The sequence below is a fragment of the Moschus berezovskii genome, chromosome 14 (assembly GCF_049115385.1).
Source record: "Moschus berezovskii isolate FMDL1 chromosome 14, NW_MosBer_1.0, whole genome shotgun sequence".
Classification (NCBI taxonomy): Eukaryota; Metazoa; Chordata; class Mammalia; order Artiodactyla; family Moschidae; genus Moschus; species Moschus berezovskii.
In genome coordinates, this window is record NC_142473.1 from 50267605 (window position 1) to 50411783 (window position 144179).

General features: G+C 37.6%; 7 protein-coding genes and 3 non-coding genes across 10 annotated transcripts; all 10 read right to left on the bottom strand.

The window, feature by feature from the left end:
• Positions 1 to 4073: 4073 nt before the first annotated feature.
• On the bottom strand, positions 4074 to 5036 carry LOC129554568 (olfactory receptor 10A5). Its single transcript, XM_055423468.2, has one exon. The coding sequence runs from the start codon at positions 5025 to 5027 to the stop codon at positions 4074 to 4076; it is 954 nt and encodes a 317-aa protein (XP_055279443.2). The 5' UTR covers positions 5028 to 5036.
• Positions 5037 to 22958: 17922 nt separating this feature from the next.
• Positions 22959 to 23062, bottom strand: LOC129554956 (U6 spliceosomal RNA). The gene has a single exon (XR_008685679.1). It is a non-coding gene; the product is annotated as a U6 spliceosomal RNA (small nuclear RNA).
• A 1581-nt stretch (positions 23063 to 24643) lies between these two features.
• LOC129553578 (olfactory receptor 10A5-like) lies at positions 24644 to 25612 on the bottom strand. Its single transcript, XM_055422393.2, has one exon. It carries the CDS (start codon positions 25610 to 25612, stop codon positions 24644 to 24646), a length of 969 nt encoding a protein of 322 aa, XP_055278368.1.
• Positions 25613 to 41941: 16329 nt separating this feature from the next.
• Positions 41942 to 42895, bottom strand: LOC129553828 (olfactory receptor 10A5-like). The gene has a single exon (XM_055422536.2). The coding sequence runs from the start codon at positions 42893 to 42895 to the stop codon at positions 41942 to 41944; it is 954 nt and encodes a 317-aa protein (XP_055278511.2).
• A 17860-nt stretch (positions 42896 to 60755) lies between these two features.
• LOC129554959 (U6 spliceosomal RNA) lies at positions 60756 to 60859 on the bottom strand. The gene has a single exon (XR_008685682.2). It is a non-coding gene; the product is annotated as a U6 spliceosomal RNA (small nuclear RNA).
• A 1581-nt stretch (positions 60860 to 62440) lies between these two features.
• LOC129553579 (olfactory receptor 10A2-like) lies at positions 62441 to 63409 on the bottom strand. Its single transcript, XM_055422394.2, has one exon. The coding sequence runs from the start codon at positions 63407 to 63409 to the stop codon at positions 62441 to 62443; it is 969 nt and encodes a 322-aa protein (XP_055278369.2).
• A 16169-nt stretch (positions 63410 to 79578) lies between these two features.
• LOC148775590 (olfactory receptor 10A5-like) lies at positions 79579 to 80532 on the bottom strand. Its single transcript, XM_088843461.1, has one exon. The coding sequence runs from the start codon at positions 80530 to 80532 to the stop codon at positions 79579 to 79581; it is 954 nt and encodes a 317-aa protein (XP_088699587.1).
• A 17888-nt stretch (positions 80533 to 98420) lies between these two features.
• On the bottom strand, positions 98421 to 98524 carry LOC148775591 (U6 spliceosomal RNA). Its single transcript, XR_016039062.1, has one exon. It is a non-coding gene; the product is annotated as a U6 spliceosomal RNA (small nuclear RNA).
• A 1581-nt stretch (positions 98525 to 100105) lies between these two features.
• Positions 100106 to 101070, bottom strand: LOC148775592 (olfactory receptor 10A2-like). Its single transcript, XM_088843462.1, has one exon. The coding sequence runs from the start codon at positions 101030 to 101032 to the stop codon at positions 100106 to 100108; it is 927 nt and encodes a 308-aa protein (XP_088699588.1). The 5' UTR covers positions 101033 to 101070.
• A 16244-nt stretch (positions 101071 to 117314) lies between these two features.
• Positions 117315 to 118268, bottom strand: LOC129553830 (olfactory receptor 10A5-like). Its single transcript, XM_055422537.2, has one exon. It carries the CDS (start codon positions 118266 to 118268, stop codon positions 117315 to 117317), a length of 954 nt encoding a protein of 317 aa, XP_055278512.2.
• Between the last annotated feature and the right edge of the window lie 25911 nt (positions 118269 to 144179).

Here is a 144179-nt window from a genome sequence, read left to right on the forward strand (position 1 = left end):
GACTCCCTGGTTCCTGCTGTTTACTCTAGGGAAGTGACTTCCCCCAACACTTCCTCTTCTTCAGGAGAAGTCATAGGTTCAGTTTCTGACAGGTATGAGTTTTGAGGGGTTCCCAAGAGTACAAAATCTCATGAAGATTCTGCATGAAACCTTCCTTGGAGGAAGGTTTTTACTGCAGCTTCAACTTCTCCTGCACTTGTGAGGCTACAAGAAAAAAGGAACAAAACTCAGTGGTCTGTCTCTTCTCCAAGGTTTCCACCAGAAAGAGACTAGAGGAGGATACCAGTATTCTTTATTTTTTTTCCAGATTCATTGAGATATAATTGACATAGAACATTGCATAAGTTTAAGGTGTATAATGTGATGATTTGATACACATGTATATTGTGAAATGAGTACAATAGAGTTAGTTAACAGGCCCATTACTTCACATAATTAGCTGTATGTTTATGTGTGTACAGTGAAAACATTTAAGATCTACTCTCTTAGCAACTTTCAAGTATATAATACAGTATTGTTAACTACAGTAACTATGCAGTACATTTGATCCCCAGGACTTCATTATTTAAAACTGAGTTTGTACCGTTTGACCAACCTCAACATACTCAGGTCCTGGCAACCATCATTCTTATCTCTGTTTCTTTGAGTTTGGTATTTTCAGATTCCACGTATAAGTGAAATCATACAATATTTGTATTTCTCAGTCTGAATTACCTCACTTAGCATAATGCTGTCAAGTTCCATTCATGATGTCACAAGTAGCAAGATTTCCTTCTTCTTTTTTTTACAGCTGATTAATATTGCATTGCATATATGTATACATATGCCAATTTTCTTTATCCATTCATGTGTTGATGGACACTTAGATGGTTTCCATGCATTGGCTATTGTGAAAAGTGTTGCAATGAATATGGGAGTGCAGGTATCTTCAAGGTTGTGACTTAATTTCTTCCATATTAGTATTCTTTTACATCTCCTTTCACTTAGATTCTTTTTGGACTTGGTTCTTAGGACTGTTTCTGACCTGGTCTCAGGAGAGGTCAGAAGAGCATGAAGAGGATAATTCAATAATCATTATCTAAGCAAACTGGAGAATATTAATGAAAACCATAAGCAGTTTATTTAGGATGCTCTCAGTAGGGGAGGCTATTAACTACTGGTTAAGATGAAAAGGCTAATATCTCAAAATCTTTAACCCTTCTGGAATAGGAATTGAAATTGAAGGAGTAAGATGATATCCATGTTTGAGATAAAAGTTCCTCCAACTGATTATGGTTTAACCCAAACAGCCTAATGCATATCTAGACATTCCTTACAGTGCTTCTGGAATAGACTTTTGACTTCATGTTTCTTACCTAAAGAGGTAGCCACAGCTTATTCATTTATTATTGTTTGCTTAGCATCTGGCACAATGCCTGCACATACATGCTTGACTTTTTCCACAAGGCATATTTAAAACACCAATCTTCTTCCTCATTTTCCACCTCTAGCTTCAAAGTTGCATATATTTTGAGAAGCCTCAGTTCAGTTCAGTTAAGTCACTCAGTTATGTCTGATTCTTTGTGACATCATGGACTGCAGTATGCCAGGCTTCCCTGTCTGTCACCAGCTCCCGGAGCTTACTCAAACTCATGTCCATTGAGTTGAGAAGCCTGCCTTAACCCTATTTCTCCATGGTATTTTAATGTGAGTTTTGCAGAACAAAAAGTTTTCAGGAATGCCTATGTTATACTAAAACAAAAACACTTGTGCAGAATTCATTTTCAAAGAGTTACAGGTACATTGGGGGAAGGCAAACATATAAAAATAAGTATAGGATAGTATACACAGAATTGAATTTGTCCAGTGACAAACTTAAAATAGTTGCAAGCACAAGCTGAAATTGAGATTGCTGGGAGAAATATCAATAACTTCAGATATGCAGATAACACCACCCTTATGGCAGAAAGCAAAGAGGAACTAAAGAGCCTCTTGATGAAAGTGAAAGAGGAGAGTGAAAAAGCTGGATTAACACTCAACATTCAAAAAATGAAGATCATGGCATCTGGTCCCATCCATTCATGGCAAATAGATGGGAAAACAATGGAAACAGTGACAGACTTTATTTTCTTGGGCTCCAAAATCACTGCAGATGGTGACTGCAGTCATGAAATGAAAAGACGCTTGTTCCTTGGAAGAAAAGTTATGACCAACCTAGACAGCATATTAAAAAGCAGAGACATTACTTTGGACCAACAAAGGTCCATCTAGTCAAAGCTATGGTTTTTCCAGTAGTCTTGTAAGGATGTGAGAGTTGGACCATAAAGAAATTTGAGCATTGAAGAATTGATGCCTTTGAACTGTGGTGTTAGAGAAGACTTGAGAGTCCTTTGGACTGCAAGGAGATCAAGCCAGTCAATTGTAAAGGAAATCAGTCCTGAATATTCATTGGAAGGACTGATGCTGAAGCTGAAGCTCCAATACTTTGGTCACCTGATGCAAAGAACTGACTCATTGGAAAAGACCCTGATGCTGGGAAAGATTGAAGGCAGGAGGGGAAGGGGATGACAGAGGATGAGATGGTTGGATGGCATCACCAACTCGATGGGCATGAGTTTGAACAAGCTCTGGGAGTTAGTGATGGACAGGGAGGACTGCTGTGCTGCAGTCCATGGGGTCGCAAGGAGTTGGACATGACTGAGCGACTGAACTGACTGAGGAAAGAGTAATTTAGCTGCTTGAGGAGTTGTAGTAGACCTTGAAATATAAAATGGCTTTGGTTAAAATGAAGGTCAAAAGAAGCTTTCAAGTGGAGAAAATAGAGTACCAAGACATCACCAACTGCAAATCATCTAAACTATGAATTAGGAAGTCTGAATGAAATGCCTATATTTCCTCTGATTTACTCACCTATTCCCTCTGTATTATTCAAAATTTATTCACTCAAATTAAGATTTAATTATGATTTTTTTCACCTATTACATAAGCTAAATTCTAAATGATTGGTGACTAGTATTATTGTTGTGGCTATGGGGAGAAAAGAACCCTCATAAATTTCTGTTGGGAGTGTAAAATGGTACAATAAGTCTGGAGAGAAATTTGCCAAGAAAAAAACACTATATATTTACACTTTGACCAATAAATCCAACTTCCAGATTTCCACAAGTCAGGTACACTGGCAAAACTATAAAAAGGCTTATGCATAAAACTCTTCTTTGTAATTATAGAAGACGCATCAAATAAACTATGGCATATCTACAAAATAGAATACTATGAAGTTATAAAAAGAAGAGGGAATCTTTTGTGTTACAGAAGAGCTATGCTAGAGTTAGCTGGATCTGTTTTAACCTTGATAAAACCAGCATCATGATTGAAATCTATGATATTACTTCAACAAGGTTAAGAACCTAAACAAAATTAATGATTAAAAATGACCTTTAAACAAATAACCACTGATACCCCAAATCTAGAGAGGCAATGGAAGCTCAGGTCATTCTTCCCAGGATAAGTAGAATGAGGAATAAAGAGGTTGTTGCATTATAAAAGTGTAGGTATGGGAATTATTGCTCCACTTTCCCATATCCATACTACAACCAGTGAGCCTAAAAGAACTAACACTCCCTCAGGGACATGAAAACTGAAGTAAGTCAGTAAGGAGAGTTATGCACCGGGGGAGGACTAGTAGAGTTTCCTATCTGATGAGCAGAGTCAGAGTTGCCCAAAGGAAGACAAACTGACATGGTGATTTTCAATGGGTTTTGCCCTTTTTTATTATGTGTGTTCCCATGCTAGGATTATAAGCAGTTTCATACTGTTAACAGTATGGAAAAAGGAATGTGAATATCTGGAATTATTTGGCCACAGAAGTGTTAAGTTGACAATAAGGAAAGAATGTAAGTCTATACTGGACAAGCAGAGGAATTTTCCAGGTGGTAGTGATAGGTCTAAGCCACCTCTGTGATGTTTTCTCTCCACTGAGCTTTCCAATATTCATTTCAGCAGTGGGCTTCATCACAACGGAGACAGGTAGACGGATTCTAAATATCAAACTGATTGTTCCTTATTTGATAAACTTTAGTATTATTTGTTGACGCTTAAGGGATGCAGTTTCTAAGGCCTAGGGCCTTGTGGAAGGTCCGGCTAAGGGCATTCTTCACCTCATTATTTCTCAGGCTGTAGATGATGGGGTTCAACATGGGAGTCACAACAGTGTAGGACAGTGATAGCACTTTTTTGCTCTCAGGAGAATTATTGGACTTAGGTCGGAAGTAGACGAGGCTTAAAGATACATAGAAGAGGGAGACAACAAGGAGGTGGGATGAGCAGGTAGAGAAGGCTTTATGCTTCCCCTTAGCCGATGGAATCTTCAGGATGGCAGCAGTGATGCGAGTGTAGGAACATAGGATCAGCAAGCAGGGTATCATGACAAATAGAATGGTTCCAATGATGGCATAGATCTCAAACAGTGCTGTGTTTGCACAGACCAGCCTCAGTACAGGAGGGCTGTCACAGAAGAAGTGGTTCACCTTGTTGCTGCCACAGAATGGAAAGCTGAAGAGCCATGTGGTCTGTACAGTAGCTACAGGAATGCCTGGAAACCAGGAGGCAGCTGCCAATTTGGCACGTGTCCTTGGGTTCATGATGACTGGGTAGTGCAAGGGACTGCAGATGGCTACATAGCGGTCATAGGCCATGGTGGCCAGGAGGGAGCATTCAGAAACCCCAAAGAAGAAGAAGAAATACATCTGAGTGGCACAGCCAAGAAAGGAGATGGTTGTATCCTGAGCAATCAGGGTCCCCAGCATCTTGGGCACAATGGCTAAATTGAAACCAATCTCTAAGAAGGACAAGTTCCTGAGGAAGAAGTACATGGGGCTGTGCAGCATGGGGTCAGCCAAGGTAACCAGAACGATGAGGCTGTTTCCCAGCAGAGTGACCAGGTAGATGAATAGAAATGTCAGGAAGAGTAATGACTGTATTTCAGTAGGTAAGGAAGAGAAACTCATGAGGATAAACTCATTAACTCTTGTCCAGTTTCCTTCAGCCATAAATATAGGAATGAACCCCCAGCTGTGGTCATAGAGATTCTCAATTGGAAGAGTCAGATTCTGGATTTGTTTTTCAGAATCCTTCTTAGTGTCAGGGAAAGAGGCAAGATCAGGATCTCAGCTGCAAGGGAAATTATCTTGTGTTATCTGAGAATAAAAACACAGGGAAGAATGACCACAGCATGAGCTCTGAAATGGCCCTAGGTCAGGTTTCAGAAGAGTTGATATGTTTCTATTTGTACGCTGACATATAGGGAAAGTTTATGCCTAATCAGAACCATGCATCCCTGAAGGAGCCACCAAATGGTCCATTTTGGGAGGCAGTAATATTCCTAAAAACACATAGACTTTTGAGAAACAAGCACAATGTTCATGATTTCATTAAAGAACACATATATGTGAATTTATCATAACTTTAGAAATATCTTTATGATTATGATGCAGATCAATGCATCTAATTAATTTTCTTCTCTTCATAAATCTTTTTTTGCCTGTTTAGAATCTGGGAGATGAATGAGGAGCTAGTACGTATTAACATATGCATGTGCTTTACCCTTATACATGTGCATTTTACAGGTGAGGAAACTGACCCCAGAGAAGTTAATAAATAGCAATTAAAGTGGCAAATCTGGAGTCTAAACCACATCTATTGGATTCTGAAGTACTCTGATTTTTATTAAACCGTGCTTCATTGAACAGTTTTGACTTGATCTGGGGATTATTTCATTGATGGTTATGAGAATTACAATCGGAATTTTTGCCAAATCACATTGAAGATAGGGGAGAATCAACACCACTAACATCAAGGTGTCCAGACTCAACTGGATCCTCATTTTACATTATTTGCTTCTAATTTGCAACTGGTTATCAAGAGGTTCTTCTTCTCTTGTTAGCTTGGTAATCTAAAGTACTAAATTCTAAGGAGACATTATGAGATAAAGTTGGAAAATGATGTGGGCCAAGAGACTGGGATGAATGAAAGGGAATTAGATGTGGATGGAGAAATACAGTAAGAACAACACACACTTCCGAACAGAAATACAACATTATTAGGAGCAGTAACACCAAAGTTGACACAAAGTAAAACAGAAACAAGGATATAGTTAGAAAAGACTACCTGAGGGGAAATCATGATAATAAAATGGAAAGATTATAGAGTCCAGTGTTAGAAACTTAAGAAAACTGAATTAATGAATTAGAACACAAGAGAATTTATATCTAAATTACTGAGAAAAAATAATAAAGAGACAAAAATAATAAAGAGACAAAAATAATAAGAAGAAGAATGAAGTAAAATACAGTAAATAAAATCAATAGGCATTCCAGAATATGTAACAAAGGAGAAAAGAAAAAGAATATTCAAAGAAGTACCAGAGGAAAAATAAACATCTCTGAGCTAAAAGAAGACTTGACTTTTTGAACTGAAAGAATCCCTAAATGCAAACAAGTTTTAAAAGATTCATACAGACATATGTCTTTATATGAATTTTTTTTAAATTTTGAGGATGGGGAATAATTCTATTCACTAACCAACCTAGCAAATGATTAAAACAAAACAACAAATAGAACAAATTCTGTAAATTGCAACCAAACAGACACTCTGGCCCAACTGCAAAGGAAAAAAATAAATCAGTCTATAAGGTGGAGTAGGCAAGCTTTTCCTTTTCCTTCCCACTAATTATAACTAAAAACCCTAGATAGTACACATCAAAGAAACATAAAATTCTGAAAGGTGGGGATCATATACATTGGCAGGTATTTAAACATGTTATAATATTACCATATAATATTATATTTCCTCATAGTATTACACTATTTTATTATGCTTATTTGTGCATATTTTGAAGACTATCACTCTAGGCACATATCTGAAACAGAATGAATCCCTGGACCATGCATATATAAACAGCTCTGGGCAACTTGAGGGGAAAATAAATGTTACATTCTTACATTAAATAACACAATAAAATATACCCAACATGGAAAATGATTCAAATGTAAATATGAAGCTTTAGCTGAATTGAAGAAAATATAGGTAACTATTAACTTCAGCTTTCTGAAGTTCTTTCTCAGCATGTATTCTAAAGCAAAATCCAAAAAAGAAAATATTCATTGATCTTAACATATAAAGATCAAATAACTTTTAAACACTAGTATTTTAACATAGAAATTAAAAGATAAATTTTAATGGAGACAATGTGTACAGGATAAATGTCAACATATTTTTACAAATTACCCAAGGGAAAACTAGGTAAATCTATAATTATTCAGTTCACATCATCAGAAATCAAATGCCAGAAGAGAAAAACAGTTCCAAGTCAACAAAAATTAAGGAAAATTTTTTAAAGGAGATCATTTTTTCTTAAGAAATTTTAAACAAGGTATTTATTTTGTGTAAATGTTAAATATAAACATTCGAACACTATAGGTCCAAACAATAAGTGGATTTTACACTAAGTATCAGAGATTCTTTGAACTAGCAACTTCATATCTACAATTTTAGATTAAGATTATCTGCAAATTTTATATACCAGGGTGCTCCTCTCAGCTTTATTTATAATAGTATAATTAAAACAAATAAATGATAAAGAACAATCTAACTATATAAAAATGGATTGTGAAATAAATTGTTACATCTACACATCTATATTATGAATACTATGAAGTAATTAAAATGTACATTATAAGAATAACAAATGACATGAGAAAATATTCAATAAGTTTTTGCTAAGTTGATAAAGTGTGCTACAAGATAGTATTTTAATATAAAACATTTATTTTAAATAGAAAATATATATGTATTACATAATACATGTAGAAAGCCTTCAGTTCTGTTTCTTCATTAACATTTTAGTGGTACAATTGCAAGAGTTTTAAATTTCTTCTTCACATTTTATATTTCTTACACTATCCACAGTGAAAATGTATTTTTTTTAATTTGAAGAACAAATACTTGAATATTATTAAGAATAAGACACTTATAATACAAAACAACCCATAAACAAAAGGGAAAGCTTAATGACAAGCTGGGAAAATATTTGTAATAATGGCAACAAATAATAAGAAGTGTTTGACTACCTAATATATAATAGGCTATAGAAATCCCTTTTAAAATGACACACTCTCCTCAAAAGAAAAATACAAGACACAAAGATTTATTTCGTCAAAAAGTTCCAATGGCCAGTAAGCATATGAAAATTACTCTATTTTGCTAGTAATAAAGTTAAAAATTAAGATAGAAATTTAATTTCTTCATCAATTTGAAATATTGAAAAGTATAATACTCAGTGCTAGTAAGGGTTGACTAGTAAGCAATACCTTATTCTGTTTGAGGCTATGCAAATTAGCCTTAGTTTGTCACAAATTGTGTGAGGATCCTATAATGTTCATACATTTTGATTCAAGAATTCCTCTGGTAGAATTGGAGGCAATGATTTTACGTGTCTGTTCAGTGCTGACCAGTAAGTGATACTTTGAAAATGATCATTAATAGATAGGTGAATGAAAGGTTCACTTATAAAGCATGAATTTAAGGAAAATCAGGCAATCATTTAAATAATTTTGAAGAACGTTTAATAGTGTAATGCAATAATCACAGTATAATATAATGAAAAAATAAGATGCCAAAACTGCACATATATGCTAAATTTCTAATTTTGTAAATATATTTTTTTAATAAAAAGGCTGAAAGGTTATAATCAAAATTTTAAACTGATCTATTTCCAAGTGCTGTAAAAAGGTGATTTCTTATCTCTATTTTTATGGATTACTAAATTTTCTACAATGACCTACATTTATTATATGATAGTAATAACATTAAAAGTGAAAATGATGATGATCATAATGATGATGAAGCTGCAATATTTACTAAAAATGTAATAGATTTATGCTTTATGCTTTATATTCATTCTCTCATTTTCTTCTCACAACTGTGATTTAAATGCCATCATTATCCTCCCAATACTAGAAATGAATGCAGAATTTTAATGCAGATAAATAATTTTGAAGTTGAGAAACTTTGTAGTTACATGGAAATGACTGAACCTGCACTTAAAACCATAATCAGAAAAATTTATAATAAAAACAACACTTGGGTTTTCGACAAAGTGTGTAAAATGAACCCAACCTAAACATTTAAGTGTCAACCTTTGACACCAGAACTTTGTAAACTACTGGGAAGAAGAGATAAAGCTTGACTTGAGGTGGGGGACACAGCAGAGCTTGGCCCATGGCTGGGCCACAGTCTCCTTGTCAGTCTCTCCAGAACTTCTGCAACGATAGAGGACAGTTAAGACTTGGAGGAGGTATATGTTTTGTCAAAATCTGCAGAGAGTGAGATTTTTCTGACCCAGAAAGCTTTAGAGGACAGAATTGGAAGTTAAACACACACACACACACACAAACACACACACAAATCTCTGGGTAATCTCAATCTTCTTGCAGTCTCAGATCACACTCATGCCATAGAAAGCAGAAACTAAGGCCCAGAGAGAAGATTGATGATGTCTTCTCGGTGTGGAATAGGAATAGAATTTAGATGCTCTACCAAACCCTGCCAAACCTTGTCTAGTTGAGCACCCTGAGAGGGGTCTGGGTTGACTCGACACTTGACAGGAACCTTACCTGTGCCCAATCGGAAGGTCTGACTTGTTCAGCTCTACCTGATACCTATGCGTCATGCAGGCTCCTGAGAGTTTGGTAACCTCTGGCTCTGCTGTCAGAAGAACCAGAAGAAGAATTAGGGAGGTCCTATTCCCTTTCTTGGATGAGCCATTAATGACTGGACCTGAAGCTAGGTCACTGCAGCCTTCTGTGTCAGGTGTGAGTGAGCAGTCTAGATGGGTTGGCCCTGCTCCCAGCCCTGATTTAGGTGATCTGTTCCCAGCTGTGCCTCTTTTGTCCTCGGGGCCACATGAAGGGCTCGCACATGTATTTTTCCCCAGGTGTTTCTAGGCTCAACTTAGCTTCTCTTCCTGCCCTTCCTCAAGGGTACCTGACCTTTTTGATTTCACTGTCCTTTGGGACCCTAAGGAATGTCAGAGGCCAATAGGATGAAGTTCAAGAAAGGAAAACCATACTCTAGGAATGTGGTATTGTGTAGAGAAAAGCACAAAAGTTTTGGATTCTGAGTGACCTAAGTTTAATCCCAGCACTAGACCTTTCTGTTTTGTGATGCTTAGCAATTTAAAAAGTTTACTTAAAAAATCAAGGTGAACAAGATCAATAATATCCATTACAAAGTCTTCAGGACTCTGCTTGTCAATTTCTTGAAATGATCACTTAAAATAACAGATTCTGTTTTGTGGACAGTGTTTAGAGTTGGTTCTAATATCCTAACTTCTTCATATGTGTAAGACCAATGGACAAAGTAGAAGCTATGCTTTTGAATTTAAAAAACCAAGGTGGAGAACATGACACATTATAACATGTAAACTGAATATATTTTATATAAGGAAAATTTCAATATATAAAATGAAATTATATATAATGAAATACACAAAATATATTAGAAAATTTCTGTAACAATATAAAAAATTGATAATAGTTGCCTCTAGGCAATGAATTTGGGTAACAGAGGGAATTCTACTTTTGGTTGTATATAATTTTAGGTTGATTGAATTTTTATGTAAAATACTTTAAATTTTAAAATAATTTTAGACTTAGAGTCAGAAATAATAATTATTTCTATACTCCATCCATTTTCTCCCATCCAATTGTAAAACATCTTACATGAACATGGTTCATTTGTCAGAACTAAAAAATTAACATTGGTACAATATTATTAACTAAACTGCAGGCCTTAGCTGAATTCACTTTATTCACAAATGTCTGGCTTCTGTACCAAGATTCATTCCAAAACACTATGCTGTAATTAGTTGTCACATATTCTCATTTTTTCCAATCTGTAGTCCCTTATTTTTCATTTTTGAATAGCAACTGGTAAGGTATTTTGCAGAATCACCCTCAATTATGGTTTGTCTGCTGTTTTTTTCATGATTAGGCTTTTTTTGGGGGAATGAGATGGGGACCATATCACAGGAGTAAAGCATTCTTCTCATCACATCACACCAGGGTGTGTATGATACATGAACATGTCATTATATTTCCTTTTCATGGTCTGTTGCACAGAAGTAAGTCACTAAATCTAACCCACATGCAAGGAAGGGGAATTAAATTCCACCTCTAGGAGGAAGAAGTCTGGTGAATTTTTGTCATAAGCAAATTTTGTGATTTTAGTGAAATGGGAAGATACCTAAAACAAAAGAAAGCTACCATTCTGAAGGGAACCCTCCTATACAGTTGGGAATGTAAGCTAGTGCAGTCACTAGGGAGAACTGTATTGAGGTTCCTTAAAGAACTAAAAATAGAGCTACCATATGGTCCAGCAATCTCATTCTTGGGCATATATCTGAAAAACACAAGAACTGTTTAAAAAAAATGTGCATCCAAATATTTGTAGCAGCACTAATTATAATAGCCAAGAAATAGAAGTAATCTAAGTGTCCTTTGATAGATGAACAGGTAAAGAAGATGTGGTATATATACAAAATGGAATATTACTCAGCCATAAAAAAGAATGAAATGTTGCCACTTGCAGCAACATGAATGTATCTAGAGATTATCATACTAAGTGAAATTAAGTCAGACAGAGAAAGACAAATATCATATGACATCACCTATATGTAGAATCTAAAAAAGTGATACAAATGAACTCATTTACAAAACAGGAACAGACTCACTGATCTAGAAAATCAATTCATGGTTACTAAAAGTAATATGGGGGAAGGGATAAATTAGGAGTATGAAATTAACAAATACATGCCATTGTATCTAAAATAAACAAGGACCTACTATATAGCACAGGGAGCTATATCCAATATCTTGTAATAACCTATGTAATGAAAAAGAATATATATATATATATATATGTTGTTGTTTAGTCACTAAATCATGTCCAACACTTTTATGACACCATGGACTGTAGCTTGCCAGGCTCCCCTGTCCATGGGATTTCCCAGGCAAGAATACTGGAGTGGGTTGCAATTTCCTCCTCCAGGGGATCTTCCCGACCCAGGGATCAAACGTGCATCTTGTGCATTGGCAGGCAGGCAGATTTTTTACCACTGAGTCACCAGGAAAGCCCATAAATATATACATATATATGTATACATATATACACATTATCTATCAATATCTGATTCACTTTGCAGTACATCTGAAATTAACACAACATTGTAAATCAATTATACTTCAATTTTAAAAAAAAGGAAACTACCATTTTAGTTTATTCCATTGATTCCTAATATCAAGACCCAGAGAAAATTATTCCATGTCTTAGTTTCTCTTCTATAAAATGCCCAGTACGTGTCATGAGACAGAAATGAAACAAAGTACAGGAAATACGCCATGTGCTGGCAATAGGCATAAATGATAAGGCTCCTTTAATATACTGTTTGACCTGGGACTTGAAGTTTGTCATTAAGGAGAGGAAGGGACAGTTCAGTTGACTAAATGATGACTGACTTCAACTACTATTATTTCTACCAACACTATTTCTGTAATTACTGACTTAGAATCTTTGTATATACTAATTCTTTGGCTTTGTATATTTTTCCTTTTTGTTTTTAGCTGGTTAATTGCTACACAATCTTTTGATAGCACTTTAAATATCACTTCCTCAGTGAGGTCTTCTCTGATCCCAAAAGCAAATTAGAACTCCCTCCTTTTATTCTTTCTCCAGAGCAGTATGTTCTTTTCCTTCATAGTAATGATAGCAAACTGTAATTATATATTTATTAGTGTAGTTCTTTCCTTATTATCTTTCCTCTCCTTCAGACTGTAATGTCCCTGAGGCAGGGGCTCTGTTTTGCACATCCCTGTAAATTGAGTACTTACCAATGAGTATATAGATTGTAGAATTGGAAGCAATGAGTACGCTGAGGAGACTCTCACGATATTACTTTAGAAATGAAAGCCCGCCAAGTGTTATATAATGGTGTGTAAAGACAATGGGAATGAGGAGAACATAGGCAAAACACTCTCCGACGTAAATCACAGCAGGATCCTCCATGACCTACCTCCCAGAATATTGGAAATAAAAGCAAAAATAAACAAATGGGACCTAATTAAAATTAAACGCTTCTGCACAGCAAAGGAAACTATAAGCAAGGTGAAAAGACAGCCTTCAGAATGGGAGAAAATAATAGCAAATAAAGCAACTGATAAAGGATTAATCTCCAAAATATACAAGCAACTCCTACAGCTCAATTCCAGAAAAATAAATGACCCAATCAAAAAATGGGCCAAAGAACTAAACAGACATTTCTCCAAAGAAGACATACAGATGGCTAACAAACACATGAAAAGATGCTCAACATCACTCATAATTAGAGAAATGCAAATTAAGACCACAATGAGGTATCATTTCATGCCAGTCAGAATGGCTGCTATCCAAAAGTCTATAAGCAATAAATGCTGGAGAGGGTGTGGAGAAAAGGGAACCCTCTTACACTGTTGGTGGGAATGCAGACTAGTACAGCCACTATGGAGAACAGTGTGGAGATTCCTTTAAAAACTGAAAATAGAACTGCCATACGACCCAGCAATCCCACTCCTGGGCATACACAACGAGGAAACCAGAATTGAAAGAGACACATGTACCCCAGTGTTCATTGCAGCACTGTTTATAATAGCCAGGACATGGAAGCAACCTAAATGTCCATCTGCAGACGAATGGATAAGAAAGCTTTGGTGCATTTACACAATGTTGTACTACTCAGCGATTAAAAAGAATACATTTGAATTAGTTCTAATGAGGTGGATGAAACTGGAGCCTATTATATAAAGTGAAGTAAGCCAGAAACAAAAACACCAATACAGTATATTAACACATATATATGGAATATAGCAAGAGGATAACAATAGCCCTGTATACGAGACAACAGCAGAGACTTGGATGTGTGGAGCAGTCTTTTGGACTCTGTGGGAGAGGGTGAGGGTGGGATAATTTGGGAGAATGGATTGAAACATGTATATTATCATATGTGAAACGAATCTGATGTGGTTGGGGGCTCCCCACCTCAACACTCTGTGGATTTAAGAGACCATTTCTTCTCGAATTGTATAAATTAGCCTGGGATAGAAACTGCACACTGAATTTACTAATTAAGAAATGAGAAACCAGAACTATAAAGGTGGCATAGAAATACAAGAAATTATTCTTAAGTAATTTTTTAAAACTTTGAACAGAGTTACAGATTTTGCCATTTGTTATAAATTGGTATATGTAATTTAACCAGAACCATGAGAAAGTTGGTATTGTGTGAATTCTGAGGCACTTTCGACATGTTGTAGGAGTGATGTGGACTTTCTTGAGTTTTACACCTTCATAAGTGAATGGTCTGTATCTCGTGCCTTTGTTGGTTTTCTGTGAGCTGTAGTTTCTGGGAAATGAGCAGCTCTCATTCCTGTAACTCTTGTAACCCAGTCATTCGTGTGCCTCCTTCATGAGGATTCAGTGCAGCTGTGGTGCTGTTATCCCTCTGATAGGAACTCTAACTCAGCGTAAAGCCCCAAGATCTGTTACTTATTTTTATTTTATATTGTACTATATTTTATTTATAGTGTTGTGTTTGTTTCAGGTGTATAGCAAAGTGATACAGTCATATATATATATATATATATATATATATATATATATATATATATGAATTAACAAAAGCAGTTCCCATCTTTTGATGGGGAGTTCGTGGTTTATAATATAAATGGCATTATTTTGAGAGAGGGATAACTTAGGTAAGGCATTGGGTTTTTTTTTTTTTCTTTTTGCAGCTTGAGGCAGTTGTAAAATAACTTAATGTAGTTTTTTGCAACTGTGTATTCTATAGTATTTTTTTTTCATTTGGTGATATTTTAACTGTTAATGTTTATGGCATTGTGCTTTGTACCATTTATTAAATTTTATAAAAAAAAAAAGACAATGGGAATGAAAATGACAATTAAGCCATGGTCTGAACAAGGAGAATTTTGCCAAGGAAGAATGAGCTGTATTAGGAGACTGGTTGAACACTTCTATGATAGCCTTTACTGAAACGTAGAATTAAAACTTGGAACAGAACTCTGGGCTTTCCAGGTAGCTCAGTGGTAAAGAATCTGCCTATCAATGCAGAAGACACAGGAGACGCGGGTTTGATCCCTGGGTCAGGAAGATCCCCTGGAGGAGGAAATGGCAACCCACTCAAGTATTCTTGCCTGGGAAATCCTATGGACAGAGGAGCCTGGTGGGCTATAGTCCATAGTGTCGCAAGGAGTCGGACACAACTGAGCGTGCACATGTACACATGCACATAGCACTCTACATGGCACAGTCTTTTTTGTCTGTAGCTATTTGTGTATTTGTCTGTCTCACAGTTCCGAGAGGGCAGCACCTAGTTCATTGGTACACCAAGATTCAGTCTGTGAGTATTCACTGATTAAAAGAAAAAAAGTGTCAACAAATGATGAGGTCACAGAAAAGGGATAAGTAACAAGAAAAATCTTTTCAAAATTTGAAGATTGTCTGGGAGCATGGTGCTAGATTTATGCTTTGATAGCTATGCAGACATGTCCTGGAGGCAGCTGTAAATACAGAACTCAAATTTCGGTGAGAGATCAGGGCCAGGGAAGCAATTTTGGAATTATTCATTAATTCATTTACTCAGTCAGTCCATACCTATTACAGTCCAGACACTGAACTGGGCCTCAGAAATACAAACATAAACTATTAACTGTTCTTACTGTGTTCTCCACACATGTGAAAAATACAATTGCAGTGTCTTTAATACTTAATAGTGATGTACTCAAGATTCCACATGTGTTCAAAGGAAAGTGAACTTAGATTTGCTTAGAGAGAGAAGAAAACACTAGAGTTTATTCTTAAGTGATTTGGAGATATCAACTTGGTATGCAGAGTATGGAATGAGAGGTAGGAATTGTAAAGATGAGTAAAGATGTAAAAATTTAGTAGTAATAATAATGTCTACCTCTTGTTGAAGACGATGTATAAATGTAGCTTTTTTTAGAGAAAAAAAAGTTTATTAGTCCTTTCAATGATCCCAAAGAAATATTAACAGCTCACCATAGATTATATATGTCTTAAAATATTTTTCTATGATCCTTTTGAAGCCTCTTGGCCTTCTATGTTACATATCATTCTTTCCTTTTCCTTCTAACTTATTTATAATTTGTACCTTTATATTTTAGAGAATTTATACTATATTGAAAAGAACATGGTATTTTATTTTTTATTTTATTTTTTTTAATGTCTCTGCTTTTTATTTATTTATTTTTTAAATTTATTTTATTGGAGGCAAATTACCTTACATTAATATATTGGTTGGTTTTGCCATACATTGACATGAATCTGCCCCGGGTGTACATGTGTTCTCTTTCTTGAACCCCCCTCCCCCCTCCCTCTTCCCCATATCCTCCCTCCATGTCATCCCCGTGCACCAGCCCCAAGCATCCTGTATCATGCATCGAACCTGGACTGGTCACTTATGATAATATACATGCTACAATGCCGTTCTCCCCAATCATCCCACCTTCACCCTCTCCCACAGAGTCCCAAAGACTGTTCTATATGCCTGTGTCTCTTTTGCAGTCTCGTATACAGGGTTCAGGTTACCATCTTTCTAAATTCCATATATATGCGTTAGTATACTGTATTGATGTTTTTCTTTCTGGCTTGAAAAGAACATGGTATTTTAGATCATAGGGACCTGGATTCATACCTAAGCTCTGACACTTATTGGTTGTTCCTTTGTCCTATTCTGTACATCCTGATGACATCTCTGAAGTGTAAATGATGCTTTGTATACAAATAGGTAATAGACAGTAACCACATGTTAATTCCTTTCTTTACCCTGCTCTCTGGCAAAAGGAGGGAACCTAATAATTTACCCAAGTGATAAATAAAAGGAAACTGAGAATTCTGCGTAACTCATATCCTACTTTAAATTGCAAGAATACTATAGAGCATAGTGGACTGCAAAGTTCTACAAGTAGAAATGTTTGCCTACATGGGGCCTCAATTGTTGCCACAGGATACCCAGCTTTAATGCTTTCATAGTAAGTTATACTTAATATCACTTTTATCTTTACATCAAGCCCCTGAGGTAAGTATTTCACTTCATCACAGAGGAGGAAACTGAGAAATAGAAACTTGCATGAACTTACATAGTTGGTAAATTGCAGACACAGGATTTGAACCCAGGTTTTTTACATTTTAAATTGTTAAGGGGAATAAAAAAAGACTATTGGAAGGACTGATGCTAAAGCTGAACCTCCAATACTTTGGCCACCTCATGCAACGAGTTGACTCACTGGAAAAGACTCTGATGCTGGGCAGGATTGGGGGCAGGAGGAGATGGGGACAACAGAGAATGAGATGGCTGGATGGCATCACTGACTCGATGGACATGAGTTTGAGTGAACTCCGGGAGTTGGTGATGGACAGGGAGGCCTGGCGTGCTGTGATTCATGGGGTTGCAAAGAGTCGGACATGACTGAGCGACTGAACTGAACTGAACTGATGGAGATGGTGAGAAGGATGAATTAGAAAGAGGTGTATAGAGAAGTCTTCAGTATGACTGGAGGCTGGGAGACCGATTAGGAGACACTAGTAATAATCCTCATGGGAGATATAAGCCAACACCGAAGTTTTATCTCCACAGGAGTGTTTTGTTGAAACCCTGGCAATGGTGGGATCTCTAAGAGATAGCCCACAAGGAGGAGAGAAGCGTGCCAACAAATGAACTTCTAGGACAAGAGCAGTTTTAAAGGACTTGGAAAATAACACAAAGAACCTGCAATTGGACATGATGGAGGAATAGCAAAGGAGTCCATGGTTATGGAAGGGAAGATGAGAAAACTTCGAAAGTAAAATTCCTTTTACACAAGCATTGAAGAAAACCTGAAGAGGATTTGATTTCCTCAACAGTCTCCCTAGACTGAGAGCTGTTCCGAGCCTGGGATCCCTGGGCTCTGTTATAATTCCGCCCACCTCTGTCCCTGGTCCCCCCAGTCCTCAATCTGCAGAATCACAGACACTGAGAATTGGAAGGGATGGACCCTGGAGACCCAAGAGTAAAGGATGGAGCCTCTGCCAAAGGGAGTTAGTTCTCTCTCCCTGTCCTCAGCTCTACTTAGGCTAGCTCTCTTCTCACTGGCTTCTGTCTTCAGTCTCTTTCACCCCGGGGCTGCAGACTAACCAGCCTATTAACGAGCAGTCACAGTCTGTGGCCTCATTAAAAAGTTGTTAATAAGAGATGCTGCTGTTCAGGGAGCACAGCTGAGGGAGGCTACCAGTGTCTTCTCCTGGGGCCTGAAGCGTGAGCTTAGGTGAACAGACAGGATCAGATCTGGGGAGAGGGTAATGAACTCAGGTTGCAGATTCAGACCTAATGAAATCCTGCTAGAAAGCAGGCCAATTTTGAAGCTCAAGTCCCTGCTGACCTGCAGAGTGGGTGGGATCCAACTCTGCTTACTGTCTGCTCTGCTCACCCACTATGATGGAGGACTTCAAATTCTGAGATTAAGAGGTGGTTTTCCTTTGCACTGAATTTTGGTTTCATGATCTCTCCTCTAACCAGTTACAAAGGTCTTTTGACTGATATCTATCTTATAGACCACCCATTTGCCACCCATTCTCCATACCACTACCAAAGTAATTTTTCCAAAATACTTGACAGTTTCTTCATACTAAAAACCCTTTTAATTAATCCATTCAGCTCACAAAATAGTGTTCAAACACCTTGGCATAGAAGGCCTTTCAAGACTGGACTCCTCTCGACCTCACTACACTTATTGCTGTTTAGTTTTCCCCACGAATACTTTTTGTTATTCTCATCATCATCATCATCAACATCACCACCACTGTCATGAGCATCTTCATAATGCTTAACTTTTCTATATAGAAATTACTTGTGCTCAGTCTTGGTTTTTAGTGATTTACATATATTCACTCATTTAATTCTCTTAACCAAGATGTGGAATAGGTTTTATGATTATCTTCACTTTACAGAAGAGGAAACAGTTGTAGAGGTGCTAAATAGCTTGCCCAATATCATAGAGTTGTCAAGTTACAGAAGCAGGATAAAACCCAAGCATTTTAGCTTCTGGTTCTTGCTCTTTCCCAGGTGTTGGCAAATTATACTCTACAGGCCAAATTCAACCCTCCAAGGGTCTTATATAATTCATGAGTTAAGAATGGTTTTTACTTGGCTTTTAAATGGTTGATAAATTAAAAAATAATATTCCTTGACACATAAAAAGTATATAAAATCTAGGCCACCTGATGCAAAGACCTGACCCATTTGAAAAGACCCTGATGCTGGGAAAGATTGAAGGAGGGAGGAAAAAGGGACAACAGAGGATGAGATGGTTGGATGGCTTCACTGACTCCATGGACATGAGTTTGAGCAAGCTCTGGGAGTTGGTGAAGAACAGGGAAGCCGGTGTGCTGCAATCCACGGGGTCGCAAAGAGATGGACATGACTGAGCGACTGAACTGAACTGAATGTATTTACTGTTTTTTCTTTGTTTGCTTGTGCTTTCGGTGTCGTATCTAAGAATCCATTTCCAAATCTAAGATCATGAAGATTTACGCTTGTGCTGTTATACTGCAAGGAGATCCAACCAGTCCATTCTAAAGGAGATCAATCCTGGATGTTCATTGGAGGGACTGATGCTAAAGCTGAAACTGCAATACTTTGGCCACCTCATGCGATGAGTTGACTCACTGGAAAAGACTCTGATGCTGGGAAAGGTTGGGGGGGGGAGGAGAAGGGGACGACAGAGAATGAGATGGCTGGATGGCATCACTGACTCTGTGGACATGAGTTTGAGTGTACTCCGGGAGTTGGTGATGGACAGGGAGGCCTGGCGTGCTGTGATTCATGGGGTCGCGGAGAGTCGGGCACGACTGAGCGACTGAACTGAACTGAACTGAACTGAACTGTCTTTTAAGAACTCTGTAGTTTGAACTCTTAGAGTTAAGTCATTGATCCATTTTGAGTTAATTTTTGTTTATGATGTGAAGTAAGAATCTCTGTCATCTGGGATTCTGATAGGGATTGTGTTGAATCTGTAGATGAATCTGAAGCACATTGCTATCTTAATGATGTTAAGTTTTTTTGATTCATGAACCTTGGATACTTTTACATTCCTTGGATATATTTAGATCTTCTTTAATTTCCTTCAGTCTTTTACAACTTTCAGAGTATAAGGTTTGTACTTCTGTTGCATTTATTCCTGTATGCTTTATTTTTTTTATGCAATTGCAAACGGAAATTCTAAATTTTATTTTTCAGGTTGTTCACTGCAAGTGTATAAAAATACAATTATGTGTATTCATAATGTATCCTGCAAAAAAAAGTATATAAAATCCAAACTCTAGTACCTAGAAGTAAAGTTTTATTGGAACACAGCCATGCTCATTCATTTACATATCATAGTTACTTCATGCTATAACATCAAAACTGAATGGTTGTTTGAAGTTCATACATTAGTGATACTTTCATCTTCTGCTTGGGCATTAAGAATCATGGGGATGTCCAAGAACAAAGTTGTAAATATTTGAAGCGATATATTAACTAAACTTATTGCGGTAATCATTTTGAAATGTCTATATGTATTAAATTATTATGCTGTACACCTTAAACTTACAAAACGTTATATGTCAATTATATCTCAGTAAAACTGGAAAAAAGGTTCCAGGAGCTAGGAGGTGAACATAGGAGGGAAATGGTCACAGCTTAATTGGTCAGTTCTTTTTGTAGCTGTTTTCAAGTTAGAAGAGTATGTTCACGGCCCTATTTGCTGCTGAGAGTGAATTACTTTTGCAAAAAATAAATATTACAAGTTTAAAAGAAAAGCACAGTGATGAGGTTATTGCTTGACATCTTGAGTGCCATGTGTATTTCTGTACTGTAACATTTATTTTGTTACCAGTGCATAGACATCAAGTTAGAAAAAAAGTTATATCAAATGTCACATTTTAAAGAGCAGAGGAGTGTAGAATATTCTGACATCAAATTTGATGGTAAATCATTGTGTTTATAATGTACTTTACTTTTTGATGATGGCCCTTCTGACTGATGTGAGGTGATATCTCATTGTAGTTTTGATTCTGAACTGAATAATGAGCAATGTTGAGCATCTTTTCACATGTTTCTTAGCTATCTGTATGTCTTCTTTGGAGAAATGTCTGTTTAGGTCTTTTTCACACTTTTTGACTGGATTGTTTGTTTTCCTGGTATTGAATTGTATGAGCTGCTTGTATATTTTGGAAATTAATCCTTTGTCAGTTGTTTCATTTGCCATTATTTTCTCCCATTCTGAGGGCTGTCTTTTCACCTTGCTTATAGTTTCCTTTGCTGTGCGAAAGGTTTTAAGTTTAATCAGATCCCACTTGTATACTTTTGTTTTTATTTCCATTACTCTAGGAGGTGGGTCCTAGAGGATCTTGCTTTGATTTATGTTATCGAGTGTTCTGCCTATGCTTTCCTCTAATATTTTCATAGTTTCTGGTCTTACATTTAGGTTTTTAATCCATTTTGAGTGTATCTTTGTGTGTGGTGTTAGGAAGTGTTCTAATTTCATTCTTTTACATGTAGTTGTCCAGTTTGCCCAGCACCATTGATTGAAGAGGCTTTCTTTGCCCCATTGTATATTCTTGCCTCCTTTGTCAAAAATAAGGTACCCATAGGTGCATGGGTTTATTTTGGGGCTTTCTATCTTGTTCCATTGGTCTATATTTCTGTTTTTGTGCCAGTACCATACTGTCTTGGTGACTGTAGCTTTGTAATATAATCTGAAGTCAGGAAGGGTGATTCCTCCAGCTCCATTCTTTTTTCTCAAGACTGCTTTGGCTATTCAGGGTCTTTTGTGTTTCCATATGAATTGTGAAATTTTTTGTTCTAGTTCTGTGAAAAATGCCATTGGTAATTTGATAGGGATCACACTGAATCTGTAGATTGCATTTGGTATTATAGTCTTTTTCACAATATTGATTCTTCCTACTCAGGAACATGGAATATCTCTCCACCTGTTTATGTCATCTTTGATTTCTTTCATTAGTGTCTTAAAATTTTCTGTGTACAATTCTTTTGCCTCCTTAGGTAAGTTTATTCCTAGATATTTAATTCTTTTTGTTGCAGTGGTGCATGGGATTGATGCCTTAATTTCTCTTTCTGAGTTTTCATTGTTAGTATATAGAAATGCAAGTGATTTCTGTGTATTGATTTTGTATCCTGCAACTTTGCTAAATTCATTGATTAGTTCTAGTAATTTTCTGACACTAATTTTAGGGTTTTCTACGTACAGTATCATGTCACCTGCAAACAGCGAGAGCTTTAATTCTTCTTTTCTGATCTGGATTCTTTTTATTTCTTTTTGTTCCCTGATTGCTGTAGCTAGAACTTCCAGAACTATGTTGAATAATAGTGGTGAAACTGGACACCCTTGTCTTATTCCTGATCTTAGGGGGAATGCTTTCAGTTTTTCACCATTGAGAACAATGTTTGCTATAGGCTCATCATATATGGCCTTTACTATATTGAGGCAGGTTCCTTCTATGCTGATTTTTTTAAGAGTTTTAATTATAAGTGTGTGCTGAATTTTGTTAAAGGCTTTTTCTGCTTCTATTGAGATAATCGTATGGTTTTTATCTTTCAGTTTGTTAATATGGTGTATCACATTGATTGACATGCATGTACTGAAGAATCCTTGCATTCCTGGAATAAACCCAACTTGATCATGGTGTATGAGCTTTTTGATGTGCTGCTGAATTCTGTTTGCTAAAATTTTGTTGAGGATTTTTGCATCTATGTTCATCAGTGATATTGGCCTGTAGTTTTCTTTTTGTGTGTGTGTTTGTCTTTGTCTGGTTTTAAAAATATGGAATGCTTCACGAATTTTCGTGTCATCTTTGTGCAGTGGCCATGCTAATCTTTGTATCATTCTAATATTATTATATGTGCTGCTAAGGTGAGCACCCATTCTTGTTTTTTAAAGTTTTCTTTTACTTTGAATCTGAGTTAATTACTCGCTTAATTAGCTATTCAATGGTGGCAGTGGTTTAGTCACTAAGTCATGTCTGACTCTTGTGACCCCCATGGATTGTAGCCCGCAGGGCGTGTACTAAACAAAAAGAGAGAATTGATATCAAGGCATCTGAATTTTGTTTAAACATACGTAATAGAATATCTTTGAACATTGTTTTCCTTAGCTGTGAAATGAAGGACTCAGATAAGGTACTTGCTAAGAGTAAATACCTATATTTGATATGGATCTACAATATGCTTAGTGCTATCATAAATGCCTTATATATAATATTTACCCTTTAAAACACACCTATCATATAGACACTATTACTATATGCATCATTTTACAGATGAGGAAAGAGGCATAAAGAATTTGATTCACATTCCCATGGTCACCCACCCAGTAAATGACAGAATATGATATGAACTGAGGCAAGGCCCCTTTATGTAAAGTAATATTCCCTTATTTTAGTGATTTATGGTTTTTCTTTTATAATTTCTATTGTTGATTAAATTATAAAGTTCTGAAGGCAGTAATTATGTTTTATGGTCTTTTGTATTTTTACATCAACAAACACAAATTTTTAGAATTGAAAAGCACTAGGCAAAGCATAGGGGATTCCCTGGGGGTTCAGACAGTAAAGTATCTACCTGTAATCCAGGAGACCTGGGTTTCATCCCTGGGTTGTGAAGGTCCCATGGACGAGGGAATGGCTATCTACTCCAGTATTCTTGCCTGGAGAATCCCATGGGAAGAGGAGCTTGGCAAGCTACAGTCTAGTCCATGGGATAGAAAAGAGTTGGACAAGACTGAACAAATAACACTTTCACTTTTCAGGCAAAACATAACAGTTGTTAATAAGGCCTATATTAGAGTAGGTAGGATCCATTATAAGCCTTAAAGAAAAAAGCATCATGATTGAAATTATGTTTGTGAAAATTTGAAACTACTTCAACAATGCCTACAAACTTGGAAAAGAACTCAGAGAGAAAATTGGAAATTCCAATCATTCTACCTGGGAAAAATAGGCTGAAAATAGTTGGTTAAGGATATTGGGGTTTTAAAGTAATAGTCATTGGAAGGACTCATACTGAAGCTGAAACGCCAATACTTTGGCCACCTAATGCAAAGAACTGACTCAAGAAAAGACCCTGATGCTAGGAAAAGAAAAAGGGACAACAGAAGATGAGATGGTTGGATGGCTTCACCGACTCCATGGACATGAGTTTGAGCAAGCTCTGGGAGTTGGTGAAGAACAGGGAAGCTGGTGTGCTGCAGTCCACGGGGTCGCAAAGAGATGGACATGACTGAGCGACTGAACTGAACTGAATGTATTTACTGTTTTTTCTTTGTTTGCTTGTGCTTTTGGTGTCGTATCTAAGAATCCATTTCCAAATCTAAGATCATGAAGATTTACGCTTGTGCTGTCTTTTAAGAACTCTGTAGCTGGTTTTTGGCCTAGTGGAGATGTGAATAGATGCAGAGGGGAATCCCAAACATGGAATTGATTGTTGCTCACTTAATAAATTTAGTTATATCTCAAAATGTCTACAGAATGCAGTTCTGACACCCATAGCCTTGTGGAAGGTCCGACCAAGGGCATTCTTCACCTCATTATTTCTCAGGCTGTAGATGATGGGGTTCAACATGGGAGTTACAACTGTGTAGCACAGTGATAGCACTTTTTTGCTCTCAGGAGAATTATTGGACTTAGGCCGAAAGTAGGTGAGGCTTAAAGATACATAGAAGAGGGAGACAACAAGGAGGTGGGATGAGCAGGTAGAGAAGGCTTTATGCTTCCCCTTAGCCGATGGAATCTTCAGGATGGCAGCAGCGATGCGAGTGTAGGAACACAGGATCAGCAAGCAGGGTATCATGACAACCAGAATGGTTCCAATGATGGCATAGATCTCAAACAGTGTTGTGTCCGCACAGACCAGCCTCAGTACAGGAGGGCTGTCACAGAAGAAGTGGTTCACCTTGTTGCTGCCACAGAATGGAAAGCTGAAGAGCCACGTGGTCTGCACAGTAGCCATGGGAATGCCTGGAAACCAGGAGGCAGCTGCCAATTTGGCACGTGTCCTTGGGTTCATGATGACTGGGTAGTGCAAGGGACTGCAGATGGCTACATAGCGGTCATAGGCCATGGTGGCCAGGAGGACGCATTCAGAAACCCCAAAGAAGAAGAAGAAATACATCTGAGTGGCACAGCCAAGAAAGGAGATGGTTGTGTCCTGAGCAATCAGGGTCCCCAGCATCTTGGGCGCAATGACTAGGTTGAAGCCAATCTCTAAGAAGGACAAGTTCCTGAGGAAGAAGTACATGGGGCTGTGCAGCATGGGGTCAGCCAAGGTAACCAGAATGATGAGGCTGTTTCCCAGCAGAGTGACCAGGTAGATGAATAGAAATGTCAGGAATAGTAATGACTGTATTTCAGTAGGTAAGGAAGAGAAACTCATGAGGATAAACTCACTTACTCTTGTCCAGTTTCCTTCAACCATTGATAAATGAATGAACCCCCACGTGTGGTTATGGAGAGAGATTCTTGATTGGAAGAGTCAGATTCTAGATTTGTTGTTGGGATTCCTTTTAGTGTCAGGGAAAGAAGCACAATCAGGATCTCAGTTGTAAAAGTAAAGGTCTTGTGTTATCTGAGAATAAAGACACAAGGAGGAAAGACCAGAGCCTGGATTCCGAAGTGGGCAACGTCTCATCTTTTCCCAGTCTTACTCTTTATGATTCATTTCCCACTTTGTTATTGCATTTGTTAAAACAAATGTGGGTCATATCCACACACACTCATTTTCTGATGCACACTTAATACCCTCATAGTATGGTTAAGTGAGAGGGGTCCTGAGGCAGTTGGGTGAAGTCAGATGGAGAAACAGTGGAAAATTTCTATTTATACCTATTATGTCTCCCCCTTCTTCAAAGATTCATGGTGTTTGACTTCTCCACCTATTGTTAAAAAGAATGCTAACTTTAAAAAAATATTAATTTGTTTATCCATTTATTTGGCTGTGCTGGGTCTTATTTTCAGCATGAGGGATGTAGTTCCCTGATCAGGGATCTAACTTGGCCACCTGCATTGGGAGGGCAGATTCTTAGCCACTGGACCACCAGGGAAGTCCCAGTAATTACTTTTTTTGTACATATTTAAGGACTGTAATCCTAAAACAACTTGAGAGGGTATATAAATAGAAAAATTCAACTGTTTTACCATGTTTTGTTTTGAGGTGACTCAAAGTAGTAGAAAAAGTGGCAAGGAGATGCAAAGAAAGGATGTAGCAGTTTTAATGCAAGTTTTCCCCCTTCTCAATGTACAAACAGTAGAGTACTTCATGTCATATAATGCTTATTCTTTCTTGTCTAATCAGATTATGAGGTGACCACCTTAGGATATTTTTCCTCAGTCCAGAAAAGTTATAATTGACAATTGATTGTCAGGACCCAGAATATCCACTGGCTTTCAAAATTAAAATCTGAGAGGAGTATTTTTTTCTTTTTTTTTTATTGGAGGCTAATTATTTTACAATATTATATTGGTTTGTTTTGCAATACATTGACAAGAATCCGCCCCAGGTGTACATGAGTTCCCCTTCCTGAACCCCTTCCCACCTCCCTCCTCCCCTTATCCTCCCTCTGGGTCATCCCCGCACACCAGCCCCGAACATCCTGTAACATGCATCGACCCTGAATTGGCATTTCGTTTCACATATGATAATATACATGTTTCAATACCATTCTCCCAAATAATCTCACCCTCACCCTCTCCCACAGAGTCCCAAAGAATGTTGTATACATCATATACCTAGGTAGACATTGAGTGTGTCCAAAGAGTTCCAACTACTTCTCTTTCTAGTCTGGACAAATGAAAAAAAGAAAAAGAAACAGAGTCTCACAAAAATTCTGCAAAAATTATGAGGAACATTAGAGGCAACGTGCAAAGAAAAACTGTTTTGGGTAAACAACCTGATTTATATGAATAAGAGATAGAGCCTTAAATGATATGAAACAATTCAGTATATATTCTACTTCTTTTGAGGCACTGGTGAAATGATGTTTTATTGCTTCCTTTAACTTTAGAATCTAATGAAGGAGATATTGAAATAATCAATTATATTAAATCACAATGAAGGGCATGATACAGGAAATACATAGTAACTTGGGTGGGATGTATGAGAAATTGGAGTACCTAGTGCAGTCTATGAAGGCTTTTCTAGGCAATAGGGGTGAATATGAAGTTTGCTAAGAGACAGGAAAAACATCTAGGGTGCTGTATGAAATTATGAAGTTTAATAAAGAATAAATGACTAGGAAAAATATCAAAATAACTTGAACGTATTCCTCAGTATACAACAAAATAAATGGAAATATACTCATACCAGTATGTCCTTATCTTTTTGCTATTTTTCTTTTAAATCTGAGGATAGGAAAATTTTTCTTTAACCGTTCAGATAGAAAACTAATAAAAATGAAAAAGTAAAATCACAAAAGCTACAACAAAAAGACCTTTTCTGCTACACACAAAAACACAAAACTATCTTACACAAATCAAAAAGCTAAATCTAAATAGATTAAGTTTTAAATGTAAGGCCTGAAACTGTAAGAGTAGAATATTGACATCCAGGGAACTGAGGGAAGAAAAAAAGGGGAGTTTCTGTGTAAAGGGTATAGTTTCAGTTTTGTCAGATGAATTACTTTTAAAATCTAACGTGCCTATAGTTAACAAATTGTATTGTATAACTAAAATGTTTTAAAAAGAGCTCATGTTGAGTGTTCTCACCACAATAAAAAGAATTCTTAAAAACAAGACATTGGAAAAAAGAAAAAATTCATGCAAAGGATATAATCATACATTTGAAATCAAAATGGCTATAAAACATGGGAAGATGTTCAAAGTTACTAAAAAGTAAGTACAAATTAAAAATAAGATTAAAAAATTGCAGTACTCAGTTATGTTAGAAGTTAAGGGAAATAAACATGATAGGTAAGAAATGACAAAAAAATCTCCCAATATAAATCAAAGACACTCTGAACTAATAATATCTTATCTGCAACATTAGACTAAGTTTGGGTGAAATTGTGTTTACCTGAATGTTTTTCTCAACCTTATTTATGATAGTGTAGTTGCAAACAAATGAACCAAAAGAACAAAAACAGCAAGTTGGTTAAATAAATTTTATATCTCTGCTATGAATTTCTAAGCTGAAATTTAGAATTATGTTATAAAAGAATATTTAATAACATGGTGGCATATAAGTGAGCGGAGTATTTTACAAAATAATATGTTTAGTGTTGAAGATACTTATTTTAAAATATAAATTACATCCATAAATGTTTGCTCTGTGTTATATGCTCAATGGTGTCTAACTCTTTGTGACCCTTTGGACTATAACCTGCTAGGCTCCTCTGTCCATGTGCTTTTTCAGCAAGACTACTGGAGTGGGTTATCATTTCCTTCTCTGGGGGATGTTTCTGACCAGGAATTGAACCCACATCTGCGTCTCCTGGATTGCAGGCAGATTCTTTAGAGCCATCAGGGAAGTCCATATCCATAAATAGAAAAACTCAAATGCACTCGCTTAAATGTTAGAGTTTTAACTTTTTTTCTTTTTGTTTCATGTATCTATATTATTTATCTTGATGTTGTGATCTTTGTATTTGAATAAACAGAAATATTATAATGCAATATTCATGGTACCCAAAACAACACTTAACATTTTAAAATACAATGATAAATTTGAAATTTTATCTGTAGTAACAGATAAAACAAATTACTATTATTAAACAAATTATTATTATTCAGCAAATAATAAAAGCTGTCTATTGGTCTGTGGAGGGGTCACAAGAGCATTAAGCAAAATCATTATCAATAAAAGCAAAAATAAATGGGGCCTAATAAACATTAAATCCCTTGTAAAACAAAAGAAACCACCAACAAAACAAAAAGACAACACAAAGAATGGAAGAAAATACCTGCAAATGTTATTAGGACCAACAAGGGGTTAACATCCAAAATACATAAACAGCTTGTACAATTCAATATCAAAAAAACAAACAACCCAACCAAAAACTGGGCAGAAGACCTGAATAGATTTTTTTTCCCAAAAATGTACAGATGGCTAATGGGCATGTGAAAAGATGTTCAACATGGTTAATAATTGGGGGGATTCCCTGATAGTTCAGTTGGTAAAGAATCTGCCGGCAATGCAGGAGACCCCGGTTCAATTCCTAGATTGGGAAAATCTTCTAGAGAAAGGATAGACTACTCGCTCCAGTATTTTGGGGCTAATAATCAGATAAATGCAAATTAAAACCATAGTGTGATATCACCTCACTCCTGTCAGAATAGCTATCATCAAAGAGTCTACAAACAACAATAATTTGTTGGCAAGAATGTGGAGAAAAGGGAACCCTTGAACCTTGTCGTTGGGAATGTAAATTGGTGCAGCCACTATGGAAAACAGGATGGAGGTTACTAAAAAGAGAACTATATGACCCAGCAATCACACTGCTGAGTATATGTCCTAAAAATATGAAAACATTGATTCAAAAGTATTTGTGTGAATATATATATATGTATGTATACACACACACACATATATATAATGGATTATATTGCTCAGCCATAAAAAGAATGAAATTCTGCTATTTGAAACCATGTGCATGGACCTAGAAAACATAATGATTAGTGATATGTCAGAGAAAAACAAATATTTTATGATATCACTATATAAGGAATCTAAAAAATAAAACAAACTAGTGAATATAACAAAAAAGAAACAACCTCACAGATACAGAAAACAAACTGCTGCTGCTGCTAAGTCACGTCAGTCGTGTCCGACTCTGTGCGACCCCATAGATGGCAGACCACTAGGCTCCCGCGTTCCTGGGATTCTCCAGGCAAGAACACTGGAGTGGGTTGCCATTTCCTTCTCTTAGCTGCTGCTGCTGCTGCTAAGTCGCTTCAGTCGTGTCCGACTCTGTGCGACCCCAGAGACGGCAGCCCACCAGGCTCAGGCTCCCCCGTCCCTGGGATTCTCCAGGCAAGAACACTGGAGTGGGTTGTAGTTTCCTTCTCCAATGCGTGAAAGTGAAAAGTGAAATTGAAGTCGCTCAGTCGCATCTGACTCATAGCGACCCCATGGACTGCAGCCTACCAGGTTCCTTCATCCATGGAATTTTCTAGGCAAGAGTACTGGAGTGGCTTGCCATTGCCTTCTCTTAGCTGCTTCTGCTGCTGCTGCTGCTAAGTCACTTCAGTCGTGTCCGACTCTGTGCGACCCCACAGACAGCAGCTGACCAGGCTCCGCCGTCCCTGGGATTTTCCAGGCAAGAACACTGGAGTGGGTTGCCATTTCCTTCTCCAATGTGTGAAAGTGAAAAGTGAAAGTGAAGTCGCTCAGTCATGTCTGAGGAGAGGGGGAAGAGGGAGGGGCAAACTAAGGGTATGAGAATAAGAGATACAAAATTACTATGTATAAAATAGGTAAGAAACAAGGATGTATTATATAGTACTGAGAGTTATAGCCATAAGCTTGTAACGACTTTGAATGGGATATAATCTATAAAAGTATCGATTATATATATGGAATTTAGAAAGACGGTAAGGATGACCCTATATGAAAGACAGCAAAAGAGACACAGATGTAAAGAACAGACTTCTGGACTATGTGGGAGAAGGCAAGGGTGGGATGATGTGGGAGAATGGCATTGAAACGTGTATTACATATATAGAACAGAATGACCAGTGCAGGTTCCATGCATGAAGCAGGGCACTCAAAGTTGGTGCTCTGGGACAACCCAGAGGGATGGGTAGGGAGGGAGGTGGGAGGGGGGTTTGGGATGGTGGGACACATGTACACCCATGGCTGATTCATGTCGATGTGTGGCAAAAACCACAACAAGATTGTAAAGTAATTCGCCTCCAACTAAAATAAATAAATAAATTTAAAAAAATAAAATAAAAATTAAAAAAAAAGTTACTATGTATAAAATAGGTAAGAAACAAGGATACATTATATAGCACTGAGAGTTATAGCCATTAGCTTGTAATGACTTTGAATGGAATATAATCAATAAAAGTACTAAATAAATCACTATGCTGTACATCTGAAACTAATAAAACCTTTTTTTTTTTTTATTGGAGGCTAATTACTTTACAATATTACATTGCTTGGTTTTGCCATACATTGACATGAATCTGCCCCAGGTGTACATGTGTTCCCCTTCTTGAACCCCCCTCCCACCTCCTTCCTCCTCATATCCTCCCTCTGGGTCATCCCCGTGCACCAGCCCCGAGCATCCTGTATCATGCGTCGAACCTGGACTGGTGATTCGTTTCACATATGATAATATACATGTGAAACTAATAAAACCTTTTAAATCAACTATACTTCAATTAAAAATGATCTCTCTCCCTTAAAAACGTAGGGAATGATGATTCAATTCACCAAAAATATCAATAAGAAATGAACGTGTAAAATTACTCTATTTTTCCAGTACTAAAAATAAATGCAAATTAGACAAATCAATAAATAACACTAGAATTCAATTTTGCTCATCAAACTTGGAAAAGTAAAAATAATCTAATGCTCAGTGCTAATAAGGGAGGTGGTATAGTAGAAAATATCTTTGATTTTGGTGGAAGAAATAGTATAATTTTCTGAAAAGCAATTCAGAAAATTTAAAGGTAATCTCTTCAAGTGATCATACATTTTGTCTCAAGAACTCAGTGTTTCTAATTTAAACCAACAATCAGAGCCTTAGACAAAGATTTCATTTATAAACATTTTAGTGTTGTATCTCTATAGTGTCAGAACTGGAAACAATCACTAATGAATAACTGACTAGGTCAATTATGACCTAAGACTTCAGAAAATATCATGTAATCATCTAAGCCTTTTTTGAAGAAATGCTATTGAATAACATCCATGACATAATATTAAAATTAGAAAACAAGAATAAATGTGTACATGTAAGATTCCAACTTTGTAAATAAGAAAAAATAGGAAAAACAACTGAAAGAATATGTCAGTTTTAGCAAAAATCACCTTTAAGTGGTGGGGAAAGGAATGAGTTACTTCCTAATTTTATTTTCTGATTATTCAAGCACTCAACAGTGAGCTACATTTTGTTATATAACAGCAATAAAGCAATAATGATAAAAATGAAAATGACTGTATGTTGTTACTGTTTGCTGAATATATAATAGAATTATGCTAGCATTTTTACTTTTTTAATAGTCTTCTCTACAACAACTGTCTGATTTTGAGGCTATTATTATTCTCCCTACATTGCTAATGGATGAACTAAAGTTTGAAGAGGTTAAGTAATTTCCTAGTTAAAGAATTTGGTAAATTGTTTGCACAGCAGGACAATGCAGGTCCTGCAATTAGAACCATAATGAAAAAAAAAAGTAAAAGCAACACGGGTTTTCAACAAGGCCTACATTTTGAACACAGAATACATTTTAGGTCTCACCTTTTGTCTTTCATCATCAGCTTTTTTGCACTTATGGATGAATTACTTCCCTTCATGATTCTATACAGAGGTTGGTGATTTTTTTTTTCTATAAAAGGACACACATAAAATATTTTAGGCTTTCTGGACCATATGATCTCTGTTGCAACTACACAACATCTAAACTAATGCACACATGCTAAATACTGAATCTATATTATAATGTGCTGTGCTTAGTCACTCAGTTGTGTCTGACTCTTTGTGACCATAGGGCCTGTAGCCTGCTAGGCTCCTCTGTCCATGAGATTCACCAGGCAAGAATACTGGAGTGGGTTGCCATGCCTTTCTCCAGAGGATCTTCCCGACCCAGGGATCAAATCCCTACCACTAGCGCCACCTGGGAAGCCCTATAAATGACAGATACACAAATATATACAAAACCTAAACAAATGAGCATATCTGAATACCAATTTTATTTATCAAGATTTGAATTTCATATAATTTTCAGATGCCATGAACTATTATTCTTCTTTTGATTTTTTTAATCATTAAAAAAATTTAAAAGCCATTTTTAGCCCGTGGGCCATATAAAACAGGAGGCTAGCTGGAAGTTTGCGAGTCCTGATCTGTATCTTTTCACACAACTTCACTTGTCGGCACACCTGCCTCCTTTATCCTGCTGACCTCTTCCTTCTCTTTTTTAAAACTCAGGTATGTTTTCCCTGTGCTACTTCCAGATGGGGTTATTCCTGGCTTTAAAAATAATTATCTTTAATTTTCTATTTTAATTATCTATTGAATCAGAATTTCCTAGTTTAATTTGCAAACTCTTTCAGACAAGGAACTGCTTACTACTTAGAACAAGCCCAATGCAAATCCATATTGAGCTATTTATGATAAATGACTACAAGAATTTCAGAAAGTTCATCATTCCTTGAGTTTTCATTAGATTTCATGTACACGCACATTCTTCTACTGAAAGCGACTTTCACTAGAAGTTTCATTTCATGACAAAACACAGTGAGTGGTTCTGGTGGAGAAGGACCGGGAAGGAGGAGGGAGTAGAGATGAAGTGGACTATTGGTTTTCCCATAGAATTTCTGGATACTGCTGGGCAGAAGAGATGGCAGACTGTCTTGATGGAAGGCACTGCAGAACCTTCTGGTCCATGGTCAATGCATAGACTCCTTGCCAGACCCTCTAGAACTTCCATAGGAACATTCTTCATTCTTATTTTATTTTTTATTGGCGTATAGCTGCTTTACAATGTTGTGTTAGTTTCTGCTTTGCAGCAAAGTGAATCAGTCACATACATCCCCTCTTCTTTGTATTTCCTTCCCATTTAGGTCACCTCAGAGCGTTGAGTTCCCTGTGCTATACAGTTAGTTCTTATTAGCTATGTGTTTTATACATAGTCATGTATATATGCTCATCCCAATCTCCCAATCCATCCGATTCCCCTTCCCCCTTGGTATCCATATGCTTGTTCTTTACATCTGGGTCTCTATTTTTGCTTTGCAGATAAGTTCATCTATACCATATTCTAGATTCCACATATATGCGTTAATATACAATATTTGCTTTTCTCTTTCTTGCTTACTTCACTCTGTATGACAGTCTCTAGGCCTTCTGTTAATCATTGACTGACTGTCCCAGGAGGAGGAAGTCACTTTTCTGGACTTTCTGCAGTCATAGAATTGTGCTAAAGAATAGTGCACTCTGCCTCATGAATGTTCCACTGAGGCAAGTCTTCCTTTAGTTAATTAAAGGATTTCTCTGGTGGCACAGAGGGTAAAGCGTCTGCCTGAAATGCAGGAGACCTGGGTTCGATCTCTGGGTCAGGAAGATCCCCTGGAGAAGGAAATGGCAACCCACTCCAGTACTCTTGCCTGGAAAATCCCATGGACAGAGAAGCCTGGTAGAGTACAGTCCATAGGATCGAAAAGAGTTGGACACGACTGAGTGACTTCACTTTCACCAGAGTTGGAGTGTCCTGTCCTGTCAAAGCTTCAGAGACTGTAATTTTTCCAGAAAGATTAGGAGTCACAGTTGGACAATAACTTGGGTAATCTGAATCTTCTTGTGGTCTCAGATCTTACTTTCTGACAAAAAATGGGAAATCAAGGCTCAGAGAGGCAAAAAACAGATGTGATTTTTCCAGTGTGGACACAGGAATAGAATTCCAGCATTCCACCAAACCTTGTCTAGTTGAGCAGCTGGACCTTGAGATGGGCCTGGGTTGATTTGGCCCTTGATGAGATCCTTACCTGTGCCCAGTATGGAGATCTGCCTTGTTCACCTCTACCTGATACCTATGCTTCATGCAGGCCCCTGAATGTTTGACAAACTCTGGCTCTGCTGTCAGAAGAACCAGAAAAAGTACCAGGGAGGTCCTACTCCCTTTCCTGGATGAGCCATTAACGACTAGACCTGAAGCCAGATCACTGCAACCTTCTCTGTGTCAGGTGTGAGTGAGCAGACTAGATAGGTTGGCCCTACTCCCATTCCTGACTTAGGAGATCTGTTCCCAGATGTGCCTGTTTTGTTCTCAGAGCCAGATGAATGGCTGGCACCTGCATTTTCCCTCAGGTGTTTCTGGTATCAGCTTAGCTCCTCTTCCTGCCCTTCCTCAAGAGTACCTGACCTTTCTTGACTTCACTGTCCTTTGGGACCCTAAGGAATGTCAGATGTCAATAGGATGAAGTTCAAGAAAGGAAAACCATTCTCTAGGAGTGTGATATTATATAGAGAAAAGCATAAACGTTTTGGATTCTAAGTGACCTAAATTTAATCCCAGCACTAGAAATCTCTGATTTGTGATGCCCAGCAATGTTATTTGGAGAAGGCAATGGCAAGCCACTCCAGTATTCTTGCTTGGAAAATCCCATGGATGGAGGAGCCTGGTAGGCTGCAGTCCATGGGGTCGCTACAAGTCAGACATGACTGAGCGACTTCACTTTCACTTTTCACTTTCACACATTGGAGAAGGAAATGGCAACCCACTCCAGTGTTCTTGCCTGGAGAATCCCAGGGACGGGGGAGCCTGGTGGGCTGCCGTCTATGGGGTCACACAGAGTCGGACACAACTGAAGTGACTTAGCAGCAGCAGCAGCAATGTTATTAAACTCTCTGAGTTTCCATTTCCATATTGCTGAGACAAAGATAACATGCTTATTTTACAGGGTTGATATGACAGGATGGGATATATTAAAAAGGATTTTAATGTATTCTATTACAGCATGTGCCTGTGTGTGCGTGCTAATCACTAAGTCACATTTGACTCTTTGCGATTCCACGGACTGTAGCCCACCAGGTTTCTATGTCCATGGAATTTTCCAGGCAAGAATACTGGAGTGGGTTTACATTTGCTCCTCCAGAGATCTGCCCAACCCAGGGATCAAACCTGGGTCTCCTGCATTCTAGGTGGATTCTTTACTACTGAGCCACCTGGGAAGCCCTATTATAACATATGTATTACTATATCATGAATATCATGTTATAATAACCTTCCAACCTTCTCAATAGCCAGTACTTGTTCATCAACAAATATTGACCAGTTACTACATGCCAGGCATTGTTCTAGACCCTTAGAAAGAGAAATGAACAAAAGAAAGTCCCTGTGCTCCTAAAGCTTACATTTGAATGGAGAGATCCAGGCATTGAACAAATAAACAATTAAGCACTTAAGGTTAAGTAGTTGCTATACACAAATTCAGGATGAAAGAAATAGAAAACTGCTGAAAGAAGGGACTTCTCTATCTTAGGATCTTTTTGTCTTTTTGCTAATAGTAGGCTAGTCATTGTTGCTGCTGGTGCTGCTGCTAAGTCACCTCAGTCGTGTCCGACTCTGTGTGACCCCGTAGACAGAAGCCCACTAGGCTCCCCGTCCCTGGGATTCTCCAGGCAAGGACACTGGAGTGGGTTGCCATTTCCTTCTCATTGTTAAGACAGTCATATAAGCAGACGATATAAGCCCTTGTCCAAAGGCTGATCAAGTTAATTGAGGCTACTGGTTTTGAAAAGTCTAGAGAGCAGTACAGGATAGAGCTGGTGATACAGGCTTTAAGAATCATACACCACAATGAGGTACCATTTCACACCAGTCAGAATGGCTGCTATCCAAAAGTCTACATGCAATAAATGCTGGAGAGGGTGTGAAGGAAAGGGAACCCTCTTACACTGTTGGTGGGAATGCAAACTAGTACAGCCACTATGGAGAACAGTGTGGAGATTCCTTAAAAAACTGGAAATAGAACTGCCATATGACCCAGTAATCGCACTCCTGGGCATACACACGGAGGAAACCAGAATTGAAAGAGACACGTGTACTCCAATGTTCATTGCAGCACTGTTTATAATAGCCAGGACATGGAAGCAACCTAGATGTCCATCTGCAGGTGAATGGATAAGAAAGCTTTGGTACATATACACAATGGAGTATTACTCAGCAATTAAAAAGAATACATTTGAATCGGTTCTAATGAGGTGGATGAAACTGGAGCCTATTATACAGAGTGAAGTAAGCCAGAAAGAAAAACAACAGTATACTAACGCATATATATGGAATTTAGAAAGATGGTAATGATAACCCTGTATACGAGACAGCAAAAGAGACACAGGTGTATAGAACAGTCTTTGGGACTCTGTGGGAGAGGGTGAGGGTGGGATGATTTGGGAGAATGGCATTGAAACATGTATATTATCATATGTGAAACGAATCACCAGTCCAGGTTTGATGCATGATACAGGATGCTCAGGGCTGCGCGGGGATGACCCAGAGGGAGGATGAGGGGAGGAGGGAGGTGGGAGGGGGGTTCAAGAAGGGGAACACATGTACACCCGGGGCAGATTCATGTCAATGTATGGCAAAACCAACCAATATAATATTGTAAAGTAATTAGCCTCCAATTAAAACAAAAAGAATCATACAGTTTTAGGTCACAGGAAAGGTTAAATTATTTCTTATTATAGTACAATTATTAACAGTTAATTAATGTACAAGCTATTTTAACTCCATCAATAGGTTATGGATTAAAAGTTATAGATTTCCCATTTTAATACTATTTTTCTGTGAATATATTATGTTAATATGGAATAAACTCCAAGATAAAATTTTATTTGAAATAAAGCCATTTCAAATAAAGGACATGATATAAACATTACAAAAATTATAAAATTTAATTATATATATTTCATAGAACTAACATTACGCATATATACATAAATAGTAAATTGCTAGAAAGATACACAAGGAATTAATTATAATTGTTTCTTTGGTGCAGAAAAGTGGGAAAGCACAGAGGTGAACCTGGAGAAGGAAATCTTTTGATTATATATTATTTTGTACTTAATTTTATCATGTACATTTATTAAAATTTTAATAAAAAATACTTGAAATAATACTCTAGTTTTATCTTATCCCTCCACTATTAATTCCAAGTCTTATGATCTAGAGAAAGATGCTAAAATTACTCAATATACCAATACCTGTTGTGAAAAGGAAATAAGTTTAAGTATGGAAAATTTGATAAACCTAGGTGAATATCATGTTGGGCAAGTTTCATCAAGATACTACCTGATCTGAGACTTGAAAGTTTCCATTAGGTGAGGAAGGAGCATTCCAGTTGACTATATGATGAGCCAACATTGTTATCACTCCACCATACTATTTCTGCAATCATTGATGTAGAATCTTTATACTAATTCTTTTGCTTTGAGTATTTTTCCTTTTTATTTTTACTTGGTTAACTCCTGCACAATTTTCGTAAATCACTCTAAATATTACTTCCTCAGTGAGGTCTTCTCTGAATCATGCTTATAAATTAGGACTCCCTCTTTTTATTCTTTCTCCAGAGCAATATACCTTTTCCTATATAGCAATGATATCAGTTTGTAATTATAATTATTTGTGCAGTTCTTTCTTTGATACTTTTCCTCTCCACTGGACTGTAATGTCCCTGAGGCAAGGACTCTGTTTTGCTCATCCTTGTAAATTCAGTACTTATTAGTGAGTGTAAAGCAGGAATGGGAAGTGCTCAGAAGCAATGAGAACACTGAGGAGACTCAATTAATTCAGAAACGAGGGCCTGGCTAGTGTCATATGATAGTGTATAATGGCATTGGCAATGAAAATGTGAATTGAGTCAAGGTTTGAGCAAGAAGACTTTTGCCAAGAAAGAATGAGCAGGATGAAGAGACTGGTTGAACTCTTCTATGACAGCCTTTTTTGAAGTGCAGAATGACAACACTGCACTCCGCATGGCACTTTCTTATTCTGTAGCTGTTTGTGTGTTTGTCTGTCTCACAACCAGGAGCTCTGAGAGGGCAGCACCTGGTTTACTGTTACACCAAGATTCAGTCTGTGAATATCCACTGATTAAATGAAAGAAAATGTCAGCAAATGATGAGGTCATAAAAAGGGATAATTAAAAAGAAAAAGTTTTTTAAGATTTGGAAATTCTCTGGGAGGATGGTGCTAGACATATGCTTTGACACCCAAGCAGAGATGTCTTGGATTTAGCTGGAAACCTGGAATTCACATTTCAGTGAGAAGTCAGAGCTAAGGAAACAATTTAGGATTTGTACATTTAATCATCGGAGAAGGCAATGGCAAGCCACTCCAGTACTATTGCCTAGAAAATCCCATGGATGGAGGAGCCTGGTAGGCTGCATGCAGTCCGTGGGGTCGCTAAGGGTCAGACACGACTGAGCGACTTTACTTTCACTTTTCACTTTCACACATTGGAGGAGGAAATGGCAACCCACTCCAGTGTTCTTGCCTGGAGAATCCCAGGGACGGGGGAGCCTGGTGGGCTGCCATCTATGGGGTCACATAGAGTCGGACACGACTGAAGTGACTTAGCAGCAGCAGCAGCAGCAGCAACATTTAATCATTGATTTATTAACCAAGTACCCATTGTATTCCAGACATTGGACTAGGCCTCAGTAATACAAGCATGAATGAATAACTGTCCTTACTGTGTCCTCTATGCATGTGAAAAATACGATTGTGATATCTTTAATGCTTAACAGTGCTAACTTATTAACTTGGTGCTAACTGAGCTTAACACATGCTAGATGCCACATGTGTTCAAAGGAGAGTGAACTTGGATTTGCTTGGAGGAATCTAAGAGAGACTGATAGAAAACACTGGAGTTTACTCTTAAATGATATGTAGACACTAACTTGGTATGAGAAGTATAGTATGGTGTCTTTTAATATCATTTTGGACTAGTTTTAGTGTTGCTCAATTGTTTTATGTTCTTACTGATTTTCTTTCTACTTGTCCTACTCATTGATGAGAAATGAGTATAGAAATCTCCCACTGTATATGGATTTATCTATTTTTCATTTCACTTCTACCATTTTTTCCTCCATATTTTGAAACACTTATCAGGTGATTACACATTTAGGCTGAGCGACTTCACTTTCACTTTTCACTTTCACACATTGGAGAAGGAAATGGCAACCCACTCCAGTGTTCTTGCTTGGAGAATCCCAGGGACGGGGGAGCCTGGTGGGCTTCCATCTATGGGGTCACACACAGTTGGACATGACTGAAGTAACTTAGCAGCAGCAGCATGGTTACTTGATGAATTGTCCTCTTTGCCATTAAATGTTATGCCTATTTATCACTGGAAATACTAATGAACACAATGTTTGAATCACAGGAATAGATCAATAATTACAGGAAAAATAAACAAAATTTCAGGGACTCTGACCCACTATTCTACTGTTGGAATTTTACCTCAATATGGTGGCTGAAGAAGACTTTTTTTAAAAAAACTTAAAATATTAAAATGTTCACTACATTACTGTTTATACTGGAGCACAAGAAACAATGAATTATGGAGACTATAAAGCGTATAAAGTAATGGCACTTACACATGGTGACATGTTTTATAGCCCTCAAATATTATTCTTACAAATAATTGTCACAGTGTGAAAATAAATGTTTATGATTGGTATCAGAAGCTTTACATCCATTACTCAGTTTAATCCTTATACCAACTCTATGTGGAAGTTAACCACGAATACCTGTTTTTAGATAAGAAAACTGCTTTATCTACCCTAATAACTTGTTGGGTGCCTAATATGTTAACCTCAGTTATGACATTAAGTGATAAAAATAATTATAAAAATGTGCATGCAGTATATCTATAATTGTCAGAGATTATTAGAAGTAAGTTCATAAAGGTATTCAGAAGAGGTAATTGCTAAGAACCAAAACCTATATATGAATCTGCAATATTCTTGGTCTGTCAGAAACACATTATTAATATCTAGTCTTAAAAATCCTATAGAATAGATATGATTATTATTTGCATAATTTTACAGATGAGGAAAAAGGTATGAAGAGTTATTGACTTTCCTCTATTCACCCAAAAAATAAATGGCAGAGTGGAATATGAACACAGGCAAGGGCCCTTTATGTTGTATAATATTTCATTATTTCAGGAGTTCATAGTTTTTCTTTCATAATTTCAAATGTTGATGAAATGATAAACTTCTGAATGCAGTAATTGTGTTTTATGGTCTTTTGTATTTTCACAGCAACATACACAAAAGTTGAAAATTAAAAGGCATGAAAGTAAGCAAAGCATAACAGAGTTGTTAATAAGACATATAGGAACAGCTAGGATCCATTGCAAGCCTTGAAAGCAGCACCATGCCTGAAATTAAGTTTGTGAAAATTTGGAATTACTTAAACAAAGCTTAAAAACCTCAATATAGAACAAGAGTGAAAACTGGAAACTCTGACCATTCCATCTCAGAAAAATAGCCTGAAAGGAGGTGATTAAGAATATTGGAGTTAAGAAAGGATAGTTGTGGGGATTAGTGATCCACTTTTCTCTACCATGCTAAATACAAACAAATTTAAAGCCAAAACTGCCTCACGTATGTGAAATGAAATGAATAAATGGGACAAATAATGCATGGGGGATTTATGCCTTTATTTCTACTGATGAAGTCAGTCTTGCAGAACACAAAGTAAAGTATCAAGAAGATTCTTATGTCCCCAAGTTCACATTATAAGAAATTTCACACTGTCCCCAGTGTATGTCACATTGGTGCACATTAGCAAAGTAAATACCTAGAATATATTGGTCGTAGAAGTTTCAAAATAGCATTTGTACCAGTAAGAAAAGGAATGGTAAGTCCATATTGGGCAAACAGAGGAAAATGGCACATGATAATGATAGGTGTAATATAGCTCTGTGCTCCTACCCTCCACTGATCTTTTCAACAGCCATTTCAGCAGCTGGGTTTTGTCCCAGAAAAGATGAAAACAGAGGCAGAGAGGAATCCCAAACATGGAATTGATTGTTCCTCACTTAATAAACTTTAGTTCCACCTCAAAATGTCTACAGAAAGCAGTTTCTGACACCTGAAGCCTTGTGGAAGGTCCGACCAAGGGCATTCTTCACCTCATTATTTCTCAGGCTGTAGATGATGGGGTTCAACATGGGAGTCACAACAGTGTAGGACAGTGATAGCACTTTTTTGCTCTCAGGAGAATTATTGGACTTAGGCCGAAAGTAGGTGAGGCTTAAAGATACATAGAAGAGGGAGACAACAAGGAGGTGGGATGAGCAGGTAGAGAAGGCTTTATGCTTCCCCTTAGCCGATGGAATCTTCAGGATGGCAGCAGCGATGCGAGTGTAGGAACATAGGATCAGCAAGCAGGGTATCATGACAACCAGAATGGTTCCAATGATGGCATAGATCTCAAACAGTGTTGTGTCTGCACAGACCAGCCTCAGCACAGGAGGGCTGTCACAGAAGAAGTGGTTCACCTTGTTGCTGCCACAGAATGGAAAGCTGAAGAGCCACGTGGTCTGCACAGTAGCTACAGGAATGCCTGGAAGCCAGGAGACAGCTGCCAGTTTGGCACGTGTCCTTGGATTCATGATGACTGGGTAGTGCAAGGGACTGCAGATGGCTACATAGCGGTCATAGGCCATTGTGGCCAGGAGGGAGCATTCAGAAACCCCAAAGAAGAAGGAGAAATACATCTGAGTGGCACAGCCAAGAAAGGAGATGGTTGTGTCATGAGCAATCAGGGTTCCCAGCATCTTGGGCACAATGGATAAATTGAAACCAATCTCTAAGAAGGACAAGTTCCTGAGGAAGAAGTACATGGGGCTGTGCAGCATGGGGTCAGCCAAGGTAACCAGAACGATGAGGCTGTTTCCCAGCAGAGTGACCAGGTAGATGAATAGAAATGTCAGGAAGAGTAATGACTGTATTTCAGTAGGTAAGGAAGAGAAACTCATGAGGATAAACTCATTAACTCTTGTCCAGTTTCCTTCAGCCATAAATATAGGAATGAACCCCCAGCTGTGGTCATAGAGATTCTCGATTGGAAGAGTCAGATTCTGGATTTGTTTTTCAGAATCCTTCTTAGTGTCAGGGAAAGAGGCAAGATCAGGATCTCAGTTGCAAGGGAAATTATCTTGTGTTATCTGAGAATAAAAACACAGGGAAGAATGACCACAGCATGAGCTCTGAAATGGCCCTAGGTCAGGTTTCAGAAGAGTTGATATGTTTCTATTTGTATGCTGACATATAGGGAAAGTTTATGCCTAATCAGAACCATGCATCCCTGAAGGAGCCACCAAATGGTCCATTTTGGGAGGCAGTGATATTCCTAAAAACACATAGACTTTTGAGAAACATGCACAATGTTCATGATTTCATTAAAGAACACATATATGTGAATTTATCATAACTTTAGAAATATCTTTATGATTATGATGCAGATCAATGCATCTAATTAATTTTCTTCTCTTCATAAATCTTTTTTGCCTGTTTAGAATCTGGGAGATGAATGAGGAGCTAGTACGTATTAACATATGCATGTGCTTTACCCTTATACATGTGCATTTTACAGGTGAGGAAACTGACCCCAGAGAAGTTAATAAATAGCAATTAAAGTGGCAAATCTGGAGTCTAAACCACATCTATTGGATTCTGAAGCACTCTGATTTTTATTAAACCGTGCTTCATTGAACAGTTTTGACTTGATCTGGGGATTATTTCATTAATGGTTACGAGAATTACAATCGGAATTTTTGCCAAATCACATTGAAGATAGAAGAGAATCAACACCACTAACATCAAGGTGTCCAGACTCAACTGGATCCTCATTTTACATTATTTGCTTCTAATTTGCAACTGGTTATCAAGAGGTTCTTCTTCTCTTGTTAGCTTGGTAATCTAAAGTACTAAATTCTAAGGAGACATTATGAGATAAAGTTGGAAAATGATGTGGGCCAAGAGACTGGGATGAATGAAAGGGAATTAGATGTGGATGGAGAAATACAGTAAGAACAACACACACTTCCGAACAGAAATACAACATTATTAGGAGCAGTAACACCAAAGTTGACACAAAGTAAAACAGAAACAAGGATATAGTTAGAAAAGACTACCTGAGGGGAAATCATGATAATAAAATGGAAAGATTATAGAGTCCAGTGTTAGAAACTTAAGAAAACTGAATTAATGAATTAGAACACAAGAGAATTTATATCTAAATTACTGAGAAAAAATAATAAAGAGACAAAAATAAGAAGAAGAATGAAGTAAAATACAGTAAATAAAATCAATAGACATTCCAGAATATGTAACAAAGGAGAAAAGAAAAAGAATATTCAAAGAAGTACCAGAGGAAAAATAAACATCTCTGAGCTAAAAGACTTGACTTTTTGAACTGAAAGAATCCCTAAATGCAAACATGTTTTAAAAGATTCATACAGACATATGTCTTTATATGAATTTTTTTTTAATTTTGAGGATGGGGAATAATTCTATTCACTAACCAACCTAGCAAATGATTAAAACAAAACAACAAATAAAACAAATTCTGTAAATTGCAACCAAACAAACACTCTGGCCCAACTACAAAGGAAAAAAATAAATCAGTCTATAAGAAGGAGTAGGCAAGCTTTTCCTTTTCCTTCCCACTAATTATAACTAAAAACCCTAGATAGTACACATCAAAGAAACATAAAATTCTGAAAGGTGGGGATCATATACATCGGCAGGTATTTAAACATGTTATAATATTGCCATATAATATTATATTTCCTCATAGTATTACAATATTTTATTATGCTTATTTGTGCATATTTTGAAGACTATCACTCTAGGCACATATCTGAAATAGAATGAATCCCTGGACCATGCATATATAAACAGCTCTGGGCAACTTGAGGGGAAATAAATGCTACATTCTTACATTAAATAACACAATAAAATATACCCAACATGGAAAATGATTCAAATGTAAATATGAAGCTTTAGCTGAATTGAAGAAAATATAGGTAACTATTAACTTCAGCTTTCTGAAGTTCTTTCTCAGCATGTATTCTAAAGCAAAATCCAAAAAAGAAAATACTCATTGATCTTAACATATAAAAATCAAATAATTTTTAAACACTAGTATTTTAACATAGAAATTAAAAGATGAATTTTAATGGAGACAATGTGTACAGGATAAATGTCAACATATTTTTACAAATTACCCAAGGGAAAACTAGGTAAATCTATAATTATTCAGTTCACATCATCAGAAATCAAATGCCAGAAGAGAAAAACAGTTCAAAGTCAACAAAAATTAAGGAAAATTTTTTAAAGGAGATAATTTTTTCTTAAAAAATTTTAAACAAGGTATTTATTTTGGGTAAATGTTAAATATAAACATTCGAATACTATAGGTCCAAACAATAAGTGGATTTAACACTAAGTATCAGAGATTCTTTGAACTAGCAACTTCATATCTACAATTTTAGATTATCTGAAAATTTTATATACCAGGGTACTCCTCTCAGCTTTATTTATATAAGCATAATTAAAACAAATAAATGATAAAGAACAATCTAACTATATAAAAATGGATTGTGAAATAAATTGTTACATCTACACATCTATATTATGAATACTATGAAGTAATTAAAATGTACATTATAAGAATAACAAATGACATGAGAAAATATTCAATAAGTTTTTGCTAAGTTGATAAAGTGTGCTACAAGATAGTATATTTAATATAAAACATTTATTTTAAATAGGAAATTTATATATGTATTACATAATACATGTAGAAAGACTTCAGTTCTGTTTCTTCATTAACATTTTAGTGGTACAATTGCAAGAGTTTTAAATTTCTTCTTCACATTTTATATTTTTTACATTATCCACAGTGAAAATGTATTTTTTTTAATTTGAAGAACAAATACTTGAATATTATTAAGAATAAGACACTTATAATACAAAACAACCCATAAACAAAAGGGAAAGCTTAATGACAAGCTGGGAAAATATTTGTAATAATGGGAACAAATAATAAAAAGTGTTTGACTACCTAATATATAATAAGCTATAGAAATCCCTTTTAAAATGACACACTCTCCTCAAAAGAAAAATACAAGACACAAAGATTTATTTCACCAAAAAGTTCCAATGGCCAGTAAGCATATGAAAATTACTCTATTTTGCTAGTAATAAAGTTAAAAATTAAGATAGAAATTTAATTTCTTCATCAATTTGAAATATTGAAAAGTATAATACTCAGTGCTAGTAAGGGTTGACTAGTAAGCAATACCTTATTCTGTTTGAGGCTATGCAAATTAGCCTTAGTTTGTCACAAATTGTGTGAGGATCCTATAATGTTCATACATTTTGATTCAAGAATTCCTCTGGTAGAATTGGAGGCAATGAGTTTACGTGTCTGTTCAGTGCTGACCAGTAAGTGATACTTTGAAAATGATCATTAATAGATAGGTGAATGAAAGGTTCACTTATAAAGCATGAATTTAAGGAAAATCAGGCAATCATTTAAATAATTTTGAAGAACGTTTAATAGTGTAATGCAATAATCACAGTATAATATAATGAAAAAATAAGATGCCAAAACTGCACATATATGCTAAATTTCTAATTTTGTAAATACATTTTTTTAATAAAAAGGCTGAAAGGTTATAATCAAAATTTTAAACTGATCTATTTCCAAGTGCTGTATAAAGGTGATTTCTTATCTCTATTTTTATGGATTACTAAATTTTCTACAATGAGCTAATTTATTATATGATAGTAATAACATTAAAAGTGAAAATGATGATGATCATAATGATGATGAAGCTGCAATATTTACTAAAAATGTAATAGATTTATGCTTTACGCTTTATATTCATTCTCTCGTTTTCTTCTCACAACTGTGATTTAAATGCCATCATTATCCTCCCAATACTAGAGATGAATGCAGAATTTTAATGCAGATAAATAATTTTGAAGTTGAGAAACTTTGTAGTTACATGGAAATGACTGAACCTGCACTTAAAACCATAATCAGAAAAATTTATAATAAAAACAACATTTGGCTTTTTGACAAAGTGTGTAAAATGAACCCAACCTAAACATTTAAGTGTCAACCTTTGACACCAGAACTTTGTAAACTACTGGGAAGAAGAGATAAAGCTTGACTTGAGGTGGGGGACACAGCAGAGCTTGGCCCATGGCTGGGCCACAGTCTCCTTGTCAGTCACTCCAGAACTTCTGCAACGATAGAGGACAGTTAAGACTTGGAGGAGGTATATGTTTTGTCAAAATCTGAAGAGAGTGAGATTTTTCTGACCCAGAAAGCTTTAGAGGACAGAATTGGAAGTTACACACACACACACACACACACACACACACACACAAATCTCTGGGTAATCTCAATCTTCTTGCAGTCTCAGATCTCGCTCATGCCATAGAAAGCAGAAACTAAGGCCCAGAGAGAAGATTGATGATGTCTTCTCGGTGTGGAATAGGAATAGAATTAGATGCTCTACCAAACCCTGCCAAACCTTGTCTAGTTGAGCACCCTGAGAGGGGCCTGGGTTGACTCGACACTTGACAGGAACCTTACCTGTGCCCAATCGGAAGGTCTGACTTGTTCAGCTCTACCTGATACCTATGCTTCATGCAGGCTCCTGAGAGTTTGGTAACCTCTGGCTCTGCTGTCAGAAGAACCAGAAGAAGAATTAGGGAGGTCCTATTCCCTTTCTTGGACGAGCCATTAATGACTGGACCTGAAGCTAGGTCACTGCAGCCTTCTGTGTCAGGTGTGAGTGAGCAGTCTAGATGGATTGGCCCTGCTCCCAGCCCTGATTTAGGTGATCTGTTTCCAGCTGTGCCTCTTTTGTCCTCAGGGCCACATGAAGGGCTTGCACATGTATTTTCCCCCAGGTGTTTCTAGGCTCAACTTAGCTTCTCTTCCCGCCCTTTCTCAAGGGTACCTGACCTTTTTGATTTCACTGTCCTTTGGGACCCTAAGGAATGTCAGAGGCCAATAGGATGAAGTTCAAGAAAGGAAAAACCATACTCTAGGAATGTGGTATTGTGTAGAGAAAAACACAAAAGTTTTGGATTCTGAGTGACCTAAGTTTAATCCCAGCACTAGACCTTTCTGTTTTGTGATGCTTAGCAATTTAAAAAGTTTACTTAAAAAATCAAGGTGAACAAGATCAATAATATCCATTACAAAGTCTTCAGGACTTTGCTTGTCAATTTCTTGAAATGATCACTTAAAATAACAGATTCTGTTTTGTGGACAGTGTTTGGAGTTGGTTTTAATATCCTAACTTCTTCATATGTGTAAGACCAATGGACAAAGTAGAAGCTATGCTTTTGAAATTAAAAAACCAAGGTGGAGAACATGATACATTATAACATGTAAACTGAATATATTTTATATAAAGAAAATTTCAATATATAAAATGAAATTATATATAATGAAGTACACAAAATATATTAGAAAATTTCTGTAGCAATATAAAAAATTGATAATAGTTGCCTCTAGGCAATGAATTTGGGTAACAGAGGGAATTCTACTTTTGGTTGTATATAATTTTAGGTTGATTGAATTTTTATGTAAAATACTTTAAATTTTAAAATAATTTTAGACTTAGAGTCAGAAATAATAATTATTTCTATACTCCATCCATTTTCTCCCATCCAATTGTAAAACATCTTACATGAACATGGTTCATTTGTCAGAACTAAAAAATTAACATTGGTACAATATTATTAACTAAATTGCAGGCCTTAGCTGAATTCACTTTATTCACAAATGTCTGGCTTCTGTACCAAGATTCATTCCAAAACACTATGCTGTAATTAGTTGTCACATATTCTCATTTTTTCCAATCTGTATTCCCTTATTTTTCATTTTTGAATAGCAACTGGTAAGGTATTTTGCAGAATCACCCTCAATTATGGTTTGTCTGCTGTTTTTTTCATGATTAGGCTTTTTTTGGGGGAATGAGATGAGGACCATATCACAGGAGTAAAGCATTCTTCTCATCACATCACACCAGGGTGTGTATGATACATGAACATGTCATTATTATTTCCTTTCCATGGTCTGTTGCACAGAAGTAAGTCACTAAGTCTAACCCACATGCAAGGAAGGGGAATTAATTTCCACCTCTAGGAGGAAGAAGTCTGGTGAATTTTTGTCATAAGCAAATTTTGTGATTTTAATGAAATGGAAAGATATCTAACACAAAAGAAAGCTACCATTCTGAAGGGAACCCTCCTATACAGTTGGGAATGTAAGCTAGTGCAGTCACTAGGGAGAACTGTATTGAGGTTCCTTAAAGAACTGAAAATAGAGCTACCATATGGTCCAGCAATCTCACTCTTGGGCATATATCTGAAAAACACAAGAACTGTTAAAAAAAATGTGCATCCAAATATTTGTAGCAGCACTAATTATGATAGCCAAGAAATAGAAGTAATCTAAGTGTCCTTTGATAGATGAACGGGTAAAGGAGATGTGGTATATATACAAAATGGAATATTACTCAGCCATAAAAAAGAATGAAATGTTGCCACTTGCAGCAGCATGAATGTATCTAGAGATTATCATACTAAGTGAAGTTAAGTCAGACAGAGAAAGACAAATATCATATGACATCACCTATATGTGGAATCTAAAAAAGTGATACAAATGAACTCATTTACAAAACAGGAACAGACTCACTGATCTAGAAAATCAATTCATGGTTACTAAAAGTAATATGGGGGAAGGGATAAATTAGGAGTATGAAATTAACAAATACATGCTGCTGTATCTAAAATAATCAAGGACCTACTGTATAGCACAGGGAGTTATATTCAATATCTTGTAATAACCTATGTAATGAAAAAGAATATATATATATATATGTTGTTGTTTAGTCACTAAGTCATGTCCAACACTTTTGTGACCCCATGGACTGTAGCTTGCCAGGCTCCCCTGTCCATGGGATTTCCCAGGCAAGAATACTGGAGTGGGTTGCAATTTCCTCCTCCAGGGGATCTTCCCGACCCAGGGATCAAATGTGCATCTTGTGCATTGGCAGGCAGGCAGATTTTTTACCACTGAGTCACCAGGAAAGCCCATAAATATATACACATATATGTATACATATATACACATAATCTGTCAATATCTGATTCACTTTGCAGTACATCTGAAATTAACACAACATTGTAAATCAATTATACTTCAATTTTTTAAAAAAGGAAACTACCATTTTAGTTTATTCCATTGATTCCTAATATCAAGACCCAGAGAAAATTATCCCATGTCTTAGTTTCTCTTCTATAAAATGCCCAGTACCTGTCATGAGACAGAAATGAAACAAAGTACAGGAAATACGCCATGTGCTGGCAATAGGCATAAATGATAAGGCTCCTTTAATATACTGTTTGACCTGGGACTTGAAGTTTGTCATTAAGGAGAGGAAGGGACAGTTCAGTTGACTAAATGATGACTGACTTCAACTACTATTATTTCTACCAACACTATTTCTGTAATTACTGACTTAGAATCTTTGTATATACTAATTCTTTGGCTTTGTATATTTTCCCTTTTTGTTTTTAGCTGGTTAATTGCTACACAATCTTTTGATAGCACTTTAAATATCACTTCCTCAGTGAGGTCTTCTCTGATCCCAAAAGCAAATTAGAACTCCCTCCTTTTATTCTTTCTCCAGAGCAGTATGTTCTTTTCCTTCATAGTAATGATAGCAAACTGTAATTATATATTTATTAGTGTCGTTCTTTCCTTATTATCTTTCCTCTCCTTCAGACTGTAATGTCCCTGAGGCAGGGGCTCTGTTTTGCACATCCCTGTAAATTGAGTACTTACCAATGAGTATAAAGATTGCAGAATTGGAAGCAATGAGTACGCTGAGGAGACTCTCACGATATTACTTTAGAAATGAAAGCCCGCCAAGTGTTATATAATGGTGTGTAAAGACAATGGGAATGAGGAGAACATAGGCAAAACACTCTCCGACGTAAATCACAGCAGGATCCTCCATGACCCACCTCCCAGAATATTGGAAATAAAAGCAAAAATAAACAAATGGGACCTAATTACAATTAAAAGCTTCTGCACAGCAAAGGAAACTATAAGCAAGGTGAAAAGACAGCCTTCAGAATGGGAGAAAATAATAGCAAATAAAGCAACTGATAAAGGATTAATCTCCAAAATATACAAACAACTCCTGCAGCTCAATTCCAGAAAAATAAATGACCCAATCAAAAAATGGGCTAAAGAACTAAACAGACATTTCTCCAAAGAAGACATACAGATGGCTAACAAACACATGAAAAGATGCTCAACATCACTCATAATCAGAGAAATGCAAATTAAAACCATAATGAGGTATCATTTCACGCCAGTCAGAATGGCTGCTATCCAACTATAAGCAATAAATGCTGGAGAGGGTGTGGAGAAAAGGGAACCCTCTTACACTGTTGGTGGGAATGCAAACTAGTACAGCCACTATGGAGAACAGTGTGGAGATTCCTTTAAAAACTGGAAATAGAACTGCCATACGACCCAGCAATCCCACTCCTGGGCATACACACCAAGGAAACCAGAATTGAAAGAGACACATGTACCCCAATGTTCATCGCAGCATTGTTTATAATAGCCAGGACATGCAAGCAACCTAGATGTCCATCCGCATTGAATGGATAAGAAAGCTGTGGTACATTTATACAATGTTGTGCTACTCAGCGATTAAAAAGAATACATTTGAATTAGTTCTAATGAGGTGGACGAAACTGGAACCTATTATACAAAGTGAAGTAAGCCAGAAACAAAAACACCAATGCAGTATATTAACACATATATATGGAATATAGCAAGAGGATAACGATAGCCCTGTATACGAGACAACAGCAGAGACTTGGATGTGTGGAGCAGTCTTTTGGACTCTGTGAGAGAGGGCGAGGGTGGGATAATTTGGGAGAATGGATTGAAACATGTATATTATCATATGTGAAATGAATCTGATGTGGTTGGGGGCTCCCCACCTCAACACTCTGTGGATTTAAGAGACCGTTTCTTCTGGAAGTGTATAAATTAGCCTGGGATAGAACCTGCACACTGAATTTACTAATTAAGAAATGAGAAACCAGAACTATAAAGGTGGCATAGAAATACAAGAAATTATTCTTAAGTAATTTTTTAAAACTTTGAACAGAGTTACAGATTTTGCCATTTGTTATAAACTGGTATATGTAATTTAACCAGAACCATGAGAAAGTTGGTATTGTGTGAATTCTGAGGCACTTTCGACATGTTGTAGGAGTGATGTGGACTTTCTTGAGTTTTACACATTCATAAGTGAATGGTCTGTATCTCGTGCCTTTGTTGGTTTTCTGTGAGCTGTAGTTTCTGGGAAGTGAGCAGCTCTCATTCCTGTAACTCTTGTAACCCAGTCGTTCGTGTGCCTCCTTCATGAGGATTCAGTGAAGCTGAGGTGCTGTTATGCCTCTGATAGGAACTCTAACTCAGTGTAAAGCCCCAAAGATCTGTTACTTATTTTTATTTTATATTGTACTATATTTTATTTATAGTGTTGTGTTTGTTTCAGGTGTATAGCAAAGTGATACAGTCATATATATATATATATGAATTAACAAAAGCAGTTCCTGTCTTTTGATGGGGAGTTCGTGATTTATAATATAAATGGCATTATTTTGAGAGAGGGATAACTTAGGTAAGGCATTGGGTTTTTTTTTCTTTTTGCAGCTTGAGGCAGTTGTAAAATAATGTAGTTTTTTGCAGCTGTGTATTCTATGGTATTTTTTTTTCATTTGGTGATATTTTAACTGTTAATGTTTATGGCATTGTGCTTTGTACCATTTATTAAATTTTATTAAAAAAAAGACAATGGGAATGAAAATGACAATTAAGCCATGGTCTGAACAAGGAGAATTTTGCCAAGGAAGAATGAGCTGTATTAGGAGACTGGTTGAACACTTCTATGATAGCCTTTACTGAAACGTAGAATTAAAACTTGGAACAGAACTCTGGGCTTTCCAGGTAGCTCAGTGGTAAAGAATCTGCCTATCAATGCAGAAGACACAGGAGACGCAGGTTTGATCCCTGGGTCAGGAAGATCCCCTGGAGGAGGAAATGGCAACCCACTCAAGTATTCTTGCCTGGGAAATCCTATGGACAGAGGAGCCTGGTGGGCTATAGTCCATAGTGTCGCAAGGAGTCGGACACAACTGAGCGTGCACATGTACACATGCACATAGCACTCTACATGGCACAGTCTTTTTTGTCTGTAGCTATTTGTGTATTTGTCTGTCTCACAGGTCCGAGAGGGCAGCACCTAGTTCATTGGTACACCAAGATTCAGTCTGTGAGTATTCACTGATTAAAAGAAAAAAAGTGTCAACAAATGATGAGGTCACAGAAAAGGGATAAGTAACAAGAAAAATCTTTTCAAAATTTGAAGATTGTCTGGGAGCATGGTGCTAGATATATGCTTTGATAGCTATGCAGACATGTCCTGGAGGCAGCTGTAAATACAGAACTCAAATTTCGGTGAGAGATCAGGGCCAGGGAAGCAATTTTGGAATTATTCATTAATTCATTTATTCAGTCAGTCCATACCTATTACAGTCCAGACACTGAACTGGGCCTCAGAAATACAACATAAACGATTAACTGTTCTTACTGTGTTCTCCACACATGTGAAAAATACAGTTGCAGTGTCTTTAATACTTAATAGTGATGTACTCAAGATTCCACATGTGTTCAAAGGAAAGTGAACTTAGATTTGCTTAGAGAGAGGAGAAAACACTAGAGTTTATTCTTAAGTGATTTGGAGATATCAACTTGGTATGCAGAGTATGGAATGAGAGGTAGGAATTGTAGAGATGAGTAAAGATGTAAAAATTTAGTAGTAATAATAATGTCTACCTCTTGTTGAAGACAATGTATCAATGTAGCTTTTTTTGGAGAAAAAAAAGTTTATTAGTCCTTTCAATGATCCCAAAGAAATATTAATAGCTCACCATAGATTATATATGTCTTAAAATATTTTTCTATGATCCTTTTGAAGCCTCTTGGCCTTCTATGTTACATATCATTCTTTCCTTTTCCTTCTAACTTATTTATAATTTGTACCTTTATATTTTAGAGAATTTATACTATATTGAAAAGAACATGGTATTTTATTTTTTATTTTATTTTTTTTAATGTCTCTGCTTTTTATTTATTTATTTTTTAAATTTATTTTATTGGAGGCAAATTACCTTACATTAATATATTGGTTGGTTTTGCCATACATTGACATGAATCCGCCCCGGGTGTACATGTGTTCTCTTTCTTGAACCCCCCTCCCCCCTCCCTCTTCCCCATATCCTCCCTCCATGTCATCCCCGTGCACCAGCCCCAAGCATCCTGTATCATGCATCGAACCTGGACTGGTCACTTATGATAATATACATGCTACAATGCCGTTCTCCCCAATCATCCCACCTTCACCCTCTCCCACAGAGTCCCAAAGACTGTTCTATATGCCTATGTCTCTTTTGCAGTCTCGTATACAGGGTTCAGGTTACCATCTTTCTAAATTCCATATATATGCGTTAGTATACTGTATTGATGTTTTTCTTTCTGGCTTGAAAAGAACATGGTATTTTAGATCATAGGGACCTGGATTCATACCTAAGCTCTGACACTTATTGGTTGTTCCTTTGTCCTATTCTGTACATCCTGATGACATCTCTGAAGTGTAAATGATGCTTTGTATACAAATAGGTAATAGACAGTAACCACATGTTAATTCCTTTCTTTACCCTGCTCTCTGGCAAAAGGAGGGAACCTAATAATTTACCCAAGTGATAAATAAAAGGAAACTGAGAATTCTGCGTAACTCATATCCTACTTTAAATTGCAAGAATACTATAGAGCATAGTGAACTGCAAAGTTCTACAAGTAGAAATGTTTGCCTACATGGGGCCTCAATTGTTGCCACAGGATACCCAGCTTTAATGCTTTCATAGTAAGTTTACTTAATATCACTTTTATCTTTACATCAAGCCCCTGAGGTAAGTATTTCACTTCATCACAGAGGAGGAAACTGAGAAATAGAAACTTGCATGAACTTACATAGTTGGTAAATTGCAGACACAGGATTTGAACCCAGGTTTTTTACATTTTAAATTGTTAAGGGGAATAAAAAAAGACTATTGGAAGGACTGATGCTAAAGCTGAACCTCCAATACTTTGGCCACCTCATGCAACGAGTTGACTCACTGGAAAAGACTCTGATGCTGGGCAGGATTGGGGGCGGGAGGAGACGGGGACAACAGAGAATGAGATGGCTGGATGGCATCACTGACTCGATGGACATGAGTTTGAGTGAACTCCGGGAGTTGGTGATGGACAGGGAGGCCTGGCGTGCTGTGATTCATGGGGTTGCAAAGAGTCGGACATGACTGAGCGACTGAACTGAACTGAACTGATGGAGATGGTGAGAAGGATGAATTAGAAAGAGGTGTATAGAGAAGTCTTCAGTATGACTGGAGGCTGGGAGACCGATTAGGAGACACTAGTAATAATCCTCATGAGAGATATAAGCCAACACCGAAGTTTTATCTCCACAGGAGTGTTTTGTTGAAACCCTGGCAATGGTGGGATCTCTAAGAGATAGCCCACAAGGAGGAGAGAAGCGTGCCAACAAATGAACTTCTAGGACAAGAGCAGTTTTAAAGGACTTGGAAAATAACACAAAGAACCTGCAATTGGACATGATGGAGGAATAGCAAAGGAGTCCATGGTTATGGAAGGGAAGATGAGAAAACTTCGAAAGTAAAATTCCTTTTACACAAGCATTGAAGAAAACCTGAAGAGGATTTGATTTCCTCAACAGTCTCCCTAGACTGAGAGCTGTTCCGAGCCTGGGATCCCTGGGCTCTGTTATAATTCCGCCCACCTCTGTCCCTGGTCCCTCCAGTCCTCAATCTGCAGAATCACAGACACTGAGAATTGGAAGGGATGGACCCTGGAGACCCAAGAGTAAAGGATGGAGCCTCTGCCAAAGGGAGTTAGTTCTCTCTCCCTGTCCTCAGCTCTACTTAGGCTAGCTCTCTTCTCACTGGCTTCTGTCTTCAGTCTCTTTCACCCCGGGGCTGCAGACTAACCAGCCTATTAACGAGCAGTCACAGTCTGTGGCCTCATTAAAAAGTTGTTAATAAGAGATGCTGCTGTTCAGGGAGCACAGCTGAGGGAGGCTACCAGTGTCTTCTCCTGGGGCCTGAAGCATGAGCTTAGGTGAACAGACAGGATCAGGTCTGGGGAGAGGGTAATGAACTCAGGTTGCAGATTCACACCTAATGAAATCCTGCTAGAAAGCAGGCCAATTTTGAAGCTCAAGTCCCTGCTGACCTGCAGAGTGGGTGGGATCCAACTCTGCTTACTGCATGCTCTGCTCACCCACTATGATGAATGACTTCAAATTCTGAGATTAAGAGGTGGTTTTCCTTTGCACTGAATTTTGGTTTCATGATCTCTCCTCTAACCAGTTACAAAGGTCTTTTGACTGACATCTATCTTATAGACCACCCATTTGCCACCCGTTCTCCATACCACTACCAAAGTAATTTTTCCAAAATACACACTTGACAGTTTCTTCGTACTAAAAACCCTTTTAATTAATCCATTCAGCTCACAAAATAGTGTTCAAACACCTTGGCATAGAAGGCCTTTCAAGACTGGACTCCTCTAGACCTTACTACACTTATTGCTGTTTAGTTTTCCCCACAAATACTTTTTGTTATTCTCATCATCATCATCATCAACATCACCACCACTGTCATGAGCATCTTCATAATGCTTAACTTTTCTATATAGAAATTACTTGTGCTCAGTCTTGGTTTTTAGTGATTTACATATATTCACTCATTTAATTCTCTTAACCAAGATGTGGAATAGGTTTTATGATTATCTTCACTTTACAGAAGAGGAAACAGTTGTAGAGGTGCTAAATAGCTTGCCCAATATCATAGAGTTGTCAAGTTACAGAAGCAGGATAAAACCCAAGCATTTTAGCTTCTGGTTCTTGCTCTTTCCCAGGTGTTGGCAAATTATACTCTACAGGCCAAATTCAACCCTCCAAGGGTCTTATATAATTCATGAGTTAAGAATGGTTTTTACTTGGCTTTTAAATGGTTGATAAATTAAAAAATAATATTCCTTGACACATTAAAAAGTATATAAAATCTAGGCCACCTGATGCAAAGACCTGACCCATTTGAAAAGACCCTGATGCTGGGAAAGATTGAAGGAGGGAGGAAAAAGGGACAACAGAAGATGAGATGGTTGGATGGCTTCACTGACTCCATGGACATGAGTTTGAGCAAGCTCTGGGAGTTGGTGAAGAACAGGGAAGCCGGTGTGCTGCAATCCACGGGGTCGCAAAGAGATGGACATGACTGAGCGACTGAACTGAACTGAATGTATTTACTGTTTTTTCTTTGTTTGCTTGTGCTTTCGGTGTCGTATCTAAGAATCCATTTCCAAATCTAAGATCATGAAGATTTACGCTTGTGCTGTTATACTGCAAGGAGATCCAACCAGTCCATTCTAAAGGAGATCAATCCTGGATGTTCACTGGAGGGACTGATGCTAAAGCTGAAACTGCAATACTTTGGCCACCTCATGCGACGAGTTGACTCACTGGAAAAGACTCTGATGCTGGGAAAGGTTGGGGGCGGGAGGAGAAGGGGACGACAGAGAATGAGATGGCTGGATGGCATCACTGACTCTGTGGACATGAGTTTGAGTGTACTCCGGGAGTTGGTGATGGACAGGGAGGCCTGGCGTGCTGTGATTCATGAGGTCGCGGAGAGTCGGGCACGACTGAGCGACTGAACTGAACTGAACTGAACTGAACTGTCTTTTAAGAACTCTGTAGTTTGAACTCTTACAGTTAAGTCATTGATCCATTTTGAGTTAATTTTTGTTTATGATGTGAAGTAAGAATCTCTGTCATCTGGGATTCTGATAGGGATTGTGTTGAATCTGTAGATGAATCTGAAGCACATTGCTATCTTAATGATGTTAAGTTTTTTTGATTCATGAACCTTGGATACTTTTACATTCCTTGGATATATTTAGATCTTCTTTAATTTCCTTCAGTCTTTTACAACTTTCAGAGTATAAGGTTTGTACTTCTGTTGCATTTATTCCTGTATGCTTTATTTTTTTTATGCAATTGCAAACGGAAATTCTAAATTTTATTTTTCAGGTTGTTCACTGCAAGTGTATAAAAATACAATTATGTGTATTCATAATGTATCCTGCAAAAAAAAGTATATAAAATCCAAACTCTAGTACCTAGAAGTAAAGTTTTATTGGAACACAGCCATGCTCATTCATTTACATATCATAGTTACTTCATGCTATAACATCAAAACTGAATGGTTGTTTGAAGTTCATACATTAGTGATACTTTCACCTTCTGCTTGGGCATTAAGAATCATGGGGATGTCCAAGAACAAAGTTGTAAATATTTGAAGCGATATATTAACTAAACTTATTGCGGTAATCATTTTGAAATGTCTACATATATTAAATTATTATGCTGTACACCTTAAACTTACAAAAAGTTATATGTCAATTATATCTCAGTAAAACTGGAAAAAAGGTTCCAGGAGCTAGGAGGTGAACATAGGAGGGAAATGGTCACAGCTTAATTGATCAGTTCTTTTTGTAGCTGTTTTCAAGTTAGAAGAGTATGTTCACGGCCCTATTTGCTGCTAAGAGTGAATTACTTTTGCAAAAAATAAATATTACAAGTTTAAAAGAAAAGCACAGTGATGAGGTTATTGCTTGACATCTTGAGTGCCATGTGTATTTCTGTACTGTAACATTTATTTTGTTACCAGTGCATAGACATCAAGTTAGAAAAAAAGTTATATCAAATGTCACATTTTAAAGAGCAGAGGAGTGTAGAATATTCTGACATCAAATTAGATGGTAAATCATTGTGTTTATAATGTACTTTACTTTTTGATGATGGCCAATCTGACTGATGTGAGGTGATATCTCATTGTAGTTTTGATTCTGAACTGAATAATGAGCAATGTTGAGCATCTTTTCACATGTTTCTTAGCTATCTGTATGTCTTCTTTGGAGAAATGTCTGTTTAGGTCTTTTTCACACTTTTTGATTGGATTGTTTGTTTTCCTGGTATTGAATTGTATGAGTTGCTTGTATATTTTGGAAATTAATCCTTTGTCAGTTGTTTCATTTGCTATTATTTTCTCCCATTCTGAGGGTTGTCTTTTCACCTTGCTTATAGTTTCCTTTGCTGTGCAAAAGGTTTTAAGTTTAATCAGATCCCACTTGTATACTTTTGTTTTTATTTCCATTACTCTAGGAGGTGGGTCCTAGAGGATCTTGCTTTGATTTATGTTATCGAGTGTTCTGCCTATGCTTTCCTCTAATATTTTCATAGTTTCTGGTCTTACATTTAGGTTTTTAATCCATTTTGAGTGTATCTTTGTGTGTGGTGTTAGGAAGTGTTCTAATTTCATTCTTTTACATGTAGTTGTCCAGTTTGCCCAGCACCATTGATTGAAGAGGCTTTCTTTGCCCCATTGTATATTCTTGCCTCCTTTGTCAAAAATAAGGTACCCATAGGTGCATGGGTTTATTTTGGGGCTTTCTATCTTGTTCCATTGGTCTATATTTCTGTTTTTGTGCCAGTACCATACTGTCTTGGTGACTGTAGCTTTGTAATATAATCTGAAGTCAGGAAGGGTGATTCCTCCAGCTCCATTCTTTTTTCTCAAGACTGCTTTGGCTATTCAGGGTCTTTTGTGTTTCCATATGAATTGTGAAATTTTTTGTTCTAGTTCTGTGAAAAATGCCATTGGTAATTTGATAGGGATCACACTGAATCTGTAGATTGCATTTGGTATTATAGTCTTTTTCACAATATTGATTCTTCCTACTCAGGAACATGGAATATCTCTCCACCTGTTTATGTCATCTTTGATTTCTTTCATTAGTGTCTTAAAATTTTCTGTGTACAACTCTTTTGCCTCCTTAGGTAAGTTTATTCCTAGATATTTAATTCTTTTTGTTGCAGTGGTGCATGGGATTGATGCCTTAATTTCTCTTTCTGAGTTTTCATTGTTAGTATATAGAAATGCAAGTGATTTCTGTGTATTGATTTTGTATCCTGCAACTTTGCTAAATTCATTGATTAGTTCTAGTAATTTTCTGACACTAATTTTAGGGTTTTCTATGTACAGTATCATGTCACCTGCAAACAGTGAGAGCTTTAATTCTTCTTTTCTGATCTGGATTCTTTTTATTTCTTTTTGTTCCCTGATTGCTGTAGCTAGAACTTCCAGAACTATGTTGAATAATAGTGGTGAAACTGGACACCCTTGTCTTGTTCCTGATCTTAGGGGGAATGCTTTCAGTTTTTCACCATTGAGAACAATGTTTGCTATAGGCTTATCATATATGGCCTTTACTATATTGAGGCAGGTTCCTTCTATGCTGATTTTTTTAAGAGTTTTAATTATAAGTGTGTGCTGAATTTTGTTAAAGGCTTTTTCTGCTTCTATTGAGATAATCGTATGGTTTTTATCTTTCAGTTTGTTAATATGGTGTATCACATTGATTGACATGCATGTACTGAAGAATCCTTGCATTCCTGGAATAAACCCAACTTGATCATGGTCTATGAGCTTTTTGATGTGCTGCTGAATTCTGTTTGCTAAAATTTTGTTGAGGATTTTTGCATCTATGTTCATCAGTGATATTGGCCTGTAGTTTTCTTTTTGTGTGTGTGTTTGTCTTTGTCTGGTTTTAAAAATATGGAATGCTTCACGAATTTTCGTGTCATCTTTGTGCAGTGGCCATGCTAATCTTTGTATCATTCTAATATTATTATATGTGCTGCTAAGGTGAGCACCCATTCTTATTTTTTAAAGTTTTCTTTTACTTTGAATCTGAGTTAATTACTTGCTTAATTAGCTATTCAATGGTGGCAGTGGTTTAGTCACTAAGTCATGTCTGACTCTTGTGACCCCCATGGATTGTAGCCCGCAGGGCGTGTACTAAACAAAAAGAGAGAATTGCTATCAAGGCATCTGAATTTTGTTTAAACATACGTAATAGAATATCTTTGAACATTGTTTTCCTTAGCTGTGAAATGAAGGACTCAGATAAGGTACTCGCTAAGAGTAAATACCTATATTTGATATGGATCTACAATATGCTTAGTGCTATCATAAATGCCTTATATATAATATTTACCCTTTAAAACACACCTATCATATAGACACTATTACTATATGCATCATTTTACAGATGAGGAAAGAGGCATAAAGAATTTGATTCACATTCCCATGGTCACCCACCCAGTAAATGACAGAATATGATATGAACTGAGGCAAGGCCCCTTTATGTAAAGTAATATTCCCTTATTTTAGTGATTTATGGTTTTTCTTTTATAATTTCTATTGTTGATTAAATTATAAATTTCTGAAGGCAGTAATTATGTTTTATGGTCTTTTGTATTTTTACATCAACAAACACAAATTTTTAAAATTGAAAAGCACTAGGCAAAGCATAGGGTATTCCCTGGGGGTTCAGACAGCAAAGTATCTACCTGTAATCCAGGAGACCTGGGTTTCATCCCTGGGTTGTGAAGGTCCCATGGACGAGGGAATGGCTATCTACTCCAGTATTCTTGCCTGGAGAATCCCATGGGAAGAGGAGCTTGGCAAGCTACAGTCTAGTCCATGGGATAGAAAAGAGTTGGACAAGACTGAACAAATAACACTTTCACTTTTCAGGCAAAACATAACAGTTGTTAATAAGGCCTATATTAGAGTAGGTAGGATCCATTATAAGCCTTAAAGAAAAAAGCATCATGATTGAAATTATGTTTGTGAAAATTTGAAACTACTTCAACAATGCCTACAAACTTGGAAAAGAACTCAGAGAGAAAATTGGAAATTCCAATCATTCTACCTGGGAAAAATAGCCTGAAAATAGTTGGTTAAGGATATTGGGGTTTTAAAGTAATAGTCATTGGAAGGACTCATACTGAAGCTGAAACACCAATACTTTGGCCACCTAATGCAAAGAACTGACTCAAGAAAAGACCCTGATGCTAGGAAAAGAAAAAGGGACAACAGAAGATGAGATGGTTGGATGGCTTCACCGACTCCATGGACATGAGTTTGAGCAAGCTCTGGGAGTTGGTGAAGAACAGGGAAGCTGGTGTGCTGCAGTCCACGGGGTCGCAAAGAGATGGACATGACTGAGCGACTGAACTGAACTGAATGTATTTACTGTTTTTTCTTTGTTTGCTTGTGCTTTTGGTGTCGTATCTAAGAATCCATTTCCAAATCTAAGATCATGAAGATTTACGCTTGTGCTGTCTTTTAAGAACTCTGTAGCTGGTTTTTGGCCTAGTGGAGATGTGAATAGATGCAGAGGGGAATCCCAAACATGGAATTGATTGTTGCTCACTTAATAAATTTAGTTATATCTCAAAATGTCTACAGAATGCAGTTCTGACACCCATAGCCTTGTGGAAGGTCCGACCAAGGGCATTCTTCACCTCATTATTTCTCAGGCTGTAGATGATGGGGTTCAACATGGGAGTTACAACTGTGTAGCACAGTGATAGCACTTTTTTGCTCTCAGGAGAATTATTGGACTTAGGCCGAAAGTAGGTGAGGCTTAAAGATACATAGAAGAGGGAGACAACAAGGAGGTGGGATGAGCAGGTAGAGAAGGCTTTATGCTTCCCCTTAGCCGATGGAATCTTCAGGATGGCAGCAGCGATGTGAGTGTAGGAACACAGGATCAGCAAGCAGGGTATCATGACAACCAGAATGGTTCCAATGATGGCATAGATCTCAAACAGTGTTGTGTCCGCACAGACCAGCCTCAGTACAGGAGGGCTGTCACAGAAGAAGTGGTTCACCTTGTTGCTGCCACAGAATGGAAAGCTGAAGAGCCACGTGGTCTGCACAGTAGCCATGGGAATGCCTGGAAACCAGGAGGCAGCTGCCAATTTGGCACGTGTCCTTGGGTTCATGATGACTGGGTAGTGCAAGGGACTGCAGATGGCTACATAGCGGTCATAGGCCATGGTGGCCAGGAGGACGCATTCAGAAACCCCAAAGAAGAAGAAGAAATACATCTGAGTGGCACAGCCAAGAAAGGAGATGGTTGTATCCTGAGCAATCAGGGTCCCCAGCATCTTGGGCGCAATGACTAGGTTGAAGCCAATCTCTAAGAAGGACAAGTTCCTGAGGAAGAAGTACATGGGGCTGTGCAGCATGGGGTCAGCCAAGGTAACCAGAATGATGAGGCTGTTTCCCAGCAGAGTGACCAGGTAGATGAATAGAAATGTCAGGAAGAGTAATGACTGTATTTCAGTAGGTAAGGAAGAGAAACTCATGAGGATAAACTCACTTACTCTTGTCCAGTTTCCTTCAACCATTGATAAATGAATGAACCCCCAGGTGTGGTTATGGAGAGAGATTCTTGATTGGAAGAGTCAGATTCTAGATTTGTTGTTGGGATTCCTTTTAGTGTCAGGGAAAGAAGCACAATCAGGATCTCAGTTGTAAAAGTAAAGGTCTTGTGTTATCTGAGAATAAAGACACAAGGAGGAAAGACCAGAGCCTGGATTCCGAAGTGGTCAACGTCTCATCTTTTCCCAGTCTTACTCTTTATGATTCATTTCCCACCTTGTTATTGCATTTGTTAAAACAAATGTGGATCATATCCACACACACTCATTTTCTGATGCACACTTAATACCCTCATAGTATGGTTAAGTGAGAGGGGTCCTGAGGCAGTTGGGTGAAGTCAGATGGAGAAACAGTGGAAAATTTCTATTTATACCTATTATATCTCCCCCTTCTTCAAAGATTCATGGTGTTTGACTTCTCCACCTATTGTTAAAAATAATGCTAACTTTAAAAAAATATTAATTTGTTTATCCATTTATTTGGCTGTGCTGGGTCTTATTTTCAGCATGAGGGATGTAGTTCCCTGATCAGGGATCTAACTTGGCCACCTGCATTGGGAGGGCAGATTCTTAGCCACTGGACCACCAGGGAAGTCCCAGTAATTACTTTTTTTGTACATATTTAAGGACTGTAATCCTAAAACAACTTGAGAGGGTATATAAATAGAAAAATTCAACTGTTTTACCATGTTTTGTTTTGAGGTGACTCAAAGTAGTAGAAAAAGTGGCAAGGAGATGCAAAGAAAGGATGTAGCAGTTTTAATGCAAGTTTTCCCCCTTCTCAATGTACAAACAGTAGAGTACTTCATGTCATATAATGCTTATTCTTTCTTGTCTAATCAGATTATGAGGTGACCACCTTAGGATATTTTTCCTCAGTCCAGAAAAGTTATAATTGACAATTGATTGTCAGGACCCAGAATATCCACTGGCTTTCAAAATTAAAATCTGAGAGGAGTATTTTTTTCTTTTTTTTTTATTGGAGGCTAATTATTTTACAATATTATATTGGTTTGTTTTGCAATACATTGACAAGAATCCGCCCCAGGTGTACATGAGTTCCCCTTCCTGAACCCCTTCCCACCTCCCTCCTCCCCTTATCCTCCCTCTGGGTCATCCCCGCACACCAGCCCCGAACATCCTGTAACATGCATCGACCCTGAATTGGCATTTCGTTTCACATATGATAATATACATGTTTCAATACCATTCTCCCAAATAATCTCACCCTCACCCTCTCCCACAGAGTCCCAAAGAATGTTGTATACATCATATACCTAGGTAGACATTGAGTGTGTCCAAAGAGTTCCAACTACTTCTCTTTCTAGTCTGGACAAATGAAAAAAAGAAAAAGAAACAGAGTCTCACAAAAATTCTGCAAAAATTATGAGGAACATTAGAGGCAACGTGCAAAGAAAAACTGTTTTGGGTAAACAACCTGATTTATATGAATAAGAGATAGAGCCTTAAAGGATATGAAACAATTCAGTATATATTCTACTTCTTTTGAGGCACTGGTGAAATGATGTTTTATTGCTTCCTTTAACTTTAGAATCTAATGAAGGAGATATTGAAATAATCAATTATATTAAATCACAATGAAGGGCATGATACAGGAAATACATAGTAACTTGGGTGGGATGTATGAGAAATTGGAGTACCTAGTGCAGTCTATGAAGGCTTTTCTAGGCAATAGGGGTGAATATGAAGTTTGCTAAGAGACAGGAAAAACATCTAGGGTGCTGTATGAAATTATGAAGTTTAATAAAGAATAAATGACTAGGAAAAATATCAAAATAACTTGAACGTATTCCTCAGTATACAACAAAATAAATGGAAATATACTCATACCAGTATGTCCTTATCTTTTTGCTATTTTTCTTTTAAATCTGAGGATAGGAAAATTTTTCTTTAACCGTTCAGATAGAAAACTAATAAAAATGAAAAAGTAAAATCACAAAAGCTACAACAAAAAGACCTTTTCCGCTACACACAAAAACACAAAACTATCTTACACAAATCAAAAAGCTAAATCTAAATAGATTAAGTTTTAAATGTAAGGCCTGAAACTGTAAGAGTAGAATATTGACATCCAGGGAACTGAGGGAAGAAAAAAAGGGGAGTTTCTGTGTAAAGGGTATAGTTTCAGTTTTGTCAGATGAGTTACTTTTAAAATCTAACGTGCCTATAGTTAACAAATCGTATTGTATAACTAAAGTGTTTTAAAAAGAGCTCATGTTGAGTGTTCTCACCACAATAAAAAGAATTCTTAAAAACAAGACACTGGAAAAAGAAAAAATTCATGCAAAGGATATAATCATACATTTGAAATCAAAATGGCTATAAAACATGGGAAGATGTTCAAAGTTACTAAAAAGTAAGTACAAATTAAAAATAAGATTAAAAAATTGCAGTACTCAGTTATGTTAGAAGTTAAGGGAAATAAACATGATAGGTAAGAAATGACAAATAAATCTCCCAATATAAATCAAAGACACTCTGAACTAATAATATCTTATCTGCAACATTAGACTAAGTTTGGGTGAAATTGTGTTTACCTGAATGTTTTTCTCAACCTTATTTATGATAGTGTAGTTGCAAACAAATGAACCAAAAGAACAAAAACAGCAAGTTGGTTAAATAAATTTTATATCTCTGCTATGAATTTCTAAGCTGAAATTTAGAATTATGTTATAAAAGAATATTTAATAACATGGAGGCATATAAGTGAGTGGAGTATTTTACAAAATAATATGTTTAGTGTTGAAGATACTTATTTTAAAATATAAATTACATCCATAAATGTTTGCTCTGTGTTATATTCTCAATGGTGTCTGACTCTTTGTGACCCTTTGGACTATAACCTGCTAGGCTCCTCTGTCCATGTGCTTTTTCAGCAAGACTACTGGAATGGGTTATCATTTCCTTCTCTCGGGGATGTTTCTGACCAGGAATTGAACCCACATCTGCGTCTCCAGGATTGCAGGCAGATTCTTTAGAGCCATCAGGGAAGTCCATATCCATAAATAGAAAAACTCAATTGCACTCGCTTAAATGTTAGAGTTTTAACTTTTTTTCTTTTTGTTTCATGTATCTATATTATTTATCTTGATGTTGTGATCTTTGTATTTGAATAAACAGAAATATTATAATGAAATATTCATGCTACCCAAAACAACACTTAACATTTTAAAATACAATGATAAATTTGAAATTTTATCTGTAGTAACAGATAAAACAAATTACTATTATTAAACAAATTATTATTATTCAGCAAATAATAAAAGCTGTCTATTGGTCTGTGGAGGGGTCACAAGAGCATTAAGCAAAATCATTATCAATAAAAGCAAAAATAAATGGGGCCTAATAAACATTAAATCCCTTGTAAAACAAAAGAAACCACCAACAAAACAAAAAGACAACACAAAGAATGGAAGAAAATACCTGCAAATGTTATTAGGACCAACAAGGGGTTAACATCCAAAATACATAAACAGCTTGTACAATTCAATATCAAAAAAACAAACAACCCAACCAAAAACTGGGCAGAAGACCTGAAGAGATTTTTTTTCCCAAAAATGTACAGATGGCTAATGGGCATGTGAAAAGATGTTCAACATGGTTAATAATTGGGGGGATTCCCTGATAGTTCAGTTGGTAAAGAATCTGCCGGCAATGCAGGAGACCCCGGTTCAATTCCTAGATTGGGAAAATCTTCTAGAGAAAGGATAGGCTACTCGCTCCAGTATTTTGGGGCTAATAATCAGATAAATGCAAATTAAAACCATAGTGTGATATCACCTCACTCCTGTCAGAATAGCTATCATCAAAGAGTCTACAAACAACAATAATTTGTTGGCAAGAATGTGGAGAAAAGGGAACCCTTGAACCTTGTCGCTGGGAATGTAAATTGGTGCAGCCACTATGGAAAACAGGATGGAGTTTACTAAAAAGAGAACTATATGACCCAGCAATCACACTGCTGAGTATATGTCCTAAGAATATGAAAACATTGATTCAAAAGTATTTGTGTGCATATATATATATATGTATGTATACACACACACACATATATATAATGGATTATATTGCTCAGCCATAAAAAGAATGAAATTCTGCTATTTGAAACCATGTGCATGGACCTAGAAAACATAATGATTAGTGATATGTCAGAGAAAAACAAATATTTTATGATATCACTATATAAGGAATCTAAAAAATAAAACAAACTAGTGAATATAACAAAAAAGAAACAACCTCACAGATACAGAAAACAAACTGCTGCTGCTGCTAAGTCACGTCAGTCGTGTCCGACTCTGTGCGACCCCATAGATGGCAGACCACCAGGCTCCCCCGTTCCTGGGATTCTCCAGGCAAGAACACTGGAGTGGGTTGTAGTTTCCTTCTCCAATGCGTGAAAGTGAAAAGTGAAATTGAAGTCGCTCAGTCGCATCTGACTCATAGCGACCCCATGGACTGCAGCCTACCAGGTTCCTTCATCCATGGAATTTTCTAGGCAAGAGTACTGGAGTGGCTTGCCATTGCCTTCTCTTAGCTGCTTCTGCTGCTGCTGCTGCTAAGTCACTTCAGTCGTGTCCGACTCTGTGGGACCCCACAGACAGCAGCTGACCAGGCTCCGCCGTCCCTGGGATTCTCCAGGCAAGAACACTGGAGTGGGTTGCCATTTCCTTCTCCAATGTGTGAAAGTGAAAAGTGAAAGTGAAGTCGCTCAGTCATGTCTGAGGAGAGGGGGAAGAGGGAGGGGCAAACTAAGGGTATGAGAATAAGAGATACAAAATTACTATGTATGAAATAGGTAAGAAACAAGGATGTATTATACAGTACTGAGAGTTATAGCCATAAGCTTGTAATGACTTTGAATGGGATATAATCTATAAAAGTATCGATTATATATATGGAATTTAGAAAGACGGTAAGGATGACCCTATATGAAAGACAGCAAAAGAGACACAGATGTAAAGAACAGACTTCTGGACTATGTGGGAGAAGGCAAGGGTGGGATGATGTGGGAGAATGGCATTGAAACATGTGTATTACATATATAGAACAGAATGACCAGTGCAGGTTCCGTGCATGAAGCAGGGCACTCAAAGTTGGTGCTCTGGGACAACCCAGAGGGATGGGTAGGGAGGGAGGTGGGAGGGGGGTTTGGGATGGTGGGACACATGTACACCCATGGCTGATTCATGTCGATGTGTGGCAAAAACCACAACAAGATTGTAAAGTAATTCGCCTCCAACTAAAATAAATAAATAAATTTAAAAAAATAAAATAAAAATTAAAAAAAAAGTTACTATGTATAAAATAGGTAAGAAACAAGGATACATTATATAGCACTGAGAGTTATAGCCATTAGCTTGTAATGACTTTGAATGGAATATAATCAATAAAAGTACTAAATAAATCACTATGCTGTACATCTGAAACTAATAAAACCTTTTTTTTTTTTATTGGAGGCTAATTACTTTACAATATTACATTGCTTGGTTTTGCCATACATTGACATGAATCTGCCCCAGGTGTACATGTGTTCCCCTTCTTGAACCCCCCTCCCACCTCCTTCCTCCTCATATCCTCCCTCTGGGTCATCCCCGTGCACCAGCCCCGAGCATCCTGTATCATGCGTCGAACCTGGACTGGTGATTCGTTTCACATATGATAATATACATGTGAAACTAATAAAACCTTTTAAATCAACTATACTTCAATTAAAAATGATCTCTCTCCCTTAAAAACGTAGGGAATGATGATTCAATTCACCAAAAATATCAATAAGAAATGAACGTGTAAAATTACTCTATTTTTCCAGTACTAAAAATAAATGCAAATTAGACAAATCAATAAATAACACTAGAATTCAATTTTGCTCATCAAACTTGGAAAAGTAAAAATAATCTAATGCTCAGTGCTAATAAGGGAGGTGGTATAGTAGAAAATATCTTTGATTTTGGTGGAAGAAATAGTATAATTTTCTGAAAAGCAATTCAGAAAATTTAAAGGTAATCTCTTCAAGTGATCATACATTTTGTCTCAAGAACTCAGTGTTTCTAATTTAAACCAACAATCAGAGCCTTAGACAAAGATTTCATTTATAAACATTTTAGTGTTGTATCTCTATAGTGTCAGAACTGGAAACAATCACTAATGAATAACTGACTAGGTCAATTATGACCTAAGACTTCAGAAAATATCATGTAATCATCTAAGCCTTTTTTGAAGAAATGCTATTGAATAACATCCATGACATAATATTAAATTTAGAAAACAAGAATAAATGTGTACATGTAAGATTCCAACTTTGTAAATAAGAAAAAATAGGAAAAACAACTGAAAGAATATGTCAGTTTTAGCAAAAATCACCTTTAAGTGGTGGGGAAAGGAATGAGTTACTTCCTAATTTTATTTTCTGATTATTCAAGCACTCAACAGTGAGCTACATTTTGTTATATAACAGCAATAAAGCAATAATGATAAAAATGAAAATGACTGTATGTTGTTACTGTTTGCTGAATATATAATAGAATTATGCTAGCATTTTTACTTTTTTAATAGTCTTCTCTACAACAACTGTCTGATTTTGAGGCTATTATTATTCTTCCTACATTGCTAATGGATGAACTAAAGTTTGAAGAGGTTAAGTAATTTCCTAGTTAAAGAATTTGGTAAATTGTTTGCACAGCAGGACAATGCAGGTCCTGCAATGAGAACCATAATGAAAAAAAAAAGTAAAAGCAACACGGGTTTTCAACAAGGCCTACATTTTGAACACAGAATACATTTTAGGTCTCACCTTTTGTCTTTCATCATCAGCTTTTTTGCACTTATGGATGAATTACTTCCCTTCATGATTCTATACAGAGGTTGGTGATTTTTTTTTTTTCCTATAAAAGGACACACATAAAATATTTTAGGCTTTCTGGACCATATGATCTCTGTTGCAACTACACAACATCTAAACTAATGCACACATGCAAAATACTGAATCTATATTATAATGTGCTGTGCTTAGTCACTCAGTTGTGTCTGACTCTTTGTGACCATAGGGCCTGTAGCCTGCTAGGCTCCTCTGTCCATGGGATTCACCAGGCAAGAATACTGGAGTGGGTTGCCATGCCTTTCTCCAGAGGATCTTCCCGACCCAGGGATCAAATCCCTACCACTAGCGCCACCTGGGAAGCCCTATAAATGACAGATACACAAATATATACAAAACCTAAACAAATGAGCATATCTGAATACCAATTTTATTTATCAAGATTTGAATTTCATATAATTTTCAGATGCCATGAACTATTATTCTTCTTTTGATTTTTTTAATCATTAAAAAAATTTAAAAGCCATTTTTAGCCCGTGGGCCATATAAAACAGGAGGCTAGCTGGAAGTTTGCGAGTCCTGATCTGTATCTTTTCACACAACTTCACTTGTCGGCACACCTGCCTCCTTTATCCTGCTGACCTCTTCCTTCTCTTTTTTAAAACTCAGGTATGTTTTCCCTGTGCTACTTCCAGATGGGGTTATTCCTGGCTTTAAAAATAATTATCTTTAATTTTCTATTTTAATTATCTATTGAATCAGAATTTCCTAGTTTAATTTGCAAACTCTTTCAGACAAGGAACTGCTTACTACTTAGAACAAGCCCAATGCAAATCCATATTGAGCTATTTATGATAAATGACTACAAGAATTTCAGAAAGTTCATCATTCCTTGAGTTTTCATTAGATTTCATGTACACGCACATTCTTCTACTGAAAGCGACTTTCACTAGAAGTTTCATTTCATGACAAAACACAGTGAGTGGTTCTGGTGGAGAAGGACCGGGAAGGAGGAGGGAGTAGAGATGAAGTGGACTATTGGTTTTCCCATAGAATTTCTGGATACTGCTGGGCAGAAGAGATGGCAGACTGTCTTGATGGAAGGCACTGCAGAACCTTCTGGTCCATGGTTAATGCATAGACTCCTTGCCAGACCCTCTAGAACTTCCATAGGAACATTCTTCATTCTTATTTTATTTTTTATTGGCGTATAGCTGCTTTACAATGTTGTGTTAGTTTCTGCTTTGCAGCAAAGTGAATCAGTCACATACATCCCCTCTTCTTTGTATTTCCTTCCCATTTAGGTCACCTCAGAGCGTTGAGTTCCCTGTGCTATACAGTTAGTTCTTATTAGCTATGTGTTTTATACATAGTCATGTATATATGCTCATCCCAATCTCCCAATCCATCCGATTCCCCTTCCCCCTTGGTATCCATATGCTTGTTCTTTACATCTGGGTCTCTATTTTTGCTTTGCAGATAAGTTCATCTATACCATATTCTAGATTCCACACATATATGCGTTAATATACAATATTTGCTTTTCTCTTTCTTGCTTACTTCACTCTGTATGACAGTCTCTAGGCCTTCTGTTAATCATTGACTGACTGTCCCAGGAGGAGGAAGTCACTTTTCTGGACTTTCTGCAGTCATAGAATTGTGCTAAAGAATAGTGCACTCTGCCTCATGAATGTTCCACTGAGGCAAGTCTTCCTTTAGTTAATTAAAGGACTTCTCTGGTGGCACAGAGGGTAAAGCGTCTGCCTGAAATGCAGGAGACCTGGGTTCGATCTCTGGGTCAGGAAGATCCCCTGGAGAAGGAAATGGCAACCCACTCCAGTACTCTTGCCTGGAAAATCCCATGGACAGAGAAGCCTGGTAGAGTACAGTCCATAGGATCGAAAAGAGTTGGACACGACTGAGCGACTTCACTTTCACCAGAGTTGGAGTGTCCTGTCCTGTCAAAGCTTCAGAGACTGTAATTTTTCCAGAAAGATTAGGAGTCACAGTTGGACAATAACTTGGGTAATCTGAATCTTCTTGTGGTCTCAGATCTTACTTTCTGACAAAAAATGGGAAATCAAGGCTCAGAGAGGCAAAAAACAGATGTGATTTTTCCAGTGTGGACACAGGAATAGAATTCCAGCATTCCACCAAACCTTGTCTAGTTGAGCAGCTGGACCTTGAGATGGGCCTGGGTTGATTTGGCCCTTGATGAGATCCTTACCTGTGCCCAGTATGGAGATCTGCCTTGTTCAGCTCTACCTGATACCTATGCTTCATGCAGGACCCTGAATGTTTGACAAACTCTGGCTCTGCTGTCAGAAGAACCAGAAAAAGTACCAGGGAGGTCCTACTCCCTTTCCTGGATGAGCCATTAACGACTAGACCTGAAGCCAGATCACTGCAACCTTCTCTGTGTCAGGTGTGAGTGAGCAGACTAGATAGGTTGGCCCTACTCCCATTCCTGACTTAGGAGATCTGTTCCCAGATGTGCCTGTTTTGTTCTCAGAGCCAGATGAATGGCTGGCACCTGCATTTTCCCTCAGGTGTTTCTGGTATCAGCTTAGCTCCTCTTCCTGCCCTTCCTCAAGAGTACCTGACCTTTCTTGACTTCACTGTCCTTTGGGACCCTAAGGAATGTCAGATGTCAATAGGATGAAGTTCAAGAAAGGAAAACCATTCTCTAGGAGTGTGATATTATATAGAGAAAAGCATAAACGTTTTGGATTCTAAGTGACCTAAATTTAATCCCAGCACTAGAAATCTCTGATTTGTGATGCCCAGCAATGTTATTTGGAGAAGGCAATGGCAAGCCACTCCAGTATTCTTGCTTGGAAAATCCCATGGATGGAGGAGCCTGGTAGGCTGCAGTCCATGGGGTCGCTACAAGTCAGACATGACTGAGCGACTTCACTTTCACTTTTCACTTTCACACATTGGAGAAGGAAATGGCAACCCACTCCAGTGTTCTTGCCTGGAGAATCCCAGGGACGGGGGAGCCTGGTGGGCTGCCGTCTATGGGGTCACACAGAGTCGGACACAACTGAAGTGACTTAGCAGCAGCAGCAGCAATGTTATTAAACTCTCTGAGTTTCCATTTCCATATTGCTGAGACAAAGATAACATGCTTATTTTACAGGGTTGATATGACAGGATGGGATATATTAAAAAGGATTTTAATGTATTCTATTACAGCATGTGCCTGTGTGTGCGTGCTAATCACTAAGTCACATTTGACTCTTTGCGACTCCACGGACTGTAGCCCACCAGGTTCCTATGTCCATGGAATTTTCCAGGCAAGAATACTGGAGTGGGTTTACATTTGCTCCTCCAGAGATCTGCCCAACCCAGGGATCAAACCTGGGTCTCCTGCATTCTAGGTGGATTCTTTACTACTGAGCCACCTGGGAAGCCCTATTATAACATATGTATTACTATATCATGAATATCATGTTATAATAACCTTCCAACCTTCTCAATAGCCAGTACTTGTTCATAGTTACTACATGCCAGGCGTTGTTCTAGACCCTTAGAAAGAGAAATGAACAAAGAAAGTCCCTGTGCTCCTAAAGCTTACATTTGAATGGAGAGATCCAGGCATTGAACAAATAAACAATTAAGCACTTAAGGTTAAGTAGTTGCTATACACAAATTCAGGATGAAAGAAATAGAAAACTGCTGAAAGAAGGGACTTCTCTATCTTAGGATCTTTTTGTCTTTTTGCTAATAGTAGGCTAGTCATTGTAGCTGCTGGTGCTGCTGCTAAGTCACCTCAGTCGTGTCCGACTCTGTGTGACCCCGTAGACAGAAGCCCACTAGGCTCCCCGTCCCTGGGATTCTCCAGGCAAGGACACTGGAGTGGGTTGCCATTTCCTTCTCATTGTTAAGACAGTGTTATAAGCAGACGATATAAGCCCTTGTCCAAAGGCTGATCAAGTTAATTGAGGCTACTGGTTTTGAAAAGTTTAGAGAGCAGTACAGGATAGAGCTGGTGATACAGGCTTTAAGAATCATACACCACAATGAGGTACCATTTCACACCAGTCAGAATGGCTGCTATCCAAAAGTCTACATGCAATAAATGCTGGAGAGGGTGTGAAGGAAAGGGAACCCTCTTACACTGTTGGTGGGAATGCAAACTAGTACAGCCACTATGGAGAACAGTGTGGAGATTCCTTAAAAAACTGGAAATAGAACTGCCATATGACCCAGTAATCGCACTCCTGGGCATACACACGGAGGAAACCAGAATTGAAAGAGACACGTGTACTCCAATGTTCATTGCAGCACTGTTTATAATAGCCAGGACATGGAAGCAACCTAGATGTCCATCTGCAGGTGAATGGATAAGAAAGCTTTGGTACATATACACAATGGAGTATTACTCAGCAATTAAAAAGAATACATTTGAATCGGTTCTAATGAGGTGGATGAAACTGGAGCCTATTATACAGAGTGAAGTAAGCCAGAAAGAAAAACAACAGTATACTAACGCATATATATGGAATTTAGAAAGATGGTAATGATAACCCTGTATACGAGACAGCAAAAGAGACACAGGTGTATAGAACAGTCTTTGGGACTCTGTGGGAGAGGGTGAGGGTGGGATGATTTGGGAGAATGGTATTGAAACATGTATATTATCATATGTGAAACGAATCACCAGTCCAGGTTTGATGCATGATACAGGATGCTCGGGGCTGCGCAGGGATGACCCAGAGGGAGGATGAGGGGAGGAGGGAGGTGGGAGGGGGGTTCAAGAAGGGGAACACATGTACACCCGGGGCAGATTCATGTCAATGTATGGCAAAACCAACCAATATAATATTGTAAAGTAATTAGCCTCCAATTAAAACAAAAAGAATCATACAGTTTTAGGTCACAGGAAAGGTTAAATTATTTCTTATTATAGTACAATTATTAACAGTTAATTAATGTACAAGCTATTTTAACTCCATCAATAGGTTATGGATTAAAAGTTATAGATTTCCCATTTTAATACTATTTTTCTGTGAATATATTATGTTAATGTGGAATAAACTCCAAGATAAAATTTTATTTGAAATAAAGCCATTTCAAATAAAGGACATGATATAAACATTACAAAAATTATAAAATTTAATTATATATATTTCATAGAACTAACATTATGCATATATACATAAATAGTAAATTGCTAGAAAGATACACAAGGAATTAATTATAATTGTTTCTTTGGTGCAGAAAAGTGGGAAAGCACAGAGGTGAACCTGGAGAAGGAAATCTTTTGATTATATATTATTTTGTACTTAATTTTATCATGTACATTTATTAAAATTTTAATAAAAAATACTTGAAATAATACTCTAGTTTTATCTTATCCCTCCACTATTAATTCCAAGTCTTATGATCTAGAGAAAGATGCTAAAATTACTCAATATACCAATACCTGTTGTGAAAAGGAAATAAGTTTAAGTATGGAAAATTTGATAAACCTAGGTGAATATCATGTTAGGCAAGTTTCATCAAGATACTACCTGATCTGAGACTTGAAAGTTTCCATTAGGTGAGGAAGGAGCATTCCAGTCGACTATATGATGAGCCAACATTGTTATCACTCCACCATACTATTTCTGCAATCATTGATGTAGAATCTTTATACTAATTCTTTTGCTTTGAGTATTTTTCCTTTTTATTTTTACTTGGTTAACTCCTGCACAATTTTTGTAAATCACTCTAAATATTACTTCCTCAGTGAAGTCTTCTCTGAATCATGCTTATAAATTAGGACTCCCTCTTTTTATTCTTTCTCCAGAGCAATATACCTTTTCCTATATAGCAATGATATCAGTTTGTAATTATAATTATTTGTGCAGTTCTTTCTTTGATACTTTTCCTCTCCACTGGACTGTAATGTCCCTGAGGCAAGGACTCTGTTTTGCTCATCCTTGTAAATTCAGTACTTATTAGTGAGTGTAAAGCAGGAATGGGAAGTGCTCAGAAGCAATGAGAACACTGAGGAGACTCAATTAATTCAGAAACGAGGGCCTGGCTAGTGTCATATGATAGTGTATAATGGCATTGGCAATGAAAATGTGAATTGAGTCAAGGTTTGAGCAAGAAGACTTTTGCCAAGAAAGAATGAGCAGGATGAAGAGACTGGTTGAACTCTTCTATGACAGCCTTTTTTGAAGTGCAGAATGACAACACTGCACTCCGCATGGCACTTTCTTATTCTGTAGCTGTTTGTGTGTTTGTCTGTCTCACAACCAGGAGCTCTGAGAGGGCAGCACCTGGTTTACTGTTACACCAAGATTCAGTCTGTGAATATCCACTGATTAAATGAAAGAAAATGTCAGCAAATGATGAGGTCATAAAAAGGGATAATTAAAAAGTTTTTTAAGATTTGGAAATTCTCTGGGAGGATGGTGCTAGACATATGCTTTGACACCCAAGCAGAGATGTCTTGGATTTAGCTGGAAACCTGGAATTCACATTTCAGTGAGAAGTCAGAGCTAAGGAAACAATTTAGGATTTGTACATTTAATCATCGGAGAAGGCAATGGCAAGCCACTCCAGTACTCTTGCCTGGAAAATCCCATGGATGGAGGAGCCTGGTAGGCTGCAGTCCGTGGGGTCGCTAAGGGTCAGACACGACTGAGCGACTTTACTTTCACTTTTCACTTTCACACATTGGAGGAGGAAATGGCAACCCACTCCAGTGTTCTTGCCTGGAGAATCCCAGGGACGGGGGAGCCTGGTGGGCTTCCGTCTATGGGGTCACATAGAGTCGGACACGACTGAAGTGACTTAGCAGCAGCAGCAGCAGCAGCAGCAACATTTAATCATTGATTTATTAACCAAGTACCCATTGTATTCCAGACATTGGACTAGGCCTCAGTAATACAAGCATGAATGAATAACTGTCCTTACTGTGTCCTCTATGCATGTGAAAAATACGATTGTGATATCTTTAATGCTTAACAGTGCTAACTTATTAACTTAGTGCTAACTGAGCTTAACACATGCTAGATGCCACATGTGTTCAAAGGAGAGTGAACTTGGATTTGCTTGGAGGAATCTAAGAGAGACTGATAGAAAACACTGGAGTTTACTCTTAAATGATATGTAGACACTAACTTGGTATGAGAAGTATAGTATGGTGTCTTTTAATATCATTTTGGACTAGTTTTAGTGTTGCTCAATTGTTTTATGTTCTTACTGATTTTCTTTCTACTTGTCCTACTCATTAATGAGAAATGAGTATAGAAATCTCCCACTGTATATGGATTTATCTATTTTTCATTTCACGTCTACCATTTTTTCCTCCATATTTTGAAACACTTATCAGGTGATTACACATTTAGGCTGAGCGACTTCACTTTCACTTTTCACTTTCACACATTGGAGAAGGAAATGGCAACCCACTCCAGTGTTCTTGCTTGGAGAATCCCAGGGACGGGGGAGCCTGGTGGGCTTCCATCTATGGGGTCACACACAGTTGGACATGACTGAAGTAACTTAGCAGCAGCAGCATGGTTACTTGATGAATTGTCCTCTTTGCCATTAAAAGTTATGCCTATTTATCACTGGAAATACTAATGAACACAATGCTTGAATCACAGGAATAGATCAATAATTACAGGAAAAATAAACAAAATTTCAGGGACTCTGACCCACTATTCTACTGTTGGAATTTTACCTCAATATGGTGGCTGAAGAAGACTTTTTTAAAAAAAACTTAAAATATTAAAATGTTCACTACATTACTGTTTATACTGGAGCACAAGAAACAATGAATTATGGAGACTATAAAGCGTATAAAGTAATGGCACTTACACATGGTGACATGTTTTATAGCCCTCAAATATTATTCTTACAAATAATTGTCACAGTGTGAAAATAAATGTTTATGATTGGTATCAGAAGCTTTACATCCATTACTCAGTTTAATCCTTATACCAACTCTATGTGGAAGTTAACCACGAATACCTGTTTTTAGATAAGAAAACTGCTTTATCTACCCTAATAACTTGTTGGGTGCCTAATATGTTAACCTCAGTTATGACATTAAGTGATAAAAATAATTATAAAAATGTGCATGCAGTATATCTATAATTGTCAGAGATTATTAGAAGTAAGTTCATAAAGGTATTCAGAAGAGGTAATTGCTAAGAACCAAAACCTATATATGAATCTGCAATATTCTTGGTCTGTCAGAAACACATTATTAATATCTAGTCTTAAAAATCCTATAGAATAGATATGATTATTATTTGCATAATTTTACAGATGAGGAAAAAGGTATGAAGAATTATTGACTTTCCTCTGTTCACCCAAAAAATAAATGGCAGAGTGGAATATGAACACAGGCAAGGCCCCTTTATGTTGTATAATATTTCATTATTTCAGGAGTTCATAGTTTTTCTTTCATAATTTCAAATGTTGATGAAATGATAAACTTCTGAATGCAGTAATTGTGTTTTATGGTCTTTTGTATTTTCACAGCAACATACACAAAAGTTGAAAATTAAAAGGCATGAAAGTAAGCAAAGCATAACAGAGTTGTTAATAAGACATATAGGAACAGCTAGGATCCATTGCAAGCCTTGAAAGCAGCACCATGCCTGAAATTAAGTTTGTCAAAATTTGGAATTACTTCAACAAAGCTTAAAAACCTCAATATAGAACAAGAGTGAAAATTGGAAACTCTGACCATTCCATCTCAGAAAAATAGTCTGAAAGGAGGTGATTAAGGATATTGGAGTTAAGAAAGGATAGTTGTGGGGATTAGTGATCCACTTTTCTCTACCATGCTAAATACAAACAAATTTAAAGCCAAAACTGCCTCAGGTATGTGAAATGAAATGAATAAATGGGACAAATAATGCATGGGGGATTTATGCCTTTATTTCTACTGATGAAGTCAGTCTTGCAGAACACAAAGTAAAGTATCAAGAAGATTCTTATGTCCCCAAATTCACATTATAAGAAATTTCACACTGTCCCCAGTGTATGTCACATTGGTGCACATTAGCAAAGTAAATACCTAGAATATATTGGTCGTAGAAGTTTCAAAATAGCATTTGTACCAGTAAGAAAAGGAATGGTAAGTCCATATTGGGCAAACAGAGGAAAATGGCACATGATAATGATAGGTGTAAAATAGCTCTGTGCTCCTTCCCTCCACTGATCTTTTCAACAGCCATTTCAGCAGCTGGGTTTTGTCCCAGAAAAGATGAAAACAGAGGCAGAAAGGAATCCCAAACATGGAATTGATTGTTCCTCACTTAATAAATTTAGTTCCACCTCAAAATGTCTACAGAAAGCAGTTTCTGACACCTGAAGCCTTGTGGAAGGTCCGACCAAGGGCATTCTTCACCTCATTATTTCTCAGGCTGTAGATGATGGGGTTCAACATGGGAGTCACAACAGTGTAGGACAGTGATAGCACTTTTTTGCTCTCAGGAGAATTATTGGACTTAGGCCGAAAGTAGGTGAGGCTTAAAGATACATAGAAGAGGGAGACAACAAGGAGGTGGGATGAGCAGGTAGAGAAGGCTTTATGCTTCCCCTTAGCCGATGGAATCTTCAGGATGGCAGCAGCGATGCGAGTGTAGGAACATAGGATCAGCAAGCAGGGTATCATGACAACCAGAATGGTTCCAATGATGGCATAGATCTCAAACAGTGTTGTGTCTGCACAGACCAGCCTCAGCACAGGAGGGCTGTCACAGAAGAAGTGGTTCACCTTGTTGCTGCCACAGAATGGAAAGCTGAAGAGCCACGTGGTCTGCACAGTAGCTACAGGAATGCCTGGAAACCAGGAGACAGCTGCCAATTTGGCACGTGTCCTTGGATTCATGATGACTGGGTAGTGCAAGGGACTGCAGATGGCTATATAGCGGTCATAGGCCATTGTGGCCAGGAGGGAGCATTCAGAAACCCCAAAGAAGAAGGAGAAATACATCTGAGTGGCACAGCCAAGAAAGGAGATGGTTGTGTCATGAGCAATCAGGGTTCCCAGCATCTTGGGCACAATGGATAAATTGAAACCAATCTCTAAGAAGGACAAGTTCCTGAGGAAGAAGTACATGGGGCTGTGCAGCATGGGGTCAGCCAAGGTAACCAGAACGATGAGGCTGTTTCCCAGCAGAGTGACCAGGTAGATGAATAGAAATGTCAGGAAGAGTAATGACTGTATTTCAGTAGGTAAGGAAGAGAAACTCATGAGGATAAACTCATTAACTCTTGTCCAGTTTCCTTCAGCCATAAATATAGGAATGAACCCCCAGCTGTGGTCATAGAGATTCTCGATTGGAAGAGTCAGATTTTGGATTTGTTTTTCAGAATCCTTCCTAGTGTCAGGGAAAGAGGCAAGATCAGGATCTCAGTTGCAAGGGAAATTATCTTGTGTTATCTGAGAATAAAAACACAGGGAAGAATGACCACAGCATGAGCTCTGAAATGGCCCTAGGTCAGGTTTCAGAAGAGTTGATATGTTTCTATTTGTACACTGACATATAGGGAAAGTTTATGCCTAATCAGAACCATGCATCCCTGAAGGAGCCACCAAATGGTCCATTTTGGGAGGCAGTGATATTCCTAAAAACACATAGACTTTTGAGAAACAAGCACAATGTTCATGATTTCATTAAAGAACACATACATGTGAATTTATCGTAACTTTAGAAATATCTTTATGATTATGATGCAGATCAATGCATCTAATTAATTTTCTTCTCTTCATAAATCTTTTTTGCCTGGTTAGAATCTGGGAGATGAATGAGGAGCTAGTACGTATTAACATATGCATGTGCTTTACCCTTATACATGTGCATTTTACAGGTGAGGAAACTGACTCCAGAGAAGTTAATAAATAGCAATTAAAGTGGCAAATCTGGAGTCTAAACCACATCTGTTGGATTCTGAAGTACTCTGATTTTTATTAAACCGTGCTTCATTGAACAGTTTTGACTTGATCTGGGGATTATTTCATTAATGGTTACGAGAATTACAATCGGAATTTTTGCCAAATCACATTGAAGATAGAAGAGAATCAACACCACTAACATCAAGGTGTCCAGACTCAACTGGATCCTCATTTTACATTATTTGCTTCTAATTTGCAACTGGTTATCAAGAGGTTCTTCTTCTCTTGTTAGCTTGGTAATCTAAAGTACTAAATTCTAAGGAGACATTATGAGATAAAGTTGGAAAATGATGTGGGCCAAGAGACTGGGATGAATGAAAGGGAATTAGATGTGGATGGAGAAATACAGTAAGAACAACACACACTTCCGAACAGAAATACAACATTATTAGGAGCAGTAACACCAAAGTTGACACAAAGTAAAACAGAAACAAGGATATAGTTAGAAAAGACTACCTGAGGGGAAATCATGATAATAAAATGGAAAGATTATAGAGTCCAGTGTTAGAAACTTAAGAAAACTGAATTAATGAATTAGAACACAAGAGAATTTATATCTAAATTACTGAGAAAAAATAATAAAGAGACAAAAATAATAAGAAGAAGAATGAAGTAAAATACAGTAAATAAAATCAATAGGCATTCCAGAATATGTAACAAAGGAGAAAAGAAAAAGAATATTCAAAGAAGTACCAGAGGAAAAATAAACATCTCTGAGCTAAAAGAAGACTTGACTTTTTGAACTGAAAGAATCCCTAAATGCAAACAAGTTTTAAAAGATTCATACAGACATATGTCTTTATATGAATTTTTTTTAAATTTTGAGGATGGGGAATAATTCTATTCACTAACCAACCTAGCAAATGATTAAAACAAAACAACAAATAGAACAAATTCTGTAAATTGCAACCAAACAGACACTATGGCCCAACTGCAAAGGAAAAAAATAAATCAGTCTATAAGGTGGAGTAGGCAAGCTTTTCCTTTTCCTTCCCACTAATTATAACTAAAAACCCTAGATAGTACACATCAAAGAAACATAAAATTCTGAAAGGTGGGGATCATATACATTGGCAGGTATTTAAACATGTTATAATATTACCATATAATATTATATTTCCTCATAGTATTACACTATTTTATTATGCTTATTTGTGCATATTTTGAAGACTATCACTCTAGGCACATATCTGAAACAGAATGAATCCCTGGACCATGCATATATAAACAGCTCTGGGCAACTTGAGGGGAAAATAAATGTTACATTCTTACATTAAATAACACAATAAAATATACCCAACATGGAAAATGATTCAAATGTAAATATGAAGCTTTAGCTGAATTGAAGAAAATATAGGTAACTATTAACTTCAGCTTTCTGAAGTTCTTTCTCAGCATGTATTCTAAAGCAAAATCCAAAAAAGAAAATATTCATTGATCTTAACATATAAAGATCAAATAACTTTTAAACACTAGTATTTTAACATAGAAATTAAAAGATAAATTTTAATGGAGACAATGTGTACAGGATAAATGTCAACATATTTTTACAAATTACCCAAGGGAAAACTAGGTAAATCTATAATTATTCAGTTCACATCATCAGAAATCAAATGCCAGAAGAGAAAAACAGTTCCAAGTCAACAAAAATTAAGGAAAATTTTTTAAAGGAGATCATTTTTTCTTAAGAAATTTTAAACAAGGTATTTATTTTGTGTAAATGTTAAATATAAACATTCGAACACTATAGGTCCAAACAATAAGTGGATTTTACACTAAGTATCAGAGATTCTTTGAACTAGCAACTTCATATCTACAATTTTAGATTAAGATTATCTGCAAATTTTATATACCAGGGTGCTCCTCTCAGCTTTATTTATAATAGTATAATTAAAACAAATAAATGATAAAGAACAATCTAACTATATAAAAATGGATTGTGAAATAAATTGTTACATCTACACATCTATATTATGAATACTATGAAGTAATTAAAATGTACATTATAAGAATAACAAATGACATGAGAAAATATTCAATAAGTTTTTGCTAAGTTGATAAAGTGTGCTACAAGATAGTATTTTAATATAAAACATTTATTTTAAATAGAAAATATGTATGTATTACATAATACATGTAGAAAGCCTTCAGTTCTGTTTCTTCATTAACATTTTAGTGGTACAATTGCAAGAGTTTTAAATTTCTTCTTCACATTTTATATTTCTTACACTATCCACAGTGAAAATGTATTTTTTTTAATTTGAAGAACAAATACTTGAATATTATTAAGAATAAGACACTTATAATACAAAACAACCCATAAACAAAAGGGAAAGCTTAATGACAAGCTGGGAAAATATTTGTAATAATGGCAACAAATAATAAGAAGTGTTTGACTACCTAATATATAATAGGCTATAGAAATCCCTTTTAAAATGACACACTCTCCTCAAAAGAAAAATACAAGACACAAAGATTTATTTCGTCAAAAAGTTCCAATGGCCAGTAAGCATATGAAAATTACTCTATTTTGCTAGTAATAAAGTTAAAAATTAAGATAGAAATTTAATTTCTTCATCAATTTGAAATATTGAAAAGTATAATACTCAGTGCTAGTAAGGGTTGACTAGTAAGCAATACCTTATTCTGTTTGAGGCTATGCAAATTAGCCTTAGTTTGTCACAAATTGTGTGAGGATCCTATAATGTTCATACATTTTGATTCAAGAATTCCTCTGGTAGAATTGGAGGCAATGATTTTACGTGTCTGTTCAGTGCTGACCAGTAAGTGATACTTTGAAAATGATCATTAATAGATAGGTGAATGAAAGGTTCACTTATAAAGCATGAATTTAAGGAAAATCAGGCAATCATTTAAATAATTTTGAAGAACGTTTAATAGTGTAATGCAATAATCACAGTATAATATAATGAAAAAATAAGATGCCAAAACTGCACATATATGCTAAATTTCTAATTTTGTAAATATATTTTTTTAATAAAAAGGCTGAAAGGTTATAATCAAAATTTTAAACTGATCTATTTCCAAGTGCTGTAAAAAGGTGATTTCTTATCTCTATTTTTATGGATTACTAAATTTTCTACAATGACCTACATTTATTATATGATAGTAATAACATTAAAAGTGAAAATGATGATGATCATAATGATGATGAAGCTGCAATATTTACTAAAAATGTAATAGATTTATGCTTTACGCTTTATATTCATTCTCTCATTTTCTTCTCACAACTGTGATTTAAATGCCATCATTATCCTCCCAATACTAGAAATGAATGCAGAATTTTAATGCAGATAAATAATTTTGAAGTTGAGAAACTTTGTAGTTACATGGAAATGACTGAACCTGCACTTAAAACCATAATCAGAAAAATTTATAATAAAAACAACACTTGGGTTTTCGACAAAGTGTGTAAAATGAACCCAACCTAAACATTTAAGTGTCAACCTTTGACACCAGAACTTTGTAAACTACTGGGAAGAAGAGATAAAGCTTGACTTGAGGTGGGGGACACAGCAGAGCTTGGCCCAAGGCTGGGCCACAGTCTCCTTGTCAGTCTCTCCAGAACTTCTGCAACGATAGAGGACAGTTAAGACTTGGAGGAGGTATATGTTTTGTCAAAATCTGCAGAGAGTGAGATTTTTCTGACCCAGAAAGCTTTAGAGGACAGAATTGGAAGTTAAACACACACACACACACACAAACACACACACAAATCTCTGGGTAATCTCAATCTTCTTGCAGTCTCAGATCACACTCATGCCATAGAAAGCAGAAACTAAGGCCCAGAGAGAAGATTGATGATGTCTTCTCGGTGTGGAATAGGAATAGAATTTAGATGCTCTACCAAACCCTGCCAAACCTTGTCTAGTTGAGCACCCTGAGAGGGGCCTGGGTTGACTCGACACTTGACAGGAACCTTACCTGTGCCCAATCGGAAGGTCTGACTTGTTCAGCTCTACCTGATACCTATGCGTCATGCAGGCTCCTGAGAGTTTGGTAACCTCTGGCTCTGCTGTCAGAAGAACCAGAAGAAGAATTAGGGAGGTCCTATTCCCTTTCTTGGATGAGCCATTAATGACTGGACCTGAAGCTAGGTCACTGCAGCCTTCTGTGTCAGGTGTGAGTGAGCAGTCTAGATGGGTTGGCCCTGCTCCCAGCCCTGATTTAGGTGATCTGTTCCCAGCTGTGCCTCTTTTGTCCTCGGGGCCACATGAAGGGCTTGCACATGTATTTTTCCCCAGGTGTTTCTAGGCTCAACTTAGCTTCTCTTCCTGCCCTTCCTCAAGGGTACCTGACCTTTTTGATTTCACTGTCCTTTGGGACCCTAAGGAATGTCAGAGGCCAATAGGATGAAGTTCAAGAAAGGAAAACCATACTCTAGGAATGTGGTATTGTGTAGAGAAAAGCACAAAAGTTTTGGATTCTGAGTGACCTAAGTTTAATCCCAGCACTAGACCTTTCTGTTTTGTGATGCTTAGCAATTTAAAAAGTTTACTTAAAAAATCAAGGTGAACAAGATCAATAATATCCATTACAAAGTCTTCAGGACTCTGCTTGTCAATTTCTTGAAATGATCACTTAAAATAACAGATTCTGTTTTGTGGACAGTGTTTAGAGTTGGTTCTAATATCCTAACTTCTTCATATGTGTAAGACCAATGGACAAAGTAGAAGCTATGCTTTTGAATTTAAAAAACCAAGGTGGAGAACATGATACATTATAACATGTAAACTGAATATATTTTATATAAAGAAAATTTCAATATATAAAATGAAATTATATATAATGAAATACACAAAATATATTAGAAAATTTCTGTAACAATATAAAAAATTGATAATAGTTGCCTCTAGGCAATGAATTTGGGTAACAGAGGGAATTCTACTTTTGGTTGTATATAATTTTAGGTTGATTGAATTTTTATGTAAAATACTTTAAATTTTAAAATAATTTTAGACTTAGAGTCAGAAATAATAATTATTTCTATACTCCATCCATTTTCTCCCATCCAATTGTAAAACATCTTACATGAACATGGTTCATTTGTCAGAACTAAAAAATTAACATTGGTACAATATTATTAACTAAACTGCAGGCCTTAGCTGAATTCACTTTATTCACAAATGTCTGGCTTCTGTACCAAGATTCATTCCAAAACACTATGCTGTAATTAGTTGTCACATATTCTCATTTTTTCCAATCTGTATTCCCTTATTTTTCATTTTTGAATAGCAACTGGTAAGATATTTTGCAGAATCACCCTCAATTATGGTTTGTCTGCTGTTTTTTTCATGATTAGGCTTTTTTTGGGGGAATGAGATGGGGACCATATCACAGGAGTAAAGCATTCTTCTCATCACATCACACCAGGGTGTGTATGATACATGAACATGTCATTATATTTCCTTTTCATGGTCTGTTGCACAGAAGTAAGTCACTAAATCTAACCCACATGCAAGGAAGGGGAATTAAATTCCACCTCTAGGAGGAAGAAGTCTGGTGAATTTTTGTCATAAGCAAATTTTGTGATTTTAGTGAAATGGGAAGATATCTAAAACAAAAGAAAGCTACCATTCTGAAGGGAACCCTCCTATACAGTTGGGAATGTAAGCTAGTGCAGTCACTAGGGAGAACTGTACTGAGGTTCCTTAAAGAACTAAAAATAGAGCTACCATATGGTCCAGCAATCTCATTCTTGGGCATATATCTGAAAAACACAAGAACTGTTTAAAAAAAATGTGCATCCAAATATTTGTAGCAGCACTAATTATAATAGCCAAGAAATAGAAGTAATCTAAGTGTCCTTTGATAGATGAACAGGTAAAGAAGATGTGGTATATATACAAAATGGAATATTACTCAGCCATAAAAAAGAATGAAATGTTGCCACTTGCAGCAACATGAATGTATCTAGAGATTATCATACTAAGTGAAGTTAAGTCAGACAGAGAAAGACAAATATCATATGACATCACCTATATGTGGAATCTAAAAAAGTGATACAAATGAACTCATTTACAAAACAGGAACAGACTCACTGATCTAGAAAATCAATTCATGGTTACTAAAAGTAATATGGGGGAAGGGATAAATTAGGAGTATGAAATTAACAAATACATGCCATTGTATCTAAAATAAACAAGGACCTACTATATAGCACAGGGAGCTATATCCAATATCTTGTAATAACCTATGTAATGATAAAGAATATATATATATATATATGTTGTTGTTTAGTCACTAAATCATGTCCAACACTTTTATGACACCATGGACTGTAGCTTGCCAGGCTCCCCTGTCCATGGGATTTCCCAGGCAAGAATACTGGAGTGGGTTGCAATTTCCTCCTCCAGGGGATCTTCCCGACCCAGGGATCAAACGTGCATCTTGTGCATTGGCAGGCAGGCAGATTTTTTACCACTGAGTCACCAGGAAAGCCCATAAATATATACATATATATGTATACATATATACACATTATCTATCAATATCTGATTCACTTTGCAGTACATCTGAAATTAACACAACATTGTAAATCAATTATACTTCAATTTTAAAAAAAAGGAAACTACCATTTTAGTTTATTCCATTGATTCCTAATATCAAGACCCAGAGAAAATTATTCCATGTCTTAGTTTCTCTTCTATAAAATGCCCAGTACGTGTCATGAGACAGAAATGAAACAAAGTACAGGAAATACGCCATGTGCTGGCAATAGGCATAAATGATAAGGCTCCTTTAATATACTGTTTGACCTGGGACTTGAAGTTTGTCATTAAGGAGAGGAAGGGACAGTTCAGTTGACTAAATGATGACTGACTTCAACTACTATTATTTCTACCAACACTATTTCTGTAATTACTGACTTAGAATCTTTGTATATACTAATTCTTTGGCTTTGTATATTTTTCCTTTTTGTTTTTAGCTGGTTAATTGCTACACAATCTTTTGATAGCACTTTAAATATCACTTCCTCAGTGAGGTCTTCTCTGATCCCAAAAGCAAATTAGAACTCCCTCCTTTTATTCTTTCTCCAGAGCAGTATGTTCTTTTCCTTCATAGTAATGATAGCAAACTGTAATTATATATTTATTAGTGTAGTTCTTTCCTTGTTATCTTTCCTCTCCTTCAGACTGTAATGTCCCTGAGGCAGGGGCTCTGTTTTGCACATCCCTGTAAATTGAGTACTTACCAATGAGTATATAGATTGTAGAATTGGAAGCAATGAGTACGCTGAGGAGACTCTCACGATATTACTTTAGAAATGAAAGCCCGCCAAGTGTTATATAATGGTGTGTAAAGACAATGGGAATGAGGAGAACGGAGGCAAAACACTCTCTGACGTAAATCACAGCAGGATCCTCCATGACCTACCTCCCAGAATATTGGAAATAAAAGCAAAAATAAACAAATGGGACCTAATTAAAATTAAACGCTTCTGCACAGCAAAGGAAACTATAAGCAAGGTGAAAAGACAGCCTTCAGAATGGGAGAAAATAATAGCAAATAAAGCAACTGATAAAGGATTAATCTCCAAAATATACAAGCAACTCCTACAGCTCAATTCCAGAAAAATAAATGACCCAATCAAAAAATGGGCCAAAGAACTAAACAGACATTTCTCCAAAGAAGACATACAGATGGCTAACAAACACATGAAAAGATGCTCAACATCACTCATAATTAGAGAAATGCAAATTAAGACCACAATGAGGTATCATTTCATGCCAGTCAGAATGGCTGCTATCCAAAAGTCTATAAGCAATAAATGCTGGAGAGGGTGTGGAGAAAAGGGAACCCTCTTACACTGTTGGTGGGAATGCAGACTAGTACAGCCACTATGGAGAACAGTGTGGAGATTCCTTTAAAAACTGGAAATAGAACTGCCATACGACCCAGCAATCCCACTCCTGGGCATACACAACGAGGAAACCAGAATTGAAAGAGACACATGTACCCCAGTGTTCATTGCAGCACTGTTTATAATAGCCAGGACATGGAAGCAACCTAAATGTCCATCTGCAGACGAATGGATAAGAAAGCTTTGGTGCATTTACACAATGTTGTACTACTCAGCGATTAAAAAGAATACATTTGAATTAGTTCTAATGAGGTGGATGAAACTGGAGCCTATTATATAAAGTGAAGTAAGCCAGAAACAAAAACACCAATACAGTATATTAACACATATATATGGAATATAGCAAGAGGATAACAATAGCCCTGTATACGAGACAACAGCAGAGACTTGGATGTGTGGAGCAGTCTTTTGGACTCTGTGGGAGAGGGTGAGGGTGGGATAATTTGGGAGAATGGATTGAAACATGTATATTATCATATGTGAAACGAATCTGATGTGGTTGGGGGCTCCCCACCTCAACACTCTGTGGATTTAAGAGACCGTTTCTTCTCGAATTGTATAAATTAGCCTGGGATAGAAACTGCACACTGAATTTACTAATTAAGAAATGAGAAACCAGAACTATAAAGGTGGCATAGAAATACAAGAAATTATTCTTAAGTAATTTTTTAAAACTTTGAACAGAGTTACAGATTTTGCCATTTGTTATAAATTGGTATGTGTAATTTAACCAGAACCATGAGAAAGTTGGTATTGTGTGAATTCTGAGGCACTTTCGACATGTTGTAGGAGTGATGTGGACTTTCTTGAGTTTTACACCTTCATAAGTGAATGGTCTGTATCTCGTGCCTTTGTTGGTTTTCTGTGAGCTGTAGTTTCTGGGAAATGAGCAGCTCTCATTCCTGTAACTCTTGTAACCCAGTCATTCGTGTGCCTCCTTCATGAGGATTCAGTGCGGCTGTGGTGCTGTTATCCCTCTGATAGGAACTCTAACTCAGCGTAAAGCCCCAAGATCTGTTACTTATTTTTATTTTATATTGTACTATATTTTATTTATAGTGTTGTGTTTGTTTCAGGTGTATAGCAAAGTGATACAGTCATATATATATATATATATGAATTAACAAAAGCAGTTCCCATCTTTTGATGGGGAGTTCGTGGTTTATAATATAAATGGCATTATTTTGAGAGAGGGATAACTTAGGTAAGGCATTGGGTTTTTTTTTTTTTTTCTTTTTGCAGCTTGAGGCAGTTGTAAAATAACTTAATGTAGTTTTTTGCAACTGTGTATTCTATAGTATTTTTTTTTCATTTGGTGATATTTTAACTGTTAATGTTTATGGCATTGTGCTTTGTACCATTTATTAAATTTTATAAAAAAAAAAAAAGACAATGGGAATGAAAATGACAATTAAGCCATGGTCTGAACAAGGAGAATTTTGCCAAGGAAGAATGAGCTGTATTAGGAGACTGGTTGAACACTTCTATGATAGCCTTTACTGAAATGTAGAATTAAAACTTGGAACAGAACTCTGGGCTTTCCAGGTAGCTCAGTGGTAAAGAATCTGCCTATCAATGCAGAAGACACAGGAGACGCGGGTTTGATCCCTGGGTCAGGAAGATCCCCTGGAGGAGGAAATGGCAACCCACTCAAGTATTCTTGCCTGGGAAATCCTATGGACAGAGGAGCCTGGTGGGCTATAGTCCATAGTGTCGCAAGGAGTCGGACACAACTGAGCGTGCACATGTACACATGCACATAGCACTCTACATGGCACAGTCTTTTTTGTCTGTAGCTATTTGTGTATTTGTCTGTCTCACAGTTCCGAGAGGGCAGCACCTAGTTCATTGGTACACCAAGATTCAGTCTGTGAGTATTCACTGATTAAAAGAAAAAAAGTGTCAACAAATGATGAGGTCACAGAAAAGGGATAAGTAACAAGAAAAATCTTTTCAAAATTTGAAGATTGTCTGGGAGCATGGTGCTAGATATATGCTTTGATAGCTATGCAGACGTGTCCTGGAGGCAGCTGTAAATACAGAACTCAAATTTCGGTGAGAGATCAGGGCCAGGGAAGCAATTTTGGAATTATTCATTAATTCATTTACTCAGTCAGTCCATACCTATTACAGTCCAGACACTGAACTGGGCCTCAGAAATGCAAACATAAACTATTAACTGTTCTTACTGTGTTCTCCACACATGTGAAAAATACAATTGCAGTGTCTTTAATACTTAATAGTGATGTACTCAAGATTCCACATGTGTTCAAAGGAAAGTGAACTTAGATTTGCTTAGAGAGAGAAGAAAACACTAGAGTTTATTCTTAAGTGATTTGGAGATATCAACTTGGTATGCAGAGTATGGAATGAGAGGTAGGAATTGTAAAGATGAGTAAAGATGTAAAAATTTAGTAGTAATAATAATGTCTACCTCTTGTTGAAGACGATGTATAAATGTAGCTTTTTTTAGAGAAAAAAAAGTTTATTAGTCCTTTCAATGATCCCAAAGAAATATTAACAGCTCACCATAGATTATATATGTCTTAAAATATTTTTCTATGATCCTTTTGAAGCCTCTTGGCCTTCTATGTTACATATCATTCTTTCCTTTTCCTTCTAACTTATTTATAATTTGTACCTTTATATTTTAGAGAATTTATACTATATTGAAAAGAACATGGTATTTTATTTTTTATTTTATTTTTTTTAATGTCTCTGCTTTTTATTTATTTATTTTTTAAATTTATTTTATTGGAGGCAAATTACCTTACATTAATATATTGGTTGGTTTTGCCATACATTGACATGAATCCGCCCCGGGTGTACATGTGTTCTCTTTCTTGAACCCCCCTCCCCCCTCCCTCTTCCCCATATCCTCCCTCCATGTCATCCCCGTGCACCAGCCCCAAGCATCCTGTATCATGCATCGAACCTGGACTGGTCACTTATGATAATATACATGCTACAATGCCGTTCTCCCCAATCATCCCACCTTCACCCTCTCCCACAGAGTCCCAAAGACTGTTCTATATGCCTGTGTCTCTTTTGCAGTCTCGTATACAGGGTTCAGGTTACCATCTTTCTAAATTCCATATATATGCGTTAGTATACTGTATTGATGTTTTTCTTTCTGGCTTGAAAAGAACATGGTATTTTAGATCATAGGGACCTGGATTCATACCTAAGCTCTGACACTTATTGGTTGTTCCTTTGTCCTATTCTGTACATCCTGATGACATCTCTGAAGTGTAAATGATGCTTTGTATACAAATAGGTAATAGACAGTAACCACATGTTAATTCCTTTCTTTACCCTGCTCTCTGGCAAAAGGAGGGAACCTAATAATTTACCCAAGTGATAAATAAAAGGAAACTGAGAATTCTGCGTAACTCATATCCTACTTTAAATTGCAAGAATACTATAGAGCATAGTGGACTGCAAAGTTCTACAAGTAGAAATGTTTGCCTACATGGGGCCTCAATTGTTGCCACAGGATACCCAGCTTTAATGCTTTCATAGTAAGTTTACTTAATATCACTTTTATCTTTACATCAAGCCCCTGAGGTAAGTATTTCACTTCATCACAGAGGAGGAAACTGAGAAATAGAAACTTGCATGAACTTACATAGTTGGTAAATTGCAGACACAGGATTTGAACCCAGGTTTTTTACATTTTAAATTGTTAAGGGGAATAAAAAAAGACTATTGGAAGGACTGATGCTAAAGCTGAACCTCCAATACTTTGGCCACCTCATGCAACGAGTTGACTCACTGGAAAAGACTCTGATGCTGGGCAGGATTGGGGGCAGGAGGAGATGGGGACAACAGAGAATGAGATGGCTGGATGGCATCACTGACTCGATGGACATGAGTTTGAGTGAACTCCGGGAGTTGGTGATGGACAGGGAGGCCTGGCGTGCTGTGATTCATGGGGTTGCAAAGAGTCGGACATGACTGAGCGACTGAACTGAACTGAACTGATGGAGATGGTGAGAAGGATGAATTAGAAAGAGGTGTATAGAGAAGTCTTCAGTATGACTGGAGGCTGGGAGACCGATTAGGAGACACTAGTAATAATCCTCATGGGAGATATAAGCCAACACCGAAGTTTTATCTCCACAGGAGTGTTTTGTTGAAACCCTGGCAATGGTGGGATCTCTAAGAGATAGCCCACAAGGAGGAGAGAAGCGTGCCAACAAATGAACTTCTAGGACAAGAGCAGTTTTAAAGGACTTGGAAAATAACACAAAGAACCTGCAATTGGACATGATGGAGGAATAGCAAAGGAGTCCATGGTTATGGAAGGGAAGATGAGAAAACTTCGAAAGTAAAATTCCTTTTACACAAGCATTGAAGAAAACCTGAAGAGGATTTGATTTCCTCAACAGTCTCCCTAGACTGAGAGCTGTTCCGAGCCTGGGATCCCTGGGCTCTGTTATAATTCCGCCCACCTCTGTCCCTGGTCCCTCCAGTCCTCAATCTGCAGAATCACAGACACTGAGAATTGGAAGGGATGGACCCTGGAGACCCAAGAGTAAAGGATGGAGCCTCTGCCAAAGGGAGTTAGTTCTCTCTCCCTGTCCTCAGCTCTACTTAGGCTAGCTCTCTTCTCACTGGCTTCTGTCTTCAGTCTCTTTCACCCCGGGGCTGCAGACTAACCAGTCTATTAACGAGCAGTCACAGTCTGTGGCCTCATTAAAAAGTTGTTAATAAGAGATGCTGCTGTTCAGGGAGCACAACTGAGGGAGGCTACCAGTGTCTTCTCCTGGGGCCTGAAGCGTGAGCTTAGGTGAACAGACAGGATCAGATCTGGGGAGAGGGTAATGAACTCAGGTTGCAGATTCAGACCTAATGAAATCCTGCTAGAAAGCAGGCCAATTTTGAAGCTCAAGTCCCTGCTGACCTGCAGAGTGGGTGGGATCCAACTTTGCTTACTGTCTGCTCTGCTCACCCACTATGATGGAGGACTTCAAATTCTGAGATTAAGAGGTGGTTTTCCTTTGCACTGAATTTTGGTTTCATGATCTCTCCTCTAACCAGTTACAAAGGTCTTTTGACTGATATCTATCTTATAGACCACCCATTTGCCACCCATTCTCCATACCACTACCAAAGTAATTTTTCCAAAATACTTGACAGTTTCTTCATACTAAAAACCCTTTTAATTAATCCATTCAGCTCACAAAATAGTGTTCAAACACCTTGGCATAGAAGGCCTTTCAAGACTGGACTCCTCTCGACCTCACTACACTTATTGCTGTTTAGTTTTCCCCACGAATACTTTTTGTTATTCTCATCATCATCATCATCAACATCACCACCACTGTCATCAGCATCTTCATAATGCTTAACTTTTCTATATAGAAATTACTTGTGCTCAGTCTTGGTTTTTAGTGATTTACATATATTCACTCATTTAATTCTCTTAACCAAGATGTGGAATAGGTTTTATGATTATCTTCACTTTACAGAAGAGGAAACAGTTGTAGAGGTGCTAAATAGCTTGCCCAATATCATAGAGTTGTCAAGTTACAGAAGCAGGATAAAACCCAAGCATTTTAGCTTCTGGTTCTTGCTCTTTCCCAGGTGTTGGCAAATTATACTCTACAGGCCAAATTCAACCCTCCAAAGGTCTTATATAATTCATGAGTTAAGAATGGTTTTTACTTGGCTTTTAAATGGTTAATAAATTAAAAAATAATATTCCTTGACACATAAAAAGTATATAAAATCTAGGCCACCTGATGCAAAGACCTGACCCATTTGAAAAGACCCTGATGCTGGGAAAGATTGAAGGAGGGAGGAAAAAGGGACAACAGAGGATGAGATGGTTGGATGGCTTCACTGACTCCATGGACATGAGTTTGAGCAAGCTCTGGGAGTTGGTGAAGAGCAGGGAAGCCGGTGTGCTGCAATCCACGGGGTCGCAAAGAGATGGACATGACTGAGCGACTGAACTGAACTGAATGTATTTACTGTTTTTTCTTTGTTTGCTTGTGCTTTCGGTGTCGTATCTAAGAATCCATTTCCAAATCTAAGATCATGAAGATTTACGCTTGTGCTGTTATACTGCAAGGAGATCCAACCAGTCCATTCTAAAGGAGATCAATCCTGGATGTTCATTGGAGGGACTGATGCTAAAGCTGAAACTGCAATACTTTGGCCACCTCATGCGACGAGTTGACTCACTGGAAAAGATTCTGATGCTGGGAAAGGTTGGGGGGGGGAGGAGAAGGGGACGACAGAGAATGAGATGGCTGGATGGCATCACTGACTCTGTGGACATGAGTTTGAGTGTACTCCGGGAGTTGGTGATGGACAGGGAGGCCTGGCGTGCTGTGATTCATGGGGTCGCGGAGAGTCGGGCACGACTGAGCGACTGAACTGAACTGAACTGAACTGAACTGTCTTTTAAGAACTCTGTAGTTTGAACTCTTAGAGTTAAGTCATTGATCCATTTTGAGTTAATTTTTGTTTATGATGTGAAGTAAGAATCTCTGTCATCTGGGATTCTGATAGGGATTGTGTTGAATCTGTAGATGAATCTGAAGCACATTGCTATCTTAATGATGTTAAGTTTTTTTGATTCATGAACCTTGGATACTTTTACATTCCTTGGATATATTTAGATCTTCTTTAATTTCCTTCAGTCTTTTACAACTTTCAGAGTATAAGGTTTGTACTTCTATTGCATTTATTCCTGTATGCTTTATTTTTTTTATGCAATTGCAAACGGAAATTCTAAATTTTATTTTTCAGGTTGTTCACTGCAAGTGTATAAAAATACAATTATGTGTATTCATAATGTATCCTGCAAAAAAAAGTATATAAAATCCAAACTCTAGTACCTAGAAGTAAAGTTTTATTGGAACACAGCCATGCTCATTCATTTACATAACATAGTTACTTCATGCTATAACATCAAAACTGAATGGTTGTTTGAAGTTCATACATTAGTGATACTTTCACCTTCTGCTTGGGCATTAAGAATCATGGGGATGTCCAAGAACAAAGTTGTAAATATTTGAAGTGATATATTAACTAAACTTATTGCGGTAATCATTTTGAAATGTCTACATGTATTAAATTATTATGCTGTACACCTTAAACTTACAAAACGTTATATGTCAATTATATCTCAGTAAAACTGGAAAAAAGGTTCCAGGAGCTAGGAGGTGAACATAGGAGGGAAATGGTCACAGCTTGATTGGTCAGTTCTTTTTGTAGCTGTTTTCAAGTTAGAAGAGTATGTTCACGGCCCTATTTGCTGCTGAGAGTGAATTACTTTTGCAAAAAATAAATATTACAAGTTTAAAAGAAAAGCACAGTGATGAGGTTATTGCTTGACATCTTGAGTGCCATGTGTATTTCTGTACTGTAACATTTATTTTGTTACCAGTGCATAGACATCAAGTTAGAAAAAAAGTTATATCAAATGTCACATTTTAAAGAGCAGAGGAGTGTAGAATATTCTGACATCAAATTTGATGGTAAATCATTGTGTTTATAATGTACTTTACTTTTTGATGATGGCCAGTTTGACTGATGTGAGGTGATATCTCATTGTAGTTTTGATTCTGAACTGAATAATGAGCAATGTTGAGCATCTTTTCACATGTTTCTTAGCTATCTGTATGTCTTCTTTGGAGAAATGTCTGTTTAGGTCTTTTTCACACTTTTTGACTGGATTGTTTGTTTTCCTGGTATTGAATTGTATGAGCTGCTTGTATATTTTGGAAATTAATCCTTTGTCAGTTGTTTCATTTGCCATTATTTTCTCCCATTCTGAGGGCTGTCTTTTCACCTTGCTTATAGTTTCCTTTGCTGTGCGAAAGGTTTTAAGTTTAATCAGATCCCACTTGTATACTTTTGTTTTTATTTCCATTACTCTAGGAGGTGGGTCCTAGAGGATCTTGCTTTGATTTATGTTATCGAGTGTTCTGCCTATGCTTTCCTCTAATATTTTCATAGTTTCTGGTCTTACATTTAGGTTTTTAATCCATTTTGAGTGTATCTTTGTGTATGGTGTTAGGAAGTGTTCTAATTTCATTCTTTTACATGTAGTTGTCCAGTTTTCCCAGCACCATTGATTGAAGAGGCTTTCTTTGCCCCATTGTATATTCTTGCCTCCTTTGTCAAAAATAAGGTACCCATAGGTACATGGGTTTATTTTGGGGCTTTCTATCTTGTTCCATTGGTCTATATTTCTGTTTTTGTGCCAGTACCATACTGTCTTGGTGACTGTAGCTTTGTAATATAATCTGAAGTCAGGAAGGGTGATTCCTCCAGCTCCATTCTTTTTTCTCAAGACTGCTTTGGCTATTCAGGGTCTTTTGTGTTTCCATATGAATTGTGAAATTTTTTGTTCTAGTTCTGTGAAAAATGCCATTGGTAATTTGATAGGGATCACACTGAATCTGTAGATTGCATTTGGTATTATAGTCTTTTTCACAATATTGATTCTTCCTACTCAGGAACATGGAATATCTCTCCACCTGTTTATGTCATCTTTGATTTCTTTCATTAGTGTCTTAAAATTTTCTGTGTACAATTCTTTTGCCTCCTTAGGTAAGTTTATTCCTAGATATTTAATTCTTTTTGTTGCAGTGGTGCATGGGATTGATGCCTTAATTTCTCTTTCTGAGTTTTCATTGTTAGTATATAGAAATGCAAGTGATTTCTGTGTATTGATTTTGTATCCTGCAACTTTGCTAAATTCATTGATTAGTTCTAGTAATTTTCTGACACTAATTTTAGGGTTTTCTACGTACAGTATCATGTCACCTGCAAACAGTGAGAGCTTTAATTCTTCTTTTCTGATCTGGATTCTTTTTATTTCTTTTTGTTCCCTGATTGCTGTAGCTAGAACTTCCAGAACTATGTTGAATAATAGTGGTGAAACTGGACACCCTTGTCTTGTTCCTGATCTTAGGGGGAATGCTTTCAGTTTTTCACCATTGAGAACAATGTTTGCTATAGGCTTATCATATATGGCCTTTACTATATTGAGGCAGGTTCCTTCTATGCTGATTTTTTTAAGAGTTTAAATTATAAGTGTGTGCTGAATTTTGTTAAAGGCTTTTTCTGCTTCTATTGAGATAATCGTATGGTTTTTATCTTTCAGTTTGTTAATATGGTGTATCACATTGATTGACATGCATGTACTGAAGAATCCTTGCATTCCTGGAATAAACCCAACTTGATCATGGTGTATGAGCTTTTTGATGTGCTGCTGAATTCTGTTTGCTAAAATTTTGTTGAGGATTTTTGCATCTATGTTCATCAGTGATATTGGCCTGTAGTTTTCTTTTTGTGTGTGTGTTTGTCTTTGTCTGGTTTTAAAAATATGGAATGCTTCACGAATTTTCGTGTCATCTTTGTGCAGTGGCCATGCTAATCTTTGTATCATTCTAATATTATTATATGTGCTGCTAATGTGACCACCCATTCTTGTTTTTTAAAGTTTTCTTTTACTTTGAATCTGAGTTAATTACTTGCTTAATTAGCTATGCAATGGTGGCAGTGGTTTAGTCACTAAGTCATGTCTGACTCTTGTGACCCCCATGGATTGTAGCCCGCAGGGCGTGTACTAAACAAAAAGAGAGAATTGCTATCAAGGCATCTGAATTTTGTTTAAACATACGTAATAGAATATCTTTGAACATTGTTTTCCTTAGCTGTGAAATGAAGGACTCAGATAAGGTACTTGCTAAGAGTAAATACCTATATTTGATATGGATCTACAATATGCTTAGTGCTATCATAAATGCCTTATATATAACATTTACCCTTTAAAACACACCTATCATATAGACACTATTACTATATGCATCATTTTACAGATGAGGAAAGAGGCATAAAGAATTTGATTCACATTCCCATGGTCACCCACCCAGTAAATGACAGAATATGATATGAACTGAGGCAAGGCCCCTTTATGTAAAGTAATATTCCCTTATTTTAGTGATTTATGGTTTTTCTTTTATAATTTCTATTGTTGATTAAATTATAAAGTTCTGAAGGCAGTAATTATGTTTTATGGTCTTTTGTATTTTTACATCAACAAACACAAATTTTTAGAATTGAAAAGCACTAGGCAAAGCATAGGGGATTCCCTGGGGGTTCAGACAGTAAAGTATCTACCTGTAATCCAGGAGACCTGGGTTTCATCCCTGGGTTGTGAAGGTCCCATGGACGAGGGAATGGCTATCTACTCCAGTATTCTTGCCTGGAGAATCCCATGGGAAGAGGAGCTTGGCAAGCTACAGTCTAGTCCATGGGATAGAAAAGAGTTGGACAAGACTGAACAAATAACACTTTCACTTTTCAGGCAAAACATAACAGTTGTTAATAAGGCCTATATTAGAGTAGGTAGGATCCATTATAAGCCTTAAAGAAAAAAGCATCATGATTGAAATTATGTTTGTGAAAATTTGAAACTACTTCAACAATGCCTACAAACTTGGAAAAGAACTCAGAGAGAAAATTGGAAATTCCAATCATTCTACCTGGGAAAAATAGGCTGAAAATAGTTGGTTAAGGATATTGGGGTTTTAAAGTAATAGTCATTGGAAGGACTCATACTGAAGCTGAAACGCCAATACTTTGGCCACCTAATGCAAAGAACTGACTCAAGAAAAGACCCTGATGCTAGGAAAGGAAAAAGGGACAACAGAAGATGAGATGGTTGGATGGCTTCACCGACTCCATGGACATGAGTTTGAGCAAGCTCTGGGAGTTGGTGAAGAACAGGGAAGCTGGTGTGCTGCAGTCCACGGGGTCGCAAAGAGACGGACATGACTGAGTGACTGAACTGAGCTGAATGTATTTACTGTTTTTTCTTTGTTTGCTTGTGCTTTTGGTGTCGTATCTAAGAATCCATTTCCAAATCTAAGAACATGAAGATTTACGCTTGTGCTGTCTTTTAAGAACTCTGTAGCTGGTTTTTGGCCTAGTGGAGATGTGAATAGATGCAGAGAGGAATCCCAAACATGGAATTGATTGTTGCTCACTTAATAAATTTAGTTATACCTCAAAATGTCTACAGAATGCAGTTCTGACACCCATAGCCTTGTGGAAGGTCCGACCAAGGGCATTCTTCACCTCATTGTTTCTCAGGCTGTAGATGATGGGGTTCAACATGGGAGTTACAACTGTGTAGCACAGTGATAGCACTTTTTTGCTCTCAGGAGAATTATTGGACTTAGGCCGAAAGTAGGTGAGGCTTAAAGATACATAGAAGAGGGAGACAACAAGGAGGTGGGATGAGCAGGTAGAGAAGGCTTTATGCTTCCCCTTAGCCGATGGAATCTTCAGGATGGCAGCAGCGATGCGAGTGTAGGAACATAGGATCAGCAAGCAGGGTATCATGACAACCAGAATGGTTCCAATGATGGCATAGATCTCAAACAGTGTTGTGTCTGCACAGACCAGCCTCAGCACAGGAGGGCTGTCACAGAAGAAGTGGTTCACCTTGTTGCTGCCACAGAATGGAAAGCTGAAGAGCCACGTGGTCTGCACAGTAGCTACAGGAATGCCTGGAAACCAGGAGGCAGCTGCCAGTTTGGCACGTGTCCTTGGGTTCATGATGACTGGGTAGTGCAAGGGACTGCAGATGGCTACATAGCGGTCATAGGCCATGGTGGCCAGGAGGACGCATTCAGAAACCCCAAAGAAGAAGAAGAAATACATCTGAGTGGCACAGCCAAGAAAGGAGATGGTTGTGTCCTGAGCAATCAGGGTCCCCAGCATCTTGGGCGCAATGACTAGGTTGAAGCCAATCTCTAAGAAGGACAAGTTCCTGAGGAAGAAGTACATGGGGCTGTGCAGCATGGGGTCAGCCAAGGTAACCAGAATGATGAGGCTGTTTCCCAGCAGAGTGACCAGGTAGATGAATAGAAATGTCAGGAAGAGTAATGACTGTATTTCAGTAGGTAAGGAAGAGAAACTCATGAGGATAAACTCACTCTTGTCCAGTTTCCTTCAACCATTGATAAACGAATGAACCCCCAGGTGTGGTTATGGAGAGAGATTCTTGATTGGAAGAGTCAGATTCTAGATTTGTTGTTGGGATTTCTTTTAGTGTCAGGGAAAGAAGCACAATCAGGATCTCAGTTGTAAAAGTAAAGGTCTTGTGTTATCTGAGAATAAAGACACAAGGAGGAAAGACCAGAGCCTGGATTCCGAAGTGGGCAATGTCTCATCTTTTCCCAGTCTTACTCTTTATGATTCATTTCCCACTTTGTTATTGCATTTGTTAAAACAAATGTGGATCATATCCACACACACTCATTTTCTGATGCACACTTAATACCCTCACAGTGTGGTTAAGTGAGAGGGGTCCTGAGGCAATTGGGTGAAGTCAGATGGAGAAACAGTGGAAAATTTCTATTTATACCTATTATGTCTCCCCCTTCTTCAAAGATTCATGGTGTTTGACTTCTCCACCTATTGTTAAAAATAATGCTAACTTAAAAAAAATATTAATTTGTTTATCCATTTATTTGGCTGTGCTGGGTCTTATTTTCAGCATGAGGGATGTAGTTCCCTGATCAGGGATCTAACTTGGCCACCTGCATTGGGAGGGCAGATTCTTAGCCACTGGACCACCAGGGAAGTCCCAGTAATTACTTTTTTGCACATATTTAAGGACTGTAATCCTAAAACAACTTGAGAGGGTATATAAATAGAAAAATTCAACTGTTTTGTTTTGAGGTGACTCAAAGTAGTAGAAAAAGTGGCAAGGAGATGCAAAGAAAGGATGTAGTAGTTTTAATGCAAGTTTTCCCCCTTCTCAATGTACAAACAGTAGAGTACTTCATGTCATATAATGCTTATTCTTTCTTGTCTAATCAGATTATGAGGTGACCCCCTTAGGATATTTCTCCTCAGTCCAGCAAAGTTATAATTGACAATTGATTGTCAGGACCCAGAATATCCACTGGCTTTCAAATTTAAAATCTGAGAGGAGTATTTTAGTATACTTAGGTAGATATTGAGTGTGTCCCAAGAGTTCCAACTACTTCTCTTTCTAGTCTGGACAAATGAAAAAAAGAAAAAGAAACAGATTCTCACAAAAATTCTGCAAAAATTATGAGGAACATTAGAGGCAACGTGCAAAGAAAAACTTTTAAGTAAACAATCTGATTTATATGAATAAGAGATAGAGCCTTAAATGATATGAAACAATTCAGTATATATTCTACTTCTTTTGAGGCACTGGTGAAATGATGTTTTATTGCTTCCTTTAACTTTAGAATCTAATGAAGGAGATATTCAAATAATCAATTATATTAAATCACAATGAAGGGCATGATACAGGAAATACATAGTACCTTGGGTGGGATGTATGAGAAATTGGAGTACCTTGGAGAAGGAAATGGCAACCCACTCCAGTGTTCTTGCTTGGAGAATCCCAGGGACGGGGGAGCCTGGTGGGCTTCCATCTATGGGGTCACACAGAGTCGGGCACGACTGAAGTGACTTAGCAGCAGCAGCAGCAGTGCAGTCTATGAAGGCTTTTCTAGGCAACAGGGGTGAATATGAAGTTTGCTAAGAGACAGGTAAAACATCTAGGGTGCTGTATGAAATTATGAAGTTTAATAAAGAATAAATGACTAGGAAAAATATAAAAATAACTAAGCTAACACTTGAACTGAAAGTATTCCTCAGTATACAACAAAATAAATGGAAATACACTCATACCAGTATGTCCTTATCTTTGTGCTATTTTTCTTTTAAATTTGAGGATAGGGAAATTTTTCTTTAACCGTTCAGATAGAAAACTAATAAAAATGAAAAAGTAAAATCACAAAAGCCACAACAAAAAGACCTTTTCCGCTACACACAAAAACACAAAACTATCTTACACAAATCAAAAAGCTAAATCTAAATGGATTAAGTTTTAAATGTAAGGCCTGAAACTGTAAGAGTAGAATATTGACATCCAGGGAACTGAGGGAAGAAAAAAAGGGGAGTTTCTGTGTAAAGGGTATAGTTTCAGTTTTGTCAGATGAGTTACTTTTAAAATCTAACGTGCCTATAGTTAACAAATCGTATTGTATAACTAAAGTGTTTTAAAAAGAGCTCATGTTGAGTGTTCTCACCACAATAAAAAGAATTCTTAAAAACAAGACATTGGGAAAAGAAAAAATTCATGCAAAGGATATAATCATACATTTGAAATCAAAATGGCTATAAAACATGGGAAGATGTTCAAAGTTACTAAAAAGTAAGTACAAATTAAAAATAAGATTAAAAAATTGCAGTACTCAGTTATATTAAAAGTTAAGGGACATAAACATGATAGGTAAGAAGTGACAAATAAATCTCCCAATATAAATCAAAGACACTCTGAACTAATAATATCTTATCTGCAACATTAGACTAAGTTTGGGTGAAATTGTGTTTACCTGAATGTTTTTCTCAACCTTATTTATGATAGTGTAGTTGCAAACAAATGAACCAAAAGAACAAAAACAGCAAGTTGGTTAAATAAATTTTATATCTCTGCTATGAATTTCTAAGCTGAAATTTAGAATTATGTTATAAAAGAATATTTAATAACATGGAGGCATATAAGTGAGCGGAGTATTTTACAAAATAATATGTTTAGTGTTGAAGATACTTATTTTAAAATATAAATTACATCCATAAATGTTTGCTCTGTGTTATGTGCTCAATGGTGTCTGACTCTTTGTGACCCTTTGGACTATAACCTCTAGGCTCCTCTGTCCATGTGCTTTTTCAGCAAGACTACTGGAGTGGGTGATCAATTCCTTCTCCGGGGGATGTTTCCGACCAGGAATTGAACCCACATCTGCATCTCCTGGATTGCAGGCAGATTCTTTAGAGCCATCAGGGAAGTCCATATCCATAAATAGAAAAACTCAATTGCACTCGCTTAAATGTTAGAGTTTTAACTTTTTTTCTTTTTGTTTCATGTATCTATATTATTTATCTTGATGTTGTGATCTTTGTATTTGAATAAACAGAAATGTTGTAATGAAATATTCATGCTACCCAAAACAACACAACATTTTAAAATACAATGATAAATTTGAAATTTTATCTGTAGTAACAGATAAAACAAATTATTATTATTAAACAAATTATTATTATTCGCAAATAATAAAAGCTGTCTATTGGCCTGTGGAGGGGTCACAAGAGCATTAAACAAAACCATTATCAATAAAAGCAAAAATAAATGGGGCCTAATAAACATTAAATCCCTTGTAAAACGAAACCACCAACAAAACAAAAAGACAACACAAAGAATGGAGGAAAATACCTGCAAATGTTATTAGGACCAACAAGGAGTTAACATCCAAAATACATAAACAGCTTGTACAATTCAATATATAAAAAAAAAAAACAACCCAACCAAAAACTGGGCAGAAGACCTGAATAGATTTTTTTTCCCAAAAATGTACAGATGGCTAATGGGCATGTGAAAAGATGTTCAACATGGCTAATAATTGGGGGGATTCCCCGATAGTTCAGTTGGTAAAGAATCTGCCGGCAATGCAGGAGATCCCGGTTCAATTCCTAGATTGGGAAAATCTGCTGGAGAAAGGATAGGCTACTCACTCCAGTATTTTGGGGCTAATAATCAGATAAACGCAAATTAAAACCATAGTGTGATATCACCTCACTCCTGTCAGAATAGCTATCATCAAAGAGTCTACAAACAACAATAATTTGTTGGCAAGAATGTGGAGAAAAGGGAACCCTTGAACCTTGTTGCTGGGAATGTAAAATTGGTGCAGCCACTATGGAAAACAGGATGGAGGTTACTCTAAAACTAAAAAGAGAACTACCATATGACCCAGCAATCACACTGCTGAGTATATATCCTAAGAATATGAAAACATTGATTCAAAAGTATTTGTGTGCATATATATATATATATATATGTATGTATACACACACACATATATATAATGGATTATATTGCTCAGCCATAAAAAGAATGAAATTCTGCTATTTGAAACCATGTGCATGGACCTAGAAAACATAATGATTAGTGATATGTCAGAGAAAGACAAATATTTTATGATATCACTATATAAGGAATCTAAAAAATAAAACTAGTGAATATAACAAAAAAGAAACAACCTCACAGATATAGAAAACAAACTGCTGCTGCTGCTAAGTCACGTCAGTCGTGTCCGACTCTGTGCGACCCCATAGACGGCAGCCCACCAGGCTCCCCCGTCCCTGGGATTCTCCAGGCAAGAACACTGGAGTGGGTTGCCATTTCCTTCTCCAATGTGTGAAAGTGAAAAGTGAAAGTGAAGTCGCTCAGTCATGTCTGAGGAGAGGGGGAAGAGGGAGGGGCAAACTAAGGGTATGAGAATAAGAGATACAAAATTACTATGTATGAAATAGGTAAGAAACAAGGATGTATTATATAGTACTGAGAGTTATAGCCATAAGCTTGTAACGACTTTGAATGGGATATAATCTATAAAAGTATCGATTATATATATGGAATTTAGAAAGACGGTAAGGATGACCCTATATGCAAGACAGCAAAAGAGACACAGACTTCTGGACTATGTGGGAGAAGGCAAAGGTGGGATGATGTGGGAGAATGGCATTGAAACATGTGTATTACATATATAGAACAGAATGACCAGTGTTGGTTCCATGCATGAAGCAGGGCACTCAAAGTTGGTGCTCTGGGACAACCCAGAGGGATGGGTAGGGAGGGAGGTGGGAGGGGCGTTTGGGATGGTGGGACACATGTACACCCATGGCTGATTCATGTCGATGTGTGGCAAAAACCACAACAAGATTGTAAAGTAATTCGCCTCCAACTAAAATAAATAAATAAATTTTAAAAAATAAAATAAAAATTAAAAAAATAAAGTTACTATGTATAAAATAGGTAAGAAACAAGGATACATTATATAGTACTGAGAGTTATAGCCATTAGCTTGTAATGACTTTGAATGGAATATAATCTATAAAAGTACTAAATAAATCACTATGCTGTACATCTGAAACTAATAAAACCTTTTATTTTTTTTTATTTACAATATTTACAATATTACATTGGTTGGTTTTGCCATACACTGACATAAATCTGCCCCAGGTGTACATGTGTTCCCCTTCTTGAACCCCCCTCCCACCTCCTTCCTCCCCATATCCTCCCTCTGGGTCATCCCCGTGCACCAGCCCCGAGCATCCTGTATCATGCGTCGAACCTGGACTGGTGATTCGTTTCACATATGATAATATACATGTGAAACTAATAAAACCTTTTAAATCAACTGTACTTCAATTAAAAATGATGTCTCTCCCTTAAAAACATAGGGAATGAAGATTCAATTCACCAAAAATATCAATAAGAAATGAACATGTAAAAGTACTCTATTTTTCCAGTACTAAAATAAATGCAAATTAGACAAATCAATAAATAACACTAGAATTCAATTTTGCTCATCAAACTTGGAAAAATAAAAATAATCATAACACTCAGTGCTAATAAGGGAGGTGGTATAGTAGAAAATATCTTTGATTTTGGTGTAAGAAATACTATAATTTTTCTGAAAAGCAATTCAGAAAATTTAAAGGTAATCTCTTCAAGTGATCATACATTTTGTCTCAAGAACTTAGTGTTTCTAATTTAAACCAACAATCAGAGCCTTAGACAAAGATTTCATTTATAAACATTTTAGTGTTGTATCTCTATAGTGTCAGAACTGGAAACAATCACTAATGAATAACTGACTAGGTCAATTATGACCTAAGACTTCAGAAAATATCATGTAATCATCTAAGCCTTTTTTGAAGAAATGCTATTGAATAACATCCATGACATAATATTAAAATTAGAAAACAAGAATAAATGTGTACATGTAAGATTCCAACTTTGTAAATAAGAAAAAATAGGAAAAACAACTGAAAGAATATGCCAGTTTTAGCAAAAATCACCTTTAAGTGGTGGGGAAAGGAATGAGTTACTTCCCAATTTTATTTTCTGATTATTCAAGCACTCAACAGTGAGCTACATTTTGTTATATAACAGCAATAAAGCAATAATGATAAAAATGAAAATGACTGTATGTTGTTACTATTTGCTGAATATATAATAGAATTATGCTAGCATTTTTACTTTTTTAATAGTCTTCTCTACAACAACTGTCTGATTTTGAGGCTATTATTATTCTCCCTACATTGCTAATGGATGAACTAAAGTTTGGAGAGGTTAAGTAATTTCCTAGTTAAAGAATTTGGTAAATTGTTTGCACAGCAGGACAATGCAGGTCCTGCAATGAGAACCATAATGAAAAAAAAAAAAAAGTAAAAGCAACACGGGTTTTCAACAAGGCCTACATTTTGAACACAGAATACATTTTAGGTCTCACCTTTTGTCTTTCATCATCAGCTTTTTTGCACTTATGGATGAATTACTTCCCTTCATGATTCTATACAGAGGTTGGTGATTTTTTTTTTTTCCTATAAAAGGACACACATAAAATATTTTAGGCTTTCTGGACCATATGATCTCTGTTGCAACTACACAACATCTAAACTAATGCACACATGCAAAATACTGAATCTATATTATAATGTGCTGTGCTTAGTCACTCAGTTGTGTCTGACTCTTTGTGACCATAGGGCCTGTAGCCTGCTAGGCTCCTCTGTCCATGGGATTCACCAGGCAAGAATACTGGAGTGGGTTGCCATGCCTTTCTCCAGAGGATCTTCCCGACCCAGGGATCAAATCCCTACCACTAGCGCCACCTGGGAAGCCCTATAAATGACAGATACACAAATATATACAAAACCTAAACAAATGAGCATATCTGAATACCAATTTTATTTATCAAAATTTGAATTTCATATAATTTTCAGATGCCATGAACTATTATTCTTCTTTTGATTTTTTTAATCATTAAAAAAATTTAAAAGCCATTTTTAGCCCATGGGCCATATAAAACAGGAGGCTAGCTGGAAGTTTGCGAGTCCTGATCTGTATCTTTTCACACAACTTCACTTGTCGGCACACCTGCCTCCTTTATCCTGCTGACCTCTTCCTTCTCTTTTTTAAAACTCAGGTATGTTTTCCCTGTGCTACTTCCAGATGGGGTTATTCCTGGCTTTAAAAATAATTATCTTTAATTTTCTATTTTAATTATCTATTGAATCAGAATTTCCTAGTTTAATTTGCAAACTCTTTCAGACAAGGAACTGCTTACTACTTAGAACAAGCCCAGTGCAAATCCAGATTGAGCTATTTATGATAAATGACTACAAGAATTTCAGAAAGTTCATCATTCCTTGAGTTTTCATTAGATTTCATGTACACTCACATTCTTCTACTGAAAGCGACTTTCACTAGAAGTTTCATTTCATGACAAAACACAGTGAGTGGTTCTGGTGGAGAAGGACCGGGAAGGAGGAGGGAGTAGAGATGAAGCGGGCTATTGGTTTTCCCATAGAATTTCTGGATACTGCTGGGCAGAAGAGATGGCAGACTGTCTTGATAGAAGACACTGCAGAACCTTCTGGTCCATGGTCAATGCATAGACTCCTTGCCAGACCCTCTAGAACTTCCATAGGAACATTCTTCATTCTTATTTTATTTTTTATTGGCGTATAGCTGCTTTACAATGTTGTGTTAGTTTCTGCTTTGCAGCAAAGTGAATCAGTCACATACATCCCCTCTTCTTCGTATTTCCTTCCCATTTAGGTCACCTCAGAGCATTGAGTTCCCTGTGCTATACAGTTAGTTCTTATTAGCTATGTGTTTTATACATAGTCGTGTATATATGCTCATCTCAATCTCCCAATCCATCCGATTCCCCTTCCCCCTTGGTATCCATATGCTTGTTCTTTACATCTGGGTCTCTATTTTTGCTTTGCAGATAAGTTCATCTATACCATATTCTAGATTCCACATATATGCGTTAATATACAATATTTGCTTTTCTCTTTCTTGCTTACTTCACTCTGTTGACAGTCTCTAGGCCTTCTGTTAATCATTGACTGACTGTCCCAGGAGGAGGAAGTCACTTTTCTGGACTTTCTGCAGTCATAGAATTGTGCTAAAGAATAGTGCACTCTGCCTCATGAATGTTCCACTGAGGCAAGTCTTTCTTGAGTTAATTCAAGGACTTCTCTGGTGGCACAGAGGGTAAAGCGTCTGCCTGAAATGCAGGAGACCTGGGTTCGATCTCTGGGTCAGGAAGATCCCCTGGAGAAGGAAATGGCAACCCACTCCAGTACTCTTGCCTGGAAAATCCCGTGGACAGAGAAGCCTGGTAGAGTACAGTCCATAGGATCGAAAAGAGTTGGACACGACTGAGCCACTTCACTTTCACCAGAGTTGGAGTGTCCTGTCCTGTCAAAGCTTCAGAGACTGTAATTTTTCCAGAAAGATTAGGAGTCACAGTTGGACAATAACTTGGGTAATATGAATCTTCTTGTGGTCTCAGATCTTACTTTCTGGCAAAAAATGGGAAATCAAGGCTCAGAGAGGCAAAAAACAGATGTGATTTTTCCAGTGTGGACACAGGAATAGAATTCCAGCATTCCACCAAACCTTGTCTAGTTGAGCAGCTGGACCTTGAGATGGGCCTGGGTTGATTTGGCCCTTGATGAGATCCTTACCTGTGCCCAGTATGGAGATCTGCCTTGTTCAGCTCTACCTGATACCTATGCTTCATGCAGGCCCCTGAATGTTTGACAAACTCTGGCTCTGCTGTCAGAAGAACCAGAAGAAGTACCAGGGAGGTCCTACTCCCTTTCCTGGATGAGCCATTAACGACTAGACCTGAAGCCAGATCACTGCAACCTTCTCTGTGTCAGGTGTGAGTGAGCAGACTAGATGGGTTGGCCCTGCTCCCATTCCTTATTTAGGAGATCTGTTCCCAGATGTGCCTGTTTTGTTCTCAAAGCCAGATGAATGGCTGGCACCTGCATTTTCCCTCAGGTGTTTCTGATATCAGCTTAGCTCCTCTTCCTGCCCTTCCTCAAGAGTACCTGACCTTTCTTGACTTCACTGTCCTTTGGGACCCTAAGGAATGTCAGATGTCAATAGGATGAAGTTCAAGAAAGGAAAACCATTCTCTAGGAGTGTGATATTATATAGAGAAAAGCATAAACATTTTGGATTCTAGGTGACCTAAATTTAATCCCAGCACTAGAAATCTCTGATTTGTGATGCCTAGCAATGTTATTTGGAGAAGGCAATGGCAAGCCACTCCAGTATTCTTGCCTGGAAAATCCCATGGATGGAGGAGCCTGGTAGGCTGCAGTCCATGGGGTCGCTACGAGTCAGACATGACTGAGCGACTTCACTTTCACTTTTCACTTTCACACATTGGAGAAGGAAATGGCAACCCACTCCAGTGTTCTTGCCTGGAGAATCCCAGGGACGGGGGAGCCTGGTGGGCTTTCGTCTATGGGGTCACACAGAGTCGGACACGACTGAAGTGACTTAGCAGCAGCAGCAGCAGCAGCAATGTTATTAAACTTTCTGAGTTTCCATTTCCATATTTCTGAGACAAAGATAACATGCTTATTTTACAGGGTTGATATGACAGGATGGGATATATTAAAAAGGATTTTAATGTATTCTATTACAGCATGTGCCTGTGTGTGCGTGCTAATCACTAAGTCACATTTGACTCTTTGCGACTCCACGGACTGTAGCCCACCAGGTTCCTATGTCCATGGGATTTTCCAGGCAAGAATACTGGAGTGGGTTTACATTTGCTCCTCCAGAGATCTGCCCAACCCAGGGATCAAACCTGGGTCTCCTGCATTCTAGGTGGATTCTTTACTACTGAGCCACCTGGGAAGCCCTATTATAACATATGTATTACTATATCATGAATATCATGTTATAATAACCTTCCAACCTTCTCAATAGCCAGTACTTGTTCATAGTTACTACATGCCAGGCGTTGTTCTAGACCCTTAGAAAGAGAAATGAACAAAGAAAGTCCCTGTGCTCCTAAAGCTTACATTTGAATGGAGAGATCCAGGCATTGAACAAATAAACAATTAAGCACTTAAGGTTAAGTAGTTGCTATACACAAATTCTGGAGAAGGCAATGGCAAGCCACTCCAGTACTCTTGCCTAGAAAATCCCATGGATGGAGGAGCCTGGTAGGCTGCAGTCCGTGGGGTCGCTAGGGGTCGGACACGACTGAGCGACTTCACTTTCACTTTTCACTTTCCACTGTCCACTTTCACACATTGGAGAAGGAAATGACAACCCACTCCAGTGTTCTTGCCTGGAGAATCCCAGGGACGGAGGAGCCTGGTGGGCTTCCGTCTATGGGGTCACACAGAGTCGGACACAACTGAAGTGACTTAGCAACAGCAGCAGCAGCACCATGCACAAATTCAGGATGAAAGAAATAGAAAACTGCTGAAAGAAGGGACTTCTCTATCTTAGGATCTTTTTGTCTTTTTCTAATAGTAGGCTAGTCATTGTTGCTGCTGGTGCTGCTGCTAAGTCACCTCAGTCGTGTCCAACTCTGTGTGACCCCGTAGACAGACGCCTACCAGGCTCCCCGTCCCTGGGATTCTCCAGGCAAGAACACTGGAGTGGGTTGCCATTTCCTTCTCATTGTTAAGACAGTCATATAAGCAGATGATATAAGCCCTTGTCCAAAGGCTGATCAAGTTAATTGAGGCTACTGGTTTTGAAAAGTCTAGAGAGCAGTACAGGATAGAGCTGGTGATACAGGCTTTAAGAATCATACACCACAATGAGATACCATTTCACACCAGTCAGAATGGCTGCTATCCAAAAGTCTACACGCAATAAATGCTGGAGAGGGTGTGGAGAGAAGGGAACCCTCTTACACTGTTGGTGGGAATGCAAACTAGTACAGCCACTGTGGAGAACAGTGTGGAGATTCCTTAAAAAACTGGAAATAGAACTGCCATATGACCCAGCAATCGCACTCCTGGGCATACACACTGAGGAAACCAGAATTGAAAGAGACACGTGTACTCCAATATTCATTGCAGCACTGTTTATAATAGCCAGGACATGGAAGCAACCTAGATGTCCATCTGCAGATGAATGGATAAGAAAGCTTTGGTACATATACACAATGGAGTATTATTCAGCCATTAAAAAGAATACATTTGAATCAGTTCTAATGAGGTGGATGAAACTGGAGCCTATTATACAGAGTGAAGTAAGCCAGAAAGAAAAACACCAATACAGTATACTAACGCATATATATGGAATTTAGAAAGATGGTAATGATAACTCTGTATACGAGACAGCAAAAGAGACACAAGTGTATAGAACAGTCTTCGGGACTCTGTGCGAGAGGGTGAGCATGGGATGATTTGGGAGAATGGCATTGAAACATGTATATTATCATATGTGAAACGAATCACCAGTGCAGGTTCGACACATGATACAGGATGCTCGGGGCTGCACGGGGATGAACCAGAGGGAGGATATGGGGAGGAGGGAGGTGGGAGGGGGGTTCAAGAAGGGGAACATATGTACACCCGGGACGGATTCATGTCAATGTATGACAAAACCAGCCAATATAATATTGTAAAGTAATTAGCCTCCAATTAAAAAAAAAAAAGAATCATACAGTTTTAGGTCACAGGAAAGGTTAAATTATTTCTTATTATAGTACAATTATTAACAGTTAATTAATGTACAAGCTATTTTAATTTCATCAATAGGTTATGGATTAAAAGTTATAGATTTCCCATTGTAATACTATTTTTCTGTGAATATATTATGTTAATGTGGAATAAACTCCAAGATAAAATTTTATTTGAAATAAAGCTATTTCAAATAAAGGACATGATATAAACATTACAAAAATTATAAAATTTAATTATATATATTTCATAGAACTAACATTACGCATATATACATAAATAGTAAATTAAGATTACAAGGAATTAATTATAATTGTTTCTTTGGTGCAGAAAAGTGGGAAAGCACAGAGGTGAACCCAGAGAAGGAAATCTTTTGATTATATATTATTTTGTACTTAATTTTATCATGTACATTTATTAAAATTTTAATAAAAAATACTTGAAATAATACTCTAGTTTTATCTTATCCCTCCACTATTAATTCCAAATCTTATGATCTAGAGAAAGATGCTAAAATTACTCAATATACCAATACCTGTTGTGAAAAGGAAATAAGTTTAAGTATGGAAAACTTGATAAACCTAGGTGAATATCATGTTGGGCAAGTTTCATCAAGATACTACCTGATCTGAGACTTGAAAGTTTCCATTAGGTGAGGAAGGAGCATTCCAGTTGACTATATGATGAGCCAACATTGTTATCACTCCACCATACTATTTCTGCAATCATTGATGTAGAATCTTTATACTAATTCTTTTGCTTTGAGTATTTTTCCTTTTTATTTTTACTTGGTTAACTCCTGCACAATTTTTGTAAATCACTCTAAATATTACTTCCTCAGTGAAGTCTTCTCTGAATCATGCTTATAAATTAGGACTCCCTCTTTTTATTCTTTCTCCAGAGCAATATACCTTTTCCTATATAGCAATGATATCAGTTTGTAATTATAATTATTTGTGCAGTTCTTTCTTTAATACTTTTCCTCTCCACTGGACTGTAATGTCCCTGAGGCATGGACTCTGTTTTGCTCATCCTTGTAAATTCAGTACTTATTAGTGAGTGTAAAGCAGGAATGGGAAGTGCTCAGAAGCAATGAGAACACTGAGGAGACTCAATTAATTCAGAAACGAGGGCCTGGCTAGTGTCATATGATAGTGTATAATGGCATTGGCAATGAAAATGTGAATTGAGTCAAGGTTTGAGCAAGAAGATTTTTGCCAAGAAAGAATGAGCAGGATGAAGAGACTGGTTGAACTCTTCTATGACAGCCTTTTTTGAAGTGCAGAATGACAACACTGCACTCCGCATGGCACTTTCTTATTCTGTAGCTGTTTGTGTGTTTGTCTGTCTCACAACCAGGAGCTCTGAGAGGGCAGCACCTGGTTTACTGTTACACCAAGATTCAGTCTGTGAATATCCACTGATTAAATGAAAGAAAATGTCAGCAAATGATGAGGTCATAAAAAGGGATAATTAAAAAGAAAAAGTTTTTTAAGATTTGGAAATTCTCTGGGAGGATGGTGCTAGACATATGCTTTGACACCCAAGCAGAGATGTCTTGGATTTAGCTGGAAACCTGGAATTCACATTTCAGTGAGAAGTCAGAGCTAAGGAAACAATTTAGGATTTGTACATTTAATCATCGGAGAAGGCAATGGCAAGCCACTCCAGTACTCTTGCCTGGAAAATCCCATGGATGGAGGAGCCTGGTAGGCTGCATGCAGTCCGTGGGGTCGCTAAGGGTCAGACACGACTGAGCGACTTTACTTTCACTTTTCACTTTCACACATTGGAGGAGGAAATGGCAACCCACTCCAGTGTTCTTGCCTGGAGAATCCCAGGGACGGGGGAGCCTGGTGGGCTTCCGTCTATGGGGTCACATAGAGTCGGACACGACTGAAGTGACTTAGCAGCAGCAGCAGCAGCAGCAGCAACATTTAATCATTGATTTATTAACCAAGTACCCATTGTATTCCAGACATTGGACTAGGCCTCAGTAATACAAGCATGAATGAATAACTGTCCTTACTGTGTCCTCTATGCATGTGAAAAATACGATTGTGATATCTTTAATGCTTAACAGTGCTAACTTATTAACTTGGTGCTAACTGAGCTTAACACATGCTAGATGCCACATGTGTTCAAAGGAGAGTGAACTTGGATTTGCTTGGAGGAATCTAAGAGAGACTGATAGAAAACACTGGAGTTTACTCTTAAATGATATGTAGACACTAACTTGGTATGAGAAGTATAGTATGGTGTCTTTTAATATCATTTTGGACTAGTTTTAGTGTTGCTCAATTGTTTTATGTTCTTACTGATTTTCTTTCTACTTGTCCTACTCATTGATGAGAAATGAGTATAGAAATCTCCCACTGTATATGGATTTATCTATTTTTCATTTCACTTCTACCATTTTTTCCTCCATATTTTGAAACACTTATCAGGTGATTACACATTTAGGCTGAGCGACTTCACTTTCACTTTTCACTTTCACACATTGGAGAAGGAAATGGCAACCCACTCCAGTGTTCTTGCTTGGAGAATCCCAGGGACGGGGGAGCCTGGTGGGCTTCCATCTATGGGGTCACACACAGTTGGACATGACTGAAGTAACTTAGCAGCAGCAGCATGGTTACTTGATGAATTGTCCTCTTTGCCATTAAATGTTATGCCTATTTATCACTGGAAATACTAATGAACACAATGCTTGAATCACAGGAATAGATCAATAATTACAGGAAAAATAAACAAAATTTCAGGGACTCTGACCCACTATTCTACTGTTGGAATTTTACCTCAATATGGTGGCTGAAGAAGACTTTTTTTAAAAAAACTTAAAATATTAAAATGTTCACTACATTACTGTTTATACTGGAGCACAAGAAACAATGAATTATGGAGACTATAAAGCGTATAAAGTAATGGCACTTACACATGGTGACATGTTTTATAGCCCTCAAATATTATTCTTACAAATAATTGTCACAGTGTGAAAATAAATGTTTATGATTGGTATCAGAAGCTTTACATCCATTACTCAGTTTAATCCTTATACCAACTCTATGTGGAAGTTAACCACGAATACCTGTTTTTAGATAAGAAAACTGCTTTATCTACCCTAATAACTTGTTGGGTGCCTAATATGTTAACCTCAGTTATGACATTAAGTGATAAAAATAATTATAAAAATGTGCATGCAGTATATCTATAATTGTCAGAGATTATTAGAAGTAAGTTCATAAAGGTATTCAGAAGAGGTAATTGCTAAGAACCAAAACCTATATATGAATCTGCAATATTCTTAGTCTGTCAGAAACACATTATTAATATCTAGTCTTAAAAATCCTATAGAATAGATATGATTATTATTTGCATAATTTTACAGATGAGGAAAAAGGTATGAAGAGTTATTGACTTTCCTCTATTCACCCAAAAAATAAATGGCAGAGTGGAATATGAACACAGGCAAGGCCCCTTTATGTTGTATAATATTTCATTATTTCAGGAGTTCATAGTTTTTCTTTCATAATTTCAAATGTTGATGAAATGATAAACTTCTGAATGCAGTAATTGTGTTTTATGGTCTTTTGTATTTTCACAGCAACATACACAAAAGTTGAAAATTAAAAGGCAAAGGGCTTCCCTGGTGGCTCAGAGGTTAACGCGTCTGTCTCCAATGAGGGAGACCCAGGTTCGATCCCTGGGTCGGGAAGATCCCCTGGAGAAGGAAATGGTAACCCACTCCAGTATTCTTGTCTGGAGAATCCCATGGATGGAGAAGCCTGGTAGGCTACAGTCCACGGGGTCGCAAAGAGTCAGACACAACTGAGCGACTGAACAGAACAGAACAAAGTAAGCAAAGCATAACAGAGTTGTTAATAAGACATATAGGAACAGCTAGGATCCATTGCAAGCCTTGAAAGCAGCACCATGCCTGAAATTAAGTTTGTCAAAATTTGGAATTACTTAAACAAAGCTTAAAAACCTCAATATAGAACAAGAGTGAAAACTGGACACTCTGACCATTCCATCTCAGAAAAATAGCCTGAAAGGAGGTGATTAAGAATATTGGAGTTAAGAAAGGATAGTTGTGGGGATTAGTGATCCACTTTTCTCTACCATGCTAAATACAAACAAATTTAAAGCCAAAACTGCCTCAGGTATGTGAAATGAAATGAATAAATGGGACAAATAATGCATGGGGGATTTATGCCTTTATTTCTACTGACGAAGTCAGTCTTGCAGAACACAAAGTAAAGTGTCAAGAAGATTCTTACGTCCCCAAGTTCACATTATAAGAAATTTCACACTGTCCCCAGTGTATGTCACATTGGTGCACATTAGCAAAGTAAATACCTAGAATATATTGGTCATAGAAGTTTCAAAATAGCATTTGTACCAGTAAGAAAAGGAATGTTAAGTCCATATTGGGCAAACAGAGGAAAACGGAACATAACAATGATAGGTGTAATATAGCTCTGTGCTCCTACCCTCCACTGATCTTTTCAACAGCCATTTCAGCAGCTGGGTTTTGTCCCAGAAAAGACGCAAACAGAGGCAGAGAGGAATCCCAAACATGGAATTGATTGTTCCTCACTTAATAAACTTTAGTTCCACCTCAAAATGTCTACAGAAAGCAGTTTCTGACACCTGAAGCCTTGTGGAAGGTCCGACCAAGGGCATTCTTCACCTCATTATTTCTCAGGCTGTAGATGACGGGGTTCAACATGGGAGTCACAACAGTGTAGGACAGTGATAGCACTTTTTTGCTCTCAGGAGAATTATTGGACTTTGGACGGAAGTAGGTGAGGCTTGAAGATACATAGAAGAGGGAGACAACAAGGAGGTGGGATGAGCAGGTAGAGAAGGCTTTATGCTTCCCCTTAGCCGATGGAATCTTCAGGATGGCAGCAGCGATGCGAGTATAGGAACATAGGATCAGCAAGCAGGGTATCATGACAACCAGAATGGTTCCAATGATGGCATAGATCTCAAACAGTGTTGTGTCTGCACAGACCAGCCTCAGTATAGGAGGGCTGTCACAGAAGAAGTGGTTCACCTTGTTGCTACCACAGAATGGAAAGCTGAAGAGCCACATGGTCTGCACAGTAGCTACAGGAATGCCTGGAAGCCAGGAGACAGCTGCCAGTTTGGCACGTGTCCTTGGGTTCATGATGACTGGGTAGTGCAAGGGACTGCAGATGGCTACATAGCGGTCATAGGCCATGGTGGCCAGGAGGACGCATTCAGAAACCCCAAAGAAGAAGAAGAAATACATCTGAGTGGCACAGCCAAGAAAGGAGATGGTTGTGTCCTGAGCAATCAGGGTCCCCAGCATCTTGGGCACAATGGCTAGATTGAAACCAATCTCTAAGAAGGACAAGTTCCTGAGGAAGAAGTACATGGGGCTGTGCAGCATGGGGTCAGCCAAGGTAACCAGAATGATGAGGCTGTTTCCCAGCAGAGTGACCAGGTAGATGAATAGAAATGTCAGGAAGAGTAATGACTGTATTTCAGTAGGTAAGGAAGAAAAACTCATGAGGATAAACTCACTTACTCTTGTCCAGTTTCCTTCAACCATTGATAAACGAATGAACCCCCAGGTATGGTTATGGAGAGAGATTCTTGATTGGAAGGGTCAGATTCTGGATTTGTTTTCAGACTTTCTTAGTGTCAGGAAAGAAGTACAGTCAGGATCTCAGTTGTAACAGAAAGTGCCTTGTGTTATCTAAGAATCAACACAAGGAAGAAAGAATGGAGTCTGAGTTCTGAAATGGACAATGTCTCATCCTTCCCCACTCTTTTTCTTTATGATCCATTTTCTACTTTGTTACCATATTTACTAAAATAACTTGGATCATATCTATATACATTCATTTTCTGCTGCACATTTAACACCTTTGTAGTGGGGTTAAATGAGATGGGTTCTGAGGCAATGGAGTGGAGTCAGATGGAAAAGCAGTAGAAATTTTCCATTTGTTCCTACTATATATCCCCCCTTCTTTAAAGATTCATGGTGTTTATATTCTCCATCTACTGCCAAAGTAGGATTTACCTTTATGTACGCATTCAAGGACTGCAAACATTAAGAGTATTCTAGAGAGTATAGAGTAGAAAAAGTCAATTGTTTTATCATGTTTTGTTTTGACGTGACTCCAAGTAGTAGAAAATGTGGCGGTGAGATGCAAAGGAAGGATATCTACAGACTGTGGTAGTTTTAATGCACTTTCTCTCCCCTTTCAATATAAGAACTGTAGAGTACTTCTAGTCATGTAATGCTTATTCCTTCTTGCCTAAACAGATTATGAGGTAACAACCTTAGGATCTTTCTCCTCATTCCAGCAAGGCTATAATTGACAATTGATTGTTAGAATTCAGAATATCCACTGGCTTTCAACATTAAGATATGAGAGGAGTATTGTAGTACACCTAAGTAGATAAACAGTATGTCCCAGGAGAGTCCAACTACGTCTCTTTCAAAAGTGGACAAATTGGAGAAAAGAAGCAGATCCTCAGAAAAATTCTGTGAAAAATATGAGGAAGATTAGAGGTAATGTTCAAAAGATAATATTCATAAATAATTAACCTGGACTATATTAAATAAGAGAATCTTAAATCATATGAAAAAATTCAATATCTATTCCACTGTGACTCTTTCTCCATGAAGCTTAGAATCTAATGGAGGATATATTTAAACAATCAATTATATTAAAATCACAGTGAAGGTCTTGACACAGTAAATATACAGTATCTTGGTGGGGGTAATGTATAAGGAGAAGGGATACCTAATAAAGTCTTTGATGGCTTTCTATGAAATAAGGATGAAAATGAAGTTGGCTGAAGATGTGAAGAACACCTAGGGTGCACTTTATTGTGACAATAATATAAAAATAAAGAATTAGGATAAAGTAAAAATGACAAAGATGCTTACTCCTTGGAAGGAAAGTTATGACCAACCTAGATAGCATATTAAAAAGCAGAGACATTACTTTGCCAACAAAGGTCCGTCTAGTCAAGGCTATGGTTTCTCCAGTGGTCATGTATGGATGTGAGAGTTGGACTGTGAAGAAAGCTGATCGCCAAAGAACTGATGCTTTTGAACTGTGGGTTGGAGAAGACTCTTGAGAGTCCCTTGGACTGCAAGGAGATCCAACCAGTCCATTCTAAAGGAGATCAGTTCTGGGTGTTCATTGGAAGGCCTGATGCTAAAGCTGAAACTGCAATACTTTGGCCACCTCATGCGAAGTGTTGACTCACTGGAAAAGATTCTGATGCTGGGAGGGATTGGGGGCAGGAGGAGAAGGGGACGACAGAGAATGAGATGACTAGATGGCATCACTGACTCGATGGACATGAGTTTGGGTCAACTCTGGGAGTTGGTGATGGACAGGGAGGCCTGGAGTGCTGTGATTCATGGGGTTGCAAAGAGTCGGACACGACTGAGCGACTGAACTGAACTAAACCGAACTTTTTTAACTGAAATCATTTGTTAATACAGGCAGACACAGGTGTGTATTAAGACACACAAATGGAAATATACCAACATGCCTTGATCTTTGTCATTTATATTTAAGAAAAATCTTAGAATAGGGAAACTATCTTTTAAGCATTCAGACAGGTGATAAATAAAAACAAAAAATGAAGACCACATATCACAGTCAAAAGACCTTTCAGGCTCCTGCCAGTCCCTCCAGAACTTCCAGAAAAACATTCTTCTTCCAATCATTCACTGACTGTGCTAGGAAGAGGAACCCACTCTTCTAGCCTTTCTGCACCCACAGAATTGACTTAAGGAAATAGTGAACTTGATGTGATCTATCTTGTTCCACTAAAGCAAGTCTTCCCTGAGTTAATTAGAGGACAGTTAAGATTTCAGGAGATATATGTTCTGTCAAAGCTACAGTGACTGGAAGTTTTCTGACCCAGAAAGATTTACAGGACAGAACTGGAGAAAATAAAAACAAAACCCTGGGTAATCTCAATCTGCTTGTTGTCTTAGATGTCACTTATGACAAAGAAAGGGGAAACTGTGGCTCAGGAAGGGGGAAAACTGGTAAGATTGTTCCAGTGTGGACGGAGGAATGGAATTAGGTGTTCCACCAAATCCTGCCTAGCTGAGCACCTGAACCTTGAGATGGGCCTGGGTTGATTTGGCCCTTGATGAGATTCTTACCTGTGCCCAGTACGGAGATCTGCCTTGTTCAGCTCTACCTGATACCTATGCTTCATGCAGGCCCCTGAGTGTTTGACAAACTCTGGCTCTGCTGTCAGAAAACCAGAAAAAGTACCAGGGAGTCTTACTCACTTTCCTGGATAAGTCATTAACAATTGGACCTGAAACCAGCTTACTGCAGCCTTCTCTGTATCAGGTGTGAGTGAGCAGACTATATGGGTTGGCCCTGCTCCCAGTCCTGACTTAGGAGATCTGTTCCCAGCTGTGCCTCTTTTGTCCTCAGGGCCATGTAAAGGGCTGGCACCTGCATTTCCCCCCAGGTGTTTCTGGGCTCACCTTTGCTCCTCTTCCTGCCCTTCCTCAAGGGTACCTGACCTTTCTTGATTCCACTACTCTTTGAGTCCCTAAGGAATGCCAGATGCCAATAGGATGAAGTTCAAGAAAGGAAAACCATACTCTAGGAGTGTGATATTGTATAGAGAAAAGCACAAACGTTTTGGATTCTAAGTGACCTAAGTTTAATCCCAGCACTGGAACTCTCTGGTTGCTGATGCCTAGCAATTTTATTAAACTCTCTGAGTTTCCATTTCCATATTGCTTAGACAACTATGCTTATTTTACAGGATTGGTATAAACAGGATGAGCTATATTAACAAGAATGTTAATATATTCTATTACAGCATATATGGGGCTTCCCTGGTGGCTCAGATGGTAAAGAATCTGCCTGCAATGCAGGGGACCTGGGTTCGACTCCTGGCTTGGGAAGAGCCCACAGAGAAGGGAATAGCTACCCACTCCAGTATCCTTGCTTGGAGAATTCCAAAGACAGAGGAGCCTGGCGAGTTACAGTCCAGGGGTTCACAAAGAGTCAGACACAACTGAGAGACTAACATACACACACAGCATATATATTACTGTCTCATGAATATCATAATAACCTTCCCAATAATCAGTAATTGTTCATTAATAAATATTGAGTAATTACTATATGCCAGGCATTGTTATAGATCCTCAGAGAGAGAAATAAACAAAACAAAGTCCCTGCAATCTTAAAGATTACATTTGATTGAGGGAAGCCAGGCATTGACCAAATAAACAAGCATTTAAGACTAAGTAGTTGCTATGCACAAACTTCACTGGCTCCTGGCTTTGGCTCAGAAGCCTCTTAATATCTATTTTTTATAGATTAATCAGGCAATAAAACTGCACTGGAAAAGATAGTGGGCCTATGTGCCTTTTAAAATTTGGCCATAGATATCTGTAACCTATAATATTCATCCATCCTGTCCATGTTTGTGTTGAACACTGGGGCTTGTGAAAAGAGCTTAAGAATGCTTGGAATGAATGAATCTGAACTCCTAGCAAAGGGATTGAACAATAATATTGGACAAAAAAAATTGAAGAAGAAAGGAAATGGAGGCCAGCTGGAGCCTTTAGAAGCAAATCTGGACAGAAAAAATGTGGGCAGAGGAAAGCTAAATTATCTATGAGGCCAAGCTGTGTGTCATGGGACCTGAACTAGTCTTACTGCAGGAAGAAGGTAGACTGCTGTGATTTCTTTGAACTATTGTCATACTGTTGCCTTCTGTTACAATCATAGAGAAGATTACCTGTATAATGAAATTCGTATTGCTCTGTATTCTTTTTAAACTGTATTTATATAATTATTGTGGCTTCCAAGGTGGCTCAGTGGTAAAGAATCCACCTGTAAAGCAGGAGCCAAAGTTTGACCTCTGATCCGGGAAGGTGCCATGGAAAAGGAAATGGCAATCCACTTCTGTATTCTTCCCTGGGAAATTCCGTGAACAGAGGAGCCTGGAGGGCTACAGTCCATGGGATCTCAAAAAATTAGACACCACTTCAGCAATGACCACAGGACTGGAAAAGGTCAGTCTTCATTCCAATCCCAAAGAAAGGGAATGCCAAAGAATGCTCAAACTACCGCACAATTGCACTCATCTCACACACTAGTAAAGTCATGCTCAAAATTCTCCAAGCTAGGCTTCAGCAATATGTGAATCATGAAATTCCAGATGTTCAAGCAGGTTTTAGAAAAGGCAGAGGCACCAGAGATCAAATTGCCAACATCCGCTGGATCATGGAGAAAGCAAGAGAGTTCCAGAAAAACATCTATTTCTGCTTCATTGACTATGCCAAAGCCTTTGACTGTGTGGATTACAATAAACTGTGGAACATTCTGAAAGAGATGGGAATACCAGACCACCTGACCTGCCTCTTGAGAAACCTGTATGCAGGTCAGGAAGCAACGGTTAGAACTGGACATGGAACAACAGACTGGTTCCAAATAGGAAAGGAGTACATCAAGATTGTATATTGTCACCCTGCTTATTTAACTTCTATGCAGAGTACATCATGAGGAACACTGGGCTGGAAGAAGCACAAGCTGGAATCAAGATTGCCGGGAGAAATATCAATAACCTCAGATATGCAGATGACACCACCCTTATGGCAGAAAGTGAAGAGGAACTCAAAGGCCTATTGATGAAAGTGAAAGAGGAGAGTGAAAAGGTTGGCTTGAAGCTCAACATTCAGAAAACAAAGATCATGGCATCTGGTCCCATCACTTCATGGGAAATAGATGGGGAAACAGTGGAAACAGTGTCAGACTTTATTTTTGGGGGCTCCAAAATCACTGCAGGTGCTGATTACAGCCATGAAATTAAAAGACGCTTACTCCTTGGAAGGAAAGTTATGACCAGCCTAGATAGCATATTAAAAAGCAGAGACATTACTTTGCCAACCAAGGTCCGTCTAGTCAAGGCTATGGTTTTTCCCGTGGTTATGTATGGATGTGAGAGTTGGACTGTGAAGAAAGCTGATCTCCAAAGAATTGATGCTTTTGAACTGTGGTGCTGGAGAAGACTCTTGAGAGTCCCTTGGACTGCAAGGAGATCCAACCAGTCCATTCTAAAGGAGATCAATCCTAGGTGTTCATTGGAAGGACTGATGCTAAAGCGGAAACTCCAATACTTTGGCCACCTCATGCGACGAGTTGACTCACTGGAAAAGAGTCTGATGCTAGGAGGGATTAGGGGTAGGAGGAGACGGGGACAACAGAGAATGAGATGGCTGGATGGCATCACCGACTCGATGGACATGAGTTTGAGTGAACTTTGGGAGTTGGTGATGGACAGGGAGGCCTGGCGTGCTGTGGTTCATGGGGTCGCAAAGAGTCGGACACGACTAAGCAACTGAACTGAACTTAACTGAAGCGACTAAACAACATACACAAAATCCAGGATGGAAGAAAAAGAAAACTGCTGAAAAGACTCAAACAGGCTTCCTCTCTTATAGAATCTTTTTTATTATTTTGCTAATAGTAGGCTGGTCATTGTTATAAGCCCTTGCCCAGAGGTTGATTAAGTGAATTGAGGCTACTGACTTTTGAAAAGCCTAGAGAGAAGTACTGGAGAAGGGAATGGCAAGCCATTCCAGTATTCTTGCCTAGAGAATCCTGCGGACAGAGGAGCCTAGTGGGCTGCTGCCCATAGGGTTGCACAGAGTTGGACACGACTGAAGCGACTTAGCAGCAGCAGAGAGCCGTACAAGATAGAGCTAGTGACTCAGGCTTTAAGAGTCACAGAATTTTAAACACAGGAAAAGTTTAACTGTTTCTTATTATAGCACAACTTTTAACAGTAAAGTAATATAAAAATTATCTTAATTCTATCAGTAGGCAATTGATTAAAAATTGTAGATTTCCATTGAATACTGTTAATGCAAGTTCATGTGCCTGATGCACAATGAGGCCAAACAAACTGAAACGTTGGCGTTTGGGGCAGAGAAAGGCTTATTGCAAGGCCATGCAAGGATATGGGAGGTTTTATGCCCTAAAAAGCCCTGAACTCCCTGAAAGGTTTTGGCAAAGTACTTTTAAAAACCAGGTAAGGGAGGGGTGTCACAGGGTGTGTGATCAACTTGTGCACAATTCTCTGAATGGCTGATGGTAAGGTAACAGGGTAGTGTCACCGGGGTTAGCATCATTGGTCCTTAGGTTCCAGGAGAAGTCAAGTAGTTAACATCTTCCATTTGTTGGAGAGGGGGATGTTTTTTCACATCTGCAAAACAACTCAGGAAATGTTGATCAAATACTATTATCTAGGTACTTCAGGGAGGAGCTAAAGCAGGAGATATGGGGGAAGGCCTGTCCCTGGGAAAGCCCAGTGGGGTCCTGTCTCCCTTATGTAACTGTGAATATATTAATGTGGAATAAACTTCAAGATATAATTTTATTTGAAAAAAAGCAAGATGAAAACTGTATACACAGTATACAAATTAAATATATTTTATAGAGCTAAATATTATACACATACATATAAAATGTGTAAACAGTAAATTTTTTGAAAGATACACAAAGAACTGATAATAGTCATTGTCTTTGGGCCAGGAAAGTGGGGAAAAACAGAGGTCAACCCTGAGAAGGAGATATTTTGATAGTATATTCTTTTGTTCTTAATTAATTTTATCATGCAAATTTATTAAATTTTTAATAAAAATAAGATACTTGAAACAAAATAATACTTTCATTCTGGTTCCTCCCCTATTAATTTCTAACCTTATAACCTAGAGAAAGATCTTAAAATTACTCCATGTCCCAATAGCTGTTGTGAAAAGGAAAAGGGATTAAGTATAGAAAATATGCCAAGTCACATAAAGCAGGTTTCATCAAGACACTATTTGAGTTGAGACTTTAAAGTTTCCATCAGGGAGAGGAAGGGGCTTTCCAGTTGGGTGTATGACAGCATCACTTTGATTACTACTACCATCGCTGTTTCTGCAACTACACTTATTATTTGTCAGATTGACTTCTTTATTTTTCACGAATTTATTAAACTTTCCTTCATTAGGATCTTTGCATAGGTTAATTCACTTACTTCTAATGTTTTTCCTGCTAATTTTCACCTGGTTAACTCCTACTCAATTTTCTGAAATGACTTTCTGATTTTTTGTCATTATTTCCTAAGAAAAGAGTTTCCTGCCTCCCTTATGTTAAAAGTCTCACTTAACCTTCTTCAGAGAATTGTATATTACTTAATATCTATGGTAGCATTGTATAATTATATATTTATTTATAAATTCTATAAATCAGTTCTTAGCTGTGAGTGTAAAAGATGATTGGTAAGAAAGAATGAAGCCATGAGAACAGTGAGGAGGCCTATAGAGTAATATTTCAGCAACAAAGGCCTGGCTAGGCCATTGACAGAGGCAATGTCAATGAGAATTGAAACAAAAGATGTGAAAGAGTTTTGCCAAGGAAGAATTAGCAGGATTTAGAGACTGGTTGAATAGTCTCATTGTAGCACTTACCAATGTGTAGAATTATTGCACAGTAAAGCACTATGCATAGGAGCTCTTAGAGGGCAGTACCTTGTTCATTTTTTTGTTGTACCTTCAGGACTCAGTGTGTAGATATTCACTGATTAAGTGAAAGGATATGGCAACAAAAGGGGGAATCAAAAAGAGGAATAAATAACCAGCTTTGGCAATGGGAATGTGAACTAACAGAGATGAATAAAAAGTGTCTCCAAGGAAAAATTTTCAGGAGTTGAAGACTTGTTATATACTCCTATAATAGCAGTTATCAAGTTGTGGCATTATATTAATAGCAGAGTAAAGTACATTGAATGACATTTTAATTTTACTTCTCTGATCAATTTACTGGATAAGCACCAACTGAACAGCAGTGCATTTGTTCACCATTGTGCTCTGAAAACTCGGTATACGTATCTCCTGATGGAATGTAAAAATAAATCAATGAAAAATTAAAAAGAAGGGTAATAATAAGAAAATTTATCTAGATATAATGACTGGAAAATGAGTTTGTGTTTTATTCTAAGTAACCATGAGTTCAGAATTTCATCATGTAGGCATATCACACAGGGTTTGGAGTTGTCTCATGAACAGTGCATAGCCCTTAGCTAACCAGCTCAGCATGCCTTTCACAAGCTCTGATCTTTGCTCCATGTTCTGTGTGGTTTGGACATTTGTGTTGTGTAGGGTGGTTGGGTGCTCAAGTGCACCTCTTTTTCTTTATATGGATCATAGCTGCATCATTCATGTTTGATTATTGGTATTCGTATGTTTCATTATGGGTTTCATTATGGGTAATGTAAGTTGTTTTACACAACTTGCTGTACATTGGAGTACAGCAGATGGTTATCACTTTCGGGTGAGTTGTTTTTATCAGTGTGTGCAAATAAACCCTCACAAGCAATTAAAACTGCTTACCAGTAAAGGGATTGCCATGTTTACATTATTTACTGGGCATTTTGGATAACAATTCTGGTGGGTCTGGGTAGTTAAAACTGCAGGGGACCTTTTGAGGAAAGCATATTTTGAAGAACATTTTGGGGAGGAAATTAGAGGAAACTCCTCTGCTGTGTTTATTGGTACTATTATCAGGGAGAAGGAAGCATCTTCATAAAATTTATTTCACAGATCATAGTTTGAGAGCATTGTGCTAGATAGATACTTTGCTACATAAGCAGAAATGTCTTGGAGACACCCAGGAAACATGAAAAACATTTGGCTGAGAGGTCACTGCTAGAGGTAATGATTTGGAACTTAATCACTCAACATTTATGAGTATTACTGTGTGTCAGGCAAAGGAGCATAACAGTGAGAGGTTGTCCTTATACTCATCTGTTAGATGTGCATGTAAAATATAATTAACTATATTTTCTTAAATGCTTTAGCAGCAATATATGCCCAAGATATGCGTGACAAAGTCTAGTGAACTTAGCTTTGTCTACGGGAATCAGAGAGGGTTTCTAGAAGGAAAACATTAGCATTGTATTCCAGAGAATAAAATAAGAGTTGAATCTTGAAAGATAAGTTGAAATTAACTTAGTATAGCGAGGAAGCTATGAGATGGAGGAATTTTAGACAGAAAAACTGTGTAAAGACACAAAGGCTTAATCATAAAATCTGCCATTTATTGAACATTTATTCTGTGCCAGTTATTTTTTCACTCAGAAAATAAAAGTAATTTTATAAGTGCTTTTAATTCTCCCAGAGAAATCATTCATCACAAAATAGATCAGATAATTTCCATTTAAGTTGATTTCAGCATTGTTTTTTGCTGTGTTTTATTTTCTTTGCTCATTATCCCTCTCCTAGGAACTATTTTAATCTCTGTGTTAAACATTATTTTTTTAAATTTACTTATTTTATATAACTTTTTTCAAGTTCTACCTTTATATTTTAGAGAAGTCATATGCAATATTTTTAAATGACTTGATATTTTGGATTCATATGGAGATTAAAACTTTTGGTCTGATACTTAAATAGTTGTGACAATGGAACAAGTTACTTGCTTTTTTTGAAACAAGTTTTCTATTTTAAAAATTGTGATGAAACCAGAGAGGAATAACTGATACTGTATTTTAAAATGTGTAACTCATATTTGCCTATCAATAAATGTTAGTTACTTAATTCACCCTGCTTCTTGGAGGAGATAGCATTTATTAGATTTCTCATGTTACAATTATAGCAAACATCCTTGAGAATTCTATACAACCCATCCTCCACTTTGAATTGAAAGAGATACTATAGAAAGATCAAACAGTTCCAGGAATGGGAGTAATTGGCTCATGTAATTTTAATTCTATTGTATATCAAAATACATTAAATCTGGTTATGCATATACTATATTATTATATTGTATCCCATTTACAGATTATTAAATATAAGGATAGATAGTTAAAGCTGTTCAGTAGTAGGCACAGGATTTGAATATAGGTTTTTCAGATTCTAAATTGTCGAAGAGAATTACAAAAGGCTATGCTTAGAAAAACTCAAAATGCATGATGTAAGGAGAAAGAAAATAGACCAGTGTGACAACTGTTGAATATGTACTCAACTGTTGGAGTATGGAAAGATGGAGACTGGAAAGATAAGCTTGAGCTGGATTACACATAGGCTTGCCTGACATGCTAAGAACATACTTTCATTCTGTAGATGAGGGTGAATTGTAAGGATTTAGGACATCATTTTGATGGTTCATTACATGAGTATTTAGAAAGAACTCCAGAAATGGTGAGAAGGATGAATGAAAGTGGAGCCTATATAGAAGTCTTATAGTATGACCGGCTTCCCAGGTGGCACTAGTGGTAAAGAACCTGCCTACCAATGCAGGAGATGCAAGAGATGTGGGTTCGATCCTGGGTTAGGAAGATTCCCTGGAGGAGAGAATGGCAACCCATGCCAATATTCTTGCCTGAAAAATCCCATGGACAGAGGAGCCTGGTGGGATACAGGCCATAGGATCACACAGAGTCGGACATGACTAAAGCAACTTAGCAAACACACTTAGTATGACCAAAGGCTGGGAGACAAGTTAGGAGGCCAATTATTACTAGTAATAATTCTCATGGGAGATATAAGCCAACACTCAGGTTTCATTGCCACAGAAATGATTTGTTGAATACTTGACAATGGTGGAATCTCTAAGAGACGGAAAAATAGAAGAGGACCAACTACTGAACTCCCAGGACAAGTACAGTTTAAATGAAGTTGGTAAATAGCACAAAGAATCTGCACTTAGACATGTAGGGAGATAGCAAAGGAATCCATGATTAGGTAAGGCACAATGGTAAAAAGTTTCAAGAGCAAAATTCCTTTTATGCAAGCATCAAAGAAAATCTGAGGAGCATTTGATTTCCTCAAGAGTCTCTTCGAGACCAAGAGCTGGTCCAAGTCTGGGATTACTGGATTCTGTTGGAACTCCTCCCACCCTCTGTCCGGACATCAGTTTGCAGAATCATAGTCATTGACAGCTCAAAGGGACCCTGGAGACCCATGAGTAAAAGCTTGGAATCTCTGCTAAAAGGAAGTTAGTTCTCTCTCCCTGTCCTCAGCTCTCCATAGGCTGAACTCTGTTCTCACTGGCTTCTGTCTTCAGTTTCTTCCACCCTTGGGGTTGCAGACTAACCAGCCTATTAATGAGCAGTCACAGGCTGTGACCTCATTAAAAAGTTGTTAATGAGACATGCTGCTGTTCAGGGAGTACAGCTGAGGGAGGCTCCCAGTGGCCTCTCTTGGGGCCTGAAGGGAGAGCTTAGATGAAGAGACAGGATCAGATCTGGGGACAGGGTAATGAACTCAAACTGCAGATTCACACCTAATGAAATCCTGCTGCAAGTAGGTCATCTCTGAAGCTCAAGCCCCTCATAGTCTGCAGGCTTACAGGATTGGGTGGGATCCAGAGCAGCAGTGATTTTCCTCTTATCAGTCAGGTCTGCTTAATGCTTCCTCTGCTGACCCATTTTGATGGAGGACTTCAAAATTTGAGATTAAGAAGTAATTTTGTGTTACCCTGAGTTTACGGCTCATGGACAATTGTATCTGTCTCACAGGCTTTGTTCCTTTGCCGCCCATTCTTCACAACCAGGACAGTCTTTTCAAACACATAGCTGATTGTCACTTCATGCTCAAAACTTTTTAGTGGAGATGGTTCACAGAGTAAGATTCAAAATCCTAGCAAAGAAAATTCGAATATTTGGTCCCTGTCTATCTCCCCACCCTAATCTCCTCTAGACTTCTCTCCCATGTTATCATTTTCATTATTATTACCGCAGATATCACCATCATCATTGTCAGGATTATACCAGCATACTTAACATTTCCATAGCACTTTTTAGTCTTCAACAGTGTTTTATACGTATTAATTCATTTAAATCTCACAGCAATGCAAGGCAATAGATTCTGTTACTATCTCCATTTTTTTAGATCAAATTGCCAACATCCATTGGCTCATAGAAAAAGCAAGAAAGTTACAGAAAAACATCTACTTTTGCTTCATTGACTACACTAAAGCCTTTGACTGTGTGGATCATAAGAAACTGTGGAAAATCTTAAGGAGATGGGAATACCAGACCACCTTACCTGCTTCCTGAGAAACCTGTATACAGGTCAAGAAGCAACAGTTAGAACCAGACATGGAACAACAGACTAGGTCAAAAGTGGGGAATAAGTACGTCAGGGATGTATATTGTTACCCTGCTTATTTAACTTACACAAAGAGTACCTCATGCGAAATGCCAGGTTGAATGAGGCACAGGCTGGAATCATGAATGCTAGAAGAAATATCAACAACCTCAGATATGCAGATGACATACCACCCCTATGGTGGAAAGTGAAGAGGAACTAAAGAGCCTCTTGATGAAAGTAAAAGAGGGAAGTGAAAAAGCTGGCTTAAAACTCAACATTCAAAAAACTAAGATCATGGCATCTGGTTCCATTGCTTTATGGCAATAGAGAAACAATGGAAACAGTAAGAGACTTTATTTTCTTGGGCTCCAGAGTCACTGCAGATGGTGACTGCATCCATGAAATTAAAAGATACTTGCTTCCTGGAAGAAAAGTTATTACCAACCTCAACAGCATATTAAAAAGCAGAGACATTAATTTGCCGAGAAAGGTCCATCTAGTCAGAGCTATGGTTTTTCCAGTAGTCATGTATGGATGGGAGAGTTGGACTATATAGAAAGCCAAGAGCTGAAGAATTGATGCTTTTGAAATGTGGTGTTGGAGAAGACTCTTGAGAGTCCCTTGGACTGCAAGGAGATCCAACCAGTCCATCCTAAAGGAAATCAGTCCTAAATAGTCATTGGAAGGACTGATGCTGAAGCTCCAATTCTTTGGCTGCCTAATGTGATGAGCCAACTCATTAGAAAAGACACTGGTGCTGGGAAAGATTGAAGGCAGGAGGAGAAGGGGACAACAGAGAATAAGATGGTTGGATGGCATCACTGACTCGATGGATATAAGTTTGAGCAAGCTCCGAGGGCTGGTGATGGACAGGGAAGCCTGGCGTGCTGCCATCCATGGGGTCACAAAAAGTTGGACACGAAAGCGACTGAACAGCAACAATAGATGACGTGGAGTCAAGATATGCTGTGTAACTTGTCCAATATCTTACAGCTACTCAGGAAGAGAGGCAGGATTACAATCCAGGCACTTAGGCCTCTGAGTTTATGCTTTTACACACTAGGAATACTTGTTACTGTTACCTTTTACACTTACTACACATTTGTCTTGGAATGCCTATCTCGCATACAATTTAAACCTTGACTCCTTCTCACACTTCTTACATTGCTTATGCATGTGTTATTACATACTGTCCTAATGTTTATATGTCAGCCTGCTCCCCTTTGGACTGGAAGTTCTTGCACTTGGATTGAGCTGGGCTCAGTGATCATTACTGGGAAAGTGTTACTCTCTAAATTGTGTCCTTTTTGACCCCATGGACTGTAACCTGCCAGGCTCCTCTGTCCTTGGAATTCTCCAGGCAAGAATACTGGAATGGGTTGCCATTTCCTTCTTCAGGGGATTTTCCCAACCCTAGGATGGAACCCGGGTCTCCTGTATTACAGGCAAATTCTTTTCCATCTGAGCCACCAAGGAAGCAAAACATTACTGTGGCGTTAACTGAATCTTTTAGTATTTATTACATTATTTTAAACACATACTGTATCGTATTCTCTCTGAGATATTAGAAACTAAATTCTTGACCTCTCTCCCACAGCCATGTCCCTATAGCCATATATCTTCTTTCTCCTTACTTTTCCATTTCAATAAAACATATCTCTATCAATATGATTCATTATGTAAGAAATTTGAGTATAGTCATTGGCACCTTCCCAATACTAAATCATTATCAGCTCTGATCTACTTCCATTTCATACTAGTCTCTCTCCTTACATTCTTGACACCTACAATAAATTCTCCACCCAAGAGACATAGTTATCTTTTTAAAATAATTGCCCCTTGCTTAATATGCTTCAGTGGTGGTCCATGTCATTTAGATTAATATTTAAACTCTAGAACATGATCAAAAAGAAATTCTGTATGGTCTGATCTTTTCTTGGCTGTATAGGTAATTTTTACATCTCTTGTCCTTATTCAGAAGCAGATTTTTTTTTCCTTCTGGTTTTGGTGTCAGGGTAACACTGACCTTACATAATGAGTTGGAATGTGTTCCCTTCTCATATATTTTGGAAGAGGCTGAGAAGGATTGGTATTAATTCTTTTTTAAATGTTTGGTGGAATTCACCAGTGAAGCTGTCTTGTCCTAAACTTTTTTTTTTTTTTGAGATTTTTGATTAGTGATTCAAGCTCCTAGTTGGAAACTGGTCTGTTCAGATTTTCTGTAACTTCATTACTCAATCTTGGAAAATTGTATGTTTCTGGAAATTTATCTATTTCTTCTAGGTTGTCCAGTTTGTTAACACGTGATTATTTGTAGTAATCCCTTATGAGCCTTTGTATTTCTGTAATATCAGTTTCTATGTTTCCTCTTTCATTTCTGATTTTATTTGAGTCTCTTTTTTCCCTTGGGTTCTTTAAAGATTTGCTTAGTTTTTTCTTTTCAAGAAAACAGTTCATAATTTTTTAAAAATCTTTTCTATTGCCTTTTTGTCTCTATTTCATTGATTTCTACTCTGATCTTTGTTATTTTCCTACTTCTACTAACTCTGTGCTTCATTTATTTTTCTTTTTCTGGTTTCTTGAGATTTAAAATTAGGTTAGATTTAAAGTTAAGTTATTTATCTCAAATAAATAACTTTGGTCAATAAGAAATCTTTCTCTTTTTTTTATTATTGCTATTTATTGCTATAAACTTCCCACTTAGAACTCCTTTTGCTGCATTTCATAAGTTTTTTTATGTTGTATTTCCATTTCCATTTGTATCAAGGTATCTTTTTTCCTTTATATTTCCATTTTGACCCATTCAGTAGGATGATGTTTGTTTAATCTCCATATGTTTGTGAATTTTCCAGTTTTCTTCTTGTAGTTGGTTTCCAGTTTTCTTCTTGTAGTTGGTCAGAAAAGATGCTTGATATAATCTCAATCTTAAAGACTTGTTTTGTGCCCTAGCCTATGAAGTATCCTGGAGAATGTTCCGTATGCACTTAAGAAGTCTGTGTATTTTGTTGTTTTTGTATAGAATGTTCCCTATATGTTTGTTAAGGTAATCTGGTCTATCATGTTATTTAAGGGCAATGTTCCTTTATTGATTTTTCTGAGTGATATATCCATTGATGAAATTGTGGTATTAAAGTCCCCTAGAAAAAAAAAAATAAACGTGAACTGTGCAGTGCAGACAGTACAGATGTATGATGTCAGAGAGCTGGGAAGAGCTTTAGGAAACAAGTGAATAGGTAAAGATTAAAGGATGCATATGATTTGTATAAAAAAAAATAAAGTCCCCTAGTATTATTGTATTGCTATTTATTTCTCTTTTAATGTATTTTAATTTTTGCTTTATATATTCTGGTGGTCCTATTTGAGTACATAAATATTTACAAATGCTATTGGATTTTACCCTTTTATCATTATATGATAACTTTTTTAATGTTTCATTATATTCATACCTCTTTCTCTCTCTCCTGGGGGATTCCTTTAACGTAAATGTTATTCTGCTTGATGTGTCCTTTAAGTTCCTTAAGCTATCTCCATTCTTTTTTATTCTCTTTTCTTCTTGCTGCTGTAATTAGATGAGTTCCACTAACCTATCTTTGAGCTCACGGATCATTTTTACAGTTCATCTAGTCTGTTTTTGAACCCCTCTAGTATATTTTTCACTTTGGTTATTTTATTCTTCAGTTGTGTAACTTTTGTTTGCTACTTTCTTATATTGTCTCTTTATTAAAATTCTCACTTTGTTAATCCATTGTTCTCCTGAACTTAGTGAGCATCTTTATGACTATTATTTTTAACTTCATTAGGTAAATAATATATCGTTTCATAAGATTTTTTTTCTGAGGTTTTAGCTTGCTGTTCATTTGGAACATATCACTCTGTTTCATTTTCCTTGACTCTGTGTGGGTTTTTTAACACAAGATAAAACAGCCACCTTGCTCAGTCTTGAAGGAGTGGCCCCATTTATGAGATAAAACTTCTTGTTCAATGTTGCCCTAGCTCTTGGTTGTCTCTCAAACTCTTGTGATTGTCCAAGTAACCTGTTTTATTGTTAGTGGGCTCCCAGTAGTTGAGGGTATGCCAAGAGTTATCAGTGTCCCAAAGGGGAAGATCCCTGTTAGCACCTAGATTCAGGTTAATTGGAAGTCAGACCCATAGGCAGCAAGGTTTGAAGTCTTCAAATATACCTCTTTCAGGAGAAGACTGGGAATGAACATTTCTATCTGTTCCTTCTGCACTAAGTTTGGGGCTATAACCAATTCAGAACTGTTTTTTTCACTATCATCCCATGAACCCATGTGTACAAATCTCACTGGCCACCAGAGCAAGGTTATCAAGGGTGGCAGTCACAATGTCAATGTATGAGCTTTGTATACAAGTTCTTTTCTCAGAGACACTGATACCTGGGGGAGGGACAAAGGGAGAAGGCAAATATGGCACCCACTAGCTTCCTTAATCTCTGGAGAGAATTATATATATTTCAATATATATTTAATTAGAATCTTGTCCCTTAAGCCACAGCTATGAAAATAAGTTTATTGGTCTCTTTTCCAGAAAGACAGAGGTATACTTCAGGCTACTATCTTCATGCTATGTTCTGGGGGCAATATCTAGTTAAATAATGTTTCTCTATTGGTATAGTCCTAAGGGACTCATGAACATAAAAACTATTAGCCACCAGAGCCAGGCAATCCAGGGGCATTCCCTGGGTGGCAGCCACAGCAACTGGCTGGGACACAAGACTTTCACACAGACTCCTGTCAGCTTAAAAAAACACTAAAACTTGAGAGCTATGTTTTATTTGGTGGGACTTAAAGCCCAGGAGACAGCATCTCAAATGACCCTGAGAGAAAGGGAGGGTAGGGGAGGAGGCAGGTTATATAGAAGTTTTGCAAAAAAGGCAGGTTGTCTGAACATCAAAAGATTATTGTTAATGAAAGAAAACCAGATATCGAAAGTTATGGAATTTAGCACTTTTCTATGTATGGAAAGGTATAAGAGTCTGGGCTCAGTGAAATCATTCCTTTCATATGCATCTCAGCTATACTGGGCCAGTATCCTGTGTTTTTTTCATATTCTGAGCTTCCTTGGAGCTCATCCTAGGGAGTGACTAGTATGACAGTCTAGTGGGTATCACATAGCAGGTATTCTCCTTCTTGAGTGCCCTGAGTGTTCTGGAGCTCACATTGGAAGGCTGTAATCCCTGATGACTGTGACATCCTTGTTTGCTGATATGGCAGGAAGTAGGAGAAGACTCTTGAGAGTCCCTTGTACAGCAAGGAGATCCAACCAGTCCATTCTAAGGGAGATCGATCCTGGGTGTTCATTGGAAGTACTGATGCTAAAGCTGAAACTGCAATACTTTGGCCACCTCATGCGACGAGTTGACTCACTGGAAAAGACTCTGATGCTGGGAAAGGTTGGGGGCGGGAGGAGAAGGGGACGACCGAGAATGAGATGGCTGGATGGCATCACTGACTCTGTGGACATGAGTTTGAGTGAACTCCGGGAGTTGGTGATGGACAGGGAGGCCTGGTGTTCTGTGATTCATGGGGTCGCGGAGAGTTGGACACCACTGAGCGACTGAACTGAACTGAACTGAGTCCATTTCTTAGTCCTTTCTGGGAGATACTGGCCATCTGGAGTATGGTGGATGGAGAGTGTGAAGAGAGTGCCTGCTCTCCAAGGTCTCTGAAGAGGATCACAGTTGGCTCTTAAATTTGTATTTCATTAGAAGCCTGCCCTTTAGGTCAAAGTTTTGTGCTATTCTGTGCTTAGTCTCTCAGTTGTGTCTGACTCTGCAACCCCATGGACTGTAGCCTGCCAGTCTCCTCTGTCCATAGGGATTCTCTTTCTTCAGGAAAGAATACTGGAGAGGGTTGCCATGCCATCCTCCAGGGGATCTTACCTACCCAGGGATCAGACCCAGGTCTCCCGCATTGCAGGCAGATTCTTTACCATCCTTAAAGATAAGCTAATAGGCTTCTTTCACAGAAAGGCTGGGTATCATAGTCTGTTGACATTTTTTCTGCTGTGCCCTAAGGTACAGCTGGTTAAGAACTATTTCTCTCTTTGTTATGGTCCTATGGGGCCCATGAACCTAAGCCCCACTGGTCACTGTGTAGTCAAGGGGCATCCACTGGGCATTAGTCACAAAAACCAGGGCACTGGGCGTGTGCACTCCTTCCTGGGAGATACTGGACTAGCAATCTGCAGTGCAGCAGAGGAAGAGCTTGAAAATATTGCCTACCCTCTGAGGTCTCTGGAGAGGGTCACAGGGGGCCTTTAGATGTGTGTTTAATATGAAGCCTGCCTCCAAGGCTACACCTATGAAGATAAGCTAACAGGCCTCTTTTACAGAAAGACTGGGCACCTTAGTCTATTGCCTTTCTGCTGTGCCTTGGGATGTGGCCAGTGAAGAACTCTTTCTCTGTTTATTACAGTCCTAAGGGACCTGAGAACATAAACCTAGCTGGCCACCAGAACCAGGTGACCGAGAGGTGTCCCCTGGGTGACACCCACACAAATCGGGGTACCAGACAAACGCACAAGCTCCTTCTCAAGAGCTACTTAGAAGCTGGAGTGAGGCAGAGTGAGAATGCAAAGATAGTGCCCACTGGCCTCCATCTTTGGAGAGGATTTCAGGAAGTCTCTAGATGTGTGTTAAATTAGATGCTTGCCCCTCAGGCTGATATTTTAATATAAGCAAATAGGTCTACCTCCTGGAAAGTCTGAGCGCTTTTCAGTTGGCTGCCTCTGCTGAGCCCTGGGGCCCTGGGGTGGGAGGTTCTGTGTGAGCCATTTAAGAACTGTTTCTGAGGTTGCTATATAGCCTTGTGGGCCTCATGGACATAAGCTCTGTTGGCATTTGCAGCTATATGTTTTGAGGGCTTGTCGCTTAGGCGCAAGTCTTAAAATTGGGGTACCGTGTATAGAGTTTAAACTCTTCACTCCTCAGGGAAGTGAAGGATTGTGAGGTCCCTCCCAACCGTGGCCATAGTATTGGGGGTTGGGTTATGATAAGACTGTGTCTCAGTCTCTCCTAGCTGGTTTTTTGTTTTTACCTCATTATTCCAATATGTGGGGATCACTCATCTAATTTTAGGGTTTCTTTCAGAGGAAACTTCCATATGTGGCTATAGAGTTAGTGCATCTGTGGGAGGACGTGAGTTCAGGATTCGATGTTGCCATCTTGAACCAGAGCTCCCATGTGTCTCTTTCTTTAGATTCAACTGGAAGTATTGCTCATGGTCATCTATCAAAGACCTGCATCTGTGTTATTTTTCCCCTGAGACATTTTGTCCCAAAGGAGAGGATTTTCAGAGTATTTGTTATGGAAGCATCAACTGAAAGAAAATGCACAACCTGTTTGAATTATGCTTTGTTCAGTACCTTACTGAGGACTGTAGCCCAGGTGCAGCCTCATGGATTCCTCTGAGGAACTGTTCCAAAGAGGTAAGGGAGGAGCTAGGAAATATAGGAGTTTTTGGTGGAAAAAACAAAACAAACAACAAAAAAACCACCATGTAGTTGAAGATCAAGATTACTGCTAATCATAAGAAATAGACATTTCAAGTTAATGATGTTAGTGTTTTTCTATGTATGAGAAGATGTAAGAGTCTGGGTTCATTGAAATTATTCCTTTGATATGCAGTTACCAGCTGAGCTATGAGGGAAGCTCATCAAAGGTCAAAATCCTGCTTTTCTCCACCCTGAACTCTCCTCACTGTTGGGTTTGGCTGGAGTGGCTGGTGGCTTGATAGAAGGCAACATTTTTTGTTTACTGAAATGGCAGGCAACATTTTTGTCCATAGGAGTACCTGTCATCTAACTGTAAATCAGGATAGTAGTGATAGCATAGGTTGTGATGTACTTCATGCACTAAAATCTCAGTGACTTTCATCAACATTAACTTATATTTTACTTATGCTACATTTCAGTGTGGGTTTACTGCAGTCTTACTCCATGTTCTTTTCACAGGAGGACCCGTGTGAATGGAGCATTCTCTATCTCAAATATTGTTTCATGGCTGAGGAAGAATACAGAGTTGGTAAACCACAAAATAACTGTTAAAAGTTTCAACTCTGAAAGGACACACACTTCAAACCCACATTCACAGAACAAAGGAGGTCACATGGCCAACATTTAGCAGAGAGAGGTGAAAAATTCTTGCACAGAGGAGAGGTACAGCAAGTCACATGGTCAAGTTGGACCCTTGCAGTGCAGGAATATATAAATGGTCTACAGGGAAAAGAACTGTACATTGTAATGGAATATGTTCTACTGTCTGTATTATCTTCTAGAAAGTTAAAATTTCTTGATTGAAATGGTAGTTTTCAGTGAATGTCCTATTGTTTAATATATGGATAATATAGTCATGTAACTAGATTGGCAGAAAGTACATTCATTTGTAATAGATTTCTGAGTTTGTTCCCTTGTCTTTGTTGTTGCATCAGGATGAGTTTACTGAGAGGTAGGAAGTACTATTACATCAATGATATACTTGTGCTACATTCATTGAAACTAAGAGCTCTGTTTTTCTTTTCTTTTTTTTAACATTGCACTTATTTTCTCTAAAAATATATTTGATAAGCCAAAAGCTTTTCATTTTCTCCTGTAAATATTTTTTTTTTCAAATACTGATACTTTACTAAAATTTATATCTAACATCTGGAAATAAATTTAACCTCTTAGTATTTTATATCTGAAGTTACAACACGTTCAAATAATGTGTATGTGACAAATCACAAATTGTAACAAAAGTTGGGTTGTTTTTTACTGATATCAGTTCAGTTCAGTTCAGTTCAGTCACTCAGTCATGTCCGACTCTTTGCGACCCCATGAATCACAGTACGCCAGGCCTCCCTGTCCATCACCAACTCCCGGAGTTCACCCAACCTCATGTCCATCGAGTCGGTGATGCCATCCAGCCATCTCATTCTCTGTCGTTCCCTTCTCATCCTGCCAACAATCCTTCCCAGCATCAGAGTCTTTTCCAGTGAGTCTACGACATAATTTCACAAAAATAAATAATTCTCATAATTAGGAAATCACTGTGTAATATCTTCATGTCTGCAAAATTTACTTTGTGGATTATTGATGATAAATGAATGATAGTATGATATTATTATGCCTATCAAGATAAAAATACTTGTAGATTAAAGTTGGGAACTCAGAAATTCTATTCTTAAAAAAAGGAAAATAATATGAGCTATAACATCAAATGTTAAATTTGACTGGCCAAGCAATGATAATAGAGATCTATATTTTTTATTTTAGCATACTCACTTATCTCTATATAGAAAAAATGCACATTATACTCAAATCTTTCATGTCCCTACTGAATTTTTCTAGCTACTAAAACAATTACTGAGAAAGAATTAGAGAAATTTCCTCCTAGGAGTCTAAGAATTTTCTATTTATCTTTTAAATTCTGTCATTTTGGGTTCGTGTATCCTGAAGCTGTGATATCAGAGGCACTCAAAATTAGGGTTGTTCGTCAGTCAGTTCAGTTGCTCAGCCATGTCCGTCTCTTTGCAACCCCCTGGACTGCAGCACACCAGGCTTCCCTGTCCATCACCAACTCCCAAAGCTTGCTCAAACGCATGTCCACTGAGTCGGTGATGCCATCCAACCATCTCATCCTCTGTCGTCCCCTTCTCCTACTGCCTTCAATCTTTCCCAGCATCAGAATCTTTTCTAATGAGTCAGTTCTTCCCATCAGGTGGCCAAAGTACTGGAGCTTCAGCTTCAGCATCAGTCCTTCCAGTTAATATTCAGGACAGATTTACTTTAGGATGGACTGGTTTGACATCCTCGTTGTCCAAGGACTCTCAAGAATCTTCTCCAACACCACAGTTCAAAAACATCAATTTTTCAGGACTCAACCTTCTTTATAATCCAACACTCACATCCATACGTGACTACTGGAAAAACCATAACCTTGACTAGACGTATCTTTGTTGGCAAAATAATGTCTCTGCTTTTTAATATGCTGTCTAGGTTGGTCAGAACTTTCCTTCCAAGGAGCAAACCCCTTTTAATTTCATGGCTGCAGTCACCATCTGCAGTGATTTTGGAGCCCAAGAAAATAAAGTCTGCCACTGTTTCCACTGTTTCCCCATCTACTTGCCATGAAATGAAAGGACCAGATGCCATGATCTTACTTTTCTGAATGCTGAATTTTAAGCCAACTTTTTCACTCTCCTCTTTCACTTTCATCAATTGGCTCTTTAGTTCTTCTTCACTTTCTGCCATAAGGGTGTCATCCTTATATCTGAGGTTATTGATATTTCTCCTGGCACTCCTGATTCCAGCTTGTGCTTCATCCAGTACAGCATTTCTCATGATGTACTCTCCATATAAGTTAAATAAGCTGAGTAACAGTATACAACCTTGACTTACTCCTTTCCCAATTTGCAACCAATGTGTTGTTTTATGTCCAGTTGCTTCTTGACCTGCATACAGATTTCTCAAGAGGCAGGTAAGGTGGTCTGGTATTCCCATCTGTTTCAGAATTTTCCGGAGTTTGTTGTGATCCACACAGTCAAAGGCTTTGGCATAGTCAATAAAGCAGAAATAGATGTTTTTCTGGATCTCTCTTGTCTTTTTGAGGATCCAACAGATGTTGGCAATTTGATCTCTGATTACTCTGCATTTTCTAAACACAGCTTGAACATCTGGAAGTTCACAGTTCATGTACTGTTGAAGCCTGGCTTAGAGAATTTTGAGCATTACTTTGCTAGCATGTGAGATGTGTGCAATTGTGCAGTAGTTTGAGCATTCTTTGGCATTGCCTTTCTTTGGGATTGGAATGAAAACTAACCTTTTCCAGTCCTGTGGCCACTGCTAAGTTTTCCAAATTTGCTGGCATATTGAGTGCAACACTTTCACAGCATCATCTTTTAGGATTTGAAATAGCTCAACTGGAAGTCCATCACCTCCACCAACTTTGTTCATAGTGATGGTTCCTAAGGCTCGCTTGACTTTCCATTCCAGGATGCCTGGCTCTAGGTGAGTGATCACACCATCGTGATTATCTGGGTCATGAAGATCTTTTCTGTATAGTTCTGTGTATTCTTGCCACCTCTTCTTAATATCTTCTGCTTCTGTTAGGTCCATACTATTTCTATCCTTTATTGTGCCCATCTTTACATGAAAAGTTCCCTTGGTATCTCTAATTTTCTTGAAGAGATCTCTAGTCTTTCCCATTTTATTGTTTTCCTCTATTTCTTTGCACTGATCACTGAGGAAGGCTTTCTTCTTTCTCCTTGGTATTCTTTAGAACTCTTCATTCAAATGGGTATATCTTCCTTTTCTCCTTTGCCTTTAGCTTCTCTTCTTTTTCATAACTGTTTGTAAGGCCTCCTCAGACACCCATGTTGCCTTTTTGCATTTCTTTTTCTTGGGAATGGTCTTGTTCACTGCTTCCTGTACAATGTCATGAACCTCCATCCATAGTTCTTCAGGCATTCTATCAGATCTAATCCCTTGAATCTATTTTTCACTTCCACTGTATAGTTGTAAGAGATTTGATTTAGGTCATACCTGAATGGTCTAGTGGTTTTCACTACTTTTTTCAATTTAAGTCTGAATTTGGCAGTAAGAAGTTCATGATCTGAGCCGCAGTCAGCTCCCAGTCTGCTCCAGCTCCAGCTGGAGCGGTGGCTGCATGGTGCTGGAGTGACTTTGAGGAGATACCCCACGTCCATGGGCAAAGGAGAAGCCTCAGCAAGACAGTAGGTAAAATCACATTTAGAATCAAACCCCATACTCGCCAGAGATGCCCAGAGGACTCAAACATACCTGTGTGCACCAGGACCCAGAGAGCCCACAGAGACTGAGCCAGAGCTGTGTTTGAACATCTCCTGTGGAGGTACCAGTCAACAGTGGACTGCTGCGGGGGTAGGGGCTCTGGGTGCAGCAGACCTGGGTGTGGCATAAGCCCTCTTGGAGGAGGCCGCCATTAACCCACCATAGAACCAGAAAAATCATATCTTTGACTATATGGACCTTTGTGGGTAAAGTAATGTCTCTGCTTTTTAATATGTTGTCTAGGTTGGTCGTAGAGTTTCTTCCAAGGAGCAAACAAGCATCTTTTAATTTCACAGCTGCAGTCACCATCTGCTGTGATTTTGGAGCCCAAGAAAATAAATTCTGTCACTGTTTCCATTGTTTCTGTATCTATTTGCCATGAACTGATGGGACTGGATGCCATAATCTTAGTTTTTTGAATGTTGATTGAAGCCAGCTTTTTCATTTTTTTCTTTCACTTTCATCAAGAGGCTCTTTAGTTCCTCTTTGCCTTCTACCATAACAGTTGCTATGTCATTGTAATCAGGGCTTTACTGGTGGCTCCGAAGGTAAAGAATCTGCCTGCAATCGAACCCTGGTTAGATCCCTGGGTCAGGAAGATCCCCTGAAGAGGGAATGGCTACCCACTCCAGTATTCATGCCTAGAGAATTCCATGCGCAGGGGAACCTGGCAGGCTACAGTCTATGGGGTCTTAAAGAGTTGGACACTACTGAGGGACTTTCACTTTACCCCTTTCTTCACACACAAAAGCCCCAGCCAAAATGTGCTCTCTCTAGCCAAACGACCCAGAAAGGGTGCAACTTAGTAAGACACAAATGTTTTAGATGATAACTACTCTACTTATTCCAAACGCAATAGGAAAAACTATGGTCAAAGGCAGGGAAGACTACTTTCCTCCTCACCTTGGTGCGTAGGAGCCAGGAATTTCATCCCCCTGCCATCAGGTGTCAGTGGAGAGCCCAGACTTCCATATCCATTGAGCAGTGACAAGGTGCCCTTTCTCTTTAATGGGCTTCCTAGTTGCTCAATAGCAAAGAATCCACCTGCCAAGGCAGGAGATGCGGGGTCCAGCCCTGGGTTGGGAAGACCCCCTGAAGAAGGAAATGGCAACCCACTCCACTAATCTTGCTTGGGAAATCCCACGCTAACTTTGTCTCAGAAAATGCAGAGAATCAAGACTCAGAAATCAGAATCAACACAAAAGCTTAGAACTAGAAGTGGGTTCAAAAAGACCATAGGATACAAAATAAAGATATAAAAATTACATGTGGGGACTTCCCTGGTGGTCCAGTGTTAAGACTCTGAGTTCCCAATGGAGGGAGCATGGGTTCAAGCCCTGGTTGGGGAACTAAGATTCCACATGCTGTGTGTCCAATAAATAAATAAAATATTTTTAAAAATCAAGTGTATGTCTATGCAATTGCAATGGACACATAGACATTGAAATTAATAACAATATTTAGAAATTATTTAGGTTATATAAATATAAAAACATATTTACAAGACTTTCCTTCATCTTGTAAAGATGAAGTATTTTTGTAAAATACTGATGAAGGAAA

What these genes read in the sequence shown, in the direction of transcription:
- LOC129553828 (XM_055422536.2), bottom strand. Translation starts at nt 42,895, where the DNA reads ATGGCTGAAGGAAACTGGACAAGAGTTAATGAGTTTATCCTCATGAGT.
- LOC148775592 (XM_088843462.1), bottom strand. Translation starts at nt 101,032, where the DNA reads ATGAGTTTCTCTTCCTTACCTACTGAAATACAGTCATTACTCTTCCTG.
- LOC129554568 (XM_055423468.2), bottom strand. Translation starts at nt 5,027, where the DNA reads ATGGCTGAAGGAAACTGGACAAGAGTTAATGAGTTTATCCTCATGAGT.
- LOC129553579 (XM_055422394.2), bottom strand. Translation starts at nt 63,409, where the DNA reads ATGGTTGAAGGAAACTGGACAAGAGTAAGTGAGTTTATCCTCATGAGT.
- LOC129553578 (XM_055422393.2), bottom strand. Translation starts at nt 25,612, where the DNA reads ATGGTTGAAGGAAACTGGACAAGAGTAAGTGAGTTTATCCTCATGAGT.
- LOC129553830 (XM_055422537.2), bottom strand. Translation starts at nt 118,268, where the DNA reads ATGGTTGAAGGAAACTGGACAAGAGTAAGTGAGTTTATCCTCATGAGT.
- LOC148775590 (XM_088843461.1), bottom strand. Translation starts at nt 80,532, where the DNA reads ATGGCTGAAGGAAACTGGACAAGAGTTAATGAGTTTATCCTCATGAGT.